At 42.4% G+C, this 110106-nt stretch overlaps 1 protein-coding gene across 1 annotated transcript; it reads left to right on the top strand.

Moving 5' to 3' along the window:
* The first annotated feature begins 24232 nt into the window (after nucleotides 1-24232).
* On the top strand, nucleotides 24233-79686 carry Wif1 (WNT inhibitory factor 1). Its single transcript, XM_005081522.4, has 10 exons — nucleotides 24233-24694; nucleotides 25127-25266; nucleotides 58427-58535; nucleotides 65734-65874; nucleotides 66480-66575; nucleotides 67876-67971; nucleotides 70509-70604; nucleotides 75689-75784; nucleotides 76310-76405; nucleotides 78847-79686. The coding sequence occupies exons 1-10, from the start codon at nucleotides 24547-24549 to the stop codon at nucleotides 78966-78968; spliced, it is 1140 nt and encodes a 379-aa protein (XP_005081579.1). The 5' UTR covers nucleotides 24233-24546; the 3' UTR covers nucleotides 78969-79686.
* Nucleotides 79687-110106: the final 30420 nt, after the last annotated feature.

The raw sequence follows: 110106 nt of genomic DNA, 5'->3' as shown, positions 1-110106 counted from the left end.
ACTCCCAGTGACCTACTTCTACCAGCAAGATCCCAATTCCTACAGGCGCCACAGCCTTCAAAGTAGTACCACAACTAGGGACTGAGTGTTTAAAATGTGAACCTGTGGGGGTCAATTCATGCTCAAATTACAATGGAAATCAAAGGTGTAACTCTTCACCATCACAGATAAGTGCTGTGGAACATTATTTTAAGATGTGTTACATTCGTTTATGCCATGGAGCATCTGTTTTAATGATGATGCAAAGATGTGTCGCATTGCTTTTATGTTGCGTTTGTTTAACTCTGTGATGCTGTGTTATTTTACCCACCTAAAACACCTGATTGGACTAATAAAGAGCTGAACAGAGGATAGCTGTACATAGAGAGAAATAGGTGGGGCTAGCAGGCAGAGAGAATAAATAGGAGAAGTCTGGGAAAAGAAGGAACTAGAAAAGGAGAAGGATGCTAGGGGCTAGCCACCCAGCAACACAGCCATATAGCCAGCCACAGAATAGGATGAAAGTAAGATTTACAGAAGTAAGAAAAGGAAAAAAGCCCAGAGGCAAAAGGTTGACAGGATAATTTAAGTTAAGACAAGCTGGCTACAAACAAACCAAGCTAAGGCTGGGCATTCATAAGGAAGAATAAGCCTTCATGTGATTTATTTGGGAGCTGGGTGGCAGTCCCCCAAAACGGTAAAAAGAGAAAAACAACCAACTATCGATTAGCTCTTTTGATATTTTAATACAACACTAAAATCATGTGATAGTTTGAAAGAAAATGGCCCTAAAAGGAAGTGGCACTGTTGAGATAAGGCTTTGTTGGAATGGTGTGGCCTTGAACGAGGAAGTGTGTCACTGTGGGGGCGGGCTTTGAGTTCTCCTACGGTCAAGGTACTGCCCAGTGTCACAGCTCACTTCCTGTTGCCTGCAAGATGTAGAACTCTCAGCTACTTCTCCAGTACCAAAACTGCCTAAATGCAATCATGCTCCAGGCATGATGACGATGAACTGAACCTCTGAAACTCTAAGCCACTACCTCAATGAAATGTTTTCCTTTAAAAGAGTTGCTGTGGTTATGGTGTCTTTTCACAGCAATAGAAACCTAACTAAGACACATCACATAGATGAGGAAACAAATGAATTTGACTTAAAAATTTTTATCCTTAAAATACTATCAAGAAAGCAAAAATACAACCTAATATAGGAGATGTTTGCAAATTATATATCTACTAAGAATGTATACACAATCTTGTATGTATAAACACTGTATATAAATGAATATATGTGCATATATATCTACACTCATTCATACATACATATACTCAAGTTGAAAGTGGAATATAAAATGATAGAGTTAATTTGATCAACATTCTGGAAGTTCTTCCAAACCGTTAAATATGAGATCATTGTAAGTAATCAAAATCCTATCCTAGCATTTCTTTATAGAAATTGACAAGATAATTCTAAATATTCCTTTATTGAAAAAGACATGTTTGGAGGAAATGGTTTGTGTGTATGGCAACCTCAGAGCCGAACTGGGTCTACCCAAGCATGGACTCATCTGGATAGCAAAGACCTGTGCACATGGGTGCAGTGTTATATAATTTCTGTAACTGGAAACTGGAGCTGATAGATGCTTCTACTAAGAGCAAAAGAAACAACCAATCAGTACGGGTCATGTTTCTTATCCTGAACTCACTAAGCAGAGATGTCATTCTGTTTTCCCTAGTGAATTTTGAAGCCAGGGTGTGGATAGGTATGTGATCAGACAACTTCCTGCTTCCCTAGCATGCCATGCTTTCCAGTCATAATGGTTTTTGTTGCAATGGAACTTTAAGTTAAAATAAACCCTTTCTTTTACTTTTTTGGGGGGGAGGGTGTTTCGAGACAGTGTTTCTCTGTATTGTTTTGGAGCCTGTCTTGGAACTCTCTCTCTGTAGATCAGGCTAGCCTCAAACTCACAGATACCTACCTGTCGCTGCCTCCCAAGTGCTGGGATTAAAAGCGTGCATCACCACCACCTGGCTCCATTTATTTCTTAAGTTGCCTTAGTCAAGGTATTTTATCATTACAACCAAAAGTAACTATTACACCAAGTCAGAATCACTCTACAGTAATTAACGATTGAGTGCCAAGGTTGTTACATTTCAACCGTACTTCATGGTAGGAAGTCTTATTTTGTTTCTCAGCAGAATCTTCTAACTTTTTTTTACTTTACTAATTACTCATAGAAAATTTTCTTTATTTTCTGGTTCATGTGGAAGGAATTTGAAGGAGAACATTCATGGAATCTTTTACCATCATTTTGAGATGCGTTCTATAATTTAGTTGAGATTAGTTCTATCGTTCTATAGCCAAGAAAGTCAACCTCAGAGTATGAGCAAAGAAAATAGATGTTTAGGTTTTCTGTCCTTGAGATTTTGCAAGCAGGCTACCACACAAGGTTATGTACTGTAGAGAGAGAGTCCAGTTTAGTGGTTATACTACAGTGCAATAATACATTTCTGACAAGGTCAGTCACAGAGGTATCTATGTGGAAAGATAAATGAGACAGCAACAAGCAGATATTCTAAAACAGCAGGGAAATCAAAGGATCAAATGTTATTTGGGTAAATAGTGGATCAATAAGAGCAAAATGATGTAGTAACTAGAATATCAGGGTGCTGGGATAAGACAGGAAAGTCAGAAATGGGAATCTTGGGTAGACCTAAGCGGTAGATCTCTCACCTAGCACACACGAGGTCCTAAAATAATGTCAGCATAACCCCCACAAAATTTAAATCTCCCATTGCATCCCAGTAGCTCTTATTCCTTAGTCTGACATTCTACTTTTATCAGATATGCAAATTTGATCTAAGTCTTTCAGTCAATGCCAACTTGGTACCATTAGTTCACCATTGTATCGTGTTTCTACTGAGCAATATTTCTTTATGATTTCATCTTTAGCTCATACCCATATCACACTCAACTTTCCACGAATGAAATTCTTAACAGTAGGCCACTGAGACGGCTCAGAGAACAGAGACATTTTTCTGCACAAACCTAACTGTCTGAATTTGACCCCCAGAGTCCATGAAAAGGTGGAAAGGAGAACCAACCCCACAAAGTTGGCTTCTAACCTCCACATGTACTGTGGCGTGACTTCCATAATTAATAAGTAATACATTTCTTTTTTTATTTTTCAATACAGGGTTTCTCTGTGTAATAGCTCTGGCTGTCCTGGAACTCACTCTGTAGACCAGGCTGGCCTGGAACTCACAGAGATCCTCCTTCTGGGACTAAAGGTGTGCACCACCACTGCCTGGCTAGATAATACATTTCTAAGCAGCATTTTCAGTGCTTTTTATTAAAAATGTTATTTTATACAAATATATGTTTGGATTCAATATATCCCAATTTCCTCTCCTCCAACTCCTCCTCTATCTTCCCTTCTGACTTCATTCTTCATCTCCTCTCTTTCTCTCCGTTCATTCCCACCCTTCCCAACCAACTTACCTCAGGAGCCAGGAAGAATCACTGTGTTCAGAGATGGAGGCCCTGAGAAGCTATCTAGTCCTTTTTTTTTTTTTTTAAAGGAAAACCACCTAATTAAGACTCAAGTCAAGGATAGGATGGATGTTCATGTTCTCTTTAAGAACAAAACCGCCTCTGTCTTAACCATCAGCTCTTGTTTTTCAGTGCTTATCTACATATAGCCAATATGATAAATTTATAATTATGTAGACACGGTGAGAAGAATCTGAGTCCACTCTGAGAAGCTTTACAAGACGAGGTGACAGATGCATCTGAATCAGTAAATGCACACTTGCCATTCATATTACAGAGCCCTCAGCTCCCTGATTCCTTAATTGAGCTTTATAACTTAGGTCCACTACATCCCTTGCAAAAATTTCACGGAGCCCTTAATCACAGTTATGACATAGGCCAGACTCAAATTATAGTGCCGTAATTCCAATCGTGTTCTTCCTCATACTCCGCATGACATCTTACATGCCTTGCTAGACTGTAAATTCTTCCAGAAGAGACTCTCAGGAAATGCTTGTGAGACTATATATATTTCACAAGAGTTGTACAAAATGAGGCTGTGACATAATTTCATGTTTAGAATTCTAATTCATCTACATTTAAGCATATCTCTATTTGTTACTTAGTATGTACAAAAATAAGCTGTAAACAAAGGAGAAAGAAATCTAAATTAGATATGTATCTGCAGCTCAAGTTTTGTAATAAGGAAAATATATATGAAAACAAAATCTTCCTCCAACTCACAGTAGGTTGCTATCATCACTTAGCTTCTCTATGAAATATTACCTTAGCCAGACAGTGGTGGCGCACGTCTTTAATCCCAGCACTAGGGAGGCAGAGGCAGGCAGATCTCTGTGAGTTCGAGGTCAGCCTGGTCTACAAGATCTAGTTCCAGGACAACCTCCAAAGCCACAGAGAAACCCTGTCTTAAAAAAAAAAGAAATATTACCTCAACTTGAACCACATGTAACATTTACACTTACAAAGTTAGGGGTACTCCTGCTAAATATGGGTTTATATCTTATTGTTTAGACACTGAATCATGAACACTTGCCAGTTATCCAGTTAGTAGTCCATAATTGCATAATATTTCATCAGTGTCTTGCTATTACAAAGAACATCGTTGCCCATTTGGGGTATGTCTGTATCTTTGGTAATTTACTTTGAAAAATCCCTACATCAAGCAGCATTTTAAGCAGAAAACCAGTGATATATTCAAATCAAGAGACTCAAGGGAAGGCGTTGCTTATAAGAGGTAGGAGCAGGGTTAAGGTAATCAGTGAGGAACGTGGGGCACTCAGAGCCATTACCACCCAGTGCCTAAAGGAGGAGAGGGTTACAATACCTCTAGGACGCTCAGCTGAGGAAGAGGGCTTGCTCCAAAGGGAGCTGCACCTTACTCTTGAGCGTCTCTCGGTTTAGTCTTGTGGACAAGGTGCACTTGGCAACCTGGAACCTAGAACCTCTTAGAAATGAGAATTCTTGGTTCCAAAACCACACTATGACTCAGAAAGAAAAATGACTGCCAGATAGATGATTGTGGCTTGCTGAAGTTTGAGAATTGCAGGCTTAGAGAAATAAAGCCCCCAGAACTGTGCCTGCAGAGGGTGTGTGAGACAGGAAGTGCATTCAGTTAGAATAGAAAAGTCAAATTCATTCTTCCCCTCCGAGTGCCATTTCTTCAGTGCCTTCATTAGCTAAATCCATCCAGTTTAAAGCCACAGAACAAGGAAGCCATGACTCTCTTTACAGTGGAGGGACCAGAATAGAGCTGGCCCAGTCCCTAAGTGGAGACTTTCTTCCCTAAGTGGAGACTTTCTGAACCAAATAAGAAGTTGTCAAACTCCTTATGACTACGTTGTTCCTTCCTTCCTTCTTCCCTTCCTTCCTTCCTTTTTTCTTTCTTTCTTCTTCCTTCCCTTCTCCCTTTTTGTTTGTTTTTTGAGACAGGATTTCTTTACATATTCCTGGCTGTCCTGGAATTCACTCTGTAGACCAGGTTGGCCTTGAATTCACAGAGATCCTCCTGCTTCTGCCTTCTGAGTGCTGGGATTAACTACATTGTTTTTTATGAAGAAGAAAAAAAACCCTCCAAATTTTTGACACTTTAATAGGCTGTGGCTCAGGCTACTGGTCTAGCAGAATTCTTGCTAATTTTTACTAAATTTTTTAAAAAGTCTGTCTCTGTTTTACAAATAAAGGTCAATCATCTCAGTTCTTTTAAAAAGTTAACATTGGTTCCTTTGAAATGAGATATTAACCAAGCATGGTAACATACACCAGTCATCCTACCACTGGGAGACTGAAGCAGGAGGGACTGTGAGTTCCAGGCCAGCTTAAGCTACACAGCAAGACCTTGTCTCCAAAACAAAACTGCATGTATTTGCGTGTGAAATCCTCAAAAGCTATTTAAATTAAACAAGACACAACGCCAAAAGATATCTTAAATGAGATTAATTTGTAAACACATGTCTAGTCAACGTGCCTTCCCATTGGGGAAGACCCATCCTTTGCCCACTTTGCCATTGGAGTTATTATATTGTTTTTCTGCTTTGTAGGAGCTCTTTATCAATTAGGGTATGTATTTGCTCTGCCATAATTACACATGCATGTTTATTCATGAGTTAAATGTGTATGTCTGTCTGAGTGTATGCCATATATATGCACGTTTCCACAGAGGCCAGAAGAAGGCATCTTTGTTTGGGTTACCATTGCTATGATAAAACACCATGACCAAAACAAGTTGGAGAGGAATGATTTAATTGACTTCTGCATCCATAGTCCATCACAGAAGGAAGTCAGGGCAGGAACTCAAACAGAACAGGAACCTGGAGGCAGGAGCTGATGCAGAGACCATGGAGGGTGCTGCTCACTGGCTTGCTCCTCATGGCTTATTCAGCCTGCTTTCTTATAGAACCCAGGACAGCAGCCCAGGCATGGCACCATCAACTGTGGTTTGACCTTCCCCCATCAATCACTAATTAAGAAAATGCCTTACAGCTGGATCTCATGGAGGCATTTTCTCAATTGAGGATCCCTCCTTCCAGATGACTCTAGCTTGTGTCAAGTTGACATAAGATTAGCCAGCACAGGCATCTTATGACATATTCCAAAATTCTTTAAAGAAGCAAATCCTGATTTATGAGAATGCATGTTTACTCTGTCACTTACCAACATTGTTCTTAATGAGGGGACTATAAAGAAGATCAGGGCACCATCCTTGCTCTGGAGTCAAGTGGAGACATGGCTCCAAGAGCCTTGGCCATATTTTAAAATTACAACAAAATTGGAAGCTCACGTGTTTAACTTCCTAGCATGTAAGGTTACTGAGAACTTAGATTCCATGTGTTAATATATGTATGTACATGTGTAAGACGGTTTGAATAAGAATAGTCCCCATAGACTTATATATTTGCATGTTTAGTCTTCATTCGAAAAGTTTAGAAAGATCAGCCATGGCCTTGTTGGAGGAAGTGTGTCACTGGGGATGGGCTTTCAGGTTTAAAAAAGTTTATGTAAGGTCTACTGTTCCTCTTTCTCTGTCTGTGGATCAGGATGTAGCTCTTAGCTACTGCTATATGTGACACCATGCTCCCTGCCATGACGATAATGGACTGAACCTCTGAAACTGTAAGCCAGCCCCCAATTAAATGTCTTCTTTTATAGGAGTTGCCTTGGTCATTTGGTCATGGTGTCTCTCCACAGCAATAAAACAGTGGCTAAGACAATGTGTATGTTTATATATGCACCATGTAACCTGATAAGAGAATTTGACCTTGTGAGTAAAACATAGGTTCAACTCTTAGCTCCACAAGCTGATACAAGTATTTAATGCCCATGAGTCTTAGGTCCCATCTTTATAAACCGCCAGTAATATTCCCACCTTACCAGGACCTTGTAAGAATTAAATGAGACAACCCATATGTCATGGTTTGAGTCTCTCAATGAATTGAAATTTAATTACCAGCTGGTAACATTGAAGGGGGCGAAGTTAGAAAGTGATTGGGGAAAGGGCCCTTTTCCCATGAATAAATGTTAACATAAAATGGCCTGATGAAACTACCTACCTCCATTTCCTGTTTTTATTATTCAAAAAATAAGCGTGCCATATTCAAGGTACCATCTTGGGGGCAGGGGACTTACCTCACCGGACATAGAACTTGCTTGTGATTTGACTTTAATCTTTCCAATCTTCAGAACCATAAGGAATAAAGTTCTTCTACTCAGTGTCAGGTACTCTGTGATAGCAGCAAGGGTGAGTGAATCCAGTAAGAAAGGCACTCGGATAGTGTGGCAGACAGTAAATCCTCAAGATGTGGTGCTGGTGAAAGTTTCTGGCCAGCCAGATCCCACAGCCGTTCAGTCCCAAATGAAAACCCAGACACTACATTCATTATAAATCTGTTGGCCGGTGGCTTGGGCTTCTTATTGGCTAGCTCTGTCTTAACTATTAACCCATTTCTATTAATCTTACAGGAGAATGCCTTGTGCATCCTCTCTTCCCGAGCTCTACATGATGACTCCATTTCCCAGAATTCTTCTCATCTCCTAGCCCTGCCTGTACTTCCTGCCTGGTCAATCAACCAATCAGCGTTTTATTCATTGACCAACAAGAGAAACATATATACAGAAGGGCAACCCCCATCAATGTGGCACGAATCGAAAAGAGGGATGGGCCTTCATATTACAAGTGTATTAAGAGCACACACTCTGGAGCTAGGCCACCTGGCTTAAAGAATCAATCTCTACCACTTACCGACTATATGACCTTGATTAGGAAAATGGAGATGGTAATAATTCTTACTTCATAGGACTGTCAGAAAGATTATGTGTTTCTTACTCTAACATAGCTAGACAGTTTAGTGCTTGCCTCCTGGTAAATGCTATATGATTTTTGGCTATAATCACACATTTCTCTAACCTATGGTCACTCAAAAGCATTGCTGTTGCATAAACTAACACACCCACATAACTAAACTTGGCATCTTTCCAGCACAAGGTATTTTTAGCCTTTATTGTAGTTTGATATAATGGAAAGTGTTAGGCTAACTCACAATTATGAGCAAATCTGAACAAGGCCCAGGGAAGGGTACTTCCACTGTGAAATGCCACATCAATTTCTATCTAAGTCAGGATTTCTTTATCAGCATTTTAAGAAACTGAGATAGCATTGATGATTATTCTAATCCCGGTTACCAGACACTGTGTCATGGACAAGCCGCTTAACCTCACTTCCTCCTTTTTAGATCTTTAATTGGAGAAAAATTACTTCTATAGTTGTCACCACAGTTCTTAATCGTAGTTTCAGAATCAGAGAAAATGGATTGTCGTTTTCATTTGGGAAAAGTATCTTATTAAAGAGTTGGAAATAAAAAGTGTCAGAAGTAGATACATTGACTAAAGAAGTGGCTAAAGTGTGTCTGATGGAAAAATGAGTAGAAAATATTAGTGAAGGAGGGGGAGGGAGGGAAGAGCAGAACCGTGAGCCTGACAGGAAAGACAGCTGGTGGGAAATTCAGGGTGAACGAATAAAACTGTTTTAGGAAAAGGGATGGCTAATAATCAAGACTATAAAAGTTCTTTGATGTAAATACACAGATATCTATCTGTCTGTCACTTAAGGCAGATAGGTGCTTTTTTATAGATACAATGTCATTTTTCTTTGGTTCTTTATGTGTATATGTACATGTGCCACTGTGTGAGGATGCCCAAGGGTGTCACAGTCCCTGGAGCCAGAGTTAAAGGGCAGTTATGAGTCATCCAACATGAGTGCTTGGGAAGTGAACTTGGGCCGTTTGGAAGAACTGTTAAGTTTTGCACCAGCCTTAATATATCTACTTTTCTGTGAAAGGAGTCGAGTGGAGAATAAAGACCCCTTTCTTCCTGAGAGGAAATTAGGAGGAAGTTTTGGGGGAGTTAAGAGCAACAGTGAGGACAGGTGCAGAATTGCAGGTGGAAATGAGTAGCAAGACTCTGGTGGTATAGAATGTATGTATCATATGTATACAAGAGAGGGATAACCCTAAAAAATTAGGCTGAGGGAAATAAAAGATCTATATAGATCTGGCAGTGATACCAGATGGTAGGGTCTTATGACAGAGACAGTAGAAATAAGGTCAATTCATGTACTATGAACGACACAGGTGAGGCTTCTTTATTGAGACATCTGGTCCCAAGTAGAAGGGATCTAAGGTGACCAGAATACGTATTTAACAGAGGGAGCAGTCGATGCTGATGGCCTTTCTGGTGTAGACTATTTGCCCATTGTTCGTGATCAGGATTTAAACAGACATTTTTCTTCTTGTGTACAGGTACCCTAGCCTTCAAGGTTGCAGGTTGATTGTAGTTAACTCAACCCAGGAGCTGCATGACTCTTCTAGCATCTTCCTAAATAACCTGGCCTCTTGTTTCGTTCTTGGCTTTAGGATAAGAATGAGCACCTTTACATGCTTGAGCTGCTGAGAAGCACAAGGGTAGAGTAGAAGAAACACATACAGCTCCAACAGGCACTGAACCCAGCACTCCATGGACCGTAGTGCAGACAAAACATTTTTAAATGGTCAGTGTGTTTACATGCAGGGCCGAATAGGTGACCTTTGTCAAAATTCCTGTGAAGCAACCTAGGCAGACATCAAAGATGTTATCTTACAGAAAAGTTAGGAAGAAGCTTACGGAGTTTTGTCCTGTGGCGATATTTTGTTTGTGCTCTAACAAATAAAGCTTGCCTGACGATCAGAGGGTAAAGCTAAGCCACTAGTTAACAGTAGAGGCCAGGCAGTGGTGGCACACATCTTTGATCCCAGCACTTGGGAGGCACATGCCTTTAATCCCAGAACTAGGAAGATGGAGATAGGAATTGATACGGCCAGGCAGAGAGAGCAATATAAGGCGAGAAGAGACAGGAGATAGCCCCTTTTCGGTCTGAGAATTCTGTGGAGGTAAGAACTCTAGTGACTGGCTACTCTGCTTCTCTGATCTTTCAGCTTTCACTCCCCCCTAATATCTGACTGCAGGTTTTTATTATTAAGATGGATTGGACTCATGCTACGTTGTCCATCTGTGGAATCTCTGAAGTTGGTGCTTCTGGGCCAAGAGCAGGAGCATCTTCTGCTCCTGATGCTACGACCTCTTACCACAGTTACTCATGTTGTGCTAACCCCCAATCATAAAATTATTTTCACTGCTATTTCATGACTGTAATTGTGCTACTGTTATGAATGCAATGTCTGGTATGTGACTTATGTGGGGATTGCCACCCACAGGTTAAGAACTTATGCTATAGGGTTATCTTTTTTTATTAATTTTTTATTTTTATGTTTAAATTAAGATTAGAAACATGGTTGGTTCACAAGTCAGTTCCAGGTCCCTCTCCCTTTCCCTCCCCTCCTCCTGTGCCCTTCCCCCAACTCCCCCATTATCCCCTCATTTCCCCAGGGAGGGTGAGGCCCTCCATGGGGTTATCCATAGTCTGTCATTTCATCCAGGGCAGGGCCTAGACCCTCCCCCCCAAGAGTTCAGGGTGAGAGTTCATCTCACATTGTTGGATGGGAGTCCAAAGTCCATGTGTATACTCGGGATGTATACTGATCTACTGCCCAAGGTTCAATAGATTACCTAGGCCTCCTCACTGACACCCCCATTCAGGGGGTCTTGATCAGTCCCATGTTGGATTCCCAGGCATCAGCCTGGGATTCAAGAGTTAACCCTTGTCAGGTCAGCTGTTTCTGGGGTTAAACCAGCCCAGTCTTAATTTCTTTGGTCATCAGTCCTCCCTCTCTGTTACTGGCTTTCTTGAGTTCAGCTCAGTACTTAGCCGTGGGAGTCTGCCTCTTCTTCCATCAGCCACTGAATGAAGTTTCTGTTTCCCAGACTCTCTGGCCATAGGATTGTAGGCTGGCACTCCCCAGATCTATGTCTAAAATCCATATATGAGAGAGTACATGCCATGTTTCTCTTTTTGTGACTGCGTTACCTCACTCAGGATGGTTTCTTCTAGTGTCATCCATTTGCCTGCAAATCTCAGGATTCCATTGTTTTTTTTTTTTTTCTGCTGAATAGTACTCCATTGTGTAAGTGTACCACATTTTCTCTATCCACTCTTCGGCTGAGGGGCATCTAGGTTGCTTCCAAGTTCTGGCTATTACAAATAAAGCTGCTATGAACATAGTGGAAGAGACATCCTTGTTGTATGAATGGGCATCTTTTGGATATATGCCTAAGAGTGGAGTTGCTGTGTCTTGTGGTAGGTTTATTCCCATTTTTCTGAGGAATCTCCGTGCTGATTTCTAAAGTGGCTGAACCAGTTGGCACTGCCTCCAGCAATGGAGGAGTGATCCCCTTTCACCACATCCTCTCCAGCATAAATTGTCGTTCGTGTTTTTGATTTTAGCCATTCTGACAGGAGTGAGATGGTATCTCAGAGTTGTTTTGATTTGCATTTCCCGGATGGCTAAGGATGTTGAGCACTTTCTCAAGTGCCTCTCAGCCATTTTAGACTCCTCTATTGAAAACTCTCTATTTAGTTCTGCAGCCCACTTTTTAATTGGGTCCTTTGCTGTTTTGGAGACTTGCTTCTTGAGTTCTTTGTAAATTTTGGAGATCAACCCTCTGTCAGATGTGGGATTAGTGAATATTTTTTCCCATTCTGTGGGCTGCCTTTTTGTCTTGCTGACTGTGTCCTTTGCCTTACAGAAGCTTCTCAGTTTCAGGAGGTCCCATTTATTAATTGTTGATCTCATTGTCTGTGCTACTGGTGTTATGTTCAGGAAGCTGTCTCCTGTACCAATTCGTTCAAGGGTACCACCCACTTTCTCTTCTAAGAGGTTCAGTGTGGCTGGATTTATGTTGAGGTCTTTGATCCATTTGGACTTAAGTTTTGTGCATGGCGATAAACATGGATCGATCTGCATTCTTCTACATGCCAGTCTCCAATTATGCCAGCACCATTTGTTGAAGATGCTTTCTTTATTCCATTGTATATTTTTAGCTTCTTTGTCAAAGATCAGATGTTCATACGTGTGTGGGTTAATACCCGGATTTTCAATTCGATTCCATTGGTCTACCTGTCTATTTTTGTGCCAATACCAAGCTGTTTTCAGGACTATAGCTCTATAATAGAGCTTGAAGTCAGGGATGGTGATGCCTCCAGATGTTGCCTTGTTGAACAGGGTTGTTTTGGCTATCCTGGGTCTTTTGTTTTTCCATACAAAATTGGTTATTGTTCTTTCAAGGTCTGTGAAGAATTGTGCTGGGATTTTAATGGGGATTGCGTTGAATCTGTAGATTGCTTTTGGCAGGATTGCCATTTTTACTACATTGATCCTATCTATCCAAGAGCATGGGAGATCTTTCCATTTTCTGAGGGCTTCTTTAATTTCTTTTCTGAGGGTTTCTTTAATTTCTTTCTTTAAAGATTCAAAGTTCTTGCGATACAGGTCTTTTACTTGTTTGGTTAGTGTTACACCAAGGTATTTAATGTTGTTTGTGGCAATTGTAAAGGGTGATGTTTCTCTGATTTCTTTCTCAGCCCTTTTATCATCTGTATATAGTAGGGCTACTGATTTTCTTGAGTTGATCTTGTAGCCTGCCACTTTGCTGAAGGTGTTAATCAGCTGTAAGAGTTTCCTGGTAGAGTTCTTTGGGTCATTTATGTAAACTATCATATTATCTGCAAACAGTGAAAGTTTGACCTCTTCCTTCCCAATTTGTATCCCCATGATCCCCTTTTGTTGTCATATGGCAATGGCTAGAACTTCAAGTACAATGCTGAAAAGGTATGGAGAGAGTGGACAGCCTTGTCTTGTTCCTGATTTTAGAGGAATTGCGTTGAGTTTCTGTCCATTTATTTTGATGTTAGCTATTGGTTTACTGTATATAGCTTTTATTATGTTTAAGTATGTTCCTGTTATCCCAGATCTCTCCAAGACCTTTATCATGAAGGGGTGTTGGATTTTGTCAAAGGCTTTTTCAGCATCTAGTGAGATGATCATGTGATTTTTGTTTTTCAGCTTATTTATATGGTGGATGACGTTGATGGATTTTCGTATGTTGAACCATCCCTGCATTCCTGGGATGAAACCTACTTGATCGTGGTGAATGATTGTTTTGATGTGTTCTTGGATCCGATTTGCCAGTATTTTATTGAGTATTTTTGCATCAATGTTCATGAGGGATATTGGTCTGAAGTTCTCTTTCTTAGTTGTGTCTTTGTGTGGCTTGGGGATCAAGGTTATTGAAGCCTCATAGAAAGAGTTTGGCAAAGACCCTTCTGCTTCTATTGCGTGGAATACTTTGAGAAGAATTGGTATAAGCTGTTCTTTGAATTTCTGGTAGAATTCTGCACTGAGACCATCTAGACCTGGGCTTTTTTTTGGTTGGGAGACTTTTGATGACTGCTTCTATTTCCATAGGGGTTATAGGTCTATTTAAATTGCTTATCTGTTCTTGATTTAATTTTGGCAAGTAATAGCTATCCAGGAAGTTGTCCATTTCCTTTAAATTTTTGATTTTGTGGAGTACAGGTTTTCAAAGTATGACCTGATGATTCTCTGAATGTCCTCAGAGTCCGTTATTATGTCCTCCTTTTCATTTCTGATTTTGTTAATTTGCATGTTCACTCTCTCTGTTTGGTAAGTTTGGACAAAGGTTTGTCTATCTTGTTGATTTTCTCAAAGAACCAACTATTCGTTGCATTGATTCTTTGTATTGTTTTCCTAGTTTCCACTTCATTGATTTCAGCCCTCAATTTGATTATTTCCTGGTGTCTACTCCTCCTGGGGGAGTTTGCTTCTTTGTGTTCTAGAGCTTTCAGCTGTGCTATTAATTCTCTAGTATAACTATTCTCCAGTTTCTTCATGTGGGCACTTAGTGCTATGAACTTCCCCCGTAGCACTGCTTTCAAAGTGTCCCATAGATTTGGGTATGTTGTGTCTTCATTCTCATTGAATTCTAGGAAGTCTTTAATTTCTTTTTTTATTTCTTCTTTGACCCAGGAATGGTGCAGTTGTGCATTATTCAATTTCCACGAGTTTGTAGGTTTTCTGCAATTTGTGTTGTTGTTGAATTCTAATTTTAAAGCATGGTGGTCTGATAAGATGCATGGAGTTATTCCAATTTTGTTGATGCTGCTGAGGTTGGATATGTTGCCAAGTATGTGGTCAATTTTTGAGAAGGTTCCATGTGGTGGTGAGAAGAAGGTATATTCTTTTTTATGTGGATGAAATGTTCTATATATGTCTGTTAATCCCAGTTGGGTCATTACTTCTATTAGACCCTTTGCTTCTTTGTTGAGTTGCTGTCTGGTATTCCTGTCTAGTGGTGAGAGTGGTGTGTTAAAATCTCCCACTATAAGTGTGTAGGGCTTTATATGTGATTTAAGTTTTAGTAATGTTTCTTTTACGAATGGGGATACCTTTGTATTTGGGGCATAGATGTTCAGGATAGACACTTCATCTTGGTGGATTTTGCCTGTGATTTTTGCCTCTTTTGATTGATTTTATTTTAAAGTCTAATTTGTTAGATATTAGGACTGCTACCCCTGCTTGTTTCTTGGATCCATTTGATTGGAAATTTTTTTCCCAACCTTTAACTCTCAGGTAATGTCTGTGTTTGAGTGTGAGGTGTGTTTCTTGTATGCAGCAGAAGGATGGGTTCTGTCTTCGAATCCATTCTGTTAGCCTGTGTCTTTTTATGGGTGAGTTAAGGCCATTAATGTTGAGGGATATTAATGACCATTGATTGCTCATTCTTCTTCGATTTGCGATGGTTGTTGTTGGTGGAATTATGTGTGGAATTTCACCCCTTTGTTCTTTTGGCTGTTGGTAGAGAGGGATTCTCTAATGCCTATGTTTTTCTGGTTGTAGTTAACTTCCTTTGATTGGAGTTTTCCTTCCAAAACTTTCTGTAGGGCTGGGTCAATGGATATGTATTGCTTGAATCTAGTTTTGTCATGGAAAATCTTGTTTTCTCCATCTATAGTGATTGAGAGCTTTGCCGGGAATAGTAGTCTGGGCTGGCATCCATTGTCTCTTAGTGTTGGTAGAATATCTATCCAGGACCTTCTGGCTTTCAGAGTTTCCATGGAGAAGTCAGGTATAATTCTAATAGGTCTGCCTTTATATGTTACTTGGCCTTTTTCCTTAGCTGCTCTTAATATTCTTTCTTTATTCTGTATATTTGGGGTCTTGATTATTATGTGGCAAGGGGACATTTTTGTGATCCACTCTATTTGGCGTTTTGTAAGCTTCTTGTACTTTCATTGGCATGTCTTTCTTAAGGTTGGGAAAGTTTTCTTCTATGATTTTGTTGAATATGTTTTCTGCCCCTTTGAGGTGGTTTTCTTCTCCTTCTTCTATACCTATTATTCTTAGGTTTGGTCTTTTCATGTCCCATATTTCGTGGATGTTTTGTGTTAAGGATTTGTCGGAATTAAGATTTTCTTTGGTTGATGAACCCATTTCTCCTAGTGTATTTTCAACACCTGAGATTCTCTCTTCCATCTCTTGTATTCTGTTGGTAATGCTTGTATTGGTAGTACCTGACCGTTTGCCCAGCTTTTCTGTTTCCAGCCTTTCTTCAGATTGTGTTTTTTTTTATTGTCTCTATTTCAGTTTTCAACCCTTGCACTGTTTGCATTATTTCTTGCAATTTTCAGTTTATCTTTTCATCCATTTGTTGCATTTTATGAATTTTTTGGTTTGTTCTTTCTTCCATTTCTTGCATTTTTTGGTTTGCTTTTTCTTCCAGTTCTTGCATTTATTGGTTTCCTTTTTCTTCTATTTCTTGCATTTTTGGTTTTCTTTTTCTTCCAGTTCTTGGTTTGTTTTTTCTTCCATTTCCTGCCTTTTTTGGTTTGTTTCTTCTTTCATTTCTTTCATTTTTTGTTTTGTTTTTTCTTCCATTTCTTTTATTTTTTCTTTGTTTCTTCTTCCATTTCTTGCATTTTTTGCTTTGTTTCTTCTTCTATTTCCTGTCTTGTTTGGTTTGTTTCTTCTTCCATTTCCTGTCTTGTTTGGTTTGTTTTTTCTTCCATTTCTTGCATTTTTTGATTTATTTTTTCATCCATTTCTTTGAGGGATTTTCCTATATCCTCTTTTAGGGCCTCTATCATTTTCATGAAAGTGGTTTTAAGGTCATTCTCTTCTGCTTCATTTGCATTGTAATGTTGGAGTCTTGCTGGTGTGGAGTCTCTAGAATCTGGTGGTGTCATATTTGTTTTTCTGTTGCTGAGTGCGTTTTTGTATTTTCTCTTTCCCATCTTTTCTTCTAGTCGGTGCAGAAAGAGCCCCTTACTGGTCTGGTGGTTATGGGACCAGAGTTGCTTTTGGTGGGTGCTAGCAAGTCCAATAATCTGGTAGTTCTTCTATTCCTTGTCCTCGTTCTGGTCCCTTTGGTGGAGGAGAAGACCAGGAATCTGGGGTGCTTAGCCTCTCACCTGGTCCCCTGGACCCTTTGCTGTATCCACTGGTTTCCTGGTCTCATTGGTGGGAGGGAAGACCTGGCATCTGTGGTGTTTGGCTCCCGCTGTGATTGGAAGCTCTGTGCAGTTCCCAGGCGATCCCCAGGCACTGAAACACAGGCCCAGATGCAGGGTCTATTTTACCTGGACCGGCTGGAACAGCAGGTCTCCTGGTCTCCCTGGATCAGCTAGTTTCCTGATCTCGTTGGTGGAAGAGGAAACCTGGAATCTGGGGTGCTTGGCTCCTGCCAGGATTGGAAGCTCTGTGCAGTTCCTAGGCGATCCTCAGGCACTGGAACACAGGCCCAGGTGCAGAGTCTGTTTTACCTGGACCTGCCGGAACAGCCGGTCCCCTGGTCTCCCTGGATCAGCTCGCTATAGGGTTATCTTAATCCTGCCAATAAGAAAGTATTCTCCTGGAGTCTCTCCCAGTGCCTTATGTGTTTAGTGAAATCTCTTCATCATCCTGTTAAGAGCTCAGTTTCTCCAAGCTCTGAGGAGATCTGGGGATTTTTCATCTTCTAGTATCCCAGCTATAAGCAGCCATGTGAAGTGTCTGCCTGTGTATTCCCAGCTTGGTATTCCCAGAGGCAAGAGTCTCACCCTGAGCATTCTCGTCCTCCCTCCTTGCTTTCTCCAATAGCTCTGTCCTCTAAGGCTTTTGTTACAGATCTCCTAAGTGCAGAATCCATTCTATCTCGTTCTCCTTGGAGACTTATTGGCTATCTGCGGATTCCATCACCCCACACTCTAGTCAGAGATGTGCCTTTAAAATCCTTGGACCTCAGTATGGCTCTGCTTCTCCCTCCAGATCACTGGGTTCAAGAAGGCTGTGGGTATGAACGGAGAGAGACTTTGGTGCAGAGTATAAAGAACATACACAATTGGGCGGCCTGGGGGATAAACCCTAATTTGCATTAAGTGTCACATTCCTTTCTATAGTTGGATTAGTGGAAGCATTGCCCTATCCAAATGGCTAGAGTACTTGCCTAATTACCATGTGAGTCAACAGAGGAAGAGAGTTGCAGGGAACTGTGTCAAGGTTCACTTTTAAGATAAGTCAGGCATCCTGGGCCTAGAGACATCCTCCAAATAAGGTAGGTAGAGAGCAGGAAACTTCTGGGAAGGGAGGGAATTTCCATATTGCCGAGCTTAGAGAAAGCTATGGTAGACTGCAACCTCTGACCATCCAGCAATGCCTTCCAACACTTAATAATTTGTTTCTTTCAGTTTTAAGGTATTGTGCTATCTATTGTCCAATGTCTGAAGACAATTTTTTTTAAATTGTCTTATTTTCCCATTGTTTTCCATGGGGCCACTAGAACAGTAACATTTCCTCCATTATAGCTGGCAGAGGAAGTCTGGCTTCCATAATTATCTTGTTATCTATTCATAGCCAGTACCATTTTGATACTTGCACAAGTCCCTCCTATCTAGATGTGTATATAGAAACAACCCATTTTAAATTGCTGGTGGGCAGAACTGCAAACTTATCCATGAGTGGTTGCCATAGAAGCACACCCAAAGATGTGCTGTGTGATGTAGATGTTGGAAAACCGCAGTTTGGGCATGAGCTACCTTCATCCAGCCTGGAAATCCATGGTTCAGTTTACAACAAAGAAAGGAAGATTCTGGTTTTATGTTTCAAGTCATTTGATTTTCACCCAATTCAAGCATCAGTTACTATAAGCAAACTCATTAACCTAATGTTTATTTGGTTTTTCTTTTAGAAAACCATGTACAGTGATTTAAACCACATGATCTTAGCGTATGTATCAGTCGGTGATTATTTACATGGTAGATTACTTCTACTTATGTGCAGCTTAATTGATAGATTAACTAGCAAGAAAATTTAAAGAGCTGTTAATTTATCATTTTGGCATGTATTATTTGAGTGCTACCCAAATTAAAGTCTTTCATTAATCTTCCCCCTTAACTATTTTAGTTGTCTACAATAAGTGAACTATTTGTACTGGTTGATGTTTACAAAGGCCATTCCAGAAAGTTACATAATATACTATAAATGACAAAACAACAGCAAAAACAAAACCTTCCACCCTTTAACAGTTGAGTTGAAGCCCTTAACTGTTACAAACACCTTATAAAAACACAGGGGGCTTGTAGTCTCAGTTGTTACAGTACCCTTTCTTTGAGGAATTGGAACAGTGTTTTGTTTTGTCTTTTTTTTTTAAGAAAGTCAGTTTTGTTTTGTTTCCCCTCCCCCTTTCCTTCTTAGCAAACACAGGTGGCACTGTAATGTGAGGACTGACTTTTTAAAAAAATTTTTAAATTTCATGTTAACGATGAATGGACCCCCTCCCAACAGGATCCTTCCACTTTAACATAAAACTTGGAGGGAGAGGGGAAATCAATTTTCTCCAATAGAGTGACACTGGGTATACCATCCATTCCAGTTCAGGCCTCATGTTAAGGAGCAATTGACCAGCTAACGGACTTCACATTTTTAGTGTGTGTTTTATTTGGTTATAGTTTGGTGAACTTTTTTGTTATTTTTGTTTGCTTGTTTTTCTTGTGGGGGTGTGATTTTGTTCCATTTCCTTGGTTTTGAAGGGTTTGTTGTATTGAGTTTTTTGTTTTGTTTTGTTTTTTGAGAAAGTTGGTTGGCTAGAGAGAGGGAGAGTATCTGGAAGGACTTGTGGGAGGGGAGGAATATGATCCAAACATACTTATGTCTAAAATTGTTTTAAATGATAAAGACATAGTTAAAAAGTTAAAATGATTTATGTAAAAAAATTTATCCAGATTTGTTTTACTCTCCCTCTAACATTAGGCAGTGGTATAGTTTTCATTATCCCCCTTATCATAAAAAAATGTTTGTTAAATATCACAGGGATGAAACAGCATGGGTAAACAAGAAATTTTGGATGTGATTTGTGGAAGACAAGATATGCAAGATTGCTTGGCAATGGCACCGCTGAGGAGAGCGGAGCAGGAATGGTCGTTGGGTGCTGAGGGATGCTCTGACTGTGTGTGCTCAGTAATGAGCTGTCATGTGTAGTGATGCTCAAGTCTCAGATGATCAAGTATGTAGAAGGAGGTACATGCCTAGGCAGGTGACAGCTGCCTACTTGGGGAGAGACTGGCTAAAGTACAGAAGAAACAACCTTTCTCTATCCTTAAAAAATTATATATATTTGAACTAAAAGAGCATCTTATTAGGAAGGTCCTATAAGTACCTGAGGGGAAAATCATTTTCTATTCCCACTTTCATGCTCTATAGACACCTGCTGGAAATTTCATGGTATATCATCTTCCAGACGGCCTATAGAAATAAATATGAACATAGATTGACAGATACGTCTAGTACATTTTTTATACACATATTGTGTATTGTCTTCTAAAAACAAAATTAAATTATGCGTATTATTGGGCTCTTGTTTATTTCTTCTTGTGAGACTTCCTTCCCACAGTAGTATGCTACAATGTGTAGGCATCTAGTCTGTGGCCCTGAAACGGTGGCCACACCCCTTTGGGTGTGGCCTCAGGTGGATGGAAGGGGAAAGAGTGGAGCTTGAGGCATGGCTTTCCTTTGTGCGCTCTTTCTGTTGGGTCAGCAGGATCCAGTAGGAAGACCAGGGAAACGCTCCGGAGGTTCTTTGTATTTTTCTGTGTAATTGTTCCCCAATAAAAAAACCCATTTATCGTTTATCTTGGGTCTAGCGATACAGTTACATCCTCGCCTTCAACAATGTAACTCAGGTGTCATTGCTGTGTCCAGTTCCCACCCAGCACCTGTAGCCATCAAGATAATTAGAGCTTGCACCTGGCTTCAGGAAGGCCACACAGCCAGAGAGAAATCACCCTCATTTTTCTTTTTAAGTTGCCTTCCTATCCCTGTGTCTCTACAATGTACGCATCAAACATCTACGAATGTTTTGAATGAATGATAAATGAAAAACTGTTCAGAACTCCAGATGCCAGATTTCTTCTTTGAACTCCTGTCAAAAGTTGCTGCATTCTGCTTCGTATTATGGTTGTTTGATCTTGTCATTTTAGTAAGTCTGGTGCTCTGAGGGTGGGATCAAGTCCTGTTTTGTCTGTTCTAGGCCAGTGCCTGACATGCATTGGGCATTTAGTAGATTTTCTTGAATGGGTGGATGAATTAATGAGAAAATAAATGAGGCTATAAGCATAAATGACAGGACTGAATCACACCAGGAAAGGAAGCACACTGGACTGGAAAGTAAATGGGAGAGCTTTCAATGTAAACATAGTGACTCCTAATACACTACAGCCAACACTTGTCATGCAATCATATTTTCTACTAGAAAATTTAAGGCCATACATATCCTAAGTGAATAATCTATTTGATTTATCTTCAACTTAAAGGAGGTGGAGGATAAAAATTCAACTCTTAGATGGATTTCCTATGAAGATACATTCTATTACTGTTAAGAATAGCTTTGTATACAGGAAGTATGTTCCTTCCTCCTTAAAACTCAAAAGTTATGCAATCACAGATTTCTTTTTTCTTCTTTGAGACAGGATTTTACTTTATAGTCTGAGATAGCTATGAACTCTAGAAGTGGTCTTCCCCCTTAGACTCCAGACGGCTGCGGTCCCTGGGTGTCATGTGCCATCACATCTGGCTTATGTATATGTGCGTTTGTGTGTATGTGTTCATGTGTGTATCTGTGTGTGTGTGTGTGTGTGTGTGCAATCCATACATGGAGGAGGACATCATCACTTTTTACCTTATTTCCTGAGGCACTAGGCTAGCAGCAGTAAGCCTCAGGGATCTCCCATCCCACTCCTCAGCACTAGGCTAACAGGAGCGCTCTACCTGGGTCAGCTTTCTATTTATCCGGGCTATGAACTCAGATCCTCATGCTTGCTCAGTTAGGGATAAAGGCTCTCACCTGCTTAGACCTGTCTCTCCAGTACCAATAATTTCACAAATGCCATTTCATATACTTCTAAAAATACAATATAATGTCTTCTGTTGGAGAGAAGCAAACAGAAAGCAATCGTTGTTGCTGCTGCTGGGGATGACTATGATGGTTGTGATGATGTGAGACAGGCTGGACTTGGATTCACTAGTAGCTTAAGCTGGCCTCATTTTCCTAGAAACCCTCCTGCCTTAGCCTCTGAGTGCTGGGGTAACAGACACCTACCACAACACCAAACAAAACAAATATTGAAAAGGGAGAAATGTCCTCATAGCAAGATAGATCAACACAAAAGGTAACCACTACAGAAAATCCTCACTCCAAGAAAGCCATTTTAAGGGAGAATTTATTCCTTTTCTAGTTCTCAGCTAGTATTTGACAAGAACAACCTGTAGAGGGCGTCCTTGCACCAAGAGCCGTAGAGGACTGAGCAAGAGAGAAAAACCTCCAACGAAAACCACATGCTCCAAGCCAAAGAAAATGTCTATTGTGTTTCAAAATTATGACTGTCACTGAGTGGCACTGGCTTTACACTATTAAAGTTTGCCTAAAGGAGTAAAACATTATGTAAATGAATATTCACTGCAACAGTAAAATAAAATGCTAGGGAAAGAACTTTTGTTTTTTGAGTTAGAATCTCAGGTAGCTCAGACTGACTTCAAACTCCATATGTAAATTGTATGAACGATGAGCTTCCGAGGCCATTGTGTCTACTTCTGCAGTGCTCATATTATATATAGCGTGTGCCACCGGAACCAGTTATATGTTTTGTTTCCAAGGAAGAGTGGCTGTGAAACTTCTGGGGCAAACTGCCTTGTGATTTGCTCACAACAAAGAGTAATCGTCATGAGAAGCGGCTCTGAAGTCAGAGCCGTCGTGACCTTGAACCCTGACTCTCGTCGTTCATCAGCTGAATACTTGCGGCCAATTTACCGGAATTTCAGAGCTCTGGTTCCCCATCGTTGAAATGAGAATAGTAACAGTAGCTACTGCAAAAGGAAGCAACACCATAAAGAACTTGAAAAACGAAGTTTCAATTCACAATGGGTCGTCTTCTTGAGTACCCTCCACACACATTCACAACCTCTTTCTGTCAGTCTGATGTCCTGTCTGTCTGTCTGTCTGTCTGTCTATATCTATCTATCTATCTATCTATCTATCTATCTATCTATCTATCTATCTATCTATCTTTTGGGAGCTGCCAGTGACCTAACATTTGTTGAACATGCACATGTCCGACCTATGTTGTATAGTTTCTGTTTGCTTTTCCCTACCGAGAAACTCGCTGCTCTACAAAGGGCTAAGTGGAACAGCAGCCCAGCTCCAGATCGGGGGGGGGGAGCGGGGGGCATTGGTTGAAAAGCAGCTGGGTGTAAAAAAAAAAAAGTAAACAAAATTTTTCCTGAGTCTGAAAACTTTCTCTACTTTTGAAACACCGTTTGCTGCCGCTTTTCCGTGCAGGGGTCTGGATGAGGTAACTCTGGAAGCCACTGCCAGTTAGGTGCTCTTCCCCAAGCTCCCAAGAGTTCAGGGAATGGGCACCCGCCTCCGGGTTTTTTTTTTCAAAGTCCAATTTTTAGGGGAGTACTACCCTCGTGGGGCAAGGTGTGTGTGTGTGTGTGTGTGTGTGTGTGTGTGTGTGTGTGTGTGTGCGTGCGTGCGCGCGCGAGCGTGTATGTAGTAGAGGGTACTCAGCCACAGCTACCATCCAGGACCTAGGGAATATTCTGGGTGCAACTGGGTTATCAAGAAGACAAACCACGCCACCTGTCGGGTATCGGTCCAGTGCAGAAATGAAAAACACTCCCTGTGAGGACCAGCGCCTGCCATAGCCTCACTAGCCTGTGGCGTCTCAGTACTTAACCTCCCGGGAAAGTGCAAACTGTCAGTTAGAGATGACAGAGTTTGCAGACAGGCACACAGACATACACAGTTAAGAAAGGAAAAGGTGGACTGTGTGCGTTCAGTTAGCCGCCCCTCCCCCCCACCCCCACCCCGGGCTGGAAGACGGAGTGTTCACCATTCTTGATGGCCAATCCAGCCCAACTTTTTTCCGTTCACCGCATCCCCGCACCCACACATGTCTCTTCTGGTGGAAGAAGGATCAAGTGACGATCCCGAAGTCCCTTTGGGTGCATTTTCTCTGTTGTGTCCCCATCACACTACCCGTGGCGCGCAGCACTTCATTCCCCAGGCGCGAGCGAGCAAGCCTGCGAGCAGGGGCTCTCGGCTACCGCGGCCCCGCCCACGCGGCCCCGCAGCTCCCCCTAGTGGCGGCCGCCCGCGTCTCACCAGCTCTTAGCGCTCGCCGGAGCCAGTGGTTCCCGCGGTTCCTCCCTCCCGCGTGTGACCCTCGAGCTGCTGGCACTGCGGGACGTGCTGGCACCGCCAGCTTTGCCAGCATCGTGTCTCTGCGGTCCCCTCTCCCTCCAGCGCCCCTCCTTTAGCGCGGCCGCGCATCCACTCCCTCCTTGCTCCCTCCTCCAGCTCTCCCCAAGCTCACTCCCACTGGAGACCGGAGGCTTGCACACCCAGCCGTTTTAAGTGAGAACAGCTCCAGCCCCGCCAGCTGCAGCCAAAAGAGAAAAAAAAAAACCCGAGAACTTCACAAGCGCAGGTTGGGTCTCTGCGTCAGGAGTTGCACCACTAGCGAGAAGCACCACTGAGCCGCAATGGCCTGGAGAGGTGCTGTCCCAGCTTTGGCGCTCCGGCTCTGTAGCATCCTCCCTTGCCTGCTCCTCCTGCGAGCAGATGCCGGGCAGCCACCAGAGGAGAGCCTGTACCTGTGGATCGACGCCCATCAGGCGAGAGTGCTCATAGGTAAGACCTCACAATGCACCTTCCCTGTCTGTCCCCAGTCTTTTCAGACATGCGCCGAGTGTGTTTTAAAACTTGACTTCGAGGGTGATTACTCCTCCTTTTAAAATCGGTGTCTTCCATTGGGAAGTTTATGAGTTTCTTCCTCAAAAACGCAAAGGTGACCCAACATTCTGATCCTGCTGTTGCTAGTCCTGACTGCAGACTTGTGAGAGGAACCCAACATTAGCGATGCTTGACTCCACCGTGTGTTAGCAAGCCCGGTCCTTACCACGGACAGACTGAAAATAGCTCTATTAATGTTGGTACAAAGGCAGGTGCTTCGTGGAAAGCCGTGACCTACACTGGTTCCCTCAGGCTTTTGCTTTCGCATGAAACGCCTGTTTCTTTGAAATGCTTCTGGTTTGATAACTTTGTTTATTATTTACACTACAGGATTTGAAGAAGACATTCTGATTGTCTCAGAGGGGAAAATGGCCCCATTCACACATGATTTCAGGAAAGCCCAACAGAGAATGCCAGCCATTCCTGTCAATATCCACTCCATGAATTTTACCTGGCAAGCTGTGGGGCAGGTAAGTTCTGATGTGTGTGTGTGTGTGTGTGTGTGTGTGTGTGTGTGAGAGAGAGAGAGAGAGAGAGAGAGAGAGAGAGAGAGAGAGAGAGAGAGAGAGAGAGAGAGAGAAACAGAGACAGAGACAGGGACACAGAGACACAAAGAGGCAGACATAGGCAGGAGACAGAGAGAGAGAGAGAGAGAGAGAGAGAGAGAGAGAGAGAGAGAGAGAGAGAGAGAGAGAGAGAGAGAGAGAGAGAGAGAGAGAACGAACTTTTTTAGTATTTCTACTCTCCGGTGTCGAGTGGCAATAATAACGGTGTATGCAGTAACATTTACAATTCTATACAAGTTCTTGTCTGGCTGCCAAAGCAAATAAGGGATCAGTTCCAATGTATTTAAAGTTGTCAAATAAATGGAAGAATCTAGGGGCAATGTGCCTATGGTCCCTATTTTAATAAGGTTTGATGTCTTGGTGGTTGTGAACATACAGACCCCAAACTTCCATCTCACTGTGTTTCTAGTGATCAAAGACTTTCTATAATAAGCGACAATCATTTGTGGCATTATTTATACTTTACAACAAAATAAGTTTATAGGTATCCTTGGTATGAATTTTTAAAGGCTGATAATGTTGAGTTTTGTTCAGAGAATGCCATACGTTTCTGGTAGAAGTTCATAGGCTCAAAAGAAATAAAATAAAACCATAAAAATTAAGACTACAGATTTTTTAAGAGTGTCCACTCAAAATGCTTTCCTATGAAAAAAAGAAAAAATAACAACTTACGTTAATGAACCATTCCTCTTATTACTTAACATGTAATGGGCTTTTGTGTGTCACTTTCTATACATGTTCATCACAATATTAATGGCCTCTTACTTGGGAAGGATAGGGCGTCTGTGTGACCTTAATTTCTGGGGCACAATTGTCTAGAGGACAAGTGGTAAGTAATAAATTGTGCTCATTAGTTGGTAAAAAAATGTGTCTACTATGAAACCCATTGTAATTATAATTAACTGCACATTTTCAGGGTTTTTTATTCTAAAATTGCTTAAATAGCCAATTTCAAGAAGAATGTAATCAAGAAAACACTTTATAGAAAGCAACTCTGCTAAATCAGGAAACCACTTTGGTTCCCTGTAATTGCCTATTATAGCACAGGCATGACCACTTCAGCTGGCATTTTATCCCGTTTGTTCTATTTATTTTTCAAATCTTCTTTTAAAATAGATCACATCCAGACCTCCAGTGTTTCTCTTGCTATGCATTTCTGTCAAGTAATGTTAGGTCATAGATGCTATGGTCCCATTGCACAGATAAGTTCACTGAAACTGCTGCTGTCCTTTTTCTGCCTGCAACTGTCTCTTCGTAGAAACTTTGTGTGCAGTCTAGTTCAGAATATTGTGAAATAACTCATGAATAATTCGCCTTTCATGGCTTCCTTTTCTTTCACCCAAATCTGTTTATTGGTGGTTAATGGCTTGTTATTGCACTCAACAGTCTATATTTTAAAGTTACTCGTTCATAATAATGGATCCATCAAAACCATGAAAGTAGTTCAACACCCACCCACCCCTTCAGGTGAAAGGGTTTCATAATTGAAAAAGGTAGAAAATGCCAAGCTACACGCACACACACACACACACACACACACACACACACACACACACCCCTTCTGGAGAATTGCAAGCAAAGGCTTCGGTTCTGAGCTGTCTCCTCTATTGCTTTGTAACTGCATATTTGCAAATACTGGCTTTTTGCTGAATATAAAATGGATTTTCCCACACAGTCAGCAATCTCAGGACTGTCTTGTGAGAGGTTAGGGAAAAGGGCAGAACTAGCTAAAGATGAGGTGTCTAGTGTTTTAGTTCCTCCTGCTTAGGCATCAATTAAATGTATGGCTTAGCTCTTTAGGCAGAACAAAGTTATCACCTCAAGAAGTTACCTTGTTCTCTGTGAAGAGGTGACTCCAGGTCATTACACAGCATCTGATGTGTGTTTTTCTCATGTATGGGAGAGTGTAGTGTGGAGAGAACTCCACAATGCCAAAAGAAATGTATTATTATTTTTTTTAATTTAAACTAGAAACAAGCTTGTTTTACATATCAATTACAGTTCCCTCTCCCTCCCCTCCTCCCCTGCCCCCCACTGACCCCCATCCCATTCCCTTTTTGCTCCCAAGGGAGGGTGAGGCCTTCCATGGGGATCTTCAAAGTCTGTCATATCATTTAGAGCAGGGCCTAGGCCCTCTCCCATGTGTCTAGGCTAAGAGAGTATCCCCCTATGTGGAGTGGGCTCCCAAAATTCAGGGGGTCTGGATCAGTCCTATACTGGTTTCCCAGCTGTCAGTCTGGGATCCATGAGCTCCCCTTTGTTCAGGTCAGCTGTAAAAGAAATGTATTTTAAAATCTTATTTACATAGAGCCAATTTTCCCCCCTAAAATAATGTGATCCCAACACCATACATTTTGAAATGCCAGGGAAATTTGAAGATAGGAAAAATAATGACTTCAATATCAATTAAGTGTTTCGAAAGGCATCTATAGCTAAAGCCAAACCACATCAAAACATGAAAAATGAAAAGTTAACACCACTATCTAGTTATTTAATCCAAATGATATCAAACACTTAGACATTTCAACACCGCAGATACAAAACATATCTGATTCATTACATTTTAAGCTTTGGCTGGTTTAGCAACATGTGGATCAAGTTTCTTTCTTTCTTTCTTCCTTTTTATTTTTTAAAGATACAAGACCTAGTAAAAGCAAATAAAGAATCATATATTTCCAGTAAATTATGAGTTCAGTCCCGCAAAGTTCTGAGAGACATGTAAAGTACACCCCCTGGTCAGATTCAGAGAACTACAACGAGCTTAATTTTCCCATAGGACATTAGTCAGATCTTAGGCAAGTGTTTTCAGTATGTAGGGAGCTATGCAGACTCTTAAGTTAGGTGAGACCATATGACTCCTAGCAGGACAGTCCCACCAGGATGGGGAAAAGCTTGAATGCAACCTGTTTCAGTGGGGCATTTTACTTACAGAAACAAATCTTAAGAGAACTGTTACAAGCATGAATATAAATTTAGCCGAAAAGTCACTTAGAGGTCCAGTAGTCACAGCAACATATGATGAAGCAATAACATGAATATTATAGGCAGAATTTGAGGCCCTGGGAAAACTTTTAGTAATACATTAGCCTGTGATGTAGTACATTTTGTTTGATTCCATTATAAATAGGTTGTCCGTCACAGGAAGATCCATTTGGTCAACTTACAATCTTCTAAGGTGTAATGGCTCGTCATAGACGTGCTGTGACATTTCTGTTTCCCAGGAATGACATGTGTTGATCTGTCATGTAGAAACTCACTTCATATTAGATGTGTATGAAGGGGTGAGTTTATATTGGGATGAGTTTAAAATTGTGTGATGTTCTATATCGTAAGTACTTAATATCTATTACCCCGTATCATTTCCATCTACACATTACTCAAGGAAATGGCAGAATAAGTGGTTTTTATAGGCGATCGTCTATGGAGACCAGAGATCTAACTAATGCTTATGTGGCTTCACTAGCGTCGTTGGAAGGTTTCCCTGCCTGAGATCATCCTACCCGAACTTCGTTTCTTTTGAGAGGCAGGGGCAATGGGAACCTTTGCCCCCATTTTCTCTTCCATATAAAACACCCGTTTTGTGGCCCGCCTTTTCTAAAAGCTTTTAGCTGAGAAGAGTTTCCACTGAAAAGGGCTTAGGCTTGAAGGCTTTGTCGTCACGAGGGGGAAAGACCCTTTACCGTTGTGTGCACTGTGAGCAGTTGTAATTTTTCAATGAGTCCATGCCTCATTCGTGTTCTTTAAATTTGAGACAGGCAGGGGCCATAAACAACCATTTTGGTTTTCTAAATTAGGCACTAATTAAACATTTTATTTGGAAAATAACACTTCCTAAACCCCAAGGCTTTCAAGTAAAAATTTTAATGGTTAGGCTTGGTTAGGCACATCTGAATTCTAACTTTAGGATGTGGATGCTTATTTCCACATGAACAAATCTGGTATAAGGCCAAAATGTTTTATAGATGTTAACTCCTATGAGTAGCTCTTAGTGTATAAGGCTGACAAAGGCTTGGTCCTTTAATGACAATATAGCCAATCACCTGCAGAAACATTAAAATGCTAGGAACGTAGCACTTAATGACGTTTATTATTTATTTATTATTTTGGGACACATCTATTTTGATGTTACTTTTTTCTTTCCTTTCTTTGGGGGGGAGGGGAGGTGGGTATAGTTTATGGAATCATCCTGAGCCATCAGCATTGACTTATAGCCCAAAGTCTGAATTTCTTAGTTGAATGACGTGACTTGGGGTGAAATTGATCTCTGTGGACTAGAAATGCTTTGGGTCAAGATAATCAACCAATATGAATTTCAGATCTATCATCTGAATTATGGAGCAAGGCTGAGTCATCGCAGCACGTTCAGCTCTTAGAGAAAGAGTTTGGTAATGTAGAGTATGTTAGTTCTTACATAGCCACTAGAAGCCACTAGTAGCCAGGGGTGTAGTCATTTTCAAAATGTTTTAAGATGTCTGCTATCCTATTTTAGAGGACTTCAATTATCGGGCTAGACTGCAGAAACATGCTCCTTTGTGGCTTTTAACTTTTATTAAGTGTATATAGTATGTGCCCACATGGGTGCATGGGTAAAAGCCAGAGGATGCAGGGGTCATGCACTACCCCTCTCTGCCTAGTCCTTGAGACAGGATCTCACCCAGAACCTGGGACTAGACTGAGAGCCAACACACCCCCAGAAATCCTCGTCCACACCTGCTTTTCCCGTTTCTGGAGATACGAATTCAGCTGTCATGTCCGTGCAGCAAATGCTCTTGCACACTGAGCCATCTTCCCACCCTTTGCTGTTAGGCATGACCATCAAGAATATAAAATATTGGATGGATAAATAACCCAGTAGCTGAGCAACTATTGCAAAAAATTCTGGGGTTAGTCCCCTGCACCACCCCAAACAAGGATAGATAATAAATATGCTGAAGTCACAGTATATCAAAGGAAGTATTTCTAGCATGGAAAATTTACTATAAATGAATCAATGATCCTCATTAACTCCCTATTAGCTAACAACAGTCTTGAGTTTTGAAAGTTACTTAAAAATAATAATGGATAGAGAATACAAGAGAGCATGACGTCTTTGTACGAACTTGCCTTATAAATGAGCCCAGTCAGCCACATCCAAATTCAGCTTTGAAAGGAGAAAAGTACCATTTACAAAGGATAGAAACAAAGCCCAGGTCATTTCTCCAACAGCCAACTCAGGTGCTGACTAATTATTTTAAGAAAACAGTGTGATTGTAGAGATATGTCTCAGTAATAATAACTAGATAGTCTAAGTCCATTAGTCAAGTGCTGTTGCCATGCCAGAGAGCCTATTCCATAGGCAGTATTGAGATGATGCAACTCTGGTCCCATGAAATGTTAGCTGCAGTTTGCAGTCTCGAGTTTCCCATTGGAGTGGCTGCATTCCAGACATGTAGTAAAGTGGGGTTTTCCCCTTGATAAAAAAAAATCAAAGAATAGCAACAGGGGGTGAATTTTAACTCAAGAGCATCCTTTCCATCTTCAAAGGACTGTCCCAAGCCTCATCACCACAAGAACACTCTGAGCAACCCCACATTTATGACAATACTATTATATAGATCCCTGGATCCTCACTGTCTGCATTTTCTTCCAATGGAGTTACGGTTGTTTGAGTGGCTCCAGCCCACTGGTTTCATGTCTTGGGACTCCTGGGACTTGCCATCTAATGTTAGTGTGTGTTTACATCACCAAATGAGGGAAACACCTTGTTTGCTGACCCCTGTTCCACTGCTTCAAAAATAGGATGTGAATACATTTTACATACCATGGGCGCGGTTTTTTTCTTTTACAAAGGTACATGTCTCAAAAGGATGATGTTAAACCTTTAGTGTTACAACTCCACTCTGCCCTGGTCTTTTACACTGTGCTGTGTGGACACGCCACTGGGGATCAAAGAGTGACTCCACAGAGAGCCGATTTCATTTAGCAAGGCAGGCATGTGCCAGCCATCTGTTGCATCTGCTGATAGAAAACAGCAGTTTCTCAAACTTTTGTCAGAAAAAGGGGGAGGGGCTTTATAGCTTAGGGGAGATGAGTTACAAGGTACCTAGCAAGCCACATCTGGTTCTATAGAGGTCTACATGGCATGAATGTAAACTCTGTTATATTTCCCTTCCATGGCGGTGTAAAAGCACATAAGCAAATGCTTCACTGATATCCTCTCTGCTTGGTCCTGACTTTGAATTGCTTGCACAAATAAAGGTATTTTAAATTTCCATGGAGAAACAGAAGTGTCTTTTGTTTCAGATTAAACTCATTTAATCTATCAACCCCTGATAACTAAGGGGGATGTTTGGAGGAAAGAAATTTGGGGAAGCCGAGTTTTGTGACAGTGACTCTTAACTGTGTTCTGAGCTCCACAGGGGGCCTCATTGGGTCAGGGCCTCGATGACCTCAGTAGTTTAGCTAACTCACTCAAGATAGTAACATGGCTACATGCCGAGAGACCTGAAGGAATGGGTGTTGTGCTCCCATGCAGATTGGGAGCACCAAAAAAATCACCCCCTTTCCTTCTAGGGAGGAGTGAGGCTCTCTAAACAGGTGCTGTCTGAATTAATTCCCTGAAGGATGAGTCAGATCAGTCACTGATGAAAATGCTAGGTGAAAAGTTGGGATCCCCAGGTGCTTGCAGATCCTAAAGAAAAGGCAGGCTCCAGGTGACTGTGTAGGGCTTGACCTTGTGTCTGAAGGGTAGCGGGCACCTAATGGAGAGGAGTTGCAGGTCAAAAGCTAGAGGGGGGATCTTGGTGGAAAGGAATAGAAAGCAGAAACCACTCACATGGTTTGTGTCTCTCTCTGTTTTCCCTTCCTTTGAAAGACTGTATTCAGTATCGTGCACATTGATGCTAGGGATGCACTGAGTATATTTTGTCTTTCTGTTCAATGGTTGGTGTCTTACCTATCACCTGGATTCAGCTCTGTCTCTTAGAAGCCTTTGAAAGAATTTGCAATGATTTCTGTTTTCTTTCTTCCTCCCTGTCTCTCCCACACACTCCTCACCCCATTTTGATGGCATAGACGTGGAACTATAAAAAACAGCTTCTGTGGGGCTGAAGAGGTGGCACTGTGATTAAGGGCAGTTGCTGTTACTCCAGAGGACCAGGTTGGTTCCTAGTACCTACAAGGTGGCTCACAAATGTCCCCAGGGGATCCTACACCTTCTTGTGGCCTCTATGGCTTGTAGTGCACATACATACATACATACATACATACAAAACACTCATAGACATACAAAAATAACAATAAAAATCTTAAAATAGCCTTTTAAGGGAATATAACATAATAAATGAATTTAATTTCCTAGTGGAGTCTCAACCACAAGGGGTTCTTAAATAGGGAAATAAATAAGGAAATGGTCCTAGGTGATCCATCAAGTAACAATGGCCAGCAGGTCACTACCGGACATCCTCATATTATCTTGGCAGTAGGTTGAGGAGAGCTCAACTGCAAAGACACCTGGGATAAAGGAGAAGATCATGGATGAGGAGGAGAGAAAATAGATTGGAGAAAGATTTAGGTGATAAAAATCTGGAAGTTGTGGTGCTAAGAATACGGAGTCACTTGTCTTCTACTCAGTGGCCCTTCAGCATCTCTGACACACACACACACACACACACACACACACACATACCCCACCCTAAGTGCCTGCCTTTATCACTTCAGGACTTTCGTACGTGAAATTTCTTTTGCTCAGAATGTAGTCCCTTCAGAATTCTGCATGGCTCTCTCATTACTACCCTTTCTTCTACCTCCTACCAATAGCGCCTACTTGGAGAAGCTTTCCTACAACAGCCAGAAGACCATTCCCTACCAAGCACTCTCTCTCACCTTAGAAAGATGGTGGTACTTGGTTATGTTCGGCTTTAGCCGCCTGGCTCTCTGTTCCATGCAAGTCCATGAAAGCAAGAACCCTGCTGTGTTTACTGTGTATCTCCTGATGCCAGAACATCCTGGCTCCTAGCAGATAGTTGATAATGCTACGTTGGACAAATAAAGAAGGCATGTCTAATTACTACTGTCTTTGCACAGATAAGGCAACTGAGGCATGGAAAAGCAAAGATCACACTACCAGTTACCACCAGTTAATAGCAGAGTCAGAATTCAAGTCCAGGCAGTTAGGGTCCAGATCCCTATAGGAAACTACTTAAAATTTGTACTTCAGTGTAAATAGGGAGCACAGAGCTTTGGAAACATAGAGGAGGAAGCAGCTGGTTTGGGCTGAGGGAACGGGGTATGGCTTGTCTATGGGCGATCTGTGATAATGGGAAGGATGTTCATGATTAGTGATGTCCACTGATCAGTCAGGGAAGAAGGACTGGCAATAGGGAGAGTCAAGGGAGTTGCAGCAGTACATTTGGGGAGAGGAGTGCATTCTGCCTGAGTCTGGGTCTTAGTCCTTGAAAAGAGAATTCTGGGCTTGGGAGGGGCACAACGAGGAGGACATAGGCAGGGCATTTGATGAAGGTGAGATGGAGAAATAATAGAGCCATAGGAGAGTTCACACAGCCCATTCGTGCTCTGGTGCTTTTAGCTATCAGGGGTGTGGTTTCAGTTACATCTAAACACAACCCAATTCTCCAATTCGAGTCTATCTGTAAAGTAGAGCATCTTCAGCCACCAGACACTAATGGAAACAGCCTTATACAGAATGTACAATCTCCAGTTTTAGCGACAAGACTGCAGGACTCTTTCCTCCAAGAAGGTCATATTTATTGCTAGGAACCCTCTTTGCTTATTCTGTGTCAAAAGAATAGCCAATAGTGGCCTAGGAGGCAGATTAGTGGCCGAGTGTTTGCCCAGCATCCACAAGGCCCTGGGTTCATTCCCAGTACCCAGAGAAACAGAAGCCAAGCCTTAGTTGCCTCTTCTGTCCCACACTCGTGTGAACCCTTTACAAATCATGTCTCACCGATCCTCACAACGCCCTACCAGTGATGTACTAGTTGCTGTTTTCATTACTGTAACAAAATACCTGGAGAAGCAACTTAGGGAAGAGGGGTTTGTCTTAGCTCATGGTTCAGAAGGCCTACTGGGGTCCTTGGTGACAGAAGCCCTTCCCATCTTGTAACAGAGGAGTAGAGTGGCAACCAGAAGAAAGGAGCTTTGACATTGAAAGCATTACTGAGAGGCACCATCGCTCTCCTGATCATATAAAAAGGAAATGGAGGTATAAAGAACTCAAGTTATTTACTCAAGAGCAGACTGCTAAAAATACTTCTGCAGATTAGAAGTATAAAAATATTTGTGTGGTCCAGAGACATTCCTCATATCTGTGTTGATAGCATTTGGAATGTGTACTCATTCCAAAAGAAATCAACAATTCAAAGGACACACCAATGCTTTCTGTGTCCTAGTCCAAGAAACATAAATTTTATTGCTACAACTGCCTTCAAGAAGTCACCAGCCAGAGGAAGGACACCAACATTTCTAAGGCAATTGTAACAATGGGTTCTCAGGGTCAGCATGGATAAAATGTTTCTTTGCACTTGAGACTCTAATCAAAACAGGTCAGTGGGGGGGCTGTTGAAAGACAGTCCACATTTCACTTCTCAGTCTCTATACTCTGACACAAAGCTACCCCGTTTAGAGAAATCTCTTTCACACTATTTGCAAAGAAGTCTAAATGGGGTAGCTGTGGTGCCCACAGGTCCTTAAGGAAGGCACTATGAGAGAGAGCATAACCCCAGAGGATCTGCTACCATGAAGATAAATTTGCAAGCATTTATATTCTAGACAAGACATTGCTAAGCAGGTAAGACCAGAGTGTCATCAGGAAAGCTGTAGAGTAGACCAGAGTGGCCAAAGCAAGAGTCGTTCAGATGGCTATGCTAGCTATGACAAAGAACCCACAGGAAGGTTCACAGACGTGAGAATCACTGGTGTGGGTGCAGAATCACAATTATGAGGAATGGATAGAGCTTATAGGATAGAAACTGAGGAGGAATGTGCCTTAAAAAGTAAGTTTAGGAAAGACTATGATAGCTATCTGTACTCCATATCCATAGTTGACATTATCTTGTAGACGATGAATGGGGAGTCATTGAAATTTAAAAGTAAATAGTGTGGTGTCTGAGTGGTTGATGATATTTGATAGATGGAAGTCTGACTGGGTTTGGGAATTATTAGATGAGCTGCACAGAAGGTGAGGAGGGCTGAAATCCAGGTGGGCAGTGGAGGGAGTGGCAGATTGCTGTCCTTCTCTGTCAGTATAACTGGACATGGCATCAATGAAAATAAGGGCAGAGAAGATGACTCCAGATGGCTTAGTGGATAGCAGTGCGATCAGAGGAACAGAACATTTGAGGTGCAAAGACAATTAGATTCCGTTCAGAAATTGTGGGTGTTTTTTCACACGAGATGGCAAAGTCTGATAGACCCTTGAAAACTTGGAACTGGAGCTGAGACATAATATGAATGACAAATACCACGATTTGGAGACTGCCTCCTTCCTGTCCTTTCACTGCCCCTTCCCTCCTTTTGACCTCAGTTCAATGTTTATTAAGGTCCTACTAATGCCCAAGCCTATGACCGACACTAAAAAGACTGAAGTGAGTTTGATGTAAAGCTTGATCTCATGGAGTTCAGAGTCCAGTACAGAAACAGAGATGACCCCAAATAGCAGCAATGCACTCTAAACATTTTGTAATCGTAGATGGGTGAGCATGGCACAGCTCACGTCCTGGTAAGGTAGTGATCCCTCAGTAGAGAGGGAGTGAATCAAACATGATATCCCTGATGTTCTTCGGGTTGTATCCTGGGTTTCATAAGACCATGACACACTATGTGGAACAAGATTTGCCCTGTTTTGTGACTTGTATGTCCTCGAGTCTAATGAATTCTGCCTTCTACTTGCCATAGATTTTGGACATGGATATGACCAAGGTCACCATTATCACTAGGTGGCAGAGTGGATCAGCTCTCCTAGGCAAGACTTCTGAAACTACTCATGATGAGCTTGAAGAAACTTGGAGTGGTGCCTTGTTTCCAGGGACCTTTCAGTCTTAGCCAGGGTTAGGCCACTAACAGGATATACCTCTGAAGCTAAGTCCAATGTAACCAGGTGATCTCCTGCAGACTTGTGGAACACTCTGGTGTTTGGTTTTACAGTTTTATATTAATTGTCACTAATGAATATTAATTGTTAATAATTTATAATATTAATCTCTATTTCCACTTAGAATTTGGTTAGGACTGAAGATTGTGTTTATGTTGCTGTCACCTAAAGCAATCCGATGTTATTTCTTGGAGATTATTTTCTACCTCAACATTTTTTTGAGCCTTAGGTGCCTTCTGTCTAATAGACTCCTATAAGTATTGCATCGTGTGTTACCCATTTCAGTAGCTCATTAACACCCTTGGTGTGTCGGAAGATAAACTTTCTCAAATTTCTGCCACCGATAACATTATAGCTCACAATACAGTCAAGAGCTGATCAATTGTCACTAAATATGGGAATGATTTCGTTACATATTAATGACTCATTACTTTGGTTTAAAGAGTGCTCTGACTCAGAGAGGGGCCAAATGTAAGGTCATCTTTCCTTGTGTGTTCGATGTTTGCTTTGTCTTTTCTGACTGTGTGACGAGAAGGAGCCACACAGCAGCTGGAAGAGGTTGGAGGAATCAAAAGTACAAAATTCTCCTAGGACGGAACTTACTAGGACTTCACTCATTGTGTTGTTTTTTGTTTTTTGTGTGCACTCAGAAGGCGGAGGCAGGCAGATCTCTGTGAGTTCAAGGCCAGCCTACAGAGTGAGGACATCCAGAGCTACACAGAGAATCCCTGTCTCAACAAACAAACAAAACAGAGGTTATACTCTCCTCCTGATCACCATGGTAGACGCCTCTCATTTTTATTGTGCAATAGTTTAAATTTTACTTTTATGTATGTTATCTCATTATGTCCTTTTGTCCCTCTCAATGACTAGCCTTCTCCATGCATCCATGAAATTTTAGATATCCAAATATGATCATGAAAGTAGTTTAGTCAAAAGGAAAACAATTCAAACCTAATCTTTAACAGTTGTACATTTTTGCATGATGCACACAAGATTTGTGTTTTTGATTTTGTAGAAGTGCTTTTGCCTGCTAGTAATGTAGGTCAGTTGGTACAGTGGTGGCCTCGCTTGGAGGAAAGCTTAGGTCAAATCTCCAGTCCCTCATAAACCAGGCAAGGTGGCCCAAGTTTATAATCCCAGCACCCAGAGTCTAGAGATGGAGAATAAAAGTTCAGGGTCACCTTCAGTTATAGACTGAATTTGGGCTACAGTGGACCCTATCTTTAAAATGCATTTACCTTTTAATAAAAGCAAATAGAAACCTATTCAATGAATATTATTCCAATTACCAGGAAATTACCCAATTTTTAGTTGAAAATCCAGTGGATTTCCATTCCACTCAATATAACAGAAACAACTTTTTGTATTCAATATTTCAGTCATTTTTTAAAAAGTTTACTTGAATGGTTTTGCATACCCAAGGCTTTGTTTAAATAGTATTTCTTTGACTGTAGAAAGCTGTTACCCTTTAATGTAAGAGGGGGGACAGAAACTACTTGTTTGGATAAGACACAGGACCTGAAGTAAATTAGGGCAAGAGAGGTACCTAGGACACTTGTATGAGCTGACAGAATGGGTGCCTCTCCAAACATATACTCTGGGGTAGGAGTAGCCTATAATTCTCCTAGTCCAGTCCTGAGAATACTACCAAAGAGGTCTAATGGTATAATACTATGTGTCAACTTGACAAGGGCCATGCGGTGCCTAGATATGGGCATACCCAACATTATTGTGAGTATGTCTTTGAGAATGTTTCTGGGTGAGATGAGCATTTGAGTCAATAGATCGAGTGAAGCAGATTGACATTTCTAATGTGAGTGGGCCCCATCCCATCAGTTGATGGCCCAAAGAGAACCAAAAGACAATAATCTATTTATAATTAGACAACAGTTGTCGTTCCTGGCTTTGTCCCTTCATGATGAAACACTCCTGTTTCCTGGGTCTCCATCTGCTGTCTTTCAGACTGAAATGACAATGTAGGTTCCTTTAGTTATCTAGCTTTCCAACTATAGATCTCGGGACTGATAGTCTCTGTTTTCATGTAAGTTAATTTCTCTATTCTCTGTCTCTCTCTCTCTGTGTCTTTCTATCTCTGTCTCCATCTATATCATGCATACACACTCAGAGAGAGAGAGAGAGAGAGTGAGAGTGAGAGAGAGAGACAGAGAAGAGAGAAGAGAAAAAGAAAAAGAAAAGCCTCCCTTTATTTCAGTTTCTCTAGAGGCCCTGAACAATAAACCATTCAAAGATCACAGTAGTTAATCGGGGCTAAGTCTTGATTAACTCTAACTCTTGGGGCCTCATATTCAAGCACTAAAATGAAATCAATAATTTACTTTTTTGCAGGGACAGCAAAATGCAGTCACACAACGTGCACAAAGTCCTTGACACATGGCAGACAACCGAGGGAGCGGGGTCTTTTCTTCTCTTTGTATTAATGAGCTGTTAGAGCTAGGTGGGGGTCGTGGGGCCAGAGAAAGATCAGCTGCCAGATCCCAAGCTGGGAGTGTGCTGGCCGGATGCCCAAATTCCACCGCAAGTGAATGGCATCCTACCCTCTGAACTCCGAATGTCACACTGAGCCAGCCTCAGGAGACCTGGCCCAGCTCCCATACCCGCTATCTGGGGCCTCAGACAAGTATTCCACTTTTCTTCTCATCTGTCGCATAAGAGGGGTTCCTTTTCTAAAATGCCTCTGACTTCTTACTAGTCGGTGTCTTTCTGCATTGTTCTTGGTCTTGTGTTTGAACTCAGATTACAGTAATATAAACAGTCCAGACGGTGCAATCACTTGTCGAAGTGATCAAGCAGAGGTAACTTTTCAAAAATGCTGTTGGCCTACTAAATGTACTCTGTTCTATTCAGACAGCTTCTGTGTCTTCGGTATTTGCTTGGTTCCACTCCTTCAGTTTGACTAATGAGATGACTTTAAGCGCTGAACTCGAAGGCAAGGAGACAGGAAAGCCCTATTATTAATATCCATTCTTTAAAACCGTGCCCAAATCACATCTTCTTTATAGACACTCATGTTTATTCCTGGCTTGGCTCTTTGCAAAGGACTGAGAACTCTGAGATTTGTCTTCCTGTTACAAACAACGACTTTTGCATCTCTGCTTGTCTTTGTAATAATTATAACTTGCAAAACCCATTACTCACCAGGAACACAAACTAGACCTCATTAGAGTGCCATCCTTCACTTCCTGGGTATAACTATTTCTTTTCATTAATAATGATAGTTTTTTTCTTCATTGCTTTTTTCCATCCTAAACTACTGCATTCCCTATGGACTTCCTGGAAAATATGAAAAAAGAAAAGGAAGACTGAGGAAGGAAATTATATGTGGGTAACTCAACCTAGAAAAAGAATACTAATATGTTTGTACTTATCTGAGTACCATTTTCCTAAGAAAGTAGCAAGTCCTATTTTCTCTGTTGGTTGCTTAAGGATATGGCACTTTCTTACATATTTGCCTACATGTCTTGTAAACTTGATTTTTAAATGGTTATGCAACATCCCATCACACATTTAAATGTTCTTCCTTCTAAATTATGTGTAACATTTTACTATCGTAAATAACACAATGACGAGAAACATGGTATATAAAACTTTTTCCGAATTGGTTTAATTTCCTCAGGACTAAATTCCAGAGGTGGAATTTCTGAGTCAAAAACTCCAGATCCCCACATGGGCTTTTGGCACACGCATTACCGCTGAACCTTATAATGGTACGCCATATACCAGCAGCAACAGTGTGAAAGTAATGTTCTCTTTTCTTTCCTTTTATGGCCTTTAAAGAATCTTCTACAGGATGCTTTCCAACTGGTCCTGATGGTTGTAGATGTGTGCCTGTATTTCTGTTTAGATATGGCAAACTGAGCGCAGTGGGATTTCCATGCAGTAGGGGAAAGCGAGTGATCAGTGTGTGATAGGCAATTCTCTCCTGTTATACCAGGTTGTGGGTGTCCTTCAAGATAAGAGGCTTTAGAGCAGTGGTCAAGACCCCTTTGGAGGTTGAACAATCCTTTCACAGAGGTCATATGTCAAATATCCTGCATATCAGATACTTACTTTATGATTCATAATAGTAGCAAAATTACAGTTATGAGGTAGCAATGAAAATAGTTTTGTAGTGGTGGGGGGTCACCACACCATGAGGAGCTGTATTAAAGGGTGGTAGCATCAGGAAGGTTGAGAACCCCTGCTGTAGAGAGAGCACCCAGGCAGTGGCAGGACTGGTATGTGTTTGAGCCTTCAAGGTTCAAAGCTATCATCATCAATAACTAAAATAGCAACATTTTAAGAGAGGAAGACTGTGACAGGTATAGTGGCTCACCCCTATAATTTTCCATTCTCTAGAGGCAATGGCAGAGGGTTGCCACAAGTTCAAAGCCAGCTATAGGATGCGTTTACCAAACTTATCATCAATCATATTTTATCAATATGAGGAAACTATGTGCGTGCACACACACACACACACACACACACACACACTCACAGGTGAGAAGGGAATACGATAGAGTGAAATTGGAAAAATAAAAAGAAAGACCAGTACTATGTGTTTCGTCTCACTTGGGTAAGAAAAGGAGACTGGCAGATGGGGGATGGAAGACAATGGAGGGTAATGGGAACAAAAATAAGAGAAGTACAATGATACAAACATATGAAAGGTCATAATGGGAAATCTACTATTTTATACACTATTAAAAATAGTTCATTAAAAAACAGACTCTAAAGGCATTCAAAAAGAAAAGTCAGGCCAGGGTGTGCATGTTTAGCTGCACAGTGTGTGATTAGTAGGACCCTGTATTTACTCTCCAGAAACTCTCCTTCTACTCCAACCCCTTCCAAGAAAAGGCAAATCTGCCTGTTGGTGTCTGAACAGAGGCAGGAGTAGATCTGGGAAAGTCTTCAGAGAGAGAGTGGGGGGGAGAGAGAGACAGAGAGACAGAGAGAGACACAGAGAGAGACAGACAGAGAGACAGAGAGACAGACAGAGAGAGAGAGAGAGAGAGAGAGAGAGAGAGAGAGAGAGAGAGAGAGAGAGCACCCAGGTGGCATCAGGACCAGTGGCAGGTCTGAGCCTTCACTTGGGCTAAGCTTACTCTCTGCGGAATAGGATCAGGAATCAGGGGGCTGTATGGTAGGGAGACACAAATGACTATTTATCTGCCCCTGACCTCTGAGCAGTACATCGTCCTTCTGCTGTCACTTAAGAGAGAGGTGTGTCCTGTGGCTGCTGCGAGCACTGCACACGGTGTAGACACGTGGCCAGCAGAAGGGAAAGGGCAGTCACAGTAGAGAGAGCTCGCTCTCAGCTATTGCACTGGTCTATTCTAAGTTGTCTCATCAACAGGCTGCCAAAACACATCTGGACATCTTCACGAGGAACTGATAACGGCCTAGAGCGTCTCCACGGGTGTGTGCACACTTCATTTCCAGCATTTGTTTCTGTTGTTGCTCATTAGATCATACTAGACCAGAACTAATGTGCTGGGTTTCAACAACTGTGAGCTTCTCAATTCTCTCATTGATACGTATTCAAGAGGAACTGTATCCGCTCCTTGCTGCAAAGCTCAGGACTCTTAGTTGAACATGGGGGGAAATTGCCAAGCACTTGTACACTTCCAGAAGGAAACCTCAGGAATAAGTTCAAGCACCCTATTTTTCAGAGGAGAAAAACAAACTTTAGGCTCGATGACTGACTTCTGGGAATGGCAGAGACAGCTAGCAATGGGGCTGGCGGAAGAGCACATTTTCTGACAGCCAAAGCGAAGCTCTCCACTTCATTTCAGCCTTAAACTCCAGTCTCTGAGGAAGTGCAATGTCATTGCCTCCCAGCTCAACAGTGCCATGAAACGGAGAATGAACAATGTCCTTGCAGCTTCCCAGTGTGTAGAGTGAAGATGCCCCTTGATCTGTTTTATACTAATCAGTCCAACACACATGTGCACATATGCATGTGTAGACTTTAGAGTTCCCTTTGGAAGCAAGAGTTGGGTGGGGTGAAGGCAGTCGTTAGTCTGTCCTGGCTGTGGTGCGTTTTACTCAGCACGGTGTCCAGGATATGGAAGGTAGCCAACAATGGCACTTGGAAACGTGCGCAGGAAGGTGAGGTGGATCATGGGACAGGCCTGGGCTAGGCTTTGGATCTGGAGTTTAGCATTCATTCTTTATGTGCCCTCCTAGAGTCGTTCCAGCTTTGGACCGTGATGATCTGCCATCTTACTTAACGAGCATACTGTCAAGAATGACTTGTATATAAAACTCACTAAGATCCACTAAAACACAAATACAGTCTCATCAAAACGAACTAGAAATACAAATAAAAAAACAAGATTGTTTGGTAAATAATACATATTTTTAAATATAACATTGCTTTTAATGATTTTGGAAAGTTGTCCTGGCCTGGTGGAAACATGTTTCGCAAAGCCTGTGTTCACAGATTGAGTCTGTCTTTTATCTGCTATCCATGTAGGAAGGAAGACATTATGTCAACACACATTTACTAACCCTCATATTCTGCTGTTTTTCTCTGCATTTTTATTGGGACTTTGGTTCTTGGAGATGAGCTCTCTCTCCAAAGCCACCAATTTTAGAGTTAAACACAACCCTTTCTTTCTCTTCCCCCTTTCTTTAGTTAGTAAGCATATTTGACTCAAGATATTTCTTACCAGTGTCATATTTGAACCAGGGTCATATTTTAACTAGTGAAGAACCTTTGGAAGTTGGTCTCTCCAGAGTATTAAAACCTACTCATAGGCTTAGGTCAGTTTCTAAGAACAAAGCAATCACTATGCAGTATGTAAACCTTCTAAACATAGCTCTGCACTTCAGTAGTGGCTGGGCCATCCATCAGGATGGGAAAGGCTAGGCTGTTTATTTGTCAGTCAGCATGCCACGTGGGCAGGAATTGAGACTGGGTTTTGAAATAAGGCAAATTGTTTCTATTGTTTCCTGACCCTTACCCTGAGGAAACATCAATTTGGAATTTGGACTGGGACTTTCTACCTCCTCTAACTATTTTTATGACTAGGTTGTTCTTGTAGATATTTTTTTAAAAGCCAATACTGAACCTGACAGATGTAAATTTCCCATCATCTTTTTAAAATGAGTAAAATAACGAACAAAAAAGATTTTGTTCTCAGAGCTTTTCAGTTTCCCTGCATCACCGCATTGTGATCCAGGTCACACCATCCTCCCTGACTTGTGTACCTCATCTTTCTATTCATCTGTCTCTTTTCTTCTCATACGCTCTGTCATCTTCTGTCACAATTGGGGACCCTAATAAGCTCACTAGGATTTTCTTTAAAAGCAGCCAAATTGAAAATAGTTAAGAGCCTAAGCCCTGGCCCCTTTGGAATTACTCATCTGCTTTGATCACTCTTTTGTGCTGTGTAAGACTTTGCTCCATAAAATACAGGGGGCACTGAGAGCAAATGGTAGCTACAGCACCTGCCGTTAGGAATGATGCCTGGATGGAAGGGATGGGGCCAAGTGTCAGACTTTCAATGCAGATGCAAAGAAGGCCCTGGAAGCCAATGATTCCAATTTTAATTTAACTGATGTATTTTCAAGCAGAGAGGGACTGTGGAGGGGAAGGAAAGTCCCAATGCCCTGTTAGCATAGCTGATTGGAATTTAGGGATATAGACCTATATTTATGTGTATATATCTGTATATATAATATATATGCATATATCTACTGAAAATGGTTTTTTGCAACTTTTAAGTATGTTCCAAAATAAAAATATCCATGATTAGTGGTACCAGAACTCAGCCAGGTGACTTTCCAGGAGGGATGAGGGCAGCCATCACAGTTGCTGTAAAAGCAGGAGACCACTGCAGAAGATGGCCTTTGCTTAGCCCATTTTTTTATTGACTGTTGTTGGCTTTTTACACTCGTGTCTTTTTAAACGTCTGAGATTTATCCAAGACTAGGAGACTAACCTTTCCTTTGATGTCTTTTATTCTGTCATTAGTTGTTCCTGCAGTTCAGACTTTGCTGTTCCTCGCATTAGTGAGGACCTGACTTGCTACTTGTCCACCTAAATCTTCTCTTCCATACTGACTGCCCTTCCTCCCTAAACGGAGGCAGCTAAGCTATGCCAAACACACCCCATTTCCAACTCACTAATACAATGTAATTAATCTTAACGAGAGAGATGGAGAGGGAGAGTGAGAAAGAGAAGGAGGAAGAGAGAGAGAATCCTAAATCACTACTTATGGGCTTCCTAGTCAGGTCCAAATTATAACAGAACTTAACATAAGAGCACATCTCTGCTAAGTGAATATATCTTCATATATGTATTTCTAACAATTATTTACCAAGAAGTCTTTTTATTTCCCAGGCCATGCAATTAATTTAAAAAGTTCTTGGCTTCGCTTAAACCCTCTGAGACAAATGAGTACCTACTGAATATGAGAGAAAATATTTATCCTTTTAGGTTTTCCAAGAATCCAGCCCTTTAAGCCCCACACCCAAACTAGGGGTCTGAAGAGGGCTGGTAGTAGCTGTGAAAAGTTTCATTGCCTTTTATGAAAGTTCAGCAGCTGTATTGGGGAAGAGATATGAATCCCACGCAGGACTGCAAGCTAACGGGGCGACTGTAACATATGGAATTCATAAAGGTCCAATTACAGGGCCGTCACTGTTTGCCACGGTTTTAACTTATGTAAGTTATGGATTATACTTTCATGAGATCATAATCAAAAGGTTATTCTTTGGTAATGGTGTGTTAGAACTTCAAAGCCGTCCTCTGAGCCTTGAGAACAAAGGCTCAGAAGTTTGAACGTAGGCCAGAATCAGTCTGTATGAGTTAACGACATTCAACCATCCAGGAGCCCGATCAACCTAGCCATGCACACGAACTTTCTCTCATCACATCAGATCAACAGTCATCACTAAAAGATGACAGTTGCTTCAACTTTAATGCGCCCTATTTTTTTTTTAAATAAATCAGCCTGACTAACCTGGGTGTCTGCTCACATTTGACTCCAAACCATTCATCAAAATTGTACTGTCATTCACTGCTCTCCTAGAAGGAAGTAGTGATGATTAATTAGGGCCACAGCGAGGAAAAGGAATGGCAAGTATTGAGGAATTTACAGAACTGCTTAGGTCTTGGAAATGAGAAAGGGACTATGTAACTTACATAACGAGTCAGAGTATAAAGAAGGTTGCCGTCCATCCTAGCATTCTGACATGCTTTAAGTGAATGACAAAGGAAGTCACAATTGGCTAATGTGACAAATGGAAAATCTACCGCCTCCCCCTTGGCTCTTAACATCCTTAAATAAGGACTGAAACGGGCTTAAACCCATTATACCAAATAAGCAAAGTGCCATGGTGTGTGATCACGCTGGCCACTTTGTAGCTCTTTCTCAGCCCACCTGGAAGCCTCCTGTGTGGGCTGCTTCCTCTCCCGGCACTGGGATGGATCCTTGGGTTCATCCTGGGATTTTGTTCATCCACCTCAGGTGGTAAAATGTTCTGAGTATTTTGGCCCAACAACTCTACAGGACTTCATTCCCCGCCTGGGCTGTGCTGGTGGGGTGGGGGAATATGGTTGATGCATCTCACTAGACTAATTCTGTTTCAACGCAGCTGGAGGACTAGGTAATGGCTACAGGTATAGAGAAGAGTCAAGAGGGAAGGGGTGGGGTGTCTGAGACTACTGGGGTGTCCTCTCCTCCCAGAGAAGTTTACAATTGCAGCCGCTTTCCTGGATTCCTCCGCTGGGAGTGTTGATTGTATTACCTGTGTTGAGATGCTCCTTCCTGTACTGGATGCCGGGAAACGGGGCATTCATTCACCCCACAGGGTATCCATGCTGTTTCCTACCCCCAGAGATCCAGCCTTAACTATTCTCTCTGTGATAGTGTCTTTCCCCGGATACATGCTTGCTCTGCCTTTTGGTTTAGCCTCTGGTAGCTGCCATCTCACAAGTAGTGTTTCATGCCCTTCCTCTCTAAAGAGCATCCTCGTCGCCATGCCAACCGTAATCCTCTATTGTCTTTCTCTGCTTTACTTTCCCATGTAGCACATGCTCATGCTCACTCAGGCATTTTGTTTTTAATTTCCACCACATGGAGAATAAACTCTCTGCCGATGAGGACTTGACCTCATCACTCGCCACCGCACCCCAGTACCTGAAGCCATGTCCCACACGTATTGAAAGGGTTCCGTATGAACCCACTGAATAATCCAAAGGAGGAATGGACAAAGAAAGACCAGTTGATTCAAATGCTATTCTACCGTTTGTGTCTCCGTTTGAAACTTTTTTTGGTCATTGATTAGAATTGATTTGCTTTAAAAATCTCTACCATGTTCAGGGCTATCAGCCAAAATTGACTGCTAAAGTGGAAGACAAAGCCTGTGAGAAACAGTTTGCTTCCTGTAGTCTCATTGTGTCTCTGTGGTATGGTTCAGCTTGTTCATCTATGTTCTTTTTTTATATATACATTTTTAAAGATTTATTTATTTATTATACATACAGTATTCTGCCTGCATGTATGTCTGCAGACCCGAAGAGGGCACCAGGTCTCATTATAGATGGTTGTGAGCCACCATGTGGTTGCTGGGAATTGAACTCAGGACCTTTGGAAGAGCAGTCAGTGCTCTTAACCTCTGAGCCATCTCTCCAGCCCCCTCATCTATGTTCTAAATTTCCTGTAAATTAATAGTTTGATACTATTGGCTGACTTATTTTAAAGCTAAGGAAAATTCCGCTTTTTCTCGCATGTGTTGACTAGAACTGTATAATACAAATTTTTGACACCCAGACAAAAAGATTGTTAGGGACTACTTTCGAGTTCCTGCCTTGTTTCTGGATCCTGCTGCTTGTACCCACAGCACAAGAATGATGTCACTCAGGACTTTAGAAAGGCACCCTTGACCCCACTCCCTCCAGCCCTAGTACCCCAGGCTACTTCTCTCCATGCACCAGTACTTCCCTCTTCCAGGAACTTGCTCTACCCCACCCCATCAATAAAGCCCGTTTCCTTGACCCTGCTAATACTGACCAGCATTTGTCGAATGCTTGCAGCATGTCAACCTTTGCTAATATTTTACGTGCATTATCTACTCTGACCCTCACTGCCTCTCTACGAAGGGAAGCATGACTTTTCTCAGATTCCCCAGGCTTGCTGACACCATGTCAGCTCTTCCCTACTCTTCCCTCTGCTGAAGAGGTTTCCTCTTCCCCTGTCTAACCTCCGCTCACTGAGCAGTTCCCAGGTCTGCCATCCTTCCTCAGGGTGAGCATTTACTATCCCCACAGATAAACCAAAGCACACACCTCAGGCCACCATGTACCTTTTTTTCTCAGGCTCTTTATCACAGACATAGATTTTAAGAGTTATTCTATGAGAGACTAACTTCAAACTCCACAGGAACAAAAACTAAGTAAGGTAGTAGTTCTTAACTTTTTTTTTAGTTGTATACTCTTTTAAGAATGTGGGGAAAAAACTGGAGTTCGTTCTTCTAAGGAAAATATTCACATACCTATGGACACAAAATCTATACATTCTAAGGATGCGTGGACCTACATGTGGGACTCCTATTTCTGGTCCGTTTTAAAGAGGAAAAGCACATTAAAGTAACTAGAGAATGAAGAGAAGGAGGGGAAAGACGGTTGCTGTTTATAAGTCAAAGAAGAAAGGTTACTTATTGAAAAACAAATTTCAGGGAAAAAAGAGATAAAGATGGAAACATGCTCATTGGACTTCATGGTGAGGTAGTAAGGTCAATAAGCGAGAAAATGGAGGCTATGACTGCTGATTCTTCTGGAAGGAATGGAATGAGAGTCAGAATCTGCATTTTAAACTTTTCACCACATTTGTATGCATGAGGAAAGATAACATAATTGATGGGGCCAGGCGGGGGCGGGGGTGGGTGCTGTGGAAAGGAAAGTGGTTGGGTGAGATTTGCAAGGACTATTTGCAAGTGGAATGGTGGAGGATGCTCCAGGAATTATTCATTTGAGGTAATCACTGTTTGGACGACTAGGGAACTCTTTCAAGTGAGAGAAGAATGGGGAATTGAGCAGGGGACTTTGGGGAAACAATGGACTTGTATAGGAGAAGGGAGAGACTAGCACTATTTAAAAGAATTACCCAGGAATCTTAAGAGACAATTAGACTTGGTCACACAGATCTAGCTGGATATCAGGGTTTCTGAGGGATCTTGGGGGACATTTGGAACTGGCTACAGAGATCTAACTGATTCTTCAATATCTTGGGAGACAACAGAGTTAGCCACAGCAACCCAGCTGGATCTCAGGTTTGTAGCATTTCACCATCAGTGTTACTCAGGAAATCACTTTGGTCCTACATCATTTCCTCCTTTTTAGAAACAGGAGGAATGATGGATTATATCAATCCCATGGGTAGAGGAACTTACTACAGTTTGAGGTATCTTAATGGATAAAGGTGCTTACTGCCAATCCTGAGTTGGATTTCCAGGACACTCATGGTAGATGCATAGAAATGAATCTTACAAGTTGTCCTTTGACCGCCACATGAGCACCATGGCACATGCACCCCCCAACAGCATATACATGCCCCACACATATACACATGGCACATGCATGCCCACACACATTCATACATGGCACATGCATGCCCACACACATACATACATGGCACATGCATGCCCCACACATATACACATGGCACATGCATGCCCACACACATTCATGCATGGCACATGCATGCCCACACACATACATACATGGCACGTGCATGCCCCACACATAACACAAGGCACACGTATGCCCCACATATACACACATGGCACATGCATGACTCTACACATACAAACACTAGATGAATAGGTGGTTTTAAAATGTTTCAAAAACTGAAATTTAAAAAGTGGCTTTAGGCAATGACTTTTTCTAAAGTGTAAAATAAGATGTGCAGAAGAAATGGGTAGTCTTTTACTCTGCTAGTAAAAGTAGCCTTTGGAATTTTGTAGCCATAAGGTCGCAGACATTTCCCTCTTCCTGTCTAGCTTTTAGGGACAGAACAAGCTAATCATCAAAGCATATCTTGTAGATGGCATTTTGATATGAGAAATTTCAATTTCATGAGCAAAATATTTAAACTCAGTCAAGTCCCATGACTTTCTCCAAAGTACTTTGAAAAATATTAGCCAAAGCTAAAGAAGAAAAAAAAACTATTTCATTTTTTAAATGAAAGAAGTAAGTTAGTACTGTCCATATGTATTCAATAAAACATATTAAAACTAAGGAAAACATGACCCCCTTTAAAATATTTTGAAGATCATCACTGAGAATATCTCCCCATGTTTCTAAGTTGGTTAAAATTTTCAAATGTTTCTTATCACTAGAATGAAGTAAACACACACCTGCCGAAATATGTACACCACATAGAATACATCATATAGAAACAAGAAAGAAGTGCACAACTCATTTTGCCTTTTGGGGGCTACTTACACCTATTGCCCAGTTTCCATGCACATATTATACATGTTCTATCCTAAAAAGACCCTGTAAAAAGAGTGAGGAACCAAACAAGAGAATGAGACACCAGCGAAGAACATGTATTTTTCAGAAGAGGTAAGGGCAAGGTTTTGTTTTTAGTAATGAATAAGGAAATTTCTTTTAGCATTTTTTCTTTCTGCCTCGAAGCACATGAATACTTGCTGGCTACATCTGAAGCTTTAAGAAAAGCAATAGTCAAATGTGTCCTTAGAAGAAAAGAGGAGGTTCCCTTTCTTTTCTCCAAATACTTGCCTGCTGATGATGCTTCAGTATTAATCTTTTGGCATTTGTCAATAATCACCGCACTTCCCATTCAGGCTCCCCTAGTCTCTAAAGTGCCGAGTAGACCACACATACTTCTATGTCTCTTTCCTAGGTTCCTTACCTTCTAATGTTTTATTTACCCAGTGCCATCATTCCTCCCAAAGTCCAGTCTGTATGTAGCTCTCACTGGCCCTGACTTTACAGCGGCTTGCTCTGAGGAATAGGAAACAAGTAACCAGGAGCTAGGAGAATAAAAGGAAACATAAGCACCCAGAAGCCCAGGGCTGCCTGCCGGGCTGTCTGCTGAAAGCCGTGTGCAGAACAGGGCTACATCTGCTGTTGCCAGAGTTCCGGAGCTCAAACCTGGCATAAGTGAGGCCAGTATCCTACCAACGAGATATACCTCCAGCCCTGCAGAGATGAGTGTAACAACTCCTTTCTTTTCCTTTGGCCTGAAGACAGACTGGGAAAAGTCTTTTCTACCTCCTAATGCCTTTTCTCTTTCTTTCCTACTTCCCTGCCACCCTTCCCTCCACCCCTTATCTTTGGGGTCATTCTCTACAAAAGATGAGTGCAGAGCTCTGTTGCTTCCCTGTCTTGAGGACTTTGGAAAGAGAGAGTAGCCAACTGTTTGTCAGATAGTCAGGTCTGTTTCTGGTTTGCAGAGGCAGCGGTGATTCCAAACGCTAGGAGGAAAGATGGAAAATGTCTTAGAAATTTCAGATTTATGTGAAGCCAAACTGTGTGATCTCTTGCCAATTTTAGTTTACAAAACTCGCAGGGTCCCAGATGTGTTTACTTGAACTTTAAGCTTTAATGTCACCATTATATTCCAATAATTTCACTCCCTACATCCAGGCCACTGGCTGGGGTCTGGTTTGGTGTACATAAAAATGATTATTGGAACAGAGGAACTTGGAGGCCTGGTACACTCTCCTAAGCAGCATTCCTTTCAATGCCAATTAGTGAACTAATTAAGCAACCATTCTGAATAGAAAGGTGCTTTGCCTTGTTTTGATCACACACACACACACACACACACACACACACACACACACACACACATTCTGAAAGCCAGTTGCAAAAGAAGGCTTTTGTGATATCTCACAATTCCCGGCATTACTACAATTGCACATTGAAAGTTGTAGAAACAAAGTGGCTGGAGATTTAAGTGGGAAAAGTGACCTGGAAGTTATTTTTCAGAGCCAGATCCTGTTTATATTATCCATTCATAGTCTCATGGCCAAGGGTTTGTTCCAGAATAAGCACAAAAACAGTTACGAGCTACACATGCAGTAGCTGGATGTCAGATACCAATATGTGCTTGCCCTTTAAAACATTATTCAGCATTTTCTACAGCAGAGAATGACCATGCAGCAAATCAGAGGAGATCTTTGACCCACAAAACAAGTTAGTGACTATCTGGAAGCACCACAAAGTGTTCTGAAATGCAGTGGGTTTATGCTTCTAGATCCTTGTCATGCATTCATTCATTCATTCATCATATGCATTCATTCAATCCTTCATTCATCATATATTATTCAAGTACTTTGTACATGAATCTCCAATGATATATTGGAGAAATATATATATATTCATAACCCATTCTTATCCATAAGGAACCCACATCTGCCGGGGCTGGACACTGAGTAGTGCCTACTTAGGATGAGTAAAGCTAGGTTCTGTCCCTAGTACCAACAAAAAACTTTGTTGAGAAGAAATGATCTGTATTTGTGAACAGTTGACTGAGATTACACAATGGCATATATATTAAGGAACACGCTGGTTGAAGGCCAGAGAAACCAGGGGAGGTAAAGGCAAGAGAACGTGACTGTGGTATCACAGAAGGCAGGGGAACTCCAGAAGACGACACCATTTGACAAACACGATATGAAGGAAATCTGGTCCAGACTGTGAGGTTACTGACAAGGCTAAGGCCCTTATCCTGGAGATAAAAAAACATCAGCGAAGGACTGAGGCATGGCACAGTCATGTTTTACTGAGAATGGCGGGTTTGTTTTGTGGTAGAGGTTTTTTAAAAGGAAGACAAGAAAGACAGTAACGGCAATGTGGGAAAGGAAAGGTCGGTTAATGCTTGTAGTAAGAGGAAAGGACACAGTGAAAGAGAGCAAAAGAAAAGGGAGGATACTGCTTTGGTACCCAGGTACAAAGAGATGAGAGATAGCAAGACTTGACAACAAGGTGCAGGGTCTTTGTTCCTGGAGAAGTACAGTACCCTTCTTGGGCCTGAAGAAATCAGCTGCCTAGGAGGAGAACGACCAGGCTTTGGGAGCAGAAGCTTGGACACGAGGCAGGAGGAGAGAACACTCTGTACTTAGGTAGAGGGCTGTTGACAGTACATGTGGACCCACCAGCTCGTTCATTCACGTTGCTACAATAAAATTTCTGAGGCAAGTGGTTTAAAAGGAAAGAAATAAAGTTATTTTAGCTCGTACCCTGAAGAGTCAAGTCCATGGATGGAGGCCTCTAGAGAGGGCAGCATATTATGGCATGAGGAGGTAAGGTTGACTGTTTACCTGTCCATCCAGGAAGCAGATAGAGAGGGCAGGAGATCGGGGTGCTCCTGGAGGGTGTATCCCCATGACCCAGAGACCTCCCTCAAGGCTCCATCTCTATCAGATTTGGTCATCTTTACTTTTATTTTTTATTTATTTCTTTTTTTGAGACAGAATGTCTCTGTATTATTTTGTAGACTGTCCTGGAACTCGCTCTGTAGACCAGAGTGGCCTCTAACTCACAGAGATCTGCCTACCTCTGCCTTCCGAGTGCTGGGATTAAAGGCGTGTGCCACCACCAATGTCCAGCCAGATTTGGTCATTTTACAGCTGCCCCACCCTGTGCCTTTAGGGGACCCTCAACCAACCAGAGCAGTCATCATCACCTAAAAGGTGATGTAAAATTAGTGCAAAACATGAAAAGGAAGAACGACCAAGTCTTCGTAGGTCAGCAGAGGTGAAGTCACTGGAAATAGAAGAATGGCCACAGTGGCGGTCATTTATTAGTGGTTTGCTAGAATCAGAGGAGAGGGGGAAAGATGATAAGTACAGGCAGGGAAAACAGGAAGTGGGAGGAGACTCGGGTGACACAGTCCAGGGGGAGTAGACTCGGGTGACACAGTCCAGGGGGAGGAGACTCAGTGGGTGACACAGCCCAGGGGGAGGAGACTCAGGGGTGACACAGTCCAGGGGGAGGAGACTCGGGTGACACAGTCCAGGGGGAGGAGACTCAGCGGGTGACACAGTCCAGGGGGAGGAGACTCAGGGGTGACACAGTCCAGGGGGAGGAGACTCAGGGGTGACACAGTCCAGGGGGAGGAGACTCGGGTGACACAGTCCAGGGGGAGGAGACTCAGCGGGTGACACAGTCCAGGGGGAGGAGACTCGGGTGACACAGTCCAGGGGGAGGAGACTCGGGTGACACAGTCCAAGGTTAAGTGTGTTCCGGGTTTGAAGGATGAAGTCTTGCAGGGAGGGAACAGAAAGAACTCAGAAGACTGAAGTCTGGCAGCCTTCTGTCTAGACATGCAGGCGGCAGATTATTTTAAGCACTGGACATGCTTATTTATTCATTTTGTTGGGCTTTTTAACTTTGGACTATTTCCTTTCTTGTTTATTTTAGCAGCTATCTTCCTGCCCTTCACCTATAGTACAGGGTCTATTTTATATCCCTTTATACTTCTCGTACCTAGTAGTACCCTGATAATCTGAACTCTTTTGAACATTATAATTGTTGCAGACTGTTACCGTAACAGCAGAGAGCTGTGAGAGCAGCGATTCGGTGTAGTAAACACTCAGCAACGATTACTTAAAAATTTGGACCTGCTGCCTGTCGTATGCTTTGTATCTTTGGAACAAAGATGATACTTTAGAGTTTTACTTCTGTCCTGTGATCACTTGGGTCAACATCATGATAAAAGTCTGGGGGATGTGGTTTTATGAAAGGCTGACTCAGAGGGTTCTGCAATTATTATGCTTATTATAAGCATACTATATAATAAGCCCAGACGTTCAGAGATAGAAAAGAAACACTGGGTTCCTCCCATAGTTAACGTGGGTCTCCATTTCTTTCTCTGTGTACCCTCTAAAGAGCCTTGGACCAAAGGCCTTCTGAGTTGTCCTGATTTGCTGTGTAAATGATGTCTTCATCTGTTTGGAAGGAATGACTATAATTTCAGCCAAGGCAATTGGAAGCAAGATGAATGGCTTCCAGAACCCCTCCCTTGATAATATTTGGGTGCCTTTTATATTTCTCCATGAAAAAAATTACTGTGCAGCAAAGCAGTCCAACAAAAAAGTTCAGCAACTTAATTTAAAAGTGAATTAATTATTCCCCTGAATAGACCCATTCTTTGTTTGAATACAAAGTGCTCTTTTCATGAATTTCCCAAATAACTGCCCTCCTTGCCTCTACCTGAATTTCCACTGTCATTTAATAAAACGAAACGACTTTTTCCTAATAGCAGTTTCTAATATAACTTTGCTGTTACAGTTCATGCTCTGAATTCCTTTTATCTAAGTAATAAATCTGTAATTTGTGAAACTTGTTCCCAAACTTTAAAGCTAGTTCTCTGTTCTTCTTGGCATAGAATTTAGGTTTTATTTGCCTCCAAATAAGTTTTTCCAATGGAGAGATTGGGGTCTAGGAATGTTTATTATATTATAAATAAGGTAAAAATGGAAAGTTGTCTAGAAGTTAGAATAAGACATAAATCTAAATCTAACATTCATTTGATCAACCATTTATGACTTTTAAACTGAAGTCCTTAAGTGAAGGATAGATTTACTCTCTGTTATGGTAATGAATATATATATGTGTGTGTTTTATATGCATATATACATATTACTTACCATTGTAAAGAGATCTATCCTTCTGTATCATGTAATAGTTCTACATATGTGTATTTACAATGGTAAATAAAATTTTCAAAGAAGTCATTGTCAAGACCAGATAACACATTGGTTAATTTTTAAGCAACTTTCAATTTAGAGTATTTAAGAAGCAATTGAAAGAGTGTGAAAGAGTCCTTCAAAAATACACACATATGTAAAATAAATGTGGGAGTGGTGAGACAGCTCAGCAGGTAAAAACTCTTGTACCAAGACTTGACAACCTGAGTTCAGTCCCCAGGATCCACAATGGAAGCACGGAACCAATTCCCAAAGTTGTCCCCTGACCTTCATATGTACTGTGTACTACCACATACAAAGAAATTTAAAACATAATAAGAACTTTATAAACAAACAACAAGCAAGCAAGAAGGAAATCACATATTTTAGAGACTTGAGCTCCATTATTGTCCTCAGTAAGAAAGACAAACAGACAAGGTTTGCTCCAACAACCACCTTCTGTTGATAAAATCCCAGAAACTTTGTTCCTGGAGACATCTTAGATACAGAATTAGAACCACTTAAAGGAAACCATAATGTGTACCAACCATCCAAGCAATTAGAGCAGTACCCTGAAATCTATAGTGTGGGGTCTGCTTTGACAAGGTCGGAGGAGTGGCCATCCCGCTCCACAGTCACAGTAGGGCTACTAGGAAGACACTGAACCTGAGAGAGCCATGCCTTCATAGCCTGCATTATGTGATGCCATGGAGAACCAAATGTCCCTTAAAGTTGCATTTCCAGGATCTGACTGAAATCCTCCCAGATACACAATCTTCCAAGGTTATTGAAAAAGTTTTGGAAAAAACATTCAGAAGTAACTCTAATGTGGATTGTTCTTTCACATCCAAGGGACTGTGCTAAGAAATGCTATGTGAGCACAGATGCCCTCAACTGAGTGCCAATGTACAGATTTATTGGCTGCCATTGACCGCGTGGACCTGACAGTGGGTTCCATGCTTATTTTTTAAGTTAATGAGTTAAATTTTGCTATAAAATGAACAGAACCACATGCTGGAAATGTGGATGAAGCAGGGAAAAAATGAATTATTTATTATCAGTTCTAGTTCAGTAATGTCTTAATCTGGGTTTTTTGGCTTTCTTCTTACTCATAAAGCCATTTTAAAAGCGAAAACTCTAGTTTATTTTACAAAATGATCTTAGTTTGCAAATGTAACTTTTAAAAGTATCACATATAGGAAGCACGTTTAATTTCCAAAGCAATAAAGCTCAAGACATACTTATGGAGTAGCAAAGGATAATTTATTGAGTTGGATTTGAAGTTTTGGTTTTTAGGTGCTCCTGCTCTGCCCACAAAGTTCTGTACTGTAATTGCAGATCCTATTAACAAAGTGTCCCTATTGACTTGGGATGCCCGATGTATAGGATTTGCTGTGCTATTGTTACTTGCTGTTTTAGTATCCTCGGTGGTACAAATAACTAGAATATAGTTAACTATACTGGCATTCAGCACCGAGTCCTTTCACAGTGCCGCTTTAACTGTGTTTTCAGATAGAATGTTTTAGTGATACATACTATGGAGTAAATCGAGGGGACGGGGGTGGGGGTGGGGTGGGGTGGGGGTGGGGTGGGGGTGGAGGAGTAGGGTGTTAATAGAAGTCATTGGAAACACCTGGATCTGTGGAAACCAGAGTCTTTTTCATTGATTTTCCTGCAGGGACAGAAATACTATTCATTCTCTATCTCAAAGGAATTCGTTGAAAATTGAATTACCTTTCCTGACAGTATTGCTTTCATGGGCTTCCTTCAGATCTCTGCCTTCCCTCCCATAGGGGAGCAATCATTTGTCTCAGGAACTGACCCTCTCCTTTTAGCAGATGAACTTAATAAATGAATTCACCCAACCCCGTCACTCTCCAAGGGAACAGGCAGAGTGGTCTTCTGGAATCTTTGCAATCATTGCCACAAGCCAAAGAAGGGGATTTGGTTAATGAAGGTGCTATTTTGGCTCCGTGAACCCAGGTGGTGTTTCTTAGCTCACTGTACATGTAGACAGAATCTCCGTGACAGCTGAGATTCCATCATTATTATCCACCCATGAAGTCCTCGGTGACTGATGTATTTGACAGTGATCTAGAGCAGGGAGTGGTTTGAATAATTTCTGTGTGTTCTTCATATTTTCCATGTTATAAAATAAAAATTATACTGAATGTAAATTCCATTACTTAAAAGTCTCAGTCAGTTCACATGTATGTACTGTAACTCGTTTCTATAATTAACTCATCCAAAACTCTGGCTATCTCTTCGGGTAATGGCAGAACCACTCAACTTGCCTATTCCACTTGTTATGATGCATGCTCTTTATTAGTTGCCCATTACTCCTAAGCAAGAACAGACTGTTGCTAGCATAAACCATTTTTGAAGATTCTGTGTGGGAGGGGTGTGGGAGGATGAGGGGGGTGTTCATGCATGCCTGAGTGTGGAACTGGAGTTACTGGTGGTTGTACGTCACCCTGTATGGGTCCTGGGAACTGAACTCTGGTCCCCTGGAAGAGTAGCAAGCTCTCTTAACCATTCTCCATCCAGCCTTCACAAAGTCTTTCAATAAAAATGCTAAGCACCGAAGCTCCATGGTTAGACTATCCATCAATTTCCCATGTTGATGGCCACCTGAGTCACAAGACCTTTTCTTAACTACTGACATAGTGGGAAAACTGTTTACATTGCAAAGTTTTATGGATTGTTGTCACTGCAATGCTATTGTCATCACTGCAATATTTTTGTTTTAAAAATTTAGGCTTTTCTCCCTATTAAATTGAGACCTTAAATATAGACCTTTCAAACTTAATGGCGACAGGATCCTTACATTTTGGCCTTTAAGTGTCTTCTTTGCCATTAGGTTTCTATTCCATTAATCATTATTTATTACAGCTCTACCAATTCTCTCCGATAAAAAAATTAATGGCCCAAGAAGCTGAGATGAGCTTTCTAAGGGCTGGTTGCTAATCATTTTGTTATATCTTCTCCCTCTGTTTTGTCTCCAAATCCTTCTACATATAGCAAGCAATAATACTGTTGAAGTTAAATGACATTTTGAGAAAGCTCTAAATAAATGCATTGAGCATTTTAGGGGTTCTCTTCCCTCCAAGCATGGTCCAATTCCATAGGTATAAACCAGAGAGAGTAAATTATGCCTATGTGATATTTTAGATGTCGGGGACTCCCAGAGTTCCCAGAGGGAAAATGATCACTCACCCATCACGTGGATTAGTCATCAAGAAGTGTTTTCTCCATCACTGTGGTTTCTCTGGAACTGACAGGCAATGCCTTTTGTTGTAGGCAGAATACTTCTATGAATTCCTGTCTCTTCGCTCCCTGGATAAAGGCATCATGGCAGACCCAACTGTCAATGTCCCTCTGCTGGGAACAGTGCCTCACAAGGCATCAGGTGGGTGGTTGTTGCTTTGGAGAAAAGTTTGTCCATAAGATTTCATGGAGATGAGGATATATAAGGGACATGTATCGTCCATTATAGGGATTATGGGATGTTTTCCTGAGGAGAGCTGTTGAATTGAGGGCAGCTCGGCCATTATGCTTCAGGCAAAGGGTTAGGATGAGAATAAAGAAATGATGGATTTACAGTTTCCTAAATGCCCAAGATAGCCAAGACCACACTGGATTCATTAATGATTCTAGCTTTTTTCAATAAAGAAAGAAAGAAAGAAAGAAAGAAAAACCAAACATACCTGATGATGTGGATGTATTCAGGCAGCAAATGTGGATTAGCACAGTACACACAAATGTGACAAAGATTCAAAGTGGTTGGGGCAGAAGATAACCAAGAAAAAATGACCGAAAGTTACTCAGAAAGCCTTTAGAGCATGGAGTGATAACAACTCAAGCTTCCAGATGTAACCATCCTGAGTGAGAAAAACCTGTAAATGATTTCTTTCCAGCTTTTCATCCTTGTGTGAAACCCACTCAAGTGTTATCTAACTTAATCACACTAAGACCAGGACTGTAGCTATATTTTATAAGCTTAAAAAATGTAGTGTCACACAGCTTGAACAATTTGTCCAAAGTCAATTGTTAGTCATAGACAGTAGAGCCAAGGATTCCTGGGTTTTAGGACACAGAAAGTTCTCCTGCATTTTCTTCCAGTTCTGTTTCAAGGATCTAATGTTCTTACACTTGACACTTCATGATGAAAGCATGCTATTTACAGGTCTTTCTGAAAGTTGTTCTTACCTTTTTAAGACACAAAACTTTTATAACATTCTATTATATGGATTGCCATAATTTGTTTCTGTTGCCTCAGTTTTTGTTAGTGAGAATTCTTTTTAGAGTTTTCATGTTAAAAATATCATGATAAATATCCTTTGAAACTAATAGATGCTTGCTGCTATAAGGGAAGAGGCCCACATATCTTATTTACCTTGACTCCTAATGCAAGGTTCAGCAAGCAGCCAGCACACAGGAAGTCGTGGCTGGATTAATAGGCATACTAAATTTTTAGTACCTACTTCTTTATTATAATAGATTGTTGGAAGTGATATTTTTGTGGTAAAGACCATGATATGAACTATTAACTTAAAAACAAAACCTATGAAACTGCCCAAATGCCAATAGTACTTTCCATGGGCTGTACCTATTTGTACCCTGGCTCCGGTGTGGGATATGTTTGGCTCACCATTATCTCATCAACATAGGTTTGCAATTACATTAACTACTTTGCCTATTTAAAAAGAGAAAGGCCTATGTTCTTTAATGATTTTTTAAAAATTTCCTACTGAGATAGAACACCATCCCTGAATTTGATAGACTATGCAAAATATCAGTACATCCTACTTATTTGATATAATATTATTGAAATAATAGTGTTCTTATTAGTTTGCATAACTTGTGGCACATAAAATAAGTTTATTGACCTTTTACTATGCTTTCTTTCAAGCTACTGTTATTTATTTAATTTGGTGGGAGAATAAAATTTATATTGCCAAACATTTTTCCTTTGCAATTTTTTCCCATTTCTTTTACGTTTGAAAATTAAGTCCTACTCCAGAAAGCTGTCAAGTGACCACTTAAACACACTTCTAGAATCCTAGGAACATTTATTTTGGCTGTAGTATGAAAGAACAGCTCTATCCCAGGTTGTTCTCAGTCACTGACTTTCCTAATGGAAGAGGTTCCACCCATACGCCTCGTCCTTTGCATTTCCATGCTCAGTCAGCCATGGCCAAGGCTTTGTAGCTTTTCAAAACAAGTGACAGCGATGCCTACTTTTAATCTCATTCTTCTAGAGGGGTGATAAGAAAATTCTCAGGAATCAAATAAGAATCCCTTCAGGAGCTAACTGGAATCTGATTGTGATTAGGAAATGAGGCCCCTCCACTGAGGCTGGTTCCTACTGTCTGCTGTTTCCAATGGATCTGTTTTGTGACATCCAATTCCAAGATTTGAGGATAGTCTTTCTAGATCCTGGGCATCAAAGTCATTGTGGGTGCAAATAGGATGGGTGTGGTTTTAGTTTTCCAGTGCTATTCTGACCAACAGCCTCCCAGGGCATTCACTGACCATCTGCAGGGGTGAAGGAGCGAGGGATTCTGTTCTCCCAGGATATTGGCTGCCCATCTGCAGGGGTGAAGGGGTGAGGGTTTGTAGTCTCCCAGGGTATTAGCTGCCCATCTGCAGGGGTGAAGGCGTGAGGGTTTGTATTCTGCAGAATCAAGGGCCTGAGATTTGTCATCTTGAGGACGTGGACGTCCTACTCCAAAGATATGGATATTTAGATTGGGATGGCATCTGCAGCACCTTACCTCCTCTTGGAGATGAACAACACACCTGGACTCTGAGAGTTTTTGGAACATGGTCTTTACATAATCTCCTGCCAGGGGACGAGATATTTATTTTAGTCAAAGATATTTTTTTTAATTTTTCTTGATAATTTCCCCCTCTTTTTTTAAAGAGCCAAGAATGAACACATAGCATGTTTATTAGCAGCCAATGTATATTTTAAAAATTTCCCTTGCCTTTTTCTGATTAGTAAAACTCATACAGAAGCTTACTGCAACTTATTAAAACCCATCAGCTTGGTTAATTACATTGACCACTCATGCCAAGCCCCCAGTGAAACTCAAATCATTACATTTCTAACTTAATGTTCACATCCCACATCTCCCTACCTCTAGCCATTTTTAGTGTCTAGTAAAAGGAATTTTACTAAAACTGTACTTTTGAAGCTATTGACATATCAACTATTGAGTATATATGACAGAATGCCTTCACAGACAGGGACTGCTTAAATTCAACCTCACTTTCTAATACTATGAAACCTAGACTCGGGGGAGATGTCTCCATTGGGGAAGTACTTGCCACACAGACCCCTGGCCAAAAGCTGAGCTTGGCAGTGCCCAGACGTAATCCCCTCCCTGGAGAGGAAGGAACCCCGGGCATGCCAGCCATCCAGTCTAGTCAATTGTCAAGTTCCATGTTCACTGAGAGACCTTGTCACAAAAAAACAAAACAAACAGACAAAAGTCCATGAGGGAGAGCAACTGAGGAAAACATCTGCTATCAACCCCTGACCTCTACATATACACACAGGAACACACGCTCGCACGCATGCACATACATGAAAATTAAAATAAAACTCAGAGGGAAAGCAGACGCCCATTGGGTCAAGGTGAGATTTAAAAAAAAAGGAATAGGTTTTCTTCGGGGACAAAGTGATGTCCCACACTTGTATTTACACACGCATATCTTCTCCGCTTAAGTCCTTTCGCCTCGGTGTGCACATGTATTTTTTTCCTTTCTTTTAGAAGCAGATGTAGGGTCTGTTTGCCAAATCACAGGTGCACAAAGTTTATGGGGGCTTCAGATCGTTGCGGGGCAGCGGCTCATTAGCCTCATTAGCTGGGTCACCACAGTAGGAGAAGTGAAGGCACCTTGAATTATTAAAAAGTAACCAAATCCCTGTGTCTTTGCTCCTAAGCATCCAGGTAGGCATTCGTTACTGTGCCTGGCTGTTTTATACCCCCAAGCTGCTAAGCTGTCCTTTCATTCCACAGGCGCCTTTGTGCCCGGACATCTCTTGATCTTTAACAGTTATGAAGTGCCTGCCTTCTGGCATTTACAGGGAACAAAAACAGGAAATACAAACTGTGGAGTGGTTTGCTAAAATTACCGAGTGATATGCATATGTGTGTGAGTGTGTATACAAATGTATACATTTTCCATAAAGCCAGGGCTTTGCCTCTCTGAACGTTGTCAATATATGAAGCCCATAGAACAGCAATATGTCTCAGTAATCCAGTGTGGAGAAGGTTTTTAAACGGGTGTTCATATTTGGAGGGTTACCATCTTCTTAACGGCTCCAGGCCGGAATACATGGTCAGTATTGGCTGAAAGACAGAATGCCACAGCAGCCGGGAGCTCTGGGTACTTAAGTGGGATCCTTTTTATATGCATGTGTATGTATGCATGCTTGGGCATGTTCCTGTGGGTAGCTGGTGTCAGAGCACATGTATGTGTGTGAGTGTGAAGGCCAAAGAACCAGCTCAGCTGTTATCCCAGGGAAACACTACCCACCTCATTTGAGACAGGCTCTCTCATGGTCCTGGAGTTCACCGAAGTAGCCAGTTAATAAACTTCAGGGACCCTCCTGTCCCTCCCTACCTCCTCGGCGCTGGGATTGCAAGCACAGGCCACTGTGCCTAACATTGAACCAAACTAGGCCCTCTGAATGTGGGTGACAGTTATGCGGTTTCATCTGTTGGGAGGGGGTGGCCTGGCAGTGGCACCAGGACCTATCCCAGGTCCATGAACTGGCCTTTTGGAGTCCATTCCCTATGGTGGGATGCGGGGTGTGTGTGTGGGGTTTGGTCCTGTCTCAACTTAGCATGTCAGACTTTAGTGACTCCCCAAGGAGGGTTTTACCCCCTCTAAGGAGTAGATGGGGGTGGGGAAAGGGATAGGTTGGGGTAGGAGAAATCGAGGGAGGGGGAACTGGGGTTGTACGTAAAATGAAAAGTAATTTTTTTTAAGTAGCAAAATTTGTGTTAGTTCTTTGAGAATTTTACACAATGTATTTTGATGGTAGTTACCCCTTCTCCCAAGTTCACTCCAATCTACCTGTTCTCCCTTTCTTTTACAAAGTCTAACTTGGTTTTACTCCAACACTCTTGAGTGTAAGGCCTGTCCTGGAGCATGGTCAACCTCTCAGAGGGTCACACCTTTAAAGACAACAGACTGCCTCTGCCAAAAGTTATCAGTCTGGGGATGGAACTCTGCCTGCCTATGACTTCCACCTCGACACTGGGGCTGTGTTTGGCATGAGCTTGCACAGGTCTTGGTGTAAGTTCACAGGCTGTAAGTTCGTGTGTGCAACTGCCCTGTTGTGCCCAGAAAACAGTTCCCCTGTAGTCATCCACGTGTCTGACTCTTACATCTTTCTGCCTCCTCTTCCCAGAAGATTCCAGAGACTTGAGTGAAGGGACATCCCACTTAGTGCTGAGCACGCTAGTCTATTGATAATGTTTTATAGCCGGGCGGTGGTGCCGCATATCTTTAATCCCAGAACTCGGGAGGCAGAGGCAGGTGGATCTCTGTGAGTCTGAGGCCAGCCTGGTCTATGAGAGCTAGTTCCAGGTCAGGCTCCAAGGCTACACAGAAAAACCCTGTCTCGAAAAAAACCGAAAACTGATAAATAAATAAAATAATGTTTTATAACTCCACCACTGTGCACACCCAGAATTTTTGGGTTCTGAGATTCAGACTCAAGCCTCCATATTTACAAAGCAATACTTTAACTGACTGAGCCATCTGCCAAGCCCTCATCTAATTAGGGAACAGTTTATCATTCTATGACATTGAGATTGAGTTCCTGCTGCCTCTCACCTGTAAGGGGAGTGGGTTAAATGACAGAATGCTCTGGGGATATAAAAATATGTCCATCTGCTTGAAGAAGGGGTTATTCAGTTAGAATAAGTCTTCATTCAGTTCTCCATAAGAGTTGTTTGTGTGCAATCAATTGTGCATTGATGTGTACTTGAACGCTATGTGAGTTAATCTGTTTCAGTGTTCTGAAATTGTTGTCATTCACCCTGGTTTATACAACACAGATTGCCTTGGAATTCACAACATCTGGCCTTGTTTTCATTTAGCCTTTGGTAAAAGTAGACCTCTACCCCAAGGCTTATCATTGCCGAAGGACACAATTTTGTTTCTACTATCTCTTGGCAATGCCAGAGCCTGGGAAGTAACTTTTGTTTTGCAAGCACACGAAGAAGATTGTATGGCCAGCTGGTGTGCTGTTGGGAGCAATTCCCATCTCTTTTCTTGTTCTAACTCTAGGAGGAGGATATAGTCACACTCCAAATGGAAAAGGTTTATCCTGGTTTAATATAAGCCCATGCTTGGTGGCTGTACATGCCATGCAAAAGTTCTATGTACACTTACTGGCAGTTTTTTTATTTATTTAAGGAAGAACTGGAGTCTAGTTGTCAGTTAGATCAGTCTTTCTGAGTGGGTGACATGATGATCCAGTGTTTTCTGGAACACTTCACAGTCATTCTCATCCAATAGCCAAAGTCTGATTAGCCCATTCCACAGTGACTTGTAACAAAATTGGTGGCCTCATCCCTCTTTGTGTAGAAACATTTGTCATGTCCTGCCTTGTAACTTTGTGGTCAACATCTGGACATGCCAAGTACGCAACAGACTAACAAGAAGTGGCTCTACTTTGGAAAGCTAAATCATGAGTTCTAGCCTACCCGACACATTAGCTCAGCCCACCAAACACTCCGACATATCAACAGGTATCTTGAGAAAATAGCAACCTGGTTGACTTGGTCACTACTGGAGTCCAGGCTGAGTTGCAGAATATCTTCAAAGAATTTGTTTTATTACTTTCAAACCAGAAAAATAAAATATAAACTAGTGGGCTATTGTTCCAATGGCTTATTTAATGGGTATTATATTACATATTATACTTTTTTCTGGTTCTTTGGGGGATGGAAAGCATACCTACAAACGTCTTATCCTAATTAATATAATTATTCTTCCTTTTGCATCTTTAATTTGCAGACCAAAAAAATATGGCACCTTTTTAAGGTATAGAAGCTGGTATTGGAAAGATGGCTCAGTGGATAAGAGCAGCTACTGCTCTTAAAGAGAATCCAAGTTTGCTTCCTGTATTAGGTGGCTCACAACTGCCTGTAACTCCAGCTCTTGAAGATCTGACACCCTCTTCTGGCCTCCACACACCTGTACACATGTGCCCATACACATATGTGCACACACAGAAATTAAAATAAAATCTTAAAAAAGATATGCTAGCCAAGATTTACTAAGCCAAGGTTATACAAGCCAAGAACCTGCCCCCCTCAAAAAAGTTTTATCAGCAAAACATGCCCAGTTCTGTATTAGTGGAACACAAATTACCAAGAGTGATTTATTCTTTTACCACCTACTGTGGTTCATAAGTTCCACAGAGAATGCCTGGGTAATCAAAATACTATCTCAATTCCAGTGGAGATACCTGAAAATCACAAAAATGTGATCCTTTTTGTTGCTTGGTCTCCCAGTGGTTTCTGGAAAGCCAGAATCAATTGGCTAAACTTATTTCACAGACTCTTTTTTCCTTCCAGTTGTTCAGGTTGGATTTCCGTGTCTCGGCAAACAGGACGGGGTGGCAGCATTTGAGGTGAACGTGGTTGTCATGAATTCTGAAGGCAACACCATCCTTCAGACCCCTCAAAATGCTATCTTCTTTAAAACGTGTCAACAAGGTGAGCATTGGCAGCTACTCAAGAGAAGGCTTTGGAGGTGGGGAGTTGCAGGGCTCGTACACAGGGTCCGTTAACAAGTACTTAGATTTTCTCAGGCTTGGACACAGTTAGGACTCAGGGCCTCCAGTGTGATGTCAAAGCACGGGCTCTTCCTTTCCTAACATAACATTTAGGAGTCCCCAGGTGTATCTCACCCCTGGCCACAGATGTCTCCTTTCTCGTTCCAATTCCTCCTTGCAGGTATCAATCATCACCAAAATTTCTACCAGTCAAACCCACACTACCCATGCCCCTGCCAAATGCCTGGCACAGTTCACAGCTACAGAAGACAGGAAGTCATGATCACACAACTATCCTGCCAGGCATGCAGGGCCTCAGTACCTCATTGCTATGCCCTGGGTGCCCACTCACCACAAGGGCCTTCCACCTTCCAGGATCAAGTTTAAGTTATGGAGCCAGTCAATGCTCTAACATATACAAAGAAGGTTAAAGATTGTGGGCGTTCAGTCAGTTACCCCGAGAACACCGGATTATAAATGACCACTGGTGTCTCACCCTGTCTGGCCTCAAGGGCATGTTCTTTGCCTTGTTTCTCTTTGGTGCAGCCGAATGTCCTGGAGGGTGTCGAAACGGAGGCTTTTGTAACGAAAGGCGAGTCTGTGAGTGTCCTGATGGGTTCTACGGGCCTCACTGTGAGAAAGGTAAGCAAGGAAGTTAGTTGGTCCACCTGGCTGGCTTCCCAATGCACATGGAAGCCACAGACACCCCACGTGGGTCTCTGTTGTTTGTAACACATCTCTTGAAGTTACTGTTATTATTTGGCAATCGTTTGAGGATCAGTGAAACTTGAAATTGTGGCAGAGGACCTGTTGGGAAGTCGTACTTCTATGGGTCGGTTTCTGTTTAATGTGATACGTGGCCAGAGAACTTTTAACTAGGGCATGTGTTCTCTGCAATCAAGCCTCCAGCTGGGCTCTATTTGCAGTGTACTTTGTGATATTCTTATGAAAATGTTAGGGTTCTAAACATCACAACTGATTTGAAATTCTTCCAATTAAACATAGCTCAGTTCATGATCAATACCTGAGTATAAGTTATACCTTAGCATAAGCTGAAAGAAGGCTTGAAAAGAAGTACATTTATTTCAGAGGTACTATTTTTGAGACCATTGTATGAAGCCGGGCGGTGGTGGCACACGCCTTTAATCCCAGCCCTGGGGGGGGAGGGAGGGGGGGGCAGAGGCAGGTGGATCTCTGTGAGTTCAAGGCCAGCCTGGCCTAGAGAGCAAGTTCCAGGACAGCCTCCTAAACAATACAGAGAAACCCTGTCTCGAAAAAACAAAGAAAAAGAAAGAGGGGGATAAGTGAGAAAAATGAGTATTAATCACAAGATATTTAAATACCAAGAATTTATTAGGCCAGAGTAAACAAAACTATTTTTTACTTTTAAGAGATAAGGGTATTTTCTTATTTTCACTTGTCTTAGAGTTTGAAGGTCAAGGAAATGGGGCAGAGAAAATATATTTGCAGTATTTTTTTTTAATAAAAAAACCCACATCATAGTAAAGTTTATTCTGAGAAAGATTTTATTTTATTTTGTTGTTGTTGTTTTTCAAGACAGGGTTTCTCTGTATAGCCCTGACTCTCCTGGAACTGGATTATATAGACCAGGCTGGCCTAGAATTCACAGAGATCTATCTACCCCTGCCTCTGAGTGCTGGGACTAAAGGCGTGCACCACCATTCCTGGCCTGATTTTGAAAAAGATTTAATCAGGCATTCAAAGTAGAACAAATTCAAAATTCTTAATACATTGGCTGAGAAGCTGAAACCTAGCCAAATTAATACCATGAAACAATTCTTTTACATTGCAAATTGTATATCTAAAGAGTAAACATTTTAGACTCTATCACAAAGTTTAAGTTGTGGAGTCATTGATGTTGCAAAATGAACCTGCTCCAGACCCCCGTTTGGCCTTAATCAGAGTCCTCTCTCCCTGTAAGCCCTCTGCATACCTCGGTGCATGAATGGCGGACTGTGCGTCACTCCTGGTTTTTGTATCTGCCCACCTGGATTCTATGGCGTCAACTGTGATAAAGGTAACAGGATTTTGTTCTTTATTTTTTTAAGTGTCTGTGAGTTCAAGGCCAGCCTGGTCTACAAAGGTTCACAGAGAAACCCTGTCTTAAAGAATCAAAAATAAATAAATACTCGGCAAAGTATATGAATTTAGTGAAGGCATCCTAATACCCATAATGCTATTTACCACAGACTGTTGATTTTTTAATTAATAAAACATGCTTTAAAGAGAATAACAAATACCGTTTTTAAGCAGTGTCTCTTGTGATCAGTCACTTGGCATGGAGTAACACTGCAGCACAGTTTTCTGTTTGGTTGTTGGTTTGCTTTTTCGTGGGTATACACAGTTTTTTAAAAAGGAAAAAAAGCAGATTGGCCAGCACTTAACTAGTCATTTCCAGAAGTGACTAGATAAGTGCTAGCCAATCTGCAAAGAGTTCTTGGTGTAAGTTAGAGGAGTGATTTGAATGTATGCTGTCTTAGGCTATACAAAACACTTTCCCACGACTCTCTGGTCAGATTCTTGACAACTGTTGAGAGGAGGACAGTGTCATACATTTCACCCCCAGAGAAGCGTGTTGGAGTTTATATAGCTTGAATCGCTTGACCCCGATTCCATTCCCTCCACTGTTCCACATTGCCTGTCACTCTCAGTCACGTCACAGCTCCTCCCAAGTGACCTGAGACTCGGGCAGGTAACTTGGGTCATGAGCTCTTCCTCTTTGCCTTCTATCTTCCATCCCTGGGATGGGATAACATCTGAGTATTTATACCTTTTTCACTGCTAAAACACAGCATTAGGCTAAAAATATTTTAAATACATATCCCTAAAGATGAGGACCTAGTGGCAGCAGTAATCTTTTAACAGTGAGTCAATAAAATTCCTCAAGAGTGTGTCTTCATTTGTTCAGGGTTAACATTTGGTATCTCTACCGTTTCAGAACCAGGCATTTCTTGAAATCGAATAAAACTCAGACTACAACACAACTACTGGAAACAAAGCAAACCTTCTGACACTTGAGCTGACACACTCCCAGGGTTAACGAAATGATTAATGATTCCTGTCTGTTCAATTGTGGCCATTATTGCCAGGGTTTATGCGATGAAAGATCTCCTGAGGTCCTTTATCTAACCTTGGCTGGCTCACCCCTCCTTATGCAACCTGATGGTCCCTGCTCCCAAGAGGTCACCATACTGATGCTCAACTTAATACAGACAGCTGACAGCTGTAACATGATACTGCATAGAACTCCTGGACTCGAGAGTTCCTCCTGCCTCCCAAGTGGCTGAGACTACAGGCATGCACCACCAACTGGCTATTCTGATACATATATGTGTGTGTATATATATATATGTATCAATGTATTACATATATCTGTGCTACAGTGTCACAAATACTTCAGAGTCATGGAGGAAAAATATATATTTGTATTCCAGTACATTTTATATTCCATAATATTTTGTCTTTCACATGAAAGATTTTCCTACATGCTATACTCTAGTAATTTTTTAAAGACTCATTTGGAAAAATCTGTTGGAACTTCATTTGGTCTCATTGGAGACCTTGGAACATAAAGCATATATTTTTTACTGGCTCAACAAAAGATTGTTTTAGTATCCACTTAGGGATATGGAGCTGAAAAATGGTTTTAATTACTGGCACGGAGCTAGACTTCAGCACTATATTTTGGAACAAACATTAAAGAATCATGTCCATTGGCTTTGGGGACATCTGCCACGAACTTCAGGAAATGACTAGTTAAGTGCTGGCCAGTCTACCCTCAGCCACAGTGAAAGTTGGTTAGCATCTTTGGTTCACAACAAAACAAAATTCGTATTAGTTCCCTTGCTGTCTTGGTAACTGACACTGAGAGGGAGGGGCTTGGGATGAGTTAGAGCATGTTTATCCCCTCCCCCGCCCAGGGTGTAATTGGATGCTTACTGTGTCCCATCATCCCACTCATCTCTCAGGCTCAGCCATGGCTCATCCTCATCCTTGGGACCTCACAGGGTCCACAGCCTGTCTCTCGGAATGCAATTACTGGAGTCTTTCTCCAAGTACCGCGACAGTCTCTTTTTAACTCCTGTTCGTTAGAAGCTGCTCCGATCATCTGAGAGCAGCTTCCTGCTTGTTGAACCCTGACACTTTTGACATGGCTTTTTCCTTTGTCGGACCCACATAAGTTCTCTCCCTTTATCTTCCAACTTGATGGTTTCCAAAAAGTATTTTCCCGGATTTGCAGATTCTTCTTCTTAGCACATACATCTTATTTGAAAAGACTTTAAAAAAAACATATTATGGATCCAATGTGTAATACCCTATTCTCTCTTATATTCTGAAATAGTCTTTGTAACTTGACTGTAATTATAATTTGAATCGGTTATTTCAAATAATGGGATGTTTAGTTATAACTTTTTTTAACTGCAAAGTGGTTTGTTTATTATGTAGGTGAAAATGTGTTAGATACATACTGGAGAAATATCGCTCTCTTTAAGTGAAGTCCTTTCTAAGCTTAAATGCCTGTCTAATGGAGCACCCTGTCATTCATCCTAACAGCAAACTGCTCGGCTACCTGCTTTAATGGAGGTACCTGCTTTTACCCGGGAAAGTGTATTTGCCCTCCAGGACTCGAAGGAGAGCAGTGTGAGATGAGTGAGTATAGACCTCACCATTCTTTTGGACCTCGGGGGTGGGAGGAGACCTGAAAGGCTGTCTCGGGGGTGGGGGACCTGAAAGATTGTCTCATGCTTCCTCTTGATGGATCGGAAGCTTAGACAGAATGGACACCTTGTGTGAGATCTCAGGTCAGTGGTCTCTCTTCACCAGATTCCTCTGCCACTCCCTTTGTCTAAAAGTAAGGCTAAGAAAGGCGGTGCGTATCCCAGAGGCTCAAGACAAACCCGCAAGCACAGAGGCTTTTCCTCTGCCAGTCGTTACTAAAATACTAGAACAGCCTGACCCATCTAAGACAAAAGGATAGGAGAGGAGCTAAACACTGCCCCGCAATTAAAACAACAACAGCACAGCCACCTAAATGACTCCCGGGGATATAGTACACAAAACGAGGCGGGCATGCAGAGTGAGTCCGCAGTCTTCAAGTAGAAATAGGAGTTGCTGTTGGGGGCCAAAAGGAACTTTACGGGGTTGCTGGAAATGCGTGTGTCTTCAATAGCAGTGTTGCATGAGTTCTCAGATGAAGAATAAAGAGCTGAGCTGTGACCTTAAAGCAGACACCCACTCTGCCTACACGATGTTGTCTGTCATGCTTCTATACAAAAAGCTGGGGGAATGGTCCCAGCTCTGCCCCCTCCCAGCCCTGCCACCCACCAGCTCGCTAGCATGCAGATTTCTCTTTGAAACCCAATTCCGTCTGAGCCGCACAATGACCCAGTAGACTAGCATGGAGGCGCATGTCCAGGCAGGCCACAAGCCATCGTGTGTGCCCATTGAGGGCTGCCTTTGGGATGCTCGTCGAGGGTAGCTCTCCCCATCTATACCGCCTCTAAAGCACTGCTGTGTTTGGCATCGCCACTGCTCCCAAAGTTGAGGTAGATTCCAAATTGAATAATGCTATGTTCCTATTTTAACTTCCAACCTCTAATTTATTTGTGGGTTTTGTACTTTAATGAGTAGTGGATGAAGTCACCATTTTTTTTATAGAGTTCAAATGAAATCACTCTGAAGTTTCCATCGAACATGTAATTAATTGTCAGGATGTGGTTTCTGTTCTTATTAATTACTCTTTCCTGATAAAGACATCTTGAGCTAACTCCCCTCAATTTTCTCCCAATGCTCGGCCCCAGACGTCGCATGCCTTGTTTACGAGTCTTTGTTCATGGGCTCATTTCATGTAAGAGTGCCTTTTCATGCCTCTGTGCTCATGAACTTTCCTCTGGCAGAGTGACTCTCTCTCTCTCTCTCTCTCTCTCTCTCTCTCTCTCTCTCTCTCTCTCTCTCTCTCTCCCTCTCCTCTCTCTCTCCTTTTCCCTCTCCCTCTCTTTCTCTCTCCTCTCTCTCTTTCTCTCCCTATCTCCTTCTCTCTCTCTTTCCCTCTCCTCTCTCTCCTCTCTCTCTCCTTCTCTCTCTCTCCTTCTCTCTCTCCCTTTCTCTCTCTCTCTTTCCCTCTCCTCTCTCTCTCTCTCATTCCTCCTTCTCCCCTTTCTTCTCCACCTTTCCTCTCTCTTCTGTCTTTTTTTTTAATTCTAACTGTACCAAAAATGTAGGGTTTTGAAAACTCATCATAGAGTCAACCACAAATTTCATTCAAATCCCTTTAGAAAATTTCCTGTTTCAATGAAAGGGACACGACCAGAAGGAGAATAAAAAGCAGAAATAGGTCTGGAGTTGAAGTTTCTCTGTGCGTACAGACAAAAGGCAGAGTTGAACTATTCTTATCTTTTGGTGAATGTATAACACACCGTAAGATTCAACATTTTAAAGTATATCATCCTGCATATCCACAAGCTATGCTGTCACCTCAATCTGATTTCAGAACAATTTATGTCCACTGTAAATAAAAGTTTATACCTATGTTTACCAGAAATGTCTCCCAAGTCCCCTCATAATCCTAGGGCCTGGCAACCACCGATCTACTTTGTCTCTCTCTACCCTTGTCTCTTCCCAATACCTCACATAAACGGAGCCATACAAGACAGAGCATTTTGTGCCTGGCTTCTACCGCTAAAGGTCATTGTTTTCAAGACTGCAGGTGGTGCAGAATACACCAGAACTGTCACTCCTTTCTACTGCTGAGTGTCATCCAGTAATGGGGACGGACTTCATTTGTCTATTCACTTACAGTTGAGGAGCATTTGAGTGCGTGTCTCCATGCAGACAGGTTTGCATTTGTGTGTGTGTGCGTGTGTGCGTGTGTGTGTGTGCGTGTGTGTGTGTGTGTGTGTGCGTGTGTGTGTGCGTGTGTGTGTGCTGCGTGTGTGTGTGTGTGTGTGTGTGCGTGTGTGCGTGTGTGTGCGTGTGTGTGTGTGTGCGTGCGTGTGTGTGTGCGTGTGTGTGTGTGCGTGTGTGTGCGTGTGTGCGTGTGTATGTGTGTGTGCGTGCGTGCGTGCGTGCGTGTGTGTGTGCGTGTGCGTGTGTGCGTGTGTGCGTGTGTGTGCGTGTGCGTGTGTGTGCGTGTGTGTGCGTGTGTGCGTGTGTGTGCGTGTGTGTGCGTGTGTGCGTGTGCGTGTGTGTGTGCGTGTGTGTGTGCGTGTGCGTGTGTGTGTGCGTGTGTGTGTGTGCGTGTGTGCGTGTGTGTGTGTGTGTGTGTGTGTGTGTGTGTATGCCATACCATACATGTAGAGAACAGAGGAAAATTCTTTGAGTGTTGGTGCTCTACTCCCAGTCATGGCTCCTGGGGATTGGACTCAGGCCTTCTGTCTCGGTGGCAGGTGCACATCCCTGCTGAGTCATCTCACTGACCCAAGTTTGCGTCTCTTTTGGCTGTTTACCTAGAAGGAGGATTTCTGGACCACAAGGGAACAGCTTCGCTGATGAACTGTTATTTTTTTCTCGTTTTTCAGCAACACTGTGATTTCCCCACACTCTCACCAGTACTCACCATTCTTTCTTACAGGGACATGTTCTACTGTCTGTCGGTCTAATTTCCACTTCTCCTGACTTCTACCAGTAATGATACCTTCCCAATCCCCATTGTGACTGTTTTGAGAGATGTTGTCATTAGGTCTGTCACTGTCCTTGGAGGTGTCTGGAATGCCAGCTATGCATACATCTTGCTATGTAAGGCTTATAGGTTTCCTAAGAATCTCTAATAGAACTTAAGTTAGAAAGATCACACAAATTACTTACATCCTATGAAAAATAAGTTTAAAAAGTACTTAATGGGAGCTTGTTATAAAAGTTCTCTATAGAAAATAAGTTAGACTGTTGGAGAAAATAAGCAAAACCACTCAACATTCCAAGGCCCACACATGGTGGGTTTAGCCCTTGAACACCCTAATATAGCTCTTTCCTCTTGTGGCTTAGTTGGGACAAGAGTACTTGTCTAACATGCACAAGCCCTGTGTTTGATCCCCCGGACTGAATAAAATTGTCTATAGTGGGGCACACTTAGGACCCAGCACCAGGAAGATGTGGTAAGAGGAGCAGAAAAAAGTTCAAGGGTATCCTTAGCTACAGAGTGAATTGAATTGGAGGCCAGCCAGTCTAAATGATACTGTCTCAAGAACAGGGGCGGGGAGCCTTAAGAAAAAAAGTAAAAGCTGAATTCTAGCCTACTGCAGAGCCCTTAACTTCCCAACATTGTTGTATGCACATTGTCTTCATGACTAAATGTGGCTTTGTCCAATTTATAAACAAATAAAGTTCTTTTGGGTAAGTAAGAAGTAAAAAGTAAAGTGTTTGTAGCAGAACAATTTTCACATGAAATTCAATTCTTTTGTTAAAAAACGGTGCCTATTAGTAAAAAAAATTATAGATTGCTTCATCTCAAGATTTCTTTGACCATAAAAAATTTTAGTAAGTTAAAGGTGAATTTGTTAATGGCAATAATTTCATTAGTCAACAAACAAACAAGAACAAAAACTGGGTCACCACTGAAATCTATCGGTCTCTGGATATCTTTGGGACACCATCATGCACTTGGCAAGAGGTGGCTTCAACTTTGGATTAACAGCCCCTTATCAGTTACTTCTAAGAAGCCATCCTTCAAATGGAAAATTCTAGGTTGTATAGGAAAATAAACATTTGTAGTATAAGAAAGAAGAACATTGTTGCATAGCTCTTACATCTCTGGTCCTGTTGTGGTTCTAAAATTCTAGGATTCAAGGCTCTGTGAAAATGCTGGCAATATTCATTTGATGCAGAGTTAACAGGGAGATTGGCATGTCCTTAGGCTCTCACACAGTCCATAAAGATGGATAGCTATGACACTAGGGACCAGCCACTCACTCCACCCATTGCTATAGCAACCTATCCACTCATCTGATCTGTTCCATCCCTGTCCCTCCCACCTAGGGGCATCTCTGAGTCCTTATACATTTCATACTGCCATTCCCCCATGGAAGTGAGAAGAAGCCCTCTCCAAAGGACATAAACCAGTAGGCATCAGATGCCAACAACAAATGTTCCCTTCTATTCTTTTCAGTCAACTCTCATGTGCTTCTGATATAATCCTTGGCCAGACCAGCAAAATAGAGTCCAGTTGCCCATCCCACAAGCACACTTTTCTGTTGTCTTTCCTTCTCTGTGGTTCTCTATCTGTGCCCCCATTCCTGTCTCCAAGGTTCACTTCTCCCGATTGAACTACTAAATGCAAACTTGCTACCTGCAAGATGAAGCCAAGCTAAGGCTATCATCAGGTGTGGGTATAGATGGAATTACTTCCAGAAAAAAGTGATATGAAAAAAAGCAGAAGTTGTAGAAAATGTCATGTAATAAGTCAGTCATGTATGAAGTTCTAGACCAATGTATATGAAACTACAAGCATGTATGAGCCAGGTTAGTTTGAGTTTTCTATTTTTGTGCATTTGGCAGTATATTCATTGTGGAAAAGGGGGGATTATGTTTAACATAATATGATATAATATAATTCATATAATATATTAGCTTTTCTCCAAAACAAAAACAATATAAAAACCAGAGGAGACCTAAGATAAATGGAAACAACTGCTATTTCAAAGTTTCTCCATTCACAGCCTTGTTACTCCTTGGAAAGATGTAATTATTGTTGAATACAGCCCTGGGCTCCTTCCTTACTTACCTAATTTCCTCTACTGCAGGCAAATGCCCACAACCCTGCCGAAATGGAGGTAAATGCATTGGGAAAAGCAAATGTAAGTGTCCCAAAGGTTACCAAGGAGACCTCTGTTCTAAGCGTAAGTACCAGCCATGGTGGCAGTATGGGTGCAGGGTAGTGGTATTTAATGTCTGCTTTGGATATAATGTCCATGCCTGCTGCGTGCTGTTCCCACATCAGAGCTGACCTTTCCCCCCTGATGTATGTATGCTTCCTTTACTTAGACCGTGGGCATTGTGGGGCCACCTGCATATAAAATATTAGTGCACACAGCTGAATTTTTTCATTTTTAAAATTTTGTTTGTTTTATCTATTAGGGTTTTTTAAAAGGAATAATCTCTCACCATCTGGTAGTTTTAAAATCTCACTGAGGGTGTTTGTGTATGAGAAACGTGATGCTTAGTAGAAAGATCATTCATAAGGATTTTTTTTTCCAACCTTGAAGCTGACTTTTGGCTGGAAAGTGACTTAGAGAGAGAAAAAAAAAAGCAAAGCCAAAACTAACATATTCTAAAGAATGGAGGGAAAAGTAGCTATGTAGCTGTGTCTAAGACAAGAAAGGGGAAAGCCGAGGAAGCATAGCTTTGTTCTGCTCTGATTCCAGCCGTCTGCGAGCCGGGCTGCGGAGCTCATGGAACCTGCCACGAACCCAACAAATGCCAATGTCGAGAAGGCTGGCATGGAAGGCACTGCAATAAAAGTGAGTGAGGACATCTAGGCATGACAACTAAGGAGGATCATCTTCAGATGGCCTGTAACTCAGTCCTGCTTGCTATGTCATCAGTGACAGTTTCTCTGTCCCTACCCCTGCTCATCTCTTCTCTCAACTTCAAAGCCAACTAAAGTTTAGAACAGAATGTGTATAAAATGCCACCAGATCTGTAAAACGTCGTCATGCTTATTCTCTAGGTCAAATTAATAATACAGGCTAGTTCAGTGTATTGAGGGAAGAAACTGATTAGCTAAAGTACTTCCTTCCCTCTTGCGTTCCTTCCTTCCTTTTTCCCTTCCTCCCTCCTTCCCTCCCTCCCTCCCTCCCTTCCATTGAGGTGCTGGGGGTCCAACCCCCACCATGAGCCTGTACATATGTCCACTGCCTACCTGGCTTCAAGGAAAAGGAGGTTTGGTTCACGTAACACTTGAGTAACCAATTATCTCAATCCTGTTGCACCTCCAAAATAACAAGATGCGAATTTGAAATGATCACTTCCACGTCAAATATACATATATATGTGTGTGTGTGTGTGTGTTGTTTGTTTTGTTTTGGTTTTTGGTTTTTTGAGACAGGGTTTCTCTGAATTGTTTTGGAACTCTTTCTGTAGACCAGGTTGGACTTGAACTCACAGATATCCACCTCCCTCTGCCTCCTAAGTGCTGGGATTAAAGGCATGCGCCACCAATGCCCGGCCACGTCAAATATTTTTCTAGATCAGTTCTCATAGGGCAGTGCATACAACCCAGGGACAATACCCAGTGAGCTGGGCACAAAGGTGCTGTCACTCATCCAAAAATGGAAAGCATGTTAGGAGCCTTCCTGTCGCAGAGTCATAGTGAGGGGACGACCACATTGCGCCACACTGGCTCATCTGCCATCAGTATCCCTTTCAGAGCAAGGCATTGCTTGCAAGAAGGTGCCCTGGCGCTTCTGGTGCAAACCTGTTCTGGGGTGGCCACCCAGCTCTTTTGTACACTAACCAAAAGAATCAAACTGAAAGAATGGGGTTTATTTTGACTGGAGGGAGGTGACAGGGAAGTTCTGAGTCACAGAGCTCTGGTAAAGAGCAGATTCCCAGTGGGGTGGCACGTTGGGAGGTCCTAGGCACCCAGGCATCATGGAGAGGAGGAGGGGGTTCTGGAAACAGACCAGCTCCCTGCTTAGGCTCTCCCACCCCAGCAGGGAGGTTGGGCTTCATGGGTGGCAAGCCAAGCCGCACTTGCACGGGAGGGATTTACTTCAGTGCATTGTTAGCTCATGGTTTGACCATCCCTCAAGCTAGTAGCCTACATGCCGACAATTCAAAGAAACACATCCAGCAATGGGGCTCTGTTCTCAACAGTTGTTTAACAGCATGCTTGCATTTAAAAACCACAAGGAACATATGAAATGTTGAATCAGATTGTCTCTGATGCACAGGAAGACGGAGGCAGACTTTTAAGATGTAATTGCTGTCTTGGCTCCATTTTAGGAAAGCAAAAATGAGGCAGTGCTCCCAGCACCTCGAGAGATTCAAGAAAGGAAAGGAAGGAGGTGCAGGTTTCATGAACTGGGTTGGAGACGGCCAGATGAGCACTTGGAGCAAAATTCACAAATCCTAGTGGTAGAAGGCAGTTGAAACTATAGTTCTTCTCTACCGTGAAGAGCAAGGTCCTAATTCCAATAGAACGCCTGTGTTGTATGAGTGCAATAAACTTTATCCTCGGGTCTGTATGAAGAGTGGAAGCTGTTATGTCAGAGAGCTTTAACATAAGTGAGGCTGGTTCGGTCACGGATTGAAAAGAATCCATCACCAAATTCTCAGCAGGAGCACCAGAGACCTGGGTGTAGGACCAGCCTTCCATTCAGTCATCTTACGGTAGGGCTAGGCAAAGCCCACTCGGTGGAGTGCGTGCCTAGCATGCACGAAGTGCTGGGTTTGAGTCCCAGCATCAAATAATCTGGCCTGGTGGTGTACACCTGTCATCCCCAGCTCTCAGGAGGTGGAGGAACAATGATCAGGAGTTCAAGGTCAACCTGGTCTACAAGAGACTGTCCAGAGAGAAAGAGAGAGGCAGACAGACAGACAGAAACTAATAGAAACACACACACGCGTGCGCGCACACACACACACACACAGACAGAGAGACAGAGAGAGAGACAGAGACAGAGACAGAGAGACAGAGAGACAGAGAAAGACTTTCCACACAGTCGAAATACATAGTGAGTGGCGGGCGCGATGAAAAGCAGATCTGATGGCGTTGGTAAGAATAGACTTTTAGTGACCAGGGACTGGAACCTGTCACTTGCCGTTATTCAGGTAGCTGTGTGGTCACTATGGTCTCAGGGTTAAAAAGGAAAACTGGTTTCATTTGAATGGTTAATGAAGAATCTGAAGAGCCTGTTTTGGGAGTTTCTTTTCTTCTAAGCTGTGAATAATTTTGCAGGGTATGGAGCCAGCCTCATGCATGCCCCGAGGCCAGCAGGCGCCAAGCAGGAGCAGAGCTCGCCTTCCCTTAAAAAGGCCGAAGAGCGGCGGGATCCACCTGAATCCAATTATATCTGGTGAACTCCACCAGCTGAAATGGCTCAAGTTACACCAAGTTCATAGCCTTTGTTAACCTTTCATGTGTCGAATGTTCAAATGATGTTCATTACACTTTAGAATACTGGCCTGAATTTTATTAGCTTCGTTATAAATCACTGGGCTGATATTTACTCTTCCTTTTAGGTTTTCTAAGTATGTCTAGCAACGATGGTAGAGATTCTCCTCCCTCGGTCCTTGGGAACATAACTTATGTCAGTCGATCAGGTTAAGAATTTGTCATTTAGGCGTATAGTTGGCAGATATTTGCAAAATTACAACACATTTGTGGTATTAAGATGGGGAATATGAGACAGGCTAACCTGGGCAAAGATACATAAATCACAAGGATTTGAATAAAGCAGTTAATGGCATTGAAGCTACAGTATTTCAAATTTTATTGTCAAATATCTGGATGCTTGTCTGATTAATATTTCAATTGCCCTCCCTTATCTTGAGGTGCATACAATATTATTTTGCCCTTACTATTATTCTAGACAGTTTAGTTTTGGGGGGAATGAAGTAAAAAAATTACACTGTGTTTGTGGCATTTAAGCAATATAATATATTGTAAACACAACGAAATAAGGAATATAATGTATGAAGTCTTTTCATTGGATGGAAGCAATATAATATATTGTAAACTAAACACAGCTCTTACATAATAAACATTTTATACTGTTTGTATGTATAAAACAGAAAAGGTGCTGTGTTCATTTTTTGAGTGTTGTGTGGGGGTCTTTGTGGGTCTGCTGGTTTAATGCAAATTGCTATTTCGTGGTGCTTAGTATTTTCGCAAAAGAGAGAAGAGGTCAGCCTCTCTCCTCCCTCCTCCCTCCTCCCTCCTCCCTCCTCCCTCCTCCCTCCTCCCTCCTCCCTCCTCCCTCCCAGCTCTCTCACTCTATCCCAGCCCTGCTATAGGGCATGTTGTTGTCACTGCTGCAAGACTCCCACTTTGGTCACATCTCAGCTTGTCATTTCTTCGAAGAACTCTGCTCTGACTGGGTCGTGTTAAACTTATCTCCACTTCTGTTCTGTGTTTTATTAATGTAACAACGTAGCTGAGACTGCTCATGACTTAGGGAGTCGAGAAGTCAGATGCATGGCTGTGATGTCCAGACACAGGCCCTCATGCTCCTGCAGGTCATGGTGGAAGGCGGAAGGGCAAAAAGGCGGAAGGGCAAAAATGAAGGAAGACTCAAGAGTGAGCTGAACTTGTGTTCTCAACAACAAAATGCTGAGACAGCCGCAGAAAACGTTCATCAGTGATTTATGAAGGCAGGAGCCTTGGGATGCAGTCACTGCTTATTAAGTGCCCACTCCAACAGCTGCGCTGGGAATTACACTTCCAGCATTAGAACTTCGGGAGTCACTATAAGCCATAGCAATTCCCTACCTGTGGGAGGCCTTCTAAGACTGGTTAAAGGTTTCAGAATTTCACACATATAAAACACCACTTTTCATTATTTAACCTGCAGACCCCAAGTACACATGTGCTATTGTACTATTCTATGAAGCAAATAGTACTGTCTCCTTTACTATAGATAGGAAGCCCAAGAAGCATGGAGACAGTAAGAAATTTAGCCTAGGTCGCAAACGACAGGCAGAGTTTCAGCCATGTCATCTGACCCCAAGGTGATAACAACTGTCTGCTTTCCCTCTTTCCACGTGAACTGTGAAACACAAACCGAGAGGGTGGAGAGCAGCTTCCCATCACACACTGCTCACCCTCTTTTCCTGGGGGAGTGTAGGCTTTATTTCATAAACAACCTGCATCCAATGGGTTTCCTCCTGCTAGGGAGTGGCATGATCAGTTGTGTGGTGTAGGAGGTGACTGTCAGGAATGATGGTAGACGGCATGCAAAATTACAGACTGATGTAATCTCCGTTGACCATCTGTAACCCTTTTTAATTATGGACTCCACTAGAGATTTGTGAGGGCTGGGGCTGGGCCTCCATTGGTAGACTGTTTGCCTGGCATTCATGAAGTGCTGGGCTCAGCTGTCACCACCCCAGAAGACATGGTAGCACACATCTGTATTCTCAGCACGCAAGAACAGAGGCAGGAGAATCAGAGGTTCAAAGTCATCCTTGGGTACAAAACGAAAACCGGTGTGGGGGGGAGGTAGGTACCCTGGGAGACTAGAACGGGGTGTCAGATCCCCTGGGCTGCCTATTAGCAGGCTGTTGTGAGCCACCTGACAAGGGAATTGGGAACTGAACTCTGGTCTCTTACAAGAGCAGCAAGCACGCTTAACAAGTGAGCCATCTTTCTAACCCTACACGCTGAGTGTGAGGCTGTCTCAAACAGGAGGAGGAGGCTGACATGTACACCATAAAAGCCAGAAATGTTTAAAAGGCAGAGAACAATATAAGTGTAAACTATAATATTCAATATCCAATTCGCAAACCCCAAATGATACACACACACACACACACATACACACACAGGCACACACGCACACAGGCACACACGCACGCACATCCCAAAGGACACATCACATAAGTGGAGGAATGTGATCTGAATGACTTTAGGGTCAGGGACTCAAAGGAGATTTTCAGACCAAAGCAGGGACTGGATGACCAGCTAAACTAGGGCTCCCAGTAGGGAGACACCTGAACACAATGTTAATGACTGGAGCAGGGAACAGGAAGAACACATAAGGGTCAGGACTCACGGTTTCCAGAGATGTTTGGCTTAAAATTCCATTGATTCCACTGGATTATCTTTTTGAAATGTCTGGTAGGCACTTGGAAATACAGTTAGGTGCTCAAGGTCAATAGCTAGCTCATTATTAGCCATACTATAAGTGAATCATACTTATTATATATTGATCACTTTTGGTAAACACACACACATACCCCTAAAAATTTTATTTAGCTAGGTATGATTTTATTCACTTGTGGTTTTAGATTCTACATGTAATTGGCCTACTTACCTACATATAGCCTTTATTCTTTAGTTGAGCATTGAGGGTTCCTGGCTACCAGGTGATTTATGAATCTTCAACCAAAACTATGCCCTGAAGTTATTTTGTCAATATATGTAGACCCACAACAGTAGAGAACAGCTTTAAAACAATGACTGACAGTTGTTACTGTATAGGATCTGGAATAATTTTTTTGTTCATATAAAGTTACTCATAAGGGAAGTAGGAGGGCAGGGAAGGAGGAGAAGGAGGCAATTGCATAAAATACCTCTATAAATATTTTAAGAGTTAAGGGCTAGAGAAACAGCTCAGCCAGTGAAGCTCTTGCTAACTGGTGTTCTAACCTCCATCCACAGAAGCCACGTGGTAGGAGGACAGAACTGGAGTGGTTTGAATGAGAATGGCCTGCAGGAGGCTCATGTGTTTGGATGCTTGGGTCCCTGTTGGTGAAACCGTTTGGGAAGGATCAGGATGTGTGGCCTTTGTTGGAAGATACATATCACTGGGTGGTTTTTGAGGTTTCAAAAGCCTATGTTAGTCCCAGTGTAACCCCTGACACTATAAACACGTCCCCAATAAATTCTCTCTTTTATAAGTTGTCTTGGTCATGGTGTTTCTTCACAGCAATTGGACAGTGACTGAGAAAAGAACCAATCCTGTACGTTGTTCTATGACCTCCACCTGTTTGCTAGTGGTATGAGTCTCCCTCTCACTCAAAAAACAAATAAATGTAAAAATGGTGAAAAGTTAAGGCACTGAGGGGGTGAAAACCTCTGAAGAGGTTCAAAAGATGAAATAGGAGGGGGAATGAGGAAATAAAATGAAATTTGGACAAGAAAGTGAGTCAAGGCTGCTACAAAAGGAAACACCAGCCCTGGCCTCTGAGCTCTGCCTCAGCCACCTCCAAGGTAAAAGCACATCTGACACAGCAATAAGTCCCATAAATAAATGCATACATAAATACAAACATAAATACAAGGTAAAGCCATTGCTCAGGCATTAAACACAGGAAGTATGCCCATAAAGGACACAGAGTTAAATGATGTAGAGCTGGGGCTAAGATGGCTTAAGAGAAGAGCACTGGCTGCTCTTGCAGAGGACCAGAGTCCAGTTCCCAGCACCCACGCCAGACAGCCTACCCTTTCTAACTCCAGTTCCAGGGGATCCAGTGCCCTCTCCTGGCCTCCCAGGATACCAGGCATGCACATGGTGCATAGACATACTACATGCAGGCAGACACCCATACACACAATACAAAACAAAAAATGTTTACCTGAAAGAGGAAAAGGGAGAGGGATATGGGTGTTGTGGGAAAGCTGCTTTCCTCCATCGGTTAAGGAAACCCAACCTCCGCCACATTCACTTGCAGAGGACTATGTGAACAGGAGGAGAGGAAGAAGGCTTCATTCGGGGCTGTTTCTACCACAGTCTTCAGTGAAGGCCAGACAGCCTACCCCAAGGGGAATCTACTAACTTTTGAGTTTTGAACACATTCCTTAATTCTTACCACCACCATAACCATCACCACCATGACTATCACCACCACCACCATCACCACCATCATCACCACCACCACCACCATCACTATTACCACCACCATCACCATCACCAACACCAACACCACTACCACCACCACCACCACGACCACCATGACTATCACCATCACCATCACCAACATCACCATCACCATCACCAACATCACCATCACCACCACCATCACCACCACCACCACCACCATCACGACCACCATGATTATCACCATCACCATCACTATCACCATCACCACCACCACCCTTCTTAAATGGAGGGTTGGCAATGAGGCATCTTTCCCATCTCAGTTTGTACCCAGTTATCCTTGTGACAGAATGGTCCCAGATATCCCAGCCTTAAAGAGACCAGAGAAATGTCTCCTGTGGGTTCCCATGATTCTAGTGGCTCCCCAAGGCCTTTCACGTGTTACACAAGTCCTCTACCACTGAACTACGTTCCCAGCCACTCCCTGAGGGTCCTCAGAAAGAGGCCAGAATGCCATGTATTACACGACACCCTGAATAACACCCACACAAGAGAGCTCTTTCTTTTCATAGTCTTCTAGAAGTCACAAGTGTTCACAGTAAGATAGGATTTTTTGGAAAGCATTTCTACCTAGAACGGTGACATAGGGAAGGGTGTGCAAGCAGGGTGAGAAATTTTTAATTGGGTAATGGAGAGATGTCACCACTTCAAAAGGGTTTTCTGAGAGCAATAAAAAGGAAAGGAAAAAACAGCGTCCTTTCCAAAGACTCCTGTCCTTGGAGCTCTGTTGCAATAATTCCTAGGCAGTTTATGCAACTGGTGCAAATATAAGAATTTAATAAGCACACTGAATAAATGTCCTCCATATGGCTCAAGATTAAAAAAAAACCTACACAGGAAACGGACACCATAAAACAAAACATGCAGGTATTCCATAAGTATCTTATTTCTCCATTTTTAAGAATACTAATGTAAATGCCAAATGCAAATTGATTCTTCACCTGCTTGCCAATTTATAATTGATAAGTATATAAAAGTTTACAAATGAAAAAATACTTTAATAAACACAGGAATTTCAGTATGTCCCCTGAGCGACAGATCTGCCTTCCTAATCATATTCAGCTATTAAAATTACCTGACATTTCTTATAAGTCCAAAGCAACTAGATGCCCATGGGTGACAGGAAAAGACACACAGATGCTGAAAAGTCCACAAAATCCACCAGAGAATCACTGAAAATGGACTCAATTCAGAGTAAATACTTAGCTCCCTGATCAAGTGGACTGTCCATCCCTGGGCTCTGTCCTGAGGCTGGGCCTGATGTTATGGCTGTGCAGACAGAGGGAAAAACAAGAAAAAAGCAAAGCTCTAGTCAGCTAGACAGCTATAACCCAGGAGGAAGACCAGCAAAATGAAACCATGGATCTCCTTGTTCAAAAAGAATGCACAGTTTCAAGATGGACACAACAGACCACCTCAGTTAATGCTGGGTCCTGTGTAACACTGGGCCCTGTGCAGATAGCTGCACAGTTCATCCGAAAGGAATCTGGCCCCATCCACAGCACGTCCTTAAGTGCCTGTACAGGGTGAGCATTCCTAATCCAAAGATCCCAAATCTGAAACTTTGGGAGCATCACCATGATGGCACAAGTGGGAAGACCTTACAACAGACTCCATGTGACACACCAGGATCAAAAAGTAGGCAGAAAACAAAACTACAGAATTACCTTCCAGCTGGGCACAGTACCTGTCATCTCAGCACTCAGGATTCTGTAACTAAGGTGATTAATGAGCTCAAAGCTAGCCTGGGTTACATAGTAAAATTTGACTAAATAAAGAAATAAAAAGCTTCAATGTGTGTGTGTATAGTGTGTACATGTTTTTTAATGTTTAGACTTCATTCCCAACCCTAAGGTCTCCCATTATGTTCACTCAGAAAAAAAAATGTTTTTTATAGTTTGCAAGTCTGGAAATATTGTTCCCAAGTATTTTAAATCATTCCATTGCACCTGTCTGAGGGAGTTTTCTTCTTCTGCCTAGGCACTGGAGTGATGACAGCACGTTGACCTTCATGGTGGACAGTAGGAAGTCAGCCCTTCAGAATAGAAGACTCATGAGCCATCGAACCAGCTAGGTCGATGACCATTGCAAACTTCTTCTGGATTAATGTTGCAAAGACAAACCAGGGAGGAACAGAGAGGGCAAGGTAAGGGGACCAAATTCAACCGCTTTAGGTTTCACTCTAGTGAAAGTCTTTGAACTTTGGATCCTGCTCCAGGAAGAAAAACAAAACATGTAGTTTTGAAATCACAGCCCACACAGCGAAGATACTTTACATAATTCTGTGAATAATCCATTATAACCAAAAAAGATCAGCTTGAACTTTTCCAACTTCTGGCTGCTGCTCTTTATTAGGAGGCAGAAACATGGAAACCTGGCTGCTCTGGGGATGTCATGCCTTTTGACAGACGATGAGTTCATTCCAGCCATGGAACCCTAATTCAATGAAGAGCCACATGACACTCTCCAGAAACCCCACAACAAATGTCCCCAAAGCCCCAATTAGTCTTGCCTCAAATTAAGGAAACACCCAAAACTAAAATAAAAAAAAATTAAGAAAGAAAAAGACAAACGAGTCGTCGTCCCCTTCCCCACTCTCTAAAGATAATTAGTTGCTAAGAGTCTGAACTCGAGAAGAAGGAACTCTGTCTCTTCAGACACTAAGCCACCATGAGCGTCTTTGTTCACCGGGCACCCTCTTCAACAGTGAACCCTGGCTTACACTGAAGCTGAACTGCCCGTATTCCTCCAGAGTTTCAAAGCTGTTTTGCTTTCAGTCACTTAGATATTCTGCCCTGGTTTGTTTACTTGGCTTACACACTGCCTTTCTCCTAAACCAAAACCAGACTGAAGGAACAGATTCACAGCAACAGGCCGAGGTGAGCCCTAGGCTGCAATCATCCTGGCTCACCCTTGAAATCACGATGGGAACAAAGGCTATTCCGTGACAACTTGCCTCCGTGTAAGCGACTTTAAAATGTACCAGGGGGAATAACTGTGGCAGGTATGCTTTCAGAGAAAACAGTAACCTTTGAAACATGCCATCGGGTTGAAACTGAAGCAAGTTGGAGCTTTTCCTCGGCTTTTGCCACGTATCTGTTGATGTTTTTACGTGGATGTCAACCAGGGATGGCTGAGATCCTGGCACAATGGAGTAGGAGACTGACAAGGGGCCTTTGAGCTTGCCTGTGTTGTTCCAGTACGGAAGGAGCACCTCAGACCTTTATGAGACTACAGGCATGGATTCACAACAGCTCTGTGAGGCGGGCTAAGGCATCCTAAAATAATCCAGCGTTAGCATTTTGTTAGAGGTGATGAAATATTATACTCGCAAACCGGATTCAAGAAGACATCAGAAAAATCATCCACCATGATCAAGTAGGCTTCATCCCAGGAATGCAGGGATGGTTCAACATTAGAAAATCTATCAATGTAATCCACCATATTAACAATCTGCGAAAGAAAAACCACATGATTATCTCACTAGATGCTGAAAAAGCCTTTGACAAAATCCAGCACCCCTTCATGATAAAGGTCCTAGAGAGATCAGGGATAACAGGAACGTACCTGAACATAATAAAAGCAAATTACAATAAACCAACAGCTAACATCAAACTAAATGGAGAGAAACTCAAAGCAATTCCTCTAAAATCAGGAACAAGACAAGGCTGTCCACTCTCTCCATATCTCTTCAATATTGTACTTGAAGTTCTAGCTACAGCAATAAGACAACAAAAGGAGATAAAGGGGATACAAATAGGAAAAGAAGAAGTCAAGCTTTCATTATTTGCAGATGATATGATAGTTTACATATGTGACCCAAAAAACTCCGCAAGGTTACTCCTAGAGCTGATAAACAGCTTCAGCAAAGTGGCAGGATACAAGGTAAACTCAAAAAAATCAGTGGCCCTATTATATACAGATGATGAAGTGACTGAGAAAGAAATCAGAGAAACATCACCTTTTACAATAGCCAAAAACAGCATCAAATATCTGGGGATAATGTTAACCAAGGAAGTGAAAGACCTGTATATCAAAAACTTTGTGTCTTTGAAGAAAGAAATCAAAGAAGATACCAGAAAATGGAAAGATCTCCCATGCTCTTGGATTGGTAGGATCAACATAATAAAAATGGCAATCTTGCCAAAAGCAGTCTATAGATTCAATGCAATCCCTATCAAAATTCCATCACAATTCTTCAAGGACCTGGAAAGATCATTAATCAACTTTATATGGAAAAACAAAAGGCCTAGGATAGCCAAAACATCCCTATACAATAAAGGAACTTCAGGAGGCATCACCATACCTGATTTCAAGCTCTATTATAGAGCTATAGTCCTGAAAACAGCTTGGTATTGGCACAAAAATAGGCAGGTAGACCAATGGAACCGAATCGAAAGCCCTAATTTTAACCCACACACCTATGAACACCTGATTTTTGACAAAGAAGCTAAAACTGTACAGTGGAAAAAGAAAGCATCTTCAACAAATGGTGCTGGCATAACTGGGTAATGGTATGCAGAAGACTGCAGATAGATCCATGTTTATCGCCTTGTACAAAACTTAAGTCCAAATGGATCAAAGATCTCAACATACATCCAGCCACACTGAAACTTTTAGAAGAGAAAGTGGGAGATACTCTTCAACGAGTTGGTACAGGAGACCACTTCCTAAACATAACACCAGTGGCACAGGCACTGAGTTCAACAATTAACAAATGGGACCTTCTGAAACTAAAAAGCTTTTGTAAGGCAAAGGACACAATCAAAAAGACAAAAAGGCAGGCCACAGAATGGGAAAAGATATTCACTAACCCTACATCTGACAGAGGGCTAATCTCCAAAATTTACAAAGAACTCAAGAAACAAGTCTCCAAAACACCAAAGGATCCACTTGAAAGGTGGGGTACAGAGCTAAATAGAGAATTCTCAGTAGAGGAGGCTAAAATGGCCAAGAGACACTTAAGAAAGTGCTCAACATCCTTAGCCATCAGGGAAATGCAAATCAAAACAACTCTGAGATACCATCTTACTCCTGTCAGAATGGCTAGAATCAAAAACACCGAAGACAATTTATGCTGGAGAGGATGTGGAGAGAGAGGATCACTCCTCCATTGCTGGTGGGAATGCCGACTCATACAGCCTCTTTGGAAATCAGTATGGAGATTCCTCAGGAAAATGGGAATTAATCTACCACTAGACCCAGCAATTCCACTCTTAGGCATTTATCCAAATGAGGCAGGTTCATACAACAAGGGCATCTGCTCCACTATGTTCATAGCAGCATTGTTTGTAATAGCCAGAACCTGGAAGCAACCTAGATGCCCCTCAACTGAAGAGTGGATAGAGAAAATGTGGTACATTTACACAATGGAGTATTACTCAGCAGAAAAAAACAATGGAATCTTGAAATTCGCAGGGAAATGGATAGCACTGGAAGAAACCATCCTGAGTGAGGTAACCCAGTCGCAAAAAGACAAACATGGTATGTACTCACTCATATATGGATTTTAAATATGGATCAGGATAGTGCCAGTCTGCACTTCCACAGATAGAGAGTCTGGGAAACAGGAAAGAACCTAAAAGATATGCATATATGCATAGTACCCAAGAGAAGAGGATGGAGACAAGATCCTCTGAATGGATGGGGAACAGGGCGAGGGGGGTAGTGGGACCTGGGAAGAGTAGAGGGGTAAAGAGGAAGGGAGTTGGTCATGGGGGAACAGGAAGTTGAGGGGGTGGGGGTAAAATAGGGGGAAGAGGGAATCATAGGATCGAAGACAGATCAGGCACCAGAGTGACCTCGAGTGATCTAAAGGTATAACATCAATTGGCAAGCTAAGCAATAGTGGAAGGACCACCTCGAATGCCCATTCCTGATAATGAACTTGATGTCTATAACTATCCGGGAGCCTTCATCCTGGGACTGATGGAAGCAGAGGCAAACACACAACTAAGCACTGAACTGAACCCAAGGAACCCAGTGACAGAGAGAGAGGAGTGATGAGCAAATTGGCAAGGAATGGGCTGGCAAAACCAGCAGAGACGGCTGATCTGAACAGGGGAGTGCTCTTGGACCCCAGACCGACAGTGGGGAGGCCAGAATGGGACTGATCTGGACCCCCAAATGTGAGTGTCAGTGAGAAGGCCTGGGCAACCTATGGGGCTCTGAGCTGTGGATCAGTGTCTATCCCTGGTATACAATCTGTCTTCATGTGCCTATGGCACAAAGAGAGATGCTCTCTCAGCCTGGACTCTTAGGGGAGTGCCTTGACCCTACCAAGAGTGAAATGATAGACTCTAGACATCCCCTATGTGGAGGGATTTGGCAATAGGGTGGGAGGGAGGGTGGAAGGGGAGTGCGGGAGGAGGGGAGGGAGAGGGAACTGGGATTGACATGTGAAACAAGCTATTTAAAATTAAAATAAAAAATGATTAAAAAAAAAAAAAAGAACTTCTGGTTTGAATTGTAAATCAGTTGGTTTTAGGCAACTTGCTTCCCCCCCCCACCCCATGTATTCCAAGTGAAATTGATCGGTTTATCCCAGATTTGTATAGTTAGAGGAACAATGGAAAACTAATTCTGTTTTTTTTTTCAATACAGGACTTCTCTGTGTAACTCTGTAGACTAGGCTGTCTTCGTACTCACAGAAATCCACCTGCCTCTGCCTCCCAAGTGCTGGGATTAAAGGAGTTATACCCCACACCCGGCTTGTAAGTACTTTGAAACTTAGATTAAAATGTATGGAATTCATTTTATCAACACAGGGATAAATAAACCCTTATGCTGCATTCATTTTCAGGGTATGCTTTAGCTGTCATTTCTGTCAGTGTGTGAAACACCAGAAGAAGAAAGAAAAATGAGAAGAAGGAAGATTAATTTGGGCTCATGTTTTAGGAGCTCCGCTCACGGTTGACTGGTTCCATTGCTGTGGGCCTGAGAGAGACGTAGGTGGGGGGGAGAGAGAAGACAAAAAGGTTCTTGGGACAAAGATACACCCTTAAAGGCATGGCTCTGATCTATTTCCTAACTAGGACACCTCCTAATGGTCCACTGATCCATGACCGAGATACCCTCATGGCCCCCTGTCTGCCAACAGCACCACCATCTAAGGAACAAGCCTTCAGTACAAAGCTGTTGAAGAGACACTTCATGTCCATACCTCAACATCTGGAAGGAACATCCATCCTGTTGAAAGTCCCATGGGACTACTGACAAAACACTTCTTTAACCCAGTCTAGGAACGTGCTTCTGAGATTTCACCAACTCTTCATCTCTGTATCTTTTAAAAATATTATTCAACTTTAAGTTGAAGTGGGAAAGGAAGGCAGAGAGCAGATGGTCACGTTCACAAGAATAGTAAAGTGAAAGGTGTCCCGGGAGAAATGTGAGGCTAGGGAGGAAAGGTCGGCTTTCAATCTTACATTCTCTCCCTGACGGATGCGGTTCTCAAGGCTCAGAGTGATGCATCTTTAGCTAGGTGTGGCTATCTTGTCCCCCTGGCTGGGCTTCAACTGTGTCTGTAGCTTCCCAAGCACTAAAGAGTTGGTCACGTGAGCACTCTGATCGCTATAGCAACCTTTCCTTTACATTGTTTCCAACTCTAAACTACCCTTGAATGCTCATGCCCTTAGAGTTGGTGAACCAGACAGGGTGCCTCTGTGTTGGTGCCCCCACTTGATAGATAACAAGGAAAAGTATCTACGTTTAGCCTTGATAAATTAAAGCTCACTAGTTTGAATAGTATGGTAACAGCATAATTAGTGCACTCCATTTAATCTAAGGATGACAAGGCTCTCCTTAAAGTTCATAATACAGAGTGAGCTGGAGTTCATGTGCCTCAGTTCAAGAAAGACAGTTAACAGTTCAGAGTTTTAGGGAAATTAATGAGCTAGTTGCTAAGGTCAGTCTTTAGAATTTCTACAAATCAGCTGGGAGGTGGTGGCACAGGCCTTCAGTCCCAGCACTCGGGAGACAGAGGCAGATGGATCTCTGTGAGTTCAAGACCAGCCTGGTCTACAGGAGCTAGTTTCAGGATAGCCTCCAAAGCTATACAGAGAAACTCTGCCTCAAAAAACCAGAAAAAAAGAATTTCTACAAATATAATTTCATAAATCATTTTTAAAAGTAACAACTACTCAAATCCAACCTCTCTCCATTTTTTTTACTATAATTTACTATCTATGTCACTGAGGTCATTTACATCTATTGTATTTATACACAGAAAAAAGTCACACTGGACCATTCTACATGTCTGTCCAATTGCACACTCAAGACCATATGCTGATAGCTTCAAACTGCCTAAACACCCCAGAAACTGGTAAATATCAAAATCAAGGCATCATATTTCCCGGGAGAGGGAGTGGCTAAATGCCAATATTCCACTCCTACAGAAGCCTTGAGAAATCTGTGCGATCGTGATTTCCATTCTACAGATGAAAGACTTAATGAGGCTCAATGACATATCCAAAGTCACAGAGCCTGTCAGCAGCAAGCCAGTATCTGAGCACTGGCAGTCTGATTCCAGAACCTTGTATTCCTAATGATTGCAGGCAAGAAGGCTCAGACAAAAGAGAAAGCAAGATATAGATACCTATGTATGTATGTATGTATGTATGTATGTATGTACGCATGCATGCATGCATGCATGTATGCCAGGTACCTAATTTCCTCCCTGATGGAAAGTCGACAGTCGAATAATGGCAGTGAAGGGCAGAAATCACAGCTCCAGTGGCTGACAGTGAATGGCTAATGGGTAAATTAATGCATTTCATTCCTAAGAAAGGCTAACCCCGAAGCTAGAGATTCTGTGCCTGTGACCTCTCTGCCCCGCCCCCAGTCAGCACCATGATTTAGCTCTCACTTTTGCACCCTCCCTACTCACCTTTAGCAACTGCAATGAGTTTTGTAACAAATTACCACAAACTCAGAGCTCCCAAGCACAGGTGTCTCTCCTCACAGCTCTGGAGGACAGGAGGACAGATTCTCTTTCACCGAGCAGAAATCAAGGTGCTGTTACATCTGTCTGGTGGAGCCATGGGGAGAATGTGTCCCTTTCCTCCTTCGTTTCCTGGCAGCTGCCAATTGTCCTTGGCTTGTGAACATGTCTTTCTCCGCTGCTTTTCTTACGTGTCCACGCTCAGTCTTCTTCTGCTTTTGTCCCTTTTTAATAATATTTGCGGTGGCATTGAAGACCCATTTCAAATTCCAAGATAGGTTCTTCAGGACCTTTAATTACATCTTTTGCCATATAGGTCCACAATCTTGGGTTCTAAGAATGATAAGATGAGCAGTCTCTGGAACCACCCGCTACAGCCCTCATCACCAGCAAGCAGAAACCTATTTCATGTTGAGAGTTAGGTCTCAGGCAGGGTTTCTGTCAAGAAGAAGCCTCCAGCCTAGAGAGGGAGATAGAACTCATACCAAGATAGAATTCCTACTAAGAAGTCCATCACTACAAAGGTAAAATGATACAGCACATTGGAAAATATCGTGACAGTTTCTCAAAAAAGTTAGATGTAGACTGACCATGTGACCTGGCAGTTCGACTCTTAGAAAGCCAAACTTATCTTTCTGGGGAGCAGAGGAGGCACATGTATATTATTACATCAGCGTGGCCATTTCAAGGACCTAGCGTCAGACCCATGGGAAATGACAAAGGCTTCCCACCAGGGTGAGACTCAGAGGGATGGCAAAGCCATCCTTTGGTCCTTGTGTAGATACTGACCGTGTGTGCATTAAATGTCCACCACAGCTTTCTCCTCACCAGGGGTGCTTACAGCCTGAAGACTCTTCCCTAAAGAGGCTGCTCCTGCTGAGATCAGAAAGCCCTTCCTATTTGTTTATCCATGTACCATGATCCCACTTCAATGCTCAACTGGATACAACAAACATGCCCAGCTCACAGCAGGCTATAGGCTCTCCCCCCCCCAGAGCCCAGCCCATCTAATCCCAGCCTTTCTGTGTCAGTGTGTTTTTCTTTCCTTCATTCCCTTGTCACCCCAAGTCAGATCAAGTCCCGGGAGCCATAGGAGACTCAGCCTACGGTCGCAGAAAGACATACGCATGAATACTTGTTGCAGTATTGTTGATTATAGCTGAAAAGTAGTGACAACCTAATGGCCACCAGCTGGTACCTTTCCATGACACTTTGGCTCAGCCTGGAGACATCCTCTATAGATCCCCATACTCTCAGTAAAGCTAGCAGACCTTTCGGAGGGTTAGACTCTATCGCTGCAAGCTGTCTGAAAGAACTTTCCAGAATTTGACTGCTCAATGGACCAATACAGCAAGCATTTGAGTGCTCCATAAAAGACTTTAAAAAACAAGATTTTGTGTATAATGAGTCACCTTTTCTGTCTGAGACAGAAGAGAGAGAGAGAAAGAGAGAGAGAGAGGATGATTGCCCAACAATCATATGTGTAAACATATACAGACTTTAGTGAAGGGGTTATGTGGTTATTGGTTCACTGAACACAAAATACTGGGTTCCTCCAGAAAACAGTCCTCTATGGAGACACTTGTGCTATTTCTTGGTGATATTTTCATTTCTAAACAGAAATCACACCGGAGACAAACTCTGAGACCTTTCCTTTAAGATAATTAGTGAGCCTTAAGACAGACCTTAGCAACTAGATACCTACCACTAAACTGCAGCCTAGCAAGGCTACAGATTTATCTCCGATTTCAGGTCATGTGTTATACGATGTGAAAACCATCTCTTAGGGGAAGTCAGTTTGTAACACATGCTCTATTAATAGCCTCTCTGGGCCCCTAAATTACATTGGTAACTTCTTTACAAGGCTGATGGATTACACTGGTAATTTCTTTATAAGGCCGAAGAGGGATAGCATGACCTGTAGACAGCTGGAACACAGAATGGAGTGTCCACCATTAACTGTGGTAGAGATGCCTGCCATTCTTTAAGTGTAAGGAAAATGAGTGGCCAAGAGTCATTTGAAAGAACATTTAATGTCTTCAGCTAGTGTTGGGTAAAGACAAACTCCACCTACAACGACACCGTTTTGTTTTCAGACATTGTGGCACAGTTCAAAGGGTGAGTCAAGAGGATCCCCCTGCACTGCTACTGTGAGTATAAATTGACACAGCCAGTTTGCAGAGGAGTCTCACATTCCCTCGTACATACTCTGCATATACAGCAGTTCCTCTCCTAGGTAAACACCACAGAGAGATGGGGTGTGTGATGCTTCCAGAATCATGGGGGGGGGGAACTGGCATCTTTATTTAAAACAACCATTGTCTATCTCCACAACACTGGTTGTATAAACAGGATATACACACAAGAGAGAATACTACACATCAGTAAAAAACACAAACTACAGCTATGGAAATGCTGACCAATCTTAGAAACACAGCACTGTTAAAGAGAAGCTTTTTCCTTGAGAGAAGCCGTTCCACCCGCCTGGTTCCAGAGCCGCATCAGTCCCAAATAAACACACAGGAGGCTATAATAATTATGAAGCTGTTGGCCTTGCTTGTTTCTTACTGGCTAGCTCTGACTTAAGTATTTACCCCATAATTGTTAATCTAAGTATGTCTCATACCGGAGAGGTTTCCGGGCTTCCTACCCCAATGGCATTACATCTCGACTCTCCTGTGTTTCTCCTTCCCAGAATCCTCCTCGACTCCTAGTCCCTCCTATGTAGATTTCCTATTGGCTCAACAGTACTTTATTGACAAATGCACAGGACTTCCCCCAACATCTCCTCTTTTCTGTTTAAACAAAAAGAAAGGTCTTAACTTTAACATAGTCAAATCATATATAACAGAACAGTTATCAAGTAAGAATACAGTTACAATGTTTTAGCAAGATTTAAAGAAAATATCATCCATCTCATCCTTGTGAGTCCAAAGTTCTATATGTAGTTTATCTCTTATCATAACTAAAGAAAACTATAACTATAACTATCTGTCTTCAACTCCATCAAAGACCACAGAAGGATAATATATAAACACTAGGATTGACAGAGATATCTTACTGCCTGGGCAGTCACCTGAAGTTCCTCTGTAATGTTGGGGCATCCATCTTCAGCCCATAGGCCACAATGTGTCTGGAACACGTCTCAGCAAAGCAGGAAATTTCAAACTGTCCATCCGTGCTGGCAGTCTGTCAGTCATTTTTCTTTGTCTTGTAGAAAGTCTCTCAGACTCTTTCATGAAGCAGGAACCCTGTAAGACTGATTTCAGCAGTCACTTTCCTGTGGGTCCTGCATGTCCAGTTTATACAGCAACAGTCAAGCAGTACAGGCAAGAGCAGTTTCTTGCCCAAATGGCTAATCTTGCCATGTTGAAAGCAAACTCCATAACAAGTTTCTTCGATGCCCATCTTCCTCTCAGACATAATTGGTGCTGCCAGGAGCAGACATTTCTCATTGTCAAGAAAAACCCTAAACCATTTTAAATGCCATTTTCTGAAGGTCTTTGAGAGGTTTGAAGACTGTTTATCTATCTCGAATATATTTCTGTATATCTAGAAAACCTAACTTACCTAACTATAAATTCTATTATAAGTAACTATCTATAGTCTGTATTCAATTATGCTTTATGTTTTAAAAGATCAGTATAAGCACAATACTTAATCAAGAGGAGAAATATACACATCACAAAATTGACCTTGAATTTGTATCAATAAATGAAAAACAATACCCATACCATAATTCCCCTTTTTTCCATTAAAAGGATATTGGTTGTGATCATTAACCAATTATAAATAATCCCATTTAAATGAAAACAAAGATTTATAAACAAGATGGGAATTAGGACGTTGCTCATTCCAAACTGCTTCGTGCTGGAAGGGGGCGCTGTTCATACCATGGGGATCATGACAAAACTCAGAAACCTGTATAAGTCCGTATTTTCGGGGTCTGTAAAGCTGCATCATCTTAGCTGTCTCAATAGTTGGAACACCTGGTCCACTGCTTCCGGGGGTCTTGGTTTGTCAAACCACAGAAGCCTGGAAGGAATCCTCAGCTTTTCATTTTCTGTGGAAACATAAACTAAAACTCCTTTTCCGAGTAACATATCCTTATACTTAAATTTTGAAGTCAAGGCATTTTCAAAAGATGGCGGGCGTAAGCGTGACTGCAGCTTACCGCCTCAGTCTATGCTGACATCCAGCAAATGCTGCCACTTCCAGCTGTACGTACACACCTTTTAATCATTAGCAGAGTCTCTTAAAACAACCTTGGTGGTTTTTTTTTCTTTTTATGCCGAGTCAGGAAGACTCTGGTAAGCGAGCCGCGTGAATCTCGGCTTGTTGCTAGCAAAACAGAGCACACCTGAGAAAAATGCTGCTACCAAAATCTGTGCTTCTCTCTGTTCTTCTGTTTCTAAAATTCCTTTAAAGCTTTTGTTGTTTTGCGTGGAAATTGAATCCCACTCCTGACAACCATTCTGTTAAGTGAAGCATGTCACACCACAAATAAATGATGATTATGTGAGGTGAAGAGATCAGAGGCAAGCGGTGAAAGAAATCGCTTCATGGGAGGAGATAAGCTATCTGCGAAGGGGGCTGTTTGGCTTTTCAGGTGGTGATGGGGAAGAACCGGGTCCAAAGCCCAGGGGCACCAGCCCGAGTGACAATTAGAGGAACAGCAGAAGATCCAGTGTGACTGGAATGACCAGAGCAAGGCGGCATGGAGGAGGAGATGAAGCCCCAGAGGAAGGGCTGGGGACAAGCGTCAATGGCCATCGTAGAGGACACACGCTTCTGCTCCTAGGAGCAGAGATTGGAACGAAGAGCAAGGCTATGACATACTTTTAAGGGGTTGAGATGTCCAAACAACAGAGAAATGACTGAATAAATCATGGCACATCCTGCCCTTGATGATAGCAGACTGATAGGAAGTGTCTGGAGAACAAATGAATACAATGGACAATTATGGAATCACTAACAGATGTAACTTCCAAGAATACCTAGTACACATCGTACAAGTCAGGTAAAAAATAGATGTAATATATGGTCCTAATGTTGTACAGACAGAAAATTCAACCAATTGAGAGAGATGATAAACACATAATAATAATAAAGCGATGAGTGGTAGATATTATACAAATAATAGACAGATGATTGCTAGGCACACACTAGAAAAATACATGAAAACCATAAAGAAATGCCACCATACACAAAAATGATTTTAAATAAGTTGCTAAGTTACAACTGTATTTGATTGCATTTTTTGTGTATTTCTAAATTTTCTATGAAACCAACGTACTATTTTTATATGGTAATAAAACAGTAAGTGCAATTTCTCTTTAAAAAAAGGTACCATAACCATATTGCATTGTGTTTTCTACAACAAATGTAAGAAAGTAAGCTGTCCCATCATAATTACTAGTTTCTTTCTGGGTTCCAGAGGAAATACAAGGTATTTACTGTTCACTGGCTGGATTTGTAGAGTGCAGCCTGTAGCTCGTGCTGATGGCTGTCACCCAGTAGTTCAATAAACCCACTGCAGTCACTACAGAAGAATTGCTAATGGGATCATGGAAACAATTCGGCTGGTAGAAAACAAATGATTAAAAAGCCATTACACTATCTACCCAGGCAGGAGAAGAATTGCCTAATTTAACCACGAAAGTCACTACAAAAGACAGAGGTAATTGCAGTGTAAATGGATACTCAAAATGAGACAATCATTTGATTTTAATGATACCTTGAGAGAAAATTTGGAGTGCAGGCTAAGTTTGCCAGAATCGTGTAAAACAGCTCATTAGCACCTTCATTGGACCCAGTTAGCTGTGCTTAGATACCCAGCCCTCCTCCTGGGCAATCCTTGCTAATTTCATTTTGGTGTCTGGGCCTGATGTCCTCAAATGCCTGAGGCTATTTGGGAATGGCAGAAGACAGTTTCCCAAGAGACACATTTCCTTTTAAGTGCCTATAGGACTCAATTTGTAGCAGGGTTTCTGCCATGAGTAGCCAAGAACATCTTGAGTCGCCGTGGGAGGGGGTGGCAGGGGGTGGGGTGGTGGTGGTGATGGTGGTGGTGATAGGGTGTATGCATGTATCAATGGACAACAACAAAGCAAAAGTTCTTCGGGGCACCAAAAGTCAGTCTCCCAGAAAACACACTCCTCCTCTCCCCCCCCGCAAAGAGTTCACCCCTTTCTAAGGACCCGAAGAAACCTTTGTACAACTTCAATACAAGTGTCTGATTCAAGCAAGAGAGGCTGCTGAAGTGAGGGGATATAAGTTTATCTAGTTCTGTACCATATGCTGACTTTGTAGATGAAGTCCCTCCTCAAAAAGCAAATAGCTGGGAGCTGGGGTGATGGTCCAGCTATTAAGAAAGCACATTGCTCTAGCAGAGAGCCAGACAAATGCCATTCCCAACCCCCACACCAGGCGGTTCACAAGCCCCTGTGAGTCGGATCGCCGGGGAATTCCATACCCTTAGCCTCAGCACCTGCACACACCTGCATCAACGCACACTTAAATCAAAGTATTTTAAAGACACAAGGGCCGGAGAGATGGCGCAGCCATTAAAGGCTAGGCTCACAACCAAAAAGTAGAAAGAAACAAGCAGCTGGGGAGGGAGAGCAGGTCATTTGTGAACGCTCTGTAGGAGCGTGCCTGTGGGAAATACCGTGGAGCACGAGGAAAGATACCACATGCCGGCAGGGACAGAAAGAAGGGGGTTCAACCTGCCTCCAGCAGAAAAGATACAACTTACTTCCCAAGGCAGTTAGGAGGAGAAGAGGCATCAGGGGCAACTGTGCCAGCTTCCCACAAACGCATTGCACAGGTAAGCTCAATACGAAAGCAGATGCCCCGCCCCCAACTGCATCCCGCATGTTTACCCATGGACTTTAATCGTGCCATTCCTTTGATGCTGACCACTAAGGTCATTTTTCCCCACATAATTAAAATTAAAAATAAATCTTTAATAAAGAAAAAAGAACCTACTTGGTGTATGCTGGATTTTTCCAGTTACAGCAATTTTTAAACCTTTCCATCATTTATGACCTTGGCTTTTGGGAAAAGGACTGATGTGAGCGGATGTGGACCTGTGACCCATGGAGAAACGGTTAACTCCCACGGGGAAAAAATAAGATAAGGCTGAAAAATAAGGTTGTACTCAAAGATTGGTGAGGACATAGAAAAAGACACAGTATTCAGTCTGGAGTGGATCTATTCTCCAGACTAGAAGACAGTTATATTAGCATTGTCTAAGAGCATCGGTTCTCAACCTTCCTAACGCTTCGAGCCTTCAATACAGTTCCTCATCTTGTGCTGACCCCCAACCTTGAAATTATTTTTGTTGTTCTGTAGTTTTGTTACTGTTAAGAATAACGTAAATATCTGTGTTTTCCAATGGTTTTAGTTCAAAGGGTTGCAACTCACAGGTTAAGAACCCTGGTCTAGAGTAATGGTGTCTATAAAGTGCACGTGTAATTCTACAACGGGATTCCTTAGATTGGCATACATGACGAGAGGCTGAGGAGTGGGCCATCTGTAGCCAGAAAGCCAGGGAAATCAGTAGCTTTTCAATCCAAGAATATGGAAGTCTCAGAAGCCAGTTTAAGGTTGATGGTCCCAAACGCCATGAAGAGTCACTCCTGGAGCCCAGGTTCAAAAACTAAATAATCTGGATGGTGTCTCCGGCCTTAGAGGCAGCAACAAAAAGTGCTCAAGAGGAATACAGCTACTATGGGACATACCCCCTTCCTTCCGCTTTCACTGTCACATGACCCTCCAGTCCATGGGATGGCGCTACTCACGTTGACACCAGTGCTTCCTCTCTGCTAATCTCCGTGATAACCTGCACTGGAAAAGCCTTTACAAACACACATGTATTTTGCCAGTTTCCCAGCTCTCCCTCTCTCTCTCTCTCTCTCTCTCTCTCTCTCTCTCTCTCTCTCTCTCTCTCTCTCTCTCTCTCTCTCTCTCTCAGCCCAGCTAAACTGACCACTGAGATCAACCATGGTAATGATAGAAGCATGCAAAGAATGATGGCAATGGATTCCAGCCCACTTCATACGCCGAAGAAGGAAGAAACTGCAATCTACACGGACTTGCTTTATAAATTAATAAATTGACAGTGTGCTGATGAATGTGACATTTACAAAGAGTCAAATTATGATCCTCCCGCATAACCATGATTACACAGTAGCACTGATGGAGGGGAGAAGCCAGGCCACACATTTATTAAGTGACCTCTGGTGAGCCATATGACAGATTAGAACCCGGTGTCATCTGAGAGCATTCAAGGAGAAGGATACACCTCTCTTCTGTTGTCACTTAGTAAAAGTCACTGCTCAAAATTCATTCACGAGGAAACAGCTTTTGTTTGTCTGTTACTGGGATAGCCAAGTGCCTGGAACAACTTAAGAGGACGGAAGATCTTGTCTCAGTTCCAGAGATTTCCGTGTATGGCTGTCCGGGGCCAATGGACCCGATGTGAGACAGAGCACTGTGGTGAAGAGAGCTTAACAGGGCAGAGTTCATCAGTTAGTGGCAGCCATGAAGTGGACAGGTACAAACAAACAAAACAAGAAACAAGGAAAGGCTTTCCAGGGCAGACTCCTATTGCCTGAAGTCCGTCTCAACCCCTATGGCCATCCAGTACTGGTACCACCCTGTGAATCCATAGTAAGATGACTGCTATCCCATTGACTAGGCCAAAAGTGCCCGGAATCCATCCACTTCCTCTTGAGAGGTGACCAAGCCATGAAAGTGAAGTCCTCGTGAATAGGATTTGAACTCTTACAGAAGAGAGTATACAAAGCTCTCCTCCTACACTCCATGTGAGGACACAGCCATGCTGTGACTGTCTATAAACTGGACAGCCAGTCTTTGGAAAGCACCTATGTGACAATTATCACGAGACAAACACTGGGCTGAATGGTGTGCTCTGGCCCTAAGTCAGGCACCTATTTAAGGAAAAAAATTTAATTGAACTATTCCATGTACTCACAAGCATAAAATCACAATCATACTACTTGGTGAATTTTCATAATCTCCATGTGCTGAGGACACCAACACTAAAATCAAAGAAGAGTATGTCCAGCTCCTAGACGTCTCCTTGCTCCTTCCAACCCCCAGGCCAAGGCTGACATCCACCTGACATTAAACAAGGTTTAACTTTACCGACGAATGTTCCACTTTTTCTTCCCTCTGCGTCTGCAGTGGTAGGGTCTTTGCACACACTAGAAAAGTATGAGCTACATTAAGCTTCATCCTGGCCAACTTTCGGTGAATGCTATTTTGTGCAAAACTGTGTCCTCACAGGGTCCTAAGGCTCTCTGCGGTGCTAAGTCAAGTCACTGATTAACAAATAGTGGTGATGGACTTGGCAATGAGTCCATGTGGGGACTGAGTAGGCGTTGTTGAACGTGGTTGCCAGCAGGGGGCGCCTTTTGTTAGATCAGCAGCAACATGGAGACGTTGCATATGCATCCATCGTATGTGAACCCCGTGTGAGTGTTGTTTGAAACAGAAACATGAGTGGAGTTGTGGTGCAGTGAGATTTAGCCACAGGTCTAAATGTAACCGTGAACGTACATATTTCTTACAAGTCCAGTCTCCAGGTCTTTTGTGGGAGACCTTCACGTAGACATCTGGAATTTTCCAAGGTGCTGCTGCTCTGGGGGTTGCCTACTTACATCATCAGTAGATCCCACTCCTGCAATGGAGGCTTTCAGATGGAACTACTCTTGTGTTTGCGTAACACAGATCTCCACAGAGTTCAAGCAGAAACAGATGTATTCGCCCCTGCGCCCGTGGAAGCATCCCTCCTTCCTTTTGTAGTTAGAACCCCTCTGATTAGCCCATGATTGTAGAACCTTCTCTGCAATCCTGAAGGCCCCTGGTGGTTCTAATTCCTCTTTTTACCCTTTCCTCACCCTGTGTCCCTCCTGCTTGTCTTCTGTTTTACTTACTTCCTTTTCCTCTCGTGCTTTTATTGCTCGTAAGGGTTCCAGTTGTGTCTTACTGGCCATCATGTGCAGAACAGAGGGAAAGATGAGACGAGGCCAGGAGAGAGAGGCAGGGAGGGGAGGAGGATGCATAGGGATGTAATGAGTGTCACAGGCTCCAACCAAGGAAAATAAAACTGGGGAGGGTGTGGAGAGATAGATGGGGAGGGGCGTTGTGGAAGTTACTAGAAGAAATGACTAAGTAAGAGTTTTTGGTTCTGTTTTTCAGTGGGGAACAATGACACAACTTGAAACTCCAGAATGTTCAACCTGAGTCCCAAGAGCCCCAGGTTCAGCAAATCCATTGCTTCAATGGTTAATCTTGTAGACTTGATGTGACTTGAAGCCTCAAGGCATGTCTGGAAAGAAATTTCTAGATTGTATTAATTGACAAGGGAAGATTTACCTTAAATTTTCCATAGGCTGAGGTCCTGGGCTAAATAAAAAGGAGAGCCAGGCGTTGGTGGCACACACCTTTAATCCCAGCACTCAAGAGGCAGAGGCAAGCGGATCTCTGTGAGTTCGAGGCCAGCCTGGTCTACAGAGCAAGTTCCAGCACAGCCTCTAAAGCCACAGAGAAACCCTGTCTCAAAAAAAAAAAAAAAAAAAAAAAAAACGCCAGGCGGTGGTGGCGCATGCCTTTAATCCCAGCACTCAGGAGGCAGAGGCAGGTGGATCTCTGTGAGTTCGAGACCAAGCCTAGTCTACAGAGCGAGTTCCAGGATAGGCTGCAAAATAATACAGAGAAACCCTGTCTCGAAAAAAACAAAAAACAAAAAACTAACTGACTAAATAAATAAATGGAGAAAATGAGCCGAGCACCAGCATCCATCTCTCTGTGCTTCCTGACCAACGGCCTCGGCGTCTACGGCGAAGACGTCTTTATCATGGTGAACTGTACCCTCACACTCTGATCAAAGCCAGCCCTTCATTGCTGAAGTTGCTTTCCTCAATTATTCATCACAGTGACCAGAAAATACTACCTACTCCTTACACAGATTAGGAAGCACGTCCCGAGGTTTTATCTGTCAACGCTCACACACGTGGTCACTGTCAAGAAGCCGTATCTTCAGTCCTCCAATACAGCCTTCCTTTCCCTCATGGCTGTTCTTATACGTTGGAAAAGCAAACACACAAGCTTCCTGCTAAACGTCCCGTTTCAGCAGCAAGCCCCAGCAAGTTGAGAAATTACGTGCAGAGTTATTTGCAAAGGCACCCATCAGCCTCTATTAGTCTGGCCCTCAGAGAGCACAATACAAAGGAAACGGTGCTTTTACCACCTTAAATTAAGGGTAGCGCATGTGGCGAGGCTCTCCTCCCTAACTTGCTTGTTTTGAAAATGTCGAAACATCTCTAAGCAATCCAACTTTTTTGTCTTCTTGTGGTTTGTTTGATATGCATTACTCTCTTTCATCCCCAGTGATCCCGTTCTCTCCCACCCCCCCCCACTCCACCTTCGAACTCCCACCGCCATCCCACGTGCAACCTGAAAGCTCTTCAGGGGAAATATCACCACCATCAAGTGCTCAGCATCCGCCCCAAGACTGATCCTGCGTGGTGTCTCCAAAGATGAAGGGTGAAGCTAACGTGCTGTTTGGCCCCTCGGGGTGAAGTGTGAACACCATTCTCCTTTTCTCCTACGTTTCCATTTCAGAGGTGAGTTTAGCTTGACAGACTCAAGAATTTCTGCTCCCCTGGCTTCAAGAAAACTCTCAGCCATGCCTTTTCCATTTCTTCAATTGCATTACAAGAGCAACAAAGTCCAGAGGTTTGAAAAGCTTTAGAAGTCTATTTCATTTGATCCTGTGCCTGCTGAATCCACACTCCCATTTACCTTTGAGCCCTTGCCTAGCCCTGCTAATTCAGCTGTCCTTTTGTGTGTCCATAAATTATATTTAGATTTTTTTCTCTTCCCCCTAACTTGTTTAGTTTCCAGAATGTAAGAAATTTCATCCCAGACTCTAATTAAAACTCCAGCTCAATTGGTCATTTGTTTTCAAGATGTCTAAAGAGATGTCTGTCTCAGTTTCCAACTCTCAAAACACTAGCCCTTTGGAATGTAAGTAGAGATTTCTAGAAGCTTCTACCATTGGCTCAGTCTCACTCTCACTCGGGAGCCTGAATATATAGCAGCAGGGTAGAGAAGACAAGAAGTTGAGCAGATGATGTGTCTGGTGAGGATGGCCTGCAGACATCCTTCCCAAAATAACCCCTACGTAGGGATGGCTCACTCAGTAACGTGTTTGCTGTGCAAGCATAAGACCTGAGTCCAGTGCCCATAATTTGTGTAAAAAGCTGGAAGTGGTGGTGACAGCTTGTATTCTCAGCACCAGGGAGATAGCGAAAGACTCCTGGAGCCCACTAGCCAGACAGCCTAGCTTAGCAAGTTCCAGATCAACTGATGAGAGCTTGACTTTAGACAAGGTAGCAACTTGTAAGATGGCTCATTGGGTAACAACTCTTGCCATCAGGCCTGAAGACCTGAGTTTGATCCCTGGAACTCACATAAAGGTGGAAAGAGAGGACCAACTCCAGAACTTTGTTCCTTGACTTCCACAGGCACACTGTGGCACATAAACCTGTGCGGGGTGTGTGTGTGTGTGTGTGTGTGTGTGTGTGTGTGTGTGTGTGTGTGTCTGTGTGTGTACACTAAATAAATAAATAAATAAAATGTAACTTAAAAAATAAAAAATAATGACAGGAAGAAAGATAGACAGCTCCTGAGGAAGGACACTCATTTTGATCACACACACACACACACACACACACACACACACACTCCCTCCCTTGGCATCGGTTTCTTTTGAAACATCTTGCCTTTGGCAATTAAATGGCAGCTGCTTAAGTACTGCTCTAAGTTTGTTTTAAAGAAAGAAGTGGCTGACTGTTTTTCTTCCATGACCCTCATTGTTTAGCCAGTCATGTGTAGAGAAGCCAGGGAATCCTGGCTTTGGCGATGGAGATTTGTTTGGCTTTCCTAATGGTTTGCCCAGTTACCAGAGTCTCCTTGTGAATGCCAACAGCCTCTCCACCAAAGAACCAGTCAGAAAAAGCCATGAAGAGAGAAGGGAGAATGACACACGAAAGTGATTCTGCTCTGGTGAACTGTTTTCATGGCATTCAAGGAGGTGGAAAGGCAAACAATTCTAAATACAACCTTTAAAGTGCTTGGCAAGAAACAAACTGCCCAGTGAGGGCCTTTGGAACTTTGTACACAAGAAGCCCAGGCTGTGCTGGTGCAGGATAAACTTGTCCTACAGAATGCAGCTTGGGGTAGGTCTATTGTGCAACATAGGTGTTCGCCATGTGCCAAGAGAGGTTTGCTTTAATTTCAGAAAGCATTTAACTTTTACACACACACACACACACACACACACACACACACACACACACAGGCACAGAGAGAGAGAGAGAGAGAGACAGACAGACAGACAGACAGACAGAGAGACTGACTGTGAGATTGCCCCAAGAGGTGTATCGTGTTTAGAAGGCTTCACAGTTTCACTAATCCATCTCCTGAGGAGCCGATCCTTACAGAACATACAGTACAAAGCTATTCTCTAACAAACGCTGAAGGGCAAGCTCACTGTCCAACGTGCTCTGCGAGGTTCTGTGCTTGCTCAGACACAGCAGATGACTGCCCAGGTGGTCAACCAGCTTCTTACCCAGAGCTTCAAGGGGAAAAAAACTCGGCGTGAATAACATCATAAGAAGTGACCCTGGGGACAAACATTATATTAACTGGTCCCTGCTCAGTTTCTCCTAGTCAGGTTTTTCTGGGAAGAGAATCCAGCTGCAAAGATGTAAAGTGTTTGGCTGGGGGGTGGGGAGGGGGACGGTGGTTGTAGGGATCGTGGTCACGTGTACGTGGGAAGATTCAGGGGATAAAAGAAGGAACAGGTGGGCACTCTCACTCTCTCTTGGATGCTGGCCATGTTTCCAAGAGCAGAGCGTTTAGCAGCTTCCCCTGTAAGTGATTTCTCTCTTTAATAAAGTATCCTAGACCCCTTTTCCCACAGCATTGTTTCCTTATCAGCTGTCAGAAGAGGGGGCGTGGCCAGCTGCAGGTACCTGGTTTCTCTCTACAGGTGGTAAAGTGCTTTCCTTGCAAGAACAAAGAAAGACCTGATTCTCCAGAACTCATGTTTTGTTTTGTTTTTTTAAAGGCCAGCATGGTGATATGCATTTGTAATCTCTGCACTACTGAGGCAGAGACAGGTGGATTCCCCAGGGTTCTCTGGTCAGTCATAAGACCCTGCCTTTAAAAAAACTTTAAAAAAAGTCAGGCAGGTAGGCAGTGTCTGAGGAATAACAGCAAGTTGTCCTCTGGCTTCTATGTACAAGAGAACATAAGCGTGTGTATATCCACATGCATGTATACCCACAAATAGGGATGTGTACACACACACACACACACACACACACACACATACACACACTAAAGGTATCTATTGGTGAGTTTATGCAGCATTGGGGGTAGTTCAGACAAGTGCCTGGGATGAGTTTCCAGACTGACCATTAATTACTGCTACCCACTTAACCTAAACGTTAAAACTAAGGATGAAGATCAGATTCAGGAAATCAGAATGGCACAGACTTTAGCTTGTACCACCTTAACACGAGGTAGAATCATGCTTTAAAAATAAACCCCCAAATGGTTTTCGTCTGTTTGTTTGTGTGCACCGGCGACAGACACTTGGGGAGGTCAGGGGACAACTTGTAGGAATGAGTCCTACTCTATCAAGTGGATCCCCCGGAACAAACTCCGATTCTCAGGCTTGGTAGCAGGCACCTTTACTCCCTGTGCCATCTCACCAGACCCATTTTTGTTTTTTGCTTTTTCTCTTTTTTTAAATTTAAAGACAATCACTTTGCATATCAATCCCCCCTTCCCTTTCCCTTCCAATCCTACCATGCCCCCCACTAACCCTCCCCCAACCCACCCCTCATCCACTCTGCAAGGATGGTGAGGCCTTCCATGGGGGATCTTCAAAGTCTGTCACATCATTTGGGGCAGGGCCTAGACCCTCCTCCATGTATCTGGGCTGAAATAGTATCCCTCCATAGGGAATGGGCTCCCAAAATCCATTTGTGCACTAGGAATAAACACTGGTTCCACTCTGAGAGGTACCGTAGATTGCCCAGACCTCCTAACTGGCACCCACATTCAGAGGGTTTGGTTCAGTCCAATGTTGGTTCCCCAGCTTTACAACTGGGGTCCCTGTGCTCTCACTAGCTCAGGTCACTTGGTTCTGTAGGTTTCTCCAGCATGGTCTTAACTCCTTTGCTCATTCCCCCTCCCTCTCTGCAACTGGATTCCAGGAGTTTGGCTCAGTGCTTAGCTGTAGATCTCTGCTTCTGCTTCCATCAGCTACTGAATGTAGTGGGTTACCTAACTCAGGATGGTTTCTTCCATTTCCATCTATTTGTTTGTGAATTTCAATATTTTATTGTTTTTCTCCCACTGAGTAATACTCCATTGTGTAAATATACCACATTTTCTCCATCCATTCCTCAGCTGAACAGACCAAAATGTTTTTAAGTGTTTCTCAGAAATGAATCAGACAAGATTGAGTACGTTCAGAGAGATTGGAGAATGGGATATAAGGGTGAATAAATAAATAACATAAGGATGTCTAAAACAATTATGAGAAATACTGTTATCTGCCTAAAAATACCTATAATATATGTAAGTCTGTGTAGATATATACATCTACAATTTAAGTGAAATTTTCCTATATGGGCTGATAATGTCTCCCTGTAAGAGTTAACTGAAACCCCAGTACCAGGCATGAGAAGCCCTCTCTTGAGTTGTTGGTCAAGGTTATCCAAGCAACTCCCAAAACATTATAGGCTATTTATGTTGCCTCCTTGATTGCCTCCCGAGGTAGAAGGTAAGTCTCTTTGCTGATGACACTGTGTGCTTCAGACACAGGACCTGAAGGACCTGGGCTGGATCTGACCTGGAAGCCTCCTCCCTGAGGTTTAGCTTTTGTGGTACCAGAAGGAATCATGCGAGCTTCCAAAGAAGGGAACCAACCAATAGTCCTGCCTAGTTATAATGCCGATGAACCACAATGACTAAAGTAGCATGATAGCGCGAAGAGTGCAATAGTGGTACACATGCCTTGATGGCAACCAACAAGATTTAAGGTCTGCTCAAAGAGGAAATCATACTAGTCACAGACCTCAGAGCTAAGTTACGAAACCAGCAAAACCCCTAACTACATTCCAAATATATTTTTTCTTATACCCACAGATAAGTGTAGTTCTTACCCCTTACCAAGGAACTTCTCTTTGCAACAGCTAGAGACCATTAGAGAAGCCATAAGTGATCAAAATATGGAGTTGTGGAGTCTTGTCCCATTGGATTCATCTACAACACAACCCCTTCAGTTAAGGCTCCAGGATCCCCGCAGAACAAACGGTGGACAGGTTGTTAGGAGCCAGAGGAACAAGAGCTTTGCTGTGAGATTGTCTCCTAGAAGTGCCAAAGAAGCTACACCCATGAATCTCACCAACATGACTACCTAAACATGATATGAATGAGGATAACACAAACATACATGCTAGTGTGGAAGACAGACTGCTTATGAGGCTTCAACCCCAGACAGAACTACAGGCAACTGTAGTTGCAGGCAACTGAAGAATGCAGAGAATGGGAGAAACGTATTTCCCCAGGAAAGAGCAAACCAGTAAATGGTCAGACCTGAATGGTATAGTACAAACTGTATACATGTGTAACAAAATTTAAAGAAAAAGAGGCTATGAATTTGAGAGAGGACAAGGGGGTGGTACATGGGAGAGGTTAGAGAGAAGAAAAGGAAGGGAGAAAATGATGTTATTATAATCTTTAAAAAGTCAACAAAAAATTAAATCAGTAATTATTTAATGTCTTCAATATCAGGTGGTAAAAGGCACCACTGAATACATCTTGATCATCGTTCTAACCCCATGGCCACACAGACAGCCCAGGAAAATCCAGAGAAACACAAATCAAATAAGAAGAAATGAATGTGAGAAGGTGTGGTGCTTGCGCCCTGAGCAAGTCTAATATATCGGGCGAAAACCTGGAGATTTAAATGAAAGACAAGACGTTCAGCTGTTTGTGCTAAGGTGTGTGTGTGTGTGTGTGTGTGTGTGTGTGTGTGTTTATTGCAAGGAGGGAGAAGCCTTATATACAGACTTACAGCACAGTGGAGAAACCCCAGGTGTAAGAGTTCGTGTTTTCATAATTAAAGGTTGATGCCAGTGGGGCAAGGCCAGGGCTGTAAGCCAAGACTAGAAAACAGGATGCACCTGTGGTTATTGGCTGACAAACAACTCACAGAGACCCCGTGGGGGCTGGGGCCCAACAGGAAAGAGACTAGTAGAAAGTTTAGAGAAGGGGAGGTGAGAGAGGGTGGCGGTGACAGCAATCATAATATATTAAATACATGAACAAAATTATCAAAGAACAAATTTAATTAATAAAAAGATGACTGAGGATTCCTAAAAGGAAATTGATAAATGAGAGAAATATAAGGAAATAAATTCAAGATGCCACTGAGAAAGTTGGCAACATAGAAGAGGCAGTCTACAACACCGATGACAAATTCAGGGAAAAAAAAAGCTAAGTGAGATTTAGGGGCAAAAAAGGACAAGAATGTTGGAAGTTAAAAAAAAACAACTCCACTCAA

This window comes from Mesocricetus auratus, unplaced genomic scaffold (assembly GCF_017639785.1).
Source record: "Mesocricetus auratus isolate SY011 unplaced genomic scaffold, BCM_Maur_2.0 Super-Scaffold_100011, whole genome shotgun sequence".
Classification (NCBI taxonomy): domain Eukaryota; kingdom Metazoa; phylum Chordata; class Mammalia; order Rodentia; family Cricetidae; genus Mesocricetus; species Mesocricetus auratus.
Note: the sequence above shows the minus strand (reverse complement) of the source record. Positions and strands in the feature narration are given on the sequence as shown.

Coding starts and splice junctions, on each gene's coding strand:
- Wif1 (XM_005081522.4), top strand. CDS start 24,547: ATGGCCTGGAGAGGTGCTGTCCCAGCTTTGGCGCTCCGGCTCTGTAGC. Junction 65,875..66,479: donor CTTTAAAACGTGTCAACAAG/GTGAGCATTGGC, acceptor TCTTTGGTGCAG/CCGAATGTCCTGGAGGGTGT. Junction 75,785..76,309: donor AGGAGACCTCTGTTCTAAGC/GTAAGTACCAGC, acceptor CTCTGATTCCAG/CCGTCTGCGAGCCGGGCTGC.